This window comes from Serinus canaria, chromosome 11 (assembly GCF_022539315.1).
Source record: "Serinus canaria isolate serCan28SL12 chromosome 11, serCan2020, whole genome shotgun sequence".
Lineage (NCBI taxonomy): Eukaryota > Metazoa > Chordata > Aves > Passeriformes > Fringillidae > Serinus > Serinus canaria.
This window is the reverse complement of record NC_066325.1, coordinates 8,774,863-8,919,041: the sequence shown is the minus strand read 5'-3', so window position 1 is coordinate 8,919,041 and position 144,179 is coordinate 8,774,863. Positions and strand designations below refer to the sequence as shown.

Below are 144,179 nucleotides of genomic sequence, written 5' to 3'. Positions count from 1 at the left end.
CCACCTCTGCACGAGGGCAAAGCTGCAGGATGGAATTAAATTCTCTGTCATCACATCAACACACACACACAAATTCTGCAATCTCCTGTGTTAACAATTTCCCTGGATATAGTGGTGGAAAATACATAGGGTTTGCTATGCAAGCTGGAACATTAATGTCTGAGGAAGTCAGTGCCAGTTGAAATCAATGGAAATTGGATTTTCTGTCTAGGATTTTTCCAGTGGGAAGAGCTGGAGCTGCCGTGTGGGATTTGCCGGGTTCGGTGTGACACTAGGTGGCACTAGTTGTTTTAGAAGCCTGTTTTCTTCCTTTTTTCTTTCATTTCCATTCACTAACAGAAGTGGGAAAGCACGGATAAGAAAATCAGTGCTGATTCCACTGCCAGTGGAAGAGGTTGGGAAATTCAGTCTCAGTACCAGAGAGCAGCACAGCACAGCTTGAGAGCCAAGACAAAGGATGCATCCTAAGGTGATGGCCAGTCCCAGGCTGGTGCTGAACAACCTCTGGGAAGGGCCACAGAAACCCAAGGAGTCCCAGCCTGCCTTCCCAGAACGTGTCATTTCTTTCCCTTCTAGCTCCAGTCACTACTCGTCAAGAGATTCTGAGCTCTTTTCTTAAATGTGGGAAAAATACTGAAAATTCACCTTTTTTTCCCCCCTCTCCTCCTTTGGACATAAGTTTTCTTAGGACAATAGAAGTATGTGCATTAATTCAAAATTAAATGATCCATTTTCTACATTGCATGCAATCAGGTATTTCCTAACTCTCTCTCAGAGAAGGAATCTGTTCTATTCCAATCTCATAATTTATTTACCAAGCAATAAAACGACAATTTATCTTTTTATAATTCTGGTTCAGCAAATTCTTTAATTAAGGTGGATTCAAGCAGCACCATCTCATGTAATAGTGTACAAAGAAATAATTTTCAGTTTCTACACTTTCAGCATGCAAAGCCAAGAATTAAATACAATTAAGTGAATCTAAAAGCTCAGGAGTGTTCTAAAAAATATAACAGATTTCAGTTTCTTCTGAGTCTGACACTTCTTGATACTATAAAACTATATGTAGTCAATTTGTTCCTCTAAATCCATCTACATAAAGTGTTTACTTTTATGAAAGCTAAGATTTTTTACCTAATCATTCAGTCAAGGAACCAAAGCTTTAAAAAATGTTGTGAGGCTTTCATTTGACTTGCAAGAGTTGTCAATGCTATTGGAACCATTGGAATGGTGATGTTATGTGAAGAGAACATCAGCTCTTCAGAGGGACACAGCAACCCTCTGTAGCTCTTTTGGGCAGCAAGAGAAGCAAGAGGAGGCTGGGTCAGTGAGGAGGGGTTCACAGCAACATTATCCATGCTCTAATCTGTTCAAAAAGTCCCTTACTTGTAGAAGAATACTTGTTTTCAATAGGGAATGACTGGGAATTTGGGTTTTTCACCATTCTCTGACAAGCACTGCACCATCACCAGCTGAGTTCCCCCTTGGGTTATGTTGGGATGTTGATCATGAGAAAGAACTAGTTTAGAACTGGATTTTTTTCTTAAAGACTATTTGAGCACTGACTCTAAATAATGAAAGCAGTTCCAGTCATGGCACAAAATATCCTGGCTAAAATGGGGCCAATCTCCCAACAAGATTTCACTTTTGAAGCTGCATCCTCAGAGAAATGAACAGTCAGGACAGGACTGGGGACCACAGCATCCCAGAAGAGAGCAACAGCACTACAGGAGTTGTAGTGAATGTGGAATTTCTGTTCAGAGCCCATACAGCATTGGCATTTCTCTGATCCCAATGCAATTTGCCATCAGACCAGATATTTGAAGTCATCTATCTTAATCTAGTTCTTGCATTCTTCTCTTCTCAAAGAAAAGAGAAAACAGCACGTTGATTTTTTTTTTTGTCTTCAGACTGACAATGACACTGTGCAGACTAATAGCAGTACAGTTATGAACTCCAGCTGTCTTTGGTAGGGAAAAGCCACTAACATTGGCTTTCCCTTTATCCTTCCCTTTTATATCTATTTGCTTGTTAGCTGAACTTTCTTTGTAGGTCTTGAAACCCTCTGTAATAATTCATACTGATTGCAAAAGACACGCTGGAAGAAAAGGCTGCAAAGCCACTTATTTGTAGTTATCTCAGCTGTTGATCTCAGCCAATAAACTGCTGACTGATCACTGCAAATGTTTCTGCCTCTAGCAGATATGCCAGGGGCTGATACTTGGTTCATTTTAGCCCTGTTGGTCTGCTGGCATGGCTGGAAGGCCGTGCAGTGCCCCAGCCCTGGCACAGCCCTGGTGATGGGTGCAGTGCCTGTGCTGCTCTGGAAGCTGCCAGCCTGGAGTGGCCAGCACGTGCCACTGGTGTCCCCTCAGAAGTGCCCAGAGAGCTGCACAAGGAGCTCCCTCAGCTGCAGAGGGAAATGAGCAGCCCCACTTGGAGGCCTGTCCATCCCAGCCAGGGTACTTTAAAGGAGACAGGGGAGAGTCACAAGGCGGTGTATGCACAGAGTGGGAAGGAAATGGGTGACTTTGGAACTATTCTGATTTCCAGTGGCAGCCCTCTACCATCCACAGCAGTACCCTGGGCTTTCCCCCCCTCAGTTTTGCTTTCACAGTGCTCATGGTGATGTCCCTTCCCTGCCAGGATGACAAGGCACTCCATCTCCATCCTCCTGCTCCAGGGGTTCAGTTTTCAGCCACAGCACAGAGCTCCTCCTGGCATTTCATGAACAACCCGTGGTGTATCTCTGCTTTGGGATGTGCTCTGCATTCATCTGCAGGATTCCAACACACAACAATTAATAAAGCTGAGAGGGTAGCACTTGGATGCTTAAAACACTCCATCTGTGCCTCTCCCTCATCTCTAGACAGGCACTCCTAGCTACCCACAGGCACTTTTATCTCGGAAGCCCAAGTGGGAATTTCATCCTTCACATGCCTTCAGCTTTGAGCCAACTCTCCCAGTGCAAAATGAAGCCAGCCTGTGTAAAGATTCCCCTCCACAGCCCTCACACACTGGGAAGGAGACAGCTAAACGCAGCTCACAGTGGAGTGCACAGTTGCACAGAGCAGTACTGTCATTCCTTCTCTTTATTCCCTACCTTTCCCCTTCCACCTGCTTTTGCTTCTCTTAGAAATGGCATCTTCTGGCACATGAACTGGTTTTTGTTCTTACTTTGAGCTCGATCTGGGGTTACCAAGCTGCAGTGAGAGCTCTTGCACACTGCAGGGGATGAGCACCAGCCCAGGGAAGGAGAGAGAGGGACTCACACCCAGCTCCTGCCTTGTGCCCAGCAGCCTTGCAAGGCTCCTGTGGCACTGCAGCTCCAGGGTCCCAGATAAGGGTGCAAGTGATGCAGGTCCAGAGCAAAGGGACAAATTTCAGACACGTGGAGAATGCCTAATATAAATAAAATAAACTGTATAAGTCAAATATTTAGCTTTTGAAATGCTAGATGTTCCAGATGTAAAAATCTAAACAATTATCCCTGAGATAAGCATCACAAAGTATATTTATATTTCCCCCTAGGTTTTATTTTGTGTTCATTAATATATACAACATTTTCCTTTTCAAAAACACTTTATGAGCCACATGCTCTCTCTCTGTACTTTTATGGAATTGCTGTTGGAGCTGGATGAAGCTGCATTTGCATTCGAGGGAGAACTCAACTCACTGTAATCATGCCTAATTTGTTGGAGCACTGAGTATTTAAATCAGATTATTATAATGTTTACAGCTCCCACAACCCCCAAATTGCATGATAATTGTCATGTCATGCAATTTATAGCTATGCAGGCTCTGCACTAAGACTGACAGGACCATTGTGTGTATTATTACTCAAACATTTGTGAATCTGAAGATATTATGAGGAATCCAAAAGAAATGTGAGGAGCAGACATTACCACAGGCAAATGCAGTTTAAGGTAAAGCCCTTCCATTTCCCTACTGAAAATGTGCAGTCCTTCTGCCCTTTTTGATCCTTCAGCTGACACTTCCAGAGGTTCAGGTAGCAAACAGCCCCCAAGAAAACCACAACTGGCCAGAGCTGAAACTCCCTGCAAGGCACATATTCTTCTACTACTAGGCATGTTTACTCCCTCAAGTTTATTCCTGATATCAGAAAAATATTAGGACTGGAGTGTGAAGTATTCAGAAAGGAACTAGGAAGTACCTGGACAACAACATGCATGAAGCTTGAGTTTCATCTCTGCTTGCTCTGTAGAAGCTTTGTGTGGAATTCAGCAGCTGAATCGCAGACTTGCAGGCAAGTATCTGCCACTGAAAGAAACCCATCCTGCTCATTTGACACCACTTAGCACAGTGTGGTGATGCTTTGTGCATAGGTTTGTAGATGACACTGTAAAATCACTAAGAGTACTTTCTCATTATGAGGAGGGAGGGAAAGGAAATTACAAGACAATTCTATTTTCTGTCCCCAAAGTGCTCACAGCTGCTAGAAACTCGGTGGTGATGCCACTACTAAGGTTCTCCTGCAGAAAGCTGGGAGAAATGTGGTCCTGGTTTTCCATTTCTCAGATGCAGATTCCAGACCCAGGGGCAGTAGCTGCTGCTCACATCCTGAGATGCACAGCCAGTGGCAACTCCTTGTTCTCCTCTTTTAACCCAGTAATGCCAAATTAGTGGGGAAGAAAAATGAAGGCAACTGCAGTGATCAAAGAGGAAATTCTGCAAAGAGGCATGTGTGGTTGGTTGCTAACAGGAACACAATGTCAGTGGGGCTTTTAAAGCAGGAAGTCGATTCTCCTGTCACTTACGGGGAGGCTGATGGAAATCTGTGTGGCCATGGAGAGAGTGGATGTTTGGGGCATCCTCCTGGAGGGATCTCAGGCCAGCTGCTGGCAGGGATGGAGCTGTGGGGCTTCAGAAGGGGCTTCCCTGTGGCTTGTAAGGAAATGGATTACAACTAGCCCCCAAACAGGGGCAGGCTCTGCACCCCCCCAGGAGGGGTGGCAGCCACGTGGGCAAAGGGGCTGAGCAGCAGGTGGCCAGCAGAGCCCCTGCCAAATCACCATCTTGGCCTCATCAATAGCCAATAAAGAAACAGAACAGGAACGAGTTACAGATGGCAAATAACGAAATAAAAAGTCATAAAACTGCAAAAAAGGAGCTCTTCTGGGGAGTAAATTGGCCCTTACACCACCAATTCTGGCTGAGAAAAAGAGATTAAATTGTTTGCCTAATTTGCCTTATGTATTCAAGGCGTGATGCATATGCCCCAGTATTCTAAATAGTTTGAAGTATTCAGATGGTCAAAAATTATCAACAAGGTAAGTAATGTTCATAAAGATGTAAAAATATTCTCATTCAAGAAAACACAGTCAGGGACACAGAAAAATAAACAGACACTAGAGACCAGTTTCTAATAAAAGTTGATTGCAAAACAAAATGCAGAGTAGGAAAATTATATATTAAAAATCAGAGTATTAGATTACTTCCAAAATCAAGAATGCAAGTAAGTAAAATAACTCTTTTTTTCTTTTTGGTTTGTTTGTTTGTTTTTGGTTGGGGGGTTTTTGTTTTGTTTTTCTTGTTTTTGTAAAATTTAAAAAATTCAACTTTCAACACACCTGCCAAAGATTCAAAATTCAAATTAAACTGTGGGACAGAACAGCAGACAAGCATGGCCTTTGGAATGTGCTACCAGAAAAATGTGTAAGGTAAATGAAACACAACAGTCAAACATCCAAGTCTCCTGTGAGTCATGATAGATAATTGTCAGGAACAATTGTGGTGGACGGTGATAGCCAGAGAGTTCCAAAAGACAAGGACAACACATTAGTTTCCTAACAGCTGCTTACAAAAAAGCAGGGACTATTTGTCCAGGCATATAAGAAGTTGTTAGATGAACATCTTACCATGATGAGGAAAGAATGATGGGAGCTGGTGAAGGAGAAAGTGACAACAATGGAGGTATGATAATATTGCCCGGTTAAAATTTATTTGTAAGACAGAATTAAGCATTGCATGCTACACTTTTCTAATACAGCAGTCCAGAGAGAAAAGGGGTGGAGGGCTGTAGGATTTTGTGCATCCACAATGCCCTAGGGTAGCTACATCAAAGCGCAAATGGAAGCAGTGCCCAACTGCATCCCCAGGTGCTGAAGCAGAAATACCAGATCTGGGAAAGTGTCCATCTGTGTAGGCAATTATCACTAAAATGCACAAGATAGCAACTCTGGAGACCTGCCTCATGCTTAGCAAAAGTGATGCTGGAGATCTGCCTGCCTGTCAGCCTTACCAGGACATTCCTCCCCTGGCAATCTCAGTACAATAACAGTTATTAAACCTTTTTTGTTAACACCACCTTGCTTGCTGTTTTGTGCTTGTTTGCTCAGTTTGCCATCCAGCAGAAACAAAACAAGTTTGGTGCTGCATTGGAGGGCATGGTTAAAGCTCAGTGGTACCACTCAGCATGTTTAAATCCCAGTGGGAACAAGTCTCCAGGGAAACAAAGCCAGCCCCAGCAGGCACAGGGAGCATGCTGGAGACTGCACTCTGCACTCAGGGGTTGCCCAGGCTCCACTCCTGCCTTCCAGCCCAGCTGGGACCAGCACAGTCCCTGAGAGAGGTGCCAGACTAGAACAGCCCCCAACCCCATCTCCACATATTTCTGTGCACAGAGCAGTGCAGTCTCCCTTAATTCCACAGTCAGGACTCTCTGTGCTCCCTCCAGCCTGCTGCTGTAGGAGCAGGGGCTTCCACCAACGAGGAACCCCACCAGGGTGGTCGTGTGAGCTGCTGCACCCCCCAGCTCTGCCTGCAGCTCTCTCCTGGGAGTTCCCTGGTGAGGTGACAAATCTACAGCCCAGATGAGCCCTTGGAGGTGGCCCTTTCTGCATGGGCTGTGCCACAGCTGTCAGGTCAGCTTGTGAGATCACTGCTGGGCAGGGCTCAGCCCTGAACAGCGGCCATGCACACAGACTTCATGGTTTATAGACACTCAAAAACCCTCAAAAATCATATAGACACACAAACCCTTCTCTGCAGCATGTGCTCCCTGGTTCCAAGATGTCTCTATGCACCAAAGGTTACCAGCCCCAGAAGTCCTCTGATTTTCTTTTAAAAAATGGTAACTACTTATTAAAGGTCATTATTAAACTTCAAGTTTCGGCAAATGCTTAAAATACAACGTGTGGTGGGAGCTCATATAAACTGCACCTGTAAGTGACATCTTTGCAATGCTCTTGTACATAGGAGGCTCAAAGCTATTTCTTGCCAGCAGCAGTGATCTGCAGACTTTAGATGTTGTTAAAAAGCTTACAATATCAGCAGGGCAACTGCTGCCTCCATTAGAAACATGATACTAAGATGCTGATTAATACCAGGAGGGGGCTTTAATCAGCCAAAGCCATATGCTATTTCACTTAAGATGAAAGTGCAAATGATAATCATTATTTCAGAAAGGATGTATTTAAAAGAAGAGCAGAACAGCAAGTGGCATCTTTTTATCATTAGAGCTTCTTCATGCAGACCCTTTTTTTCTAAAGCTTCATAAGCTTTTATGAACATCTGGATCATTTCTTCATTATATAGGCTTCCAATATAATTATGTTTGATGTAGTGTTTTTAGTGGAGTTATGCTAAATGTCTAAATATACAATAATTCCTATTAATTATAGTTTTCAAACTGGTGAAATTATCCATCATTAACTTAATCACTTGCATTTTATCTTAAAATTGTATTCACTCTTTTATAATCCCTACATCTAAAGCCATTTCTTCCCTGGGCTTTGTGTGATGTTTTGCATGCTGTTTGTATAAAGGTTTGCCAGCCATTTTCAACTGCTTGTAGAACTGGGGCTGTCAGCAGCAGACCATTTTAAAATAGAATCTAATTCAGCTTAGTTGTTTTACCAAGAAGTGCTTCAGAGAGAAAGGAAAAAAGAGGTGAATTTGGATCTGTAAAGGGCAAGACTTCATTAGACCTGATGGATCTTTAGTTCTGTATTCCTTACACCAAGGCGAGGGGGGTGAGGGAGGCTTAACAAGAGCAGAGTAAAGGAAGAGAGTTATTCACTGGTTTCCACTTCATGTGGCAGTAATTCAGCATGAAAGGAGCCAAATGATTTGGAAGTCTACATTGACTGTACTTGAAGAATTAGGAGCATCTTTAGTGTCAAGTTACAGCACATCTAAAGAAAGAAACCATCTCCAAAGCTTTTTTTGAACACTCTGGCCTAATTTTAGGCTTCTCCTGTGGCTCAAACTAGAACTTATATTATGACACATTAGTCAAATGCCTCCCCTAGTTTCGAAGCCTCAAGCTGGATGGATGTTCTCTTTTCTTTCATATTTGCAGAATGAAAAGAAGAAGAATCAAAGGATTAAAAACACCAGAACAGACCTGCTTGGCTCTCATCAGTCTCCTTTCAGGCACTGAGAGGCAGAAGGAGTGCAGCAAACCAGAACTGCTCTTAGCACTGATGAGACACAAGCTTTGGTCCAGTAAGGAAATACCCATTACTGTCATTGTCACATAGCTAGTGCCCAGCACTCCTCCTTCCTGCAGGAGCACCTGGCCTGGGTGCTCAGGCTGAGAACAGTCCATGGGATTGTTTCACTCCAGTCAGGAGGTTCCCAAGCCCTGAGTGCTCTGGGGCTCTGTCCATCCCCAGCCTCTGACCCTGCACAGCACAGCAGAGCCCAGCCCAGAGTCTGTGCAGCATGGCAGTCCATCCTGCCCACCCAAACCTCCCTGGCAGCACCTTTTGGTTGAGTCTGAGGCCCATAAAAAGCTGTCCATCTGCTGGACTCTGACCCCACCACAGCCCAGGACACACCTCAAGGAATGAAAAAGACAGTTCTCTAAGGGACTCATCATCCTGAGCAGATATTTTCTAATCCCACCACTCTTCTCCACTATTGTAGATTTTTCTCTGTTGGACCTGAAGGAGCTTAAGTGACACTTATATTCATCTTTTACAAGGAATGTATTTATTATCCTGGTTTTGTACTAAGGGCTCACAGAATGACTCCCCAGCTTGAATTTACATAAGAACTGTTAAATACATCAAGAGCACAAAGACCTCTAATTCTCACAAATAAAGCTGTCCTCTTGTCTTTGCTTTCACTGGCATTTTGTGGTAGCAAATACTTTCTCCAATTTCAAACCTTCAATTCAAATGTCCCCTATAACTTGTCACAGCTCTGGATGTCCCATTCTTCTAGTCAGGTCATTTAGGATATTCCCTTTACTCATGATATGATGGGATATCAAATGATCCTTTGGGACTCAAGGTGCCTTGAAGGAATGCATTTCATTCACAGTTCCAGGCACCATGGAGTCACAAGTCCATGTGCTCTGCCTGTCCTTCAGGCTCCCATTTCAGGAGGCTAACACACTTAAACTACAGTTCCCAGTACCTTAGATTACAAAGAAGCAGATTCTACAGTTCTCCCCCTTTTCCATAACACGTTGGAAAATTCTTCTGTCAAAAAAAGGAACCAGCTTGACTGACACTGAAAACTTTTGTTCCAGGAGAGACACTGAGCAGGAGCTAAAGTTTGTTTTATTCCTCCTGGAGTGAGACAAGGTTGTTGCTGGTTTTGAAAACTTGTGGCAGTATGTGAGACCCAGCAGCAAAGTTGTGCCAGCTGGGGATGGAATCCTTTGGTCTGTTCTAATCACTGCTCTATTTCCTTTCAGCTCCTGCCCCTCTTTTGTCTTTGCTCTCATTTTTACTCCCCTCCTCTAAATGGAAAATTTAAAATATAAGTCTCAGGCATCTGACCCATGGCTCACCTCCAGGTGTGCCACAATATGCCTGCTCATCATAGGGGCTGCCTTGGCTCCAGAGGACAGAGCTGTTGGCTTTGATCACTCCAGATGGATTTTCTCCTCATAATACACTGAAATTGCTATCATCCCTTTTGGGTCTCCAACAGATCATTTGCCCTTTATTTCTTCAGTAATGCGTTCAATGAACGTTGTGGTAAAAAGCTACACAGTCTAATGCAGTTCTCAACCAAAATTCAGAAACAGTAAAAATTAATTGTCTCTTCACAAGTAAATTAACTGCCAGGTGCTCTGAGATCAGGACAGTGACATCCAGATCCTGCAGAAATTTAGGATTTACTTCAGAAGTTTCTAAAAGGATGGCCCAACGTTGACTCTCTGTAGTTCTGCAGGATGTACATCCCACTCCTCTGGAAATCCCTCCTGACTAAGCACAGGGAGGAGAAAACTCTCAGTTGTTTCTGGGTAACCCAGAAGACATTCACAGGGCCACTTTTCAAACTTATTCTGCAAAAGAGACCAAGACTGATTCCAGAATATAAGAAATACTGGACTAGGCCAGTGGTGCAGCTCCAGCAGTGTTCTGTCTCCAGCAATGGAGAAATGACCTCTAAGCTCAGCCCCTCATTTCCTGTATCTTAGCCAGTTTTCAGTAAAATAACCTTTCCACTAACATTTTTGCAATGCAGTTTCTTCAATAGCCTTTTGTGTGTAATGTTCAAAAAGGTCTTTTGAAAATGGAAATATTGATGCGCACATACTTACTGACACCTCACTGAACTGTGGCAGGTCAGGGGCAGGACTGCCTTTTCCAGAAACTCTTGCCCACTCTGCCCTCACTGTTCTGTTTATCCCAGGATCCCCTCTAGATGTCCTTTAAGATTTCATTAATTCACCATTTGAATAACCTCAGAGAGAAGCACTCAGGTAGAGTCTGAAATTCCTCCTGTTCTTTAGGTACAGTTCACCTCCCAGATGCCACAGCTACACTGTGCATGGTCTGTGAGCATCAGTACAACCTGCAGCACCCTGTGGGCTCAGTCCATTTGGTGGTGCAATGGGTGACAAAAAGCTTGCAGCTGCACCTAGGTAGATGATATGAACACAACATTTTGTACCTTCAGTGCTGCAAAACCCTCTTTTAAAATGTTTTTCCCATGGTAAGATTCTTTAGAATGAATACCCAGAGCCTTTAAAAGATTAAGGTGCTTGGCTCCCAATGGTGCCTTTGCTTACAGAGAGAGCTGGGGGTTGCAGCTTAAGGGATCTACAGGACCCAGGGCAAGCAAAGTCAATTCAGACAACAGCAGCAAGGACTAATGACCAAGGGGCTCAGCTTGTATCACGATGCCTTGAGCTGGAGTCCCAGCTCTGGCAGACTGCAGGACCTTTGAAAGTCTCTCTGTATCCACTGCAGCCTGTAATTATCTTGTCTGTTTAGATTGTGATCTCCTCGTGTCAGTGATTGACACGATACATTTGTACAGTGCCAGAAGAGCAGGAGTCACAACACAGCCCAGGTTAGGACCCTGAGGTGCTGTTTTAGTAACAACATCCCTCTCCTCCTCTGGCACTGCAGTAATCCACAGCTACATTATAATATCCACCTGCTTTGGGCCATCTGGTATGCATAAGTGTCCCTGTGTCTTTTTACATGTAAATATAACTCTTTGAAGACTCTTCCTATTGTTACCAGTCACTGCTTGTTAAGTGCTGTTGGAGTTTTCTGCCCCACAGGAGAGAGGTGGATCCAAGGAGCCCTGCAGCCCAGGCACAGCAGCAGTGGCTGAGCCAGGACTGTGTCCCCAGGAGGGGACTGTCCTGGAGCTGCTGGAGGTTTCAGAGCACTGGGAAAGGGGACAGAACGTACATTCTGTTCTCAGCCGTGCTTTTGAGTGTGGAGGGAAGCTGCAGGTTGAGGAAGCACAACACATGGCACTGTGCTGAACAAGGAAGCAGAAATAAAGACAGGAGAGTGTGAAGCCAACAAAAGGAACGAGAGGAGGGACAGAACAAAACTATGGCTGTTCTCTAGGGACAAAACCAGATCAAAGCTCTTAAAGTTAAAAAATTAAAAAATTATATAAAAGGGATTAAAGGGATGGAAAGTTTCAAAATTGGGAAGGGGGGTGGCATTGGTTGTCACATACCTTCTAGTGCCAGAAAATGTAGGAAGATCCCCAGTTTTTCTGCTATTGCAATGACATCTGCCTTCCTGTGTCAACAGACCTGCACTGCAGAGCTGGAGTGTGACAGAACTCAGACTCTGTAACAGGTCTGCTCTACCAAGCAGGGATTCTCTTTGCATGAGATTTGTACAAAGCTGAATAGGGCTGTTAGACACAACTACAGAACAATTCATCCCCATCACCCCAGTGCAGGCTGAAGCTGCATGCACCCCACTGAAGCATTCTGCAGTCTGAGAGAGGGACTATACTTTGAACTAATTAATCCACTGGTTCTTCTTTTAGATTCAAGTGCCAACATCACCCCTTACCTGCCAGTCCTATTTCAAGTCCCTTTGCCTGAAGAAATTGAACTGAGAATCATAACAAAATCAGGTGATTTAGCCTCCTAGAACAAATACAGTTCCTTCTGCACAAGTGTTGAGGGGTAAAACTTTCTTACTTCCAAAGTCTTCTGAGAGTCCTGAAATTCTTTTCTTCTGTGTTGCATTTTGAAGTTGCTCCCCATGAATATCATTGTCAGACAATAGTAACTCTCACCTACTGACTGTCAGTAGTTTTCACAGAGATGACATTTAAGACTCAGAGCTTGAAAGCTAATCTCTCTTCTCAAAAGTTATATTTCCCAGCAAATATTTGGATGTATACTAGACAAATAAAGTGAATGTAGGTGTTCCTTGTAACTGTTCAACCAAAAAGATGAAAACTGTGTAAGAATGGGACTTAATTTGACAAAATTGTGTCAGTTTCAGACTGGAGTTCTCTGTAACTGCAATTCTTTGGGAAAACAACAATAATAATTTGAATTAAAATTTCCTTCTGCAAATGCAATACTAAGGTTTACACTGCTGTCTGCTGAACCCAGAGCTTCTATGAATAGTGCATCAAATCCTTCAGCACACTAGCACGGCTCCTAATGAAGAAAATATCCACAATGCCATGAGAGGTGTGATGGTTGCACTCAGAGTATCAAATCATCCTTAGCCCAGTCTGGCTACAGCTCAGTGCTTGTGTGACAGGATAGATTTGAGTATGCTCAGCAGCCCAGCGGAGCTCTCCAGGCTGGGCTGAATTTCACTCTGTGACAGCTTCCCTGGCACCTGCTCCAGAGGCAGCTAAGGTGAACTGGAGGGTAAACTGAAACCCCTCACTGCACTAGGAACATGTCTGAAGTCCTTCAGAGACATGTCTCAGAGACAGTGTCTCAGGAATATTTTTTCTCTCTCTTTTCTTAGATATTGTTATTTTTTAGAACTATCCAATCCAATTGCACTTCAAATTCAGCCTAAGTTCTGAATGGCAGCGAGAGACCTCAAGCTGGAAAGGCTCAGATGTTGCACACCAGCTGGTGACCAGACACATTATGTCAGCTGTGGGTCACCCCTTTGGCCTAATCAGACTATTGCAGAAACATTTTCTGTATCTGTGTCCCTGTGCCTGAGAGCACGAGACGTGACTACAGACCTTTGTGAGAGCCTGATGCCAGAATGAAGAGCCCACCCTCTATTTTACTGCTCCCACACAATGGTTGGTGTTAGCTCTGCTCCTGTAACCACTGCTGCACAAGGATCTTTTTTCTTGCTCCCATATTCTGTTCAAACCCCAAAACATGGTCCTGAAGCCTGGCTCAGCGAGGCTCTATCTGTGTGCAATGACATTCAGAAGGAATTTTTCCAAGAGCTCTCCAAAGGGTAGAGCACTCGCACACCATCCGCAAGAAAGCTTTCCCATTCTGGAACTTTCCAAAGCATTTCTTTATTGGACATGAAATCCAGAGGTTGATGATAAAACTATGAAATAAATCCAAGTTTAGGAGAGTTATTTAGCAGCTGAGATTTAAAATTGGGCCAGATCTCCCTTGCTTATATCTATGATCTGTATGTTTAGCAGGTACTATAGCCAGCTCATAGAAGTCACAATCAGATGATCTCTTTTCACTTTTGTCCCACTTTAACTGAGAAAAAACATCTCAGTGTTGACTTTGGACTTTCCCCAAACCTCTTCCATACCTAATCCTTTTCAGTCAAAATAGTCTGAATCTGGCAAGGAGATGTGGAAGGAAGTAAAGGTCCCCTTTTATCCAGATTTTCTTTCTTTGTCTCTGCACATTATTTTGTTAAAGTAGAACAGAGAGGAAGAGAAATTCAAGAAATACAAGAGATGTTTCTTTAGAGTAATAGATAGCTTTCCAGAGAAAATGTAGGCATTCTCTTTAATAATATTGTTATCTGTTAACAGATGTCCCTCATGTAAGAATGAAAACAGATAAGGTGTCAATGTTCCCATGCATTACACCTTCCTTTCTCTTTTAGAAGTTATTATCCCAAGGCTACAAAATTTCCAGGGATTTTTAGGCAGCTCTGGATATGTGTTCTTAAACAGAAAAAGTCACTCAATATTTATGATTGAATATTGGGGAGAGAAAAGTGCTAGTAAATACTGTTTTCTTGTGGTTACTCCCAACTAACAGAAGAAAAACCTGATGAGAATGTAAGTGCCTTGACTGAAGCTGGGCAGTTTTACCTCCTATTTCCCTGGATTCCTGTGGATATTCATTCCTTCGCTACCACACATGAAACATCCACTCATTTCTGTGTTCTGACAGGTTCTTCTGCTCTTAATGGGCAAGACTCAGTGCCATACAGGTTAAGACACACAAAAGCAGCCTGGCTATGCCTGGAGACTCACCTGTATACTCACCTATGCCTTACTCAGACACACCCCACTGCAACAGGCACCACTGCAAGGTTTCTATGCCCCGTTCATCAATCTAAACTATTTTGCTGCCTCAGTCCTGTTTGCAGCAGACAGATGTAATATTGAGACATTGCTGTATTTCAGAGGGGAGCCCTGCAGAGCTGTCTCAGCAAAGCCAGAGCCTGGCTGGCACAGAGCCTGGGCTCCCCTGGCAGCCCCCTGGGTGCTCCCCTCTCCAGGGCAGCGTGCCCTGCACTTGCTCTGCTGTGAGTAAATCAAGCAAAGCACACGCAGTTCATCAAACCAACTTTTTACAGCTTCAGAAATAATGGAAAGGAAGCATAAATTTAATGCTAGCAGCTGGAAGACAGAGTAGAGATACCCTCTTCTGCAGCTAAGTTTCTAGAAACATCACTGGATGTTGTGCTCCTGAAAATTAAGGGGGTTTGGGTCCAGAAAGTGCCTTCCCCTTCATCCCAACACTGCTCAGCCCCCCCAGGTGACTATTGCTCTGTTAGGGCTTCTAGATCCTCGGAACAAACCCAGTTAAATAATTGACACTTTCCTTTGTTTGATTCAGCACACAGCTCTTGCCAGTGTTCAGACACTAGAGACCACAAAGCAGCCACTATAAATTTCCAAAATGCACTGTGCTGGTTTAGACTTTCCTCTCTGATGCTTTTCCCAGTATTAACTCTGTATCTTCTCAAAATTACACATTGTCAAATTAAGCACAGTTGGTGGCACATTTATTATTGTTAAGTAAAGCCAATGAAAGAACATTCATTTCTTATAGAACAACAAGGATTTTTACAGAATTCCTGTCTTGGTTCCGCACTTTTAAAAAAACCCACTTTTTCTTAATCTCTTAAACTTGGGCTAAGCAGAGTTTTGAGGTTTGCAGAGCTGTTCTCCAGCTGAGTGTTTCCTTTTAGATATGCACACCTCCTTGTTGGACATTCATTATCAAACCTTGTGTTTGCCTTTTATCTACAAGTCCTCTTCAGTGTTCAGCATAAACTACATGGACACCTTGCAGATTGACATTTCTTCATTCATGCTTTACCTTAAACAGCATGCGAAGACATCAAAGAAGAGGAGCCGACTTTGATGTTACAAAATGAAAAACGCCTCATGATTTGCCAAGACCAGGGGAACTTGTAGTTTGCTCTTTTTTTTTCCCCTTAAAGAAATACTACTGCTTTCCCCATGGATATGTGAAAATCTTTGCCATTTTCACCAAGCCTGTGTAAACATTTTGTTCCCAGTAAAAAAACAAGCCAGATCTCCTTGCAGTCTGTTAAAAATGGGCCCAAGGGCCTAAACTACAGTGGCTTGAACACACCATCATTTAAAGAGCTTTTTTGTTTCTCACCTGTGACTTTGCACACTCTGAATGTCACGACCCCCAGCATCGCCCCACTAATAATGCTGCTGATAGTGCATGCACACGTGTTGTGTTTTTCATTCACAGGTCACTGAGAGGGATTTAGAAAAACATGGTCATTGCTGTGCTGTAGATAAAGGAATTGTGCAATGAGAGATGTTATTTGGTTTGGCCATGATAGCAAATAGCCAGCAATAAAAGAGAGCTGTCCCAACTCCTTGTGGGCACTTGGCTCAGCAGCTCACTCTGATCATGAAATCAAAGGTGATTTCCTTTGAAATCACAAGAAGTGCCAGTAAGCCTGGGAGGAAGCTGGGCATACCTTGTCAGAAGGTGCCACACAGCACAAGAGGAAAGGCCAGATCTGGTTCAGAACTCACATTCCTGTCGTTTTGAGCGCTGGGAAGGGAGGTTTGCTTTGCTTTCATTGTTTGAAGTGAAGAGCTGCCCTGTCCTTATAAGGACAGAAGGAATGTGCATAATTAGTCCAAGGCTAGAGAACAGAGACATTCAAAATGAACATTTGTTATTGATTTCCCAGACTGCAGTGGAACTGAGAAGAGTACCATGAGAGGAAAAGATCCGTAATTAAATGTGATTTGTTCGAATGCTGCCAAGCTAGGTCATTGCATATGTATCATTTGACTGCACTGCTTCAACATAAAGTGCTCAGTCCCCCTCCCTGGCACAGAATCCTTTGATTAGCCACCCTCCCTCCACTGGTGGAAGGGGCCAGCCCTTTTGTTGTTTTGCTGCCGGCAGTGTTGCCTGTGCTGTTTCTTTAAGACTCCTCATCAGATGTGGTTTGTCAGGAACATGCCCAGACTGTAAGTCAGAACAGAGCTCATTTTCTTTGATGTGCATTTGTAATGTGCCTGCTCCAAAAGGAGGGGAATGAAAACTTTGGTCACACTGTTTATCTGCAAGAACTACTTCTTAAGTAACTGGATGTGAATGGACTATGCACAAACTGCAGTGCTGGCTACTCCTTTCCAACAGAATTTTATCAATAATTGGTGCCAACACAAGAACATGTGTCAAACACTTAACCACAACCAATTCGGGAGGAATGTGTTTAGCCCAGACCTTCTGCTATAGAAAGACTTCATTTTCAGTTTAGGACCTGAATTTTTCCAAAACAACACAAAAGCTGCTTTAACCTCCTTTATTGTTGAATTGTGCTCAAGACCAGCACAGATATGATCAGTTTGGCTCTTTGGCTCTGGTGTTATAGGTTTTGTACTCAAGGCTTTTACCCTTGAGCAAGTGTTTTGCATACGAAAAAAATCTGAAAGTGAAAGGGTTACACTTCCTTGAGGGTCCACTTAAATGGCTGTGAGAAGAGAGCCAAAATGGTAATCACATCCCTATGAGATCATATTGAAAGCAGCCATGCCTATTGCATAGAGTCCTCTGATGTTGCAGGATCTGTAAAACATTTAATCACTGGAGTTCCAATAAGTTGAGATTTGTTGTGAGTACTGTAGAGAGCACTTGTCTCAGATAAAATGCTGCCTGGTAATGCTCTTACAGCTACATGAGCCAGAATGCAATCGAATATCCATGGTGATTTAGCCTTGCACCGTCATCCCAGAGAAGGGGATGCAGGATTTTCACAGTTACATAGCAGTGGATTAATATAACTATTCATTACAATTCATGGGAGGCCTGATCCAGCTTCTGTCAGTGGAAGGAAAGATGCCATTTGATTTTACTGCAAGTTTGGATGGGTTTTGTGTGTCTAATTCTTTAACTGCCCTCCACTGCCACAGAAGCTCCTCCAGGGCTGTTATTCTGCTGTCCAGGTGGCACCTCTACAGCTGCTGCTCTGCTCTTATTGCTCAGTGGAGCCCAGGTGATCCTAATTCTGCCAGGCAGCTAAGCATTGCCACAGAGAGGTTTAATAGCTGAACCTTGTCCACCTTGCTTTTTATTTATTCAAGCTTGTGAAGTTCTGACTGACCTAAAATTTAAGTTTGGCATAAGCCACGTCAATGCCTGTCTCGGAAGGAAATGACTGATGGACTTTTGAAGATGGCTCTGCAAAATCTCACAGATGAGGCTGTGTGTGGGTGAAACCCAAGCAGCTCCACTCACAACGAGCCTTCTCCTCTGGCCCAAAGTGTGCAGGGAGCCAAGAGACAATCCTCATTAGCTTACCTTCATTAAACTGCCAGCAACTTCTATCCACTCAAGCTTGCACTGAATAAACCTTTTATTAAGACTATATTTTGAGGAAGCCCTTCTCCACCAATGGCATGGTTTAAAGATGACTTTGAAAGATGCAGAAACCAAGCTAAAAGTGGGCCAAGGTTAAAAAGCAAATCATTCACAGTGGGTCAGTCCAAATGACCCCTTCTGGTTTCTTGCAAAGATCCAAACCTATAAACTGTCAATGCAACTTGAAAGATTGAAGAAATCTGAAAGGTAGCTTGTGCCTCCCAAGTGCTTAAAACAAAACAACCACCTGAGCCCATTTTATTGTAAAGCCCATTTTATTGTCTTCAGTACCATTACTGAGTTGTTGTCTTAGCTAGCACGAGTTCTAACATCATCACAGTGCAAGGATTGCATGTCACCAGCACTCCATACCACTTAAATGTTTCTCACAGGCAGCTCCTCTAAGCACTGCCTGCTCCTGGTCCTTGCAGCAGCCATCTACCACCTCTCACCCCAACTCCAACCAATCCACTCTTTTATACCACTTGTTCTTATTGGCTACAGGTGTGGCCTGTTAAGAGCAGGCCTGCTTCTAATCTTTAGTAATTGGTCCAGCTGCAACTCACTGGGGGATAAGATCACCTTCTACACCACCTTCATTTGCCCATATCCTGTACCCCCCCCTACACTGAGCAGCAGAATGAGCAAGTCTGTAGGTGCCCAGAGTGAAAGATGGTTCAGTATATGGTTATATTTTGTCCTTAGTGCCTATACAATCCAAACACACATCAGATGAAAGAACCTACCTGGGCTGCTAGAGCCAAACAAATGAAAAGGATGCCTCTGACCAAAGAGCACTGAGTTTTCAGAGACAGCTCCTGAAATGTGCCAGGTTTGAGAATGGAAGCCTCAGAGCATCAGTCCTTCCCCCTTGGCTGACAGGGTCTTGCAAAAGAACAGAAGATGTTTTCCAGCAAATATTTTGAGTGTCAGGGGAAAGAAAACTCTCATGAATTAATGTGGATTTTGAGGGAATGATATTGCCTAAAAATACCATTGTTAGTACAGGCTTTTTTGACAGACTTGGCAGGTTTCTATAGCACCTTCTGACTATATAAAGTTGTGTGTGTGACTTAATCTTTTTATTTCTGCCTTTTGGAGTTTAGTCTCTGTCACTGTTGCCCTCTGAATTCAACTCCTCTGAACCCTCAGTGCTCCTGACACTCATTGTTATTCTGCTCTCTGCTTTCAACAATATTCCAGTGAGATTCCCTTCCTGTCAAAGCACTGACTCAGTCTACCTTAGAAAGCTCTAAGGATCTGTTGATCTCTAAGACACAAGTGAATATTTCTAGTTTCACTATCATTAATAACTGGCAAAAATGCCAGGATTAAAATGTTTAACAGAAAAAAAAGTGTTCTCAATGTTATTTATATCACTGCCAGCAAAAGAAATTTCACATTTTAGTGTTTTGCTGTGCTTGAAGGTTGAACATTTTTAAGAGCTGTTTGTCAGCATCACATTCACTTCCCACCTGCCTTGCTGCTGCTGCCCAAGCCCCACACCATGGCCCCAGTTTCAGGCTGCCCATCAGATGTTGAAAAGAACTGTTTGGAGGCATATGGATCAGCCAGGTGAAATCCTGTGTGAAGCCTTTGTTTTGGAGGCCAGACACTGAAAAGCACATCATCTATAAGCCATAATTATGGCCCTTCTTTAGTGAGCCCAAAATAAGGTCTGGTCAAATCTCCAGACATATTCTCATAAGGGATATAGGAAATAGTTGTCAGTATCAACTGCAAGGGGCCCTTTTTGGTTCTGTAAAAGATGTGCAGCAGCAGACTAGAGATGGGAAGGTAAAGGTAAGTTCCCATGCAGTGTTGTGCCAGTTTAAGATGCCCACAGCTACAAACTACACCCTTCTCTGGAGCAGCAGCAGTCACTTCTCTCCCATTTTTGATGTGTTCAGGCACCAGGGAAGTTCCCCAGCCTGCAAGGTCCTTATTTCTAGGCATGGTTTCAGCCAGCCCCAGGACTCAGTGAGCTGCAGCCTGCAGGGATTGCAGCTCCCCCAGGCCAGGCTGCAGCTCCTGCTCGCCCTGCAGCACTGCCAGGACCCTCTCACACCCCACATCTTGCTTGACCATGCTCAGTACCTCCCCAAGAGCAAAAACCAAACCTCCCACCCACTCTGAAATCCCACCCCATACTAGAAGACTAATGGTAGAAAGCTAAATACAAAAGTAGACACCTGAACACTCTGTAGTCAATAAGAGCAAAAAGAATCACAGAATGTCAATAGTGAGACCATGACCCAGCACAAAGGCCTGAGAGCTCTGCAGAGGGCAGGATCACCTGTTTGCCTCTTGCAAGGCAGTCTCTGGCTGCTGAGAAGCCTTGGGAAGAGACTTCTCAACACTCAGGACTTTACCCCATCCCACACACACGTGCAGCACTGGCTGCTGTCAGAACTGTGCTGCTATGCTGAAATACCTGCTAGCATTGCCTCTTTGGGCAATATTTGGTAGCACAGGTTTGGGACCTCTATGCTGCATCATGAGCTCTGGAATTTCATAAATAAACTCCTTCATTACTAGAGTAATGAACTGATTTCCTGTAGCTGTAAACTCTGACAACTGGTCCATTTCCTCCACACTGGCACATAACAAGCATCACACAGCAGTGACCCAAACACTTCTGTGAAACCTTCCAGAAAACAAGGGCTGTGTTGTATTTTTTGCTTGGCTCTACAGCCCCAGGACACAGCACCACTGTAATGTCAGATTCTCATTTATCTTTCCCCAGTTGCACTTCTGCAGTTTTGGGAGAAAACCACTTCACCTGTCTTTAAAGGCCTAAGAATTGCTGCTAGACTTTGAATTATTACACACATCCATCTAAAAAGACCCTCAACACACTTGTCTCCTTACCAAAGGAGCTCAGAAGTAGACCTTAGACATGTGAACTCCATCAGCAATTAGCAAACAAGGGAGAGAGAGAAAAAAAAAAAAAACAAACCAATCTATTGCAAATGGCCAATACAGAAAATAAGACCTGACACTTATTGCTAATTGAAGTACTACAGTAGCAAATAAAATTATTAAGGACTTAGCTGGGCCTAACAAAATACATGAACAATTAAGGCTCTTACTGTAAAAAAACATCAATATTTTATTTGATTCATCCCCAGCCCAGCAGCCTTAACAATATGTTTGTGTGTTCCAGGGCCTGACAGCTTACAGGACATCAGGTCTCCTTTGCATAAAGATGCAGCTTTGCTCACCCACAGTTCCTTCATGGAGCCACCTACTTGTGAGTTAAAGTCAAAAAAGTTTGGTTGGGTTGAGCACTTAGATCCCAAAGACTGAAAAATGGAACTGTTAGAAGATTAAATCAGGAACACCTTGGAAAAATATTGTCTTAGCTAGCACGAGTTCTAACATCATCACAGTGCAAGGATTGCACATCACCAGCACTCCATACCTCCTCAAGGTTTCCTGCAAGCCGCTCCTCCAAGCACTGCCTGCTCCTGGTCCTTGCAGCAACCATCTGCCACCTCTGACACTAACTCCCACCAATCCACTCTTTTATACCACTTGTTCTTATTGGCTACAGGTGTGGCCTGTTAAGAGCAGCCCTGCCTCTACTCTTTAGTAATTGGTCCAGCTGGAACTAATTGGGGGATAAGATCACCTTCTATGCCACCTTCATTGACCTATTCTGTATCCCCCTCCAGAAAAAAGGTCACAATAAAGAGAGTGTGTGGATCTTGTCATGACTGGATTGCTGGTGATCGGGTATGGTGTAGCCAGCAATGAAAAACTCAAGCTTTCAGCTGAGAGATCAAGTCTGGAATTAAAACAGAGTTAAATTTAAATTCCAGAGTTCACTGGATGCTGTACTGGAGTAAAAGAAAGTTTGTCCTATGCTTTGAATCGAAGCAGCTTAGCAAGGCACACTTAAAGCTGACTATTATACTTAGAAAAAAGAGCATCTCTCCACATTGAGCATTTCATCCTTCAGTCTCTAGCTGAGCATCTTTACGAGCAAACAATTCAAACCTGTCACAACTCCTCAAGCTTTACAACTTATAACCACACTTGAGCCAAGCCTTTCTTGGAACCTGCTGCAGCAGCTGATGGGGTTACTGCCCCAAAGTGTCCCTTCTGCCTCCTGCTGGAGCACAAGAGGCTTTGAAACATCCCAAGTTCCTTTTCCACATGGAAGATGATTTTCAGATTAATTTTTCTCTTCATGTTTATCCTTAAGGTAGTTTTCCACCCAGAACTCTGAGGAAGAAAAGGGGGCAGGAGGGTGGGGGGGGGGGGGGGTTGGTGAATTCTGGCTCATATGCAGTCTACATCAAAAGTTACCAGGGCAACAAACCAGTTAGGAAGCCAAGCTGACAGACCTAACCAAGAGTCTGCTGGGCCCCCTGAAGGAAAAAAGAAATGACTGAAAGACATCAGAGGAGGGAAAATAAAAAATTAAAGTCCATCCTGTTGTGCTAAGCTGGTCAGAGCATGCCCACTTCATCCTATTTAGGGTGAAAGTGTCTAATATTATACTTGACTGGAAAAAAAAAATATAAAGCAAGAAACTTAATTCAAAAGTTCTGAGGATTTTTCACGCTTTTCCCCTGGCCCTTGGTGCTGCTGAGAGCCCCTGGCAGGGCAGGGCAGGGCAGGGCAGGGCAGGGCAGGGCAGGCAGTGCTGGGTGCAGGGATGGCTGCCCCGAGCTCCCACGGCAGCCAGAGACAAATCCAGCAGTTATTGTCATCAAAGTGAGAGAAACTGAGCTGATCAAAACAAGCAGAAGGCACTGTTCTGTTTGGTCTGAACACTCTGTACACTGCCACTTGGGAACTTAATTAGCCCACATGCTTCATGTTGCTATCTTTAGTCTGATGGCATACAGCTGCTCTCCTCAGCATCGCTGCCTGCTGCCCTCTCCCTGCTCTTGGGGTCTGGAGTAGGAAAGGAGGGATTGCCTCGAGTTTAGTCCTCTGCCAGCCCTTGCTGAGTGCCTAAAACTAAATGTTTTAGCCCAAATCATGAGGTAAATGGTTTTATTACTTCATGAGAGTTTCCCACATGGCCAGGGATGGGGAGGAATCCCAGTCTCAGGGTGCTGATCACATCACAGGGCCACCCTTCACAGCCAAAAAAAAACCAAAACCCAACATTTTAGGGCAGTCTGATCTGCTGGGGTGAGGGGAAAGCATTTTTGAGTCATTGTAAGCATGAGGTGAGGGGACTGGTGAGGAGAGCTGGTTCTGCTTCCCACCTCTGCTGTGGTGGAAGAAGAACAAGCCCTGGAGACAAAGTATGAAGAGATGTAGATTATTTCAGGATATTGAGACCTGGAACTCTTCCAACAGCCTGCCATGGCACACAGTGATCAAGACTGTGCAAGGATTTAGGAATTAAAAAAATACTCCAGGACTGAGACTGTGGTGATCCATTCATACTAAAATGCAGGGGAAAAAAAATCTACTGAAGATGCCCAGCTAGCCAATAAGCCAAAACTGGGGAAAGACTCAGGAATGAGGCAGGAGCTCCCACTCCTGGTTGCCTCTGTGTTCAGCATCAGGTTAAGCCTGAGCCCCCCTATTTACAGCCCAGGAAGGAGGACAAAGCTGGCTCTATAGCCCAGGGAGGCAGGGAATGCCCCTATGCACTACATCTAATAAATGAAGGTCTTCAAAATCCCTTGGCTGATGTCATTTCTTGCACAGGGTGTCACAGCCTTGGCCTTTCAGCTGGGACATTCATATCTCCCAGCTGGAATGCAGCTGGCATCCCCAAGCCTGGCTGTAACCTCCCAGCTCAGGGAGCAACTAATTTTTCTGAGCAGTTAAGAAGTTCCACATTCATCCACTCCCAGGCTTTAACCATATCAGTATCCTCCACCTCCTGCCTCCCCCCATTAGTTTTGTCTCTTGTAATCATTTTTTTTTCTCCTATTCTAGAAATCCCTGCTTTGCTACCTTGACAGTGATGTTAATGTCAGGTGCTGCACATCATGCCACACTCATGAGTTTTACATTCCTATGACATGCCAGACTTTGATGCAATTACAGCTTGGCTACATATCTTAATTTATGTTACAATATTGCTGCAGTACTATCAGAGACAAATGTTTAATTCACAGAAACTCAGTTTCAAACTACAGTCCCTGAATGCATACAGCAGACTTCAATATTTTTTCATCAATTTCTTAGTTCATAAAAATCAATTTTTGTAGAGTTTTTACACTGTACATAAAAGACTGTGGCATCAATTAGCCTTAATTCTTTTTTTTTTCTTTTTTGGAAACCTCTTTGTAGGAAAATCTCATATTTCAGCAATTTGCATTATCCACACAATCTGCTTTGAAGTTCTAAGTTATGGTAAGAAAAGGATCCACTTATCTGCACATAAAAAATGTTCAAAGCTTATAAATTCCCTGAAACAGATGTACATTATCATTGGATTTGCCTTTCTCTCTTTGCTGTTGCATGGCTAATAGAGTTTCATGTGCCCCCTCACATCCTCCCCATTTAGCATCTTTTCTCTACAGAAGCATGCACCCTACTGTGCCAATCCACACTTCAAAGATTTCTGTCTATCTATTAGAAACAAAGCACAAAGTGAGAACATATGGCCCCTTTTAAATTTCCCACATTTAAGTCAATATCGTTTCTTTTCTCCTTTGGCAAAGAAACATAATAAGGTTTATCTTCTCCCTTCCTAAATCTGCTGGCTCTCTCAAACTGCTTGTGCCAATTCAGCAGTTACTTTGCAGTATCAGACTTGGCAGCACATATGAAAACAAAATCTCTAATTTTTAAATTGCTTTTATTTCTTCAGATCAAGAAGATGCATTTAAATGATGAAAAAGGACAAAATGTAACTGCACTCTTTCAGATAAGTGGATTTTAAACCCATGAAAGGGCACAACAGAAAGTCAACAGCAAAAAATTGTCTTGTTGGAGTTCTTTTCATGGTGCCATCTTTCTAAAGTGACTAAAGGGATGGAAGAGTACTGTGGAATCCAAGGCCTTGCTGCACCTGCTTGTCACACGTGCCAGAGCCTCCAGAGAAACCAGCTCTGTGCTGGGGGGTGATCAGACACTGGGACACTGACACCCCTCCTGAGGACAAGGAGCAGCCGCCGGTCTCCGTGGCTTTGGCTCCTCAGTTTTCCCTGTTGGTGTCACAGACATGGTGAACATACCTCCTGTGTGCCAGGAGGAAGCAATCTGGGCCCATTCCTTTGGAGTGGCTCCATCCTCACACCCTTGGGGAGGTGAGTGAGAGGGCAGGCAGGACGCTCCTGGGGAGAGCTGCTGGGCACTGGATTTCCTGTGCAGTTGCAGGCTGCAGGAGCAATAGCCAAAGGAACACGGGCTCCAAGTAAAACAAACTGCATTAACTATTGTTAGAAAGATCAGCAGACACATAATATCCTGTGAATGCTGAATTCCTGATTCAGTTGTGGCAAAAGGGGCTGCAGTGATGATGTTTTTAGCAGAGAAAGGAATGCAAGTCTTGCCCTGCTCCTGAAAACACAATGACTTGCTCTAATTCACAGTTACAGCTCAAATGACTCCGAGTTCCAGGCTTGTAAGAGATAAAGATTGTAATCTTTAAATTAATTGATTTTAGCATCCATTTATTAGACCAGGAAAGTTCTAATAAAAACCTGTCCCTGACCAGTGCAAGCTCTGAGTGTCCCAGGGCCCTGATTACATAAATATGAGTACAAATTGCAGGACTTCTGTTGGTTCAGTAAAGCTGCACAAAATTTCCAGTGAAACCAATGGATGTCCCATGCTCAGAGCCATTGAGGGTTGTGGCCCTAGCAGATGGCACCCCCAAACAGCAAGTTGTGATTACAGACATCAAAAGTAAAAAATATTCCCTGAAAAGGCTGTAAAGAGACCAGAGGAATGTGAGGCCCACAGTGCTGCCTTATTGCTTCCCTCATACTTTTGCACTTACTGGAAACTCAGAGTCTCTGTAATTGGGCTTTTCCTCCCCTCCACTCCTCGCAGGGTGAGAGGGTTAATTGCTTTGGACTGAAACATTACAGTTTTTGTACTCCTGCTTCCTACTGGCACATGGAGTGTGCAGAGATGCTGGGTGCACACAGCACACAGGAGCCCCAGCACTGGGAGCAGGGATGAGAGCAGGGATGAGAGCAGCTCCAGACCCCCCAGCCATGGGGTGAGAGCAGCTCCAGACCTCCCAGCCATGGGTATCTACACAGCTCCTATCTCTGGCTTTGAAAATCAGCACTGGCCAAGTGAGACCTTAATGCTAATTGCTGTAGCATTTCACTGTTTATCTTAGGCGAACTAGCATTACCAGTCATGGTTGTTAACAACCTCAAGTGGCACTTTATTCATCTATCAACAGCCTTACCCTGTGAACAAGCAAGCAAAGAACTATAAACACCCACTCCAAAGTCACTCTGTAGGTTTAAGCTGAAGCCCACAGAAAAAAGGCCATTCACAGATCATCAGAGAGCAGACAAAATACAACCTCCAAACCAATGTTTTAATCTACAAAGTTTTATTTGTCTTTTTAAACTTGTAAACCATAAAAAGAGCTTATCAAATATCTGAAATTAGTACAAGAAAAAATGATGAATCATAGCAAACTGCATTTGTAAGGTCCAAATTCCAAGACATGCATGGGGCTCTTCGGCTTCCATTTATGAAGCTGAAAACAAATTTGGCCAAGTTTGTTAGGTGCTTTCTTAGAGAATTCACAAAGCCTTGGCATGCCGTACTTGGTGAATAGAACCGAATGGGAAGGATTAAATGCAAGAATAAGCACTCAGCACCAGAAGGATCTGAACCCCACCTCTTCACCCACAAAATACAACCCCAAAGGAGTACATCCATCCCTTAGCTGGTAGTAATTAGAGGCAGCTTTGTCTCTAGAACTAGGCACTCAAAGGAAGACACACACCCCAGCTCACAGACATTCCTAGAAACCAGAAAGCACAGTGCTCACCATCACCCCTCTGCCTGCTATTGTTCATGTTTGCCCAGTGCCCAATTTATGAAGCCCCTTTACATTATGTCTTCCACATCCTTAAAAATCTTCAGGAACTTTCGACTCTCAGACCCCAGAACACCAGCCTGGTGAGACACCCAACACAGCCTGTCTGCCATTCTTGTGGTATAAGATTACCCTGTCTCAGCAGATTTCACAGGCACAGTGAGTGCTCAATGCTAGAAAAATCAGGACGGATACGGAAACTTTGGGTAACATTTGACCAATTTTGTGTGTTTGTAATCAAAGAGAACTAATGTCACTATTCAAAATGTGTTCTAAGGAATATTCAAAACATCTGTAGAAACACCTCTGTTTCCAAAAAACATCCCTCAGCTTGGACAGGGACTCAGGAAAACAGGGATCCTTCCTTATTCTGCCACACCCCTGTGATTATCTGCAACTTTCCTGCCTTGTGCCTCCCCCTGCGTGCTGGAGATTCACTCTTAAAGAAAGTCTTTCAAGTTTTCCCAGTGAAAAGCATTCTACAAACTACTGTTGCTGTTTTATGAGCAAAAACTGTACCAGAAGAGATTCACGAAAGTAATATGAATAAAAACTTCTCCACACAGGATTTTCCTGCCTCTGGTGTGTCTCCCCCAGCCCCTCTGTTGGACAGGTCTGTGCTATCCCTACACTTCTCAAATCCTTCCATCCTTCCCTTGCCAGTCTTTCTTCACAGCTCCAACCCTCACAGTCATCTGCCTGAATAGTCCTTAAATCTTGCTAGTTTAAACAAAAAAAATTAGAAGACCTTATCCATGTGACTCCTCTCATTTCAGCTCATTTAGGATTGAATTATCTAGGAATATATAGAAATATAAATGTAAATTAAAGCATCATTGAAAACCTCATTATTTAATAACTACAATCCAAGCTTCAAATAAGATGCATTTCAATGTATATTGAATAATTTCAATATAATTTTTCTCTATCTGTTCCTTTTAGACCATTTTAAGCACATTTTAAACGTGCACAGAACAACAAAAATATAAATCCTAAACCAGACCCTTCCAAATGAAATCAACATCTGTTCAAATATGCAAAAAAAATTACATTATTATGTCATAAATAGAGGCTGGTTTTGCTGTGAAGTGCTTTAGGAAAGATATCTTCTTCCAGAAGCTATTTAGAAAACACATGAAGTTCAATTTTTAGTTTATGGATTTTCAAACATGTTTCTGCTGGTATATTAAAAAAAAAACCAAACAAAAAAAACCCCAAAAAAACCCACAAAACCAAAGAAATCTGAAAATTAATAGGATGCTGAATAAGACTTGGTTCCCAGCAAAGCCATGAATAAGTCATGTTTGAAAATGTATTTTCAGATCTTGATGAATTGCATCAAGGTAATTAAAGGTGAGACTTGATTAGCTGACATGTTTCCAAACATGAACATTCTTGCCTGTACTCCAGGCAAAAATTATGGTGAATGTTTTTGCAAATTTTCTAGCAAGATGAATTTTTCTCAAGTATAATCTAGGCCCAAAGGGGCCCAACTTTCCTGTTAATTGGAATACAAATGAAATCTGTCATTCAGTAATTGAGGTACACGATGACATATGGAGAACAGTATGCATTCATCAGAGCTCTGTGTTTATGGGGCAACTTGTGGACTGCTGAGCACACACAGTGCTCATCCCTTCAGAAAAAATCACCTCTGTCAGAATCCATCTTGTCCCATTCACTAAGTTCTGCCAGAGAACACACTCTCACACACACATATATATATATATATGTATATATACCTACACACACACACACACACACACAGCTTTGAAGCACTTCTCCAGCTAGACATTGCTGCTCTGTGCTCACAATGACTAGAGCAGAAAGACCACAGCAGGGGTCATGTATTTTGTGATTTTGTGATAGATTTGGGGCTGGTCTGCCAATATGCCAGGAGAATCTGTACCTCAGCATCCAAGGGCAGAACTGGGTCTCCATTGCTAACAATGACTAAATGATGTGAGGCTGTTTCAAAGACTTTTGGAAGTGCCTTGAGGGCCTCCAATGACATCAGTGTAAAGAGTATTTGCTGCTAATCTTAATTAATTTACCAGCTCGATCTCTTACAGCAAAACTTCCATTTTCTATTAGCAAACCCATCAGCAGTAAGATGCAGAAAAAATAAATACTGGAGTTACTGGCTGAACATTATGTAGATTGCAAACCCAGCTTCCTGGAATGAAATTATAGGCACCCTGCAGCCAGTGGAACCTGGCAGCCTTGCCAGAGATTTCACAGGGATTTTACTTCACAGCCTTAGCTTAGGTTAATTTGTATTGTGGTCATGAAGTTGTGAGAAGATCTTAGCAACCCTTCTTTTCAAAACACTGCCCTCCCCAGAACTGCAGCTGGTAGAGATGAGCAAAATTTTTCAATTGAATTTTTTTAGCAAATAGTGTAAACTTCAGAATTGACTTCATTTTGCTGAACTACCTTATGTAAAAACAGAAGAAGGAAGTGAAAAGTCTGGAGTTTTCATCTGAAATTACTTAATGCCACTCCATTTTACTCTTCAGTATTAACAATACACTCAACTCTGGTATGTTTTTCTTTAGAAGTAAATGTTTTGCTCAACCAGAAACTAAACTCTTTTAAATTTTGATTCAGCTATGGTTTTGAACAACTTAAACCAATATTTTTTTTTTTTTTTAAGGAAAAGTTTTCAGAATTAATAGCAAGATGAAATATCAGTTACTCAACACAGGTCCAACAGCAGGGGACAAGAAATTTAACTTTGAAACTTGATATTTTAAATATTAGACCAAAGCATACCCAGCCCATACGTAATTTCCTGATCCTGCTCCCAAAAATGTTAATGCAAGCTCTTTCATCAGTGGGATCTGCAAGCACTGACAGCAATTGCAACAGGCCCCTGAAATCCACAACAAGAAGAAAGAAATATACTTTCTGAACTAGTAAAACTTTAATTAACAGGGGGTTCTCTTGGCACAGTTTTTGCTGTTAAATAAATAAAGCATTTAGTCAAAACCATCTATATTTACTATACAAAATACTGAAAAGCAAACATATTTAAAAGGTACAGAAATTTAAGGTTTTGTGAAAAGAAACTGTGCTACATGTTATTCACACTTATAATGCACATAACACAACTGCAACACAGTATTTAGATACTGTATATTCATACATGGCTGGTGTAAGGTTTTCATAAGGGGATGCCATGTTATTAAAATGCATTTGTGTTTCACAGACTCTGAGCAAGGCAGAATTTGTCTCTTGAATGTCCAAATATAATAAACCAAACCAAACCAAACCAATGCCAGGCAGTAAGGAATGGTCACTCATGTTCCACGTCAGGGTCCACCTGGCACAGCCAGCACTGCACACCTCTCACTCAGATGGGATTTTGGTAATGGTGGTTTTCTTTTCCAGAAAAATACCTTTGGGTGAAGGAGCAGTTTTACCCCTTTGCTGCCCTTTCATAGAAACCCCACAACTCTGAAAGCACTCGAGTTTGCCACAATGTTTTCTGGGTTTCAGTAACAATCAGCATTTAAAAAATTGACTAAGAACAATTCCCACCTCTCAGGCTTTGTGGCATCTGCTCTGCTGAAAAGAGAACAGCTTTAATTACTTCTTCAAAACAAATAGCATGGCATCCCTTCTTAGATGGAATGTACACTGTGTGTTTGCATGCGGTATAATGTAAGTCACTTGAATACATCAGACTTTTTTAACACTATAATATAAATAAGCTTATTCCTTCTACTAGACATAGAAATGCCTTTTTTTTTTCTTTTTGCAGTCCATAATTATATATACATTGAAAAAGAATGATACACAAGCAGCAAAAAAGGCTTAGACTAGAACAACTCAGTGGTAACTAACCAAATTCGTGGCCTTTTCATATTCTCAACACAGAAAATTCTGCATATAAATATTTTTGGACTTTAGGAATTTTAAAATAAACAGAACAGTATAGTTGTCACACAGATCAAACACATTTTAAAAACATTTTGTTAGATTTTACAGAACACGCTGTTGACAGCTAAAAAAAGTAAAATAAAATAAACCAGATTTTTTCAAGGGGACAATAAGTCTAAACATCTGCTGATCCAGGGAGACAAGAGACGGACCTAATTAGCATGAAGCAGTGATTCCATTCCAATTCCATGAGAAGGCAAAGCTTCCCACTGCTCTTTACAAGGTGATGTCTCTGTGTTCTCAGAAAGGACAACATCCCCCTAAACCTGGTCAGCAGTAAGGTAAGACCCCATTTTGGACTGATCAAAACTCTAGCCAGAAAACAAAAAATACCCCAATCATAAAGGGTTTATAACAATGTCAGATAGTTACATTTTACAATATATACTATTGACAAAATACCACAACATTAAAAATAATTAAAACCAAAAGCAAATACATTTATAGAACAATTATGTCTTTATGTAGGAGTTCTCTACTTTAATGTTCCAAAAGAAATGTGGGTGTTTTCCAGTCACTTTCTACCTGCAAAATGGTGATCTGTACAAAACCCAACTGACTCTATTTTAAATCTGGGCTCCACAGAAAGCAAAACGTCAATGCACTGACCCTTTTTTTTTTCTTTTTTTTTCACTTTTCCAATTTTCTTTTGACCTTCAAATTTCTCAGCAACCATTAAGGTCTTGTGAGTGCGGTCTGATTCTCCTTCATGGAATGGAAGCCCTTTGATATGGAAAAAGTAGAAGAATCCAGGAAGATTGTGAATGATACTTTGATACAGATCTCTAAAATGGGAGAAGCACAAATTGATAGGTGCTTGGGAAATTCAGACTGGAGGCACCAAGAAAATGCCATGGCATATGTTTCTAAAAAGTCACTGTTGTGGAAAAAACAAATATAATGTTAATATTCAAACCACAGATTTCTAAAACACAACAAAATGTACCTGAGAGTGTGCATATTTATATATATATATTTATATTTATATTTCATATATATTTGCCAACATTTAAAGTGAGAAAGTATATTTTCCTCAATTCTTTCTCAAAACAAAGAACTGTGGATTTAAACAAAACAAACCCCCCCAACCAACCCCTCTCCTTCTCAAAGCCCCATGAATGATACTTATGGCCCCAGCACTAAAGTCTAGTGCTGCTTTGGAAAGCCCCATTTCACATCCTTCTCTTTTTCAAACAGTACCCCAAACAGAGTGGAGAATAAGCAAGAGAAAAACCAAAAATAAAAGAAGTATATTTAAATATTACCCAGTATATAACAGACTGTACTTGTGTCAATGAAGAATCTCCAAGAAAATAAAGTGTAAGTCATACAAATGTAGCCCTGTTGACAAGTTTAGCTAATATTTCCTTGCAATTAAGATGATTGGAAAGGATGCGAACACAAACAGGCTACACAAACACAGCATATTAAAATTCCCCCCTGTAGCACATTACAATCAATAAAAAGAAAATAAAATCTGAATAATACTAGAGGTAGCAGCTGTTTGTATTTTCCATTATCTGAGTATCTCTGGAGTCCAACCCTTCGAACATTGCTCCCCTGATGAAAGGCTTGTGTGCGATCAGCCGGCGTACAGCAGAGTGGAAAGCTGGGTGTCTGCAGGAGTGTTTGAAGTATCTTTCTGAGTACACTGGAAGTAGTACTTGTACAGAAGTGCGTTGACGACCTGTATTAAATCACAGCTCCAAAAGCTATGGCTGTTTGCTGTTTTACAAGCCACTTAAAAATAAAAAAAAAAAAAAATCCACAAGGTGTTTGAGTAAGCTATGCGGTTCCACAACATATAAATAGGGTGAGTTTCAAGAGTTCCATATAACCTCTAAAATATATGCTAGCTGAATATTAATGGAGTAATGATAACATTAATCATAGTAATGCCTTAGTTCTGGGATCAGAAGAACGCATTTCCTTCATTTGGGATGATTCTTGGAGGACGTTGGTGGGATCTCTTCTATGTCTGGTAGAAGTGGTGGTAGTGGTGGTGGTGCTCGTGATGGTGGTGGTGCTCATGTCTTTGTATCATCTGTCCCACTTGGCCTTCATATAAAATGACTGTGGGCAGGTCTCTCACGTGCTCCTTTTCCACAACTGTCCCTGGAGACTGGAAGGTTTTGCACATTTGGTGATTCTCCTTTGCCCTCTGCTTATGCTTCTTGTGGATCTGTTGGGATTGCAAGGGAAGGTACGGGAGGTTCTGGCCCACCCGTGCACTTGGGGAAGCCATGGGCAAGGGCACCCCTTGAAAAGGTTTATTTCTAACTGCCCTTCCAGGGTGCACAGGGGCCACATTTTTGCCCTGGGCTTTGGGAGACCTCACAAAGTGCTTGTTGGAGTCCTGGTTCCGGAGCCTCTGCTGGATTTCTGCAATCTTGGCATAGGAACTTTCAGCCAGATTGATGTGGTTTGGATCCACCACTTGAGATTTCCTATGGTGAGCATGGAAGGTCTCAGGCTCATGAGAACGGGATCTAGTTTGATTCACAATTCTGCCTGGTGGGTCATGTTTTTGAGCTGCTGGAGGAGATCCTAGTAAATAACAAGCTGAGTTAGTCATCTAGGATTTCAAAGTTCTAATTAGTAGCATGCAGTTGGCAGGGACAGCATTATCGGCAGAACAAATTTTTCCTAAGGAAGTGAATGCAATTATAGCTGTCTAGTTTAATTACATTTAATAATTCTGGCCAGTAAATAATACACAAATATGAATACCTATCTAGAGAAGACTGAACACACACTATGTGTGTGTATGCGTATAAAAATCTTTATGTTACCAACTCTTGGTCGTCAAATTAACTGTGAGGGGAATAGTAAAACCCTGGCAGAGGGCAGGGAAATGAAGGAAATCCAAATCTCTTTGATGTGCAGACTAGAGCCAAAATTCCAGGTACAAACACATATTCTCCTATTTTTGGGTCAGTAGTGAGTATAAAATATGTGCTGGTCTCATCTTGGGAACAAGCTCCAACATCCAAAAGTCAATCCTTACCTCACCCGTAGATTAAACTTAATAATTTAGATTTAAAGATTGTTCTCCTAGGCTCAGCTCCAAGTTTAGCTACACAAACAAGTACATCAAAGCAGCCTTGCAGCACATTACCCACTCTGTTGTGATACCACCCTCACCAGTAATTACCTTGCAGTATTCATAGTCCTATTCCTGAGTCACTACAGACAAATCACAGAGCTTCACAATTCACTGTCCCTGACATGGAACATGCAACTGAAGAAACAAAAGATTATGAGGTTACAACATAAATTACCTGGCCCAAACTTTGATGTGTAGTTTTCTATTCCTGCAAGATCCAAATAGTGGTTTCTCCTTTCAATGTTCTCATCAACACAATGACGATAGCACCCACTTTGCTCTGGATTGTTCTCATTCTGGTGGTATCTGTCAGCAGGAAGCAAAATTACAATTCAGCAGAACCTCTTTAAAGTTCTTATCACCATCTGAAAACCAACAACTAATGGACCCTTTGAAGTGACAGGAGCTGCTCACAAAGAAACAACAAACGCTTGAAATTGTGGATGACCAGACTTGCTATGATGATAGACCTAAACTGACTGTTCCTTCCCCTCATATAAATCAACCCTGGTGTTGCAAAGCAAAGGAGGCTTTCCAATTGCATCACATGTGCAAAAGCAAATAAAACCACTCCTAGCATTTATTACTTTCTGTCTTAGGGCCAAATCATTCAAGCGATTCTTTAATTAGGACACGCCAAAGAAAATCTGCTCTTTGATTCATGACCATTCCCACCCCTGTGAGGAAGTGCTGGGGGAATCCAGAACAATGTCCATGTGCTCCTGCTTCAGAAAGACAGGCAACAGCACAGGAGTAGTAACCAGAGAGAGCCTGGGAAGAGAAGGTGTTGGTAGGACACTCAGAGGTAACTGCTGCATTCCAAAATATAATTAATAAGGTCAGATCAGACGCTGGCTTTAGAATCTCAACTTCTTTTCCTGCTCAGCTTTGCAATTTTATTTATAGCAGAACTATTTCCTGAGAATGAATATCTGAAATACCATTCATTTATGAGGCAGAAAAAAATCAGGCAGAAGTTTACAGTATTGTAACCCATAATGCCAAACAATTATATTCAGCAATTTAAATGGGAAGTCTGCAAACATGAACAATATTTTCAATATAACAAACAGTATAAGCAGAAAAGCCTTGATTAAATTGCTGCTTGTCATCCAGACAAGACCATGAGATTGGCTTTGCTATTTCTCTGTGCCAGAGCACTGATGTCAGCCTAACACCAGAATTTGGCCTTGTATCCTATACCAGTTGCTAAATATGGGCTCTGTACTGTATAATGCCCAGTATTCTGCTTTTAGTCTATTAACACATTTCCAAGTTTCCAGAGGCTGCTGATCCCCCTGAGCTTTGGCATGAATGGCTTTCCTGGTCTAGTTTGCACTGTTCAGGGACATTACAGAACTGAGGCCCCTCGTGTCTCTCTCACACAGGTCTGCAGTGTCTTTTATCAAAGTCACAAGACTTGACCTAACTGGAATAATTTTTGGTCTCCTTTGATAGAGGTAGAGTCTCCTGAATGGAGGAGAGTCTGCCTGGAAAGCAGGTAAAGTTTAAAGATTCTAGTCAGCTTTGAAAAGTGACATGGGCTACTCTCAAAAAATAATCAAAAAAACAAAAGGAATGTCCAGATATTCTTTACATTTTGGATACTTAAACAACTCAGTACCTTTCCTGTATCAGACACAACTTTACACTTGTTGGGTTGTTACACTTTAGCACATGAACATAAAAGATCTCTGGGGCTAGAACTCGCCTAACTGCAGTTGCCAGGCATGAATCACCTACAGAAACCACTGGGACTTGAACACATGTGCTGAAGACAATTCACAGCTAACCCAGAAAAAACATCATTGATTTTGATCCAACACAATTAAGCAACAGTGCACACAGCACTGCTCTTGGAAATTAAGCTAACAGGGAACCTTTTATTTTGTTACTGTAATAAATTAAATCTCTCATCAAGACAGAGGAAAGAAAATGATGCCAGTAGTGCCACAGCCCTACATCCTAATAACTTTCTTGCATGCAAGATGACGTTCAGCAATATTCATGCAAATATACACAGCAAAGCAATTATGCACTGATGAGAGATGTGCTCCACTGTCAAAGGAACTCCAAGTCCTTCTGAGAACTGGAGTGTCTGGCACCCAGGCCCTCTGTGCTGTCCTGCAAACACATGGGAGCACTTGGGCAGGCACCAACCATGCACCAAGGACTGTAAAAATACAGTGCTGTTACTGGGCTTGGTATGGTTCTGGTTTTAATGAAAAAGGGCATCTGCTGGAGTGTTTGTGGATGTGTCATCCTGATGGCACGGAGCACACAACAACAGAGCAGGAAAGGGGAATAGAGCACAGGGCAGAAAATGCAGGGATATCCCCTGAGAGCCTCACTCACTGAGAACACAGAGTTTAAGTCAGCCAGGGAGAAGCAGGCTATCTAGCCATGAATCTAGCTACTTATCTTGATACTCATTAGCCCTACAGGTGAAAACTCCTGCCTGCAGCTTTCACCAAATGAAAAATCCAACCCATCTATATCCCAACCTTCAGGATAAAAACTTTTCTATCCATTTTATCTTGAATATTAATCACATCTTGCCTAGAATTCCCTAAGTGACTGAACGTGTGAAATGTGTGCACTTCTCACAAGTTCTTATTGCTGCTTTCAAAGGGAAAGCAACTGCATTAATATTGTGAGGTTCTGACCTGAGCCTCAGCAGCTTTCCTGAGGGTTGTCAGCTTGGCCAGAGCACACAAACATCCCTGAAACACAGACAGTGTGAACAGCACACTCTTCATCCTCTCGGCATTTAGTGGGATGTAAAAAAACTGGCAGCTGCTGACCATTGTCTGGTGCTTGAGCCTACTCAGCTCAAGACACAGATTTTTCTGTGAGGAAGCCTCTCACCAAAGGAATGAGAAGGACAAACATTTTGTCCCATTTTGATGCTTCCATGACTGTGGATTTAATTGGAAATGCCTGCTGTTCATAAAAACATTTGCAGAGCCAGGACTTTAAGGTGGATAAGAAGGGGACTTCAAACTGAAAAGGGATTTTTGCACTAGATTATCAAACAAAACCAATCTATTGAATTCACACAGGAAAAAGCTTTGCTAATGGGCAGAGGGAATCTGCACACCACATCTAGGCCAGCAAGTAAAACCATAGAGTATTCTTCAGTTCATAGAAGATTCTGTGCAGAGTTGCTGACACAAGATTAATAGTAATTTTATTCTTCTTTTAATCTGAAATTTGATTGTACTGGGATTTGCTGACTGGGATAACTCACTAGCATTTTTTCTCCATCCAAAAAAGGGAGGTACTGTTCTCTTGTCAGCTTCAATAAGACTGAATGCTCCTTCTCCTGATAAATTTGCTATGTATCCAGACAAATATCCCTAAATCTAAGGAGAGCCAAAAGTTTGTTGTTTTTCTTTTCTTTTTTAAATTTGCAGCTGAAGAAACAAACAAAACTAATGAGTCAATGTCATCACTGTAACATTTCAGCACACACTTCCCTCTGCCTTATGAGCAGTTTCTGTTATGAAAAATAAAATCCTAAAATATATCAAATATACACTAAGATGACCTGTTAGCATTCTGCTTGGGTTATGAGCTGGTAACCAAGTTAGCCCATGCAAAGCTTGGCACTATTTGGGTTGATGAGTGAAAAAGATGGGCTGGAAGGAGGACAGAGAAAGGCAGGAGATGGCTGCTAAGGAGTGGAAAAGGGTTTTTTTTTAGCCAGAAAGCTCTGCTATTAACCTCACTTATTTGCAGATGGCATCGAAAAAGACAATTCAGATCCTCCAAAGAGCTCATAGAAAAAGAAAATTCCAGGGTTTTTTTCCTTTTTTGTTTGTTTTAATATAAGTATCCAGCTATGGAATCTGCTCTTAAGTCCACAATGAAAACTCCTGCAATTCTTCTATTATAAAAAAAGTTTGAAAATAAAACAAGCAAGCAAGGAATCAATGGTTGAGGTTTCCTCAGAGTGCCTGTCAGGAGCCAGGGTTCATTCCCCTTACCTGAGGGAAGCCCTCTGCTTCTTCTCAGAGCTTCTTGCTTCTTCATTAGCTTTGTTTTCAGCTCTGTGCCTGGCACTCTGCAAATCTGCCAGCAGAAAGCACATTATTGTCACATTGCTGTCCTTGCTGAGCAGCACAGCCAACATTCCACACTGCCAACACCTCTGTTTGTGTCACTAGATCAGATGTGATGCACCATTTCCTGACACCTTCTCAGTCCTGCTTTCACCCAAAGCACAGATTTTACTCAGAGGTAACCTGGACTGCAGGCTCTCAGCCAGGGCTGGGTTTACCCTGCACTCCATGGGCAGCCCAGGTGCTGCCACACTCACCTGACAGGCTCAGTGCTGTCCTAATGCACCACATGGCTCCCCAGCACTGAGAACTTGCCTCTGTCTGCTCTTGAGGGAGTGATTGTTTTATTAAAATTGAGGTGACCAGGCTCTCCTTTTAGATCTGATGCCTATATTTTCTACTGAAGTATTATTTTAAATACTTTTAAGTATTTCAATTTAGTATTACTCTACCTACTGAAGTAATTATGCTGATACAATTATTATTACAGTGAAGATAAGTTAGATGAGCCATCATGGTACAAACATTTTTTCAATGGCAGACTATGCCAGCACAGAAAATGTACAGCTTTGATGCACAGATTATTTAAGTTTACTTATGCTTAATTGTTTATTTTTACCCAGCAGCACTGGTAGCTATGCATTGGCAAGAAATATTTTATACCCCTACACCTCCTCCCACACAAACAAAGTGCTGCAATGTCAGCAGAGATAAAGTGGTGCAAGAAAGCCTTAGATCTGCCTTGCAGAGCACCAAGACATTTGTACTACATTTGGGTTACTGCTGCTTCCAAAAGAAGCCATCCATCAGAAGGGGGAACACTCATCTAATAAGACACTGAAAGGAGGGCAGGTAATTTTACAATCAAGATCACAAAGCAGGTTCATGGGGTTGAAAAGACCCACGTAATTATTTGTCTTTAAGTACATTTGTATTTGTATTTGTATTAACAAAGCATAGAGATGGAGTTTCAAGGGACTCTGGAAGTTTTTGCATTTTTCCAATGGCTGATTGCACATCCTTACCAGCATGATTTAACAAGATACTCTTTTTCTTCTGGCTGCTGTCTGGTGCCACAGTAAGTTTCACTCTCAGAGTTTTGCTGGAACTGGGAGAATGGTTTACTGATGCATCAACTACCTCATAGATGGTATGAAGCAAGCTGGTGATGTCCTGGAGGAGGATTGAAACACAGAACACAGCACTGTGAAAATGGCATCAAACCCACAGCTCCAATGCTTACAATTGTTTTGGATTTGGCACTATTAAATGCTGAGGTATCCTCAGAAGTCACTGAATTTAGAAGATTTCAACTTGCACAGTTACAATCAGGAGTGTTACAATCTTCATCAGATGGGTTTATGAACTGGGGCAAAGCAGATCAAAACAATAACAACAGCACAAGATCTGCAGGTTTCCCAAGCTCTGAACCAGCAAAATGGTGTTTGCCTTTTATTTTGTTTGATTTACAGAGAACCCAGGGATAATCATTCATCCTCCACTAAAAACTGAGTTCACGTGGCCAAAACAAATCCATCAATTGAAGAAAATCTCGGGCACTACAGTCTTCCTATTTGTTTGGTTTTGTTTTGTTGTTTTGTTGGGTTTTTTTCCCTTGGCATAGTTAAATGGTTGATTAACTAGAGGAAAATCAGTAAAAAAAGTGGCAGAACTGTTAACCTCAGGTTTGGAAAGAAATTCTGTCTGTCTGAATGTCACTCTACCATCTGTGTTTTGGGGTTTAGGTTACTTTGCAAAATTCAACCAGTTTAAACACATATTTTGAACTGCAAATATTATCCAGCCAGGCCTATTACAGAACCTTCTTCACAGATCTCTTTGAAGGCAAGGGGCTGTGATCAGAGGCTTACATGTCTGGCTATATTGGGAAGAACACCAGCCAATTTTAACAATCCAATGGTTTCAAACAGGATAAACACTGTTTAGTAGCTGGTGATGCTCAAAGGTCTCCCAGGCTGATTTAATCCAGCCAGGCTCAAACAGGGTACTACCTTAAACTGCCAGGATGAAAAGGGGATCTCTTGGCTCACTGCTTTTCCTCAAAGGGATTTTACCCACACTGGTCTTGGGCACCAACCTAAGGCCAAAGCATTCTGATCATTGCAGGCTATAAAGAGCCCACTGAATGCATCTCTGAGAACTTCCCCATGCTGGTCTTCCTTTTCGTTGATCTATCCTACTACCTAAGCTCTTTCCAGATGCCTGCAAGAACAAAGGAAATACCTAAATCATCTTTTGTTAAGTGTAACTGGTTCTGAGGATTAAGAGTCAGGTCTATAAAAACTCAAAACCTCTGCAACTTTTCCTTTGCTCAGGAGTCACACCTGTAACATGGGCAGCTCAAAGTTTAGTATGCCCTAATGGAGCCCCCCACCACTTTAGAAGTCCAATGTACCACACAGTCCTCATTATGGAACCAGCTTTAAAAATGACACAGAAATACTAATTTCTACTCACACAGAATTTAGGGAAATACTGACCTTATGGCCAGGACCAATGATATTACAGTAGATGATTTTCCAGCTCAATAGGAAGAATGAATAACTAAATCCTAAGGGGGGTCCATACTTTGTCTTAACATGTAACCTCTCTAACTTTTCTGCACTCAGGAGAATTTCTCCAGACCTGTAAGTTCAAGACACTATGCATAAAAAGAGAGCAGAATTTGCAGTGTCTCATTTATTTTTCCACTGATATTTTTTTGTCTCATTGCTGCAAGAGTCTATATGGGCTGTTACTACATGTCAGTAGCTGCTTTCCATGCTCTTGACAATCACTGTCTAAAGCTGGTGAGTGGGACAGAATGCTCTGTGTCAATCTGGTTGACACCTCGCAGCTCTTTAACACATCTCCATTCTCACACTTCCACCCTAATTTGATCTAGCCAGATCTCTAAATGTGGCCAGGCAGAGCCACATCCAACAGCTTGAAGGGCTGAATTTTTATTTTACCTAAGAGGAAAAACCCAGGATAGCACATGAACAGACAAACAAGCCATATCTCTTGTTTAATACACCTCCATAAGTCATGTTCAGGAGCATTGTACTATACCACCTTCTCCTTAAGCACAGTATTTACTTTTAACTGGGCTCCATACACTCAGCACATGGGTGAGTGGGGCTTTCCTGGACAAGTGTTGGTTAGTCAACATGTCATTCCACACAAGGCTGCTAGCAAGAGGTTATTACCAACCCTTTCACTCACAATAATCTGCCCTTCTTCCTTTTTTCAGCCATGCCAGATATTTGTAAAGTCAGATGCTTGTACATCCATTCTATTTTAGTTTCAAAAACCAAAGACAGAAAATCCCCCACTGCCCTTTTACATTATTTTTTTCAGGGCTGAGGTCTAACTTCCTAACTGGCTGACAATCTGCCTCTTGTGTTCTGTGAGGGTCTTTCTCAACAAGCTGCTTGACTCAGCAGTTTAAAAACTACTCCCAAAGGCTGTCAAGGGAAGGCAAAATGTGGCATTTGTGTGACACATACTTGGCAAATCACAAATATGTGCACATGCACATCACATCAGGACAAGCTGCATGTCTCAGCCAAACAGGCCCAAATTAACCCAAATTAATGTCCAGGCTGTGAAATTACTGCACAGCACCCTTGTGGACTCACACACTGCTGCCTCTGCATTTAGTTATGTGTTCAACATGCAGCCCTGAAGTTCCTGCATTCTGGCCCTGCAGAACATGGTGCTCACTCTGGATGTGTCCCAAGATCGAGGTCAGGGACAGCCATGAGCAACCACTCAGTGCTTATGCTGATCTTCTAAACACAGACAACAAGGCTTTCATTACAGGATTCATTTACTTGTGGTCCCAGTTTGGGGTTGGGAATTTCAGCAAATTGGCAGTTCTGATTTGGTCAAACAAGGCTGCTGGGGTCGTTCTGTCCCATGTACCACGGTCCTGGCTGAGCAGGTATCAGCCCAAGGCAGCCTGAGCCTCCTGTAGCCTCACAATTACTGTCCCACAATTATAGCACATGAATTTCTGAGGCACTGATCGACTGAGAATGGCCTTTGTCAATGAAATTTGAACTGTCTCTAACATCCCTTTCTCACAGCCCTGTTTTGGTAGCTAATATGGTAATGGTTTCTTGTCAAATTGGAAGCAATAGACCATTAAGATATATGTTACACATTCTCTATTTTATAGTTCCATGTATATTTACCCCAAAAGTATTTTCATCTTCCAGTAGCCTGCCAGCAGACTTGTTTCCCTTGAAAGCTGTCCCACTGAACATTATCTGCATTTAAATTCATTAAAAAACTGCCTAAATCCATTGAGACAGCTTTACCTTCTACACACCAGCTTGTGCATTTCACCATCCTCCAGAAATTCAGCATCAAAGATCAAGAATTAAACCTAGTTAAATGTTCTCTTGTCTGATACATAAACCAGCATGACTCAGAGCCCACCTAACAAAGAATCAAACTTTTCTGCACAATGAATTATGAGTTTTACAAATCATGGTATTTTGCAACTGTGTTGCTTTAGACTGCTTGACCCTTCCCCCACAAAAAGTGTATTTTTAGACTACTATATTATATGGGTAAGGAGAAACAAGAGTGAACAAAAGTATTTCTCTCTTTCATAGCAAATGGATTATATTATAGAGGGGAAGTATTCTGCATGACTCTAACTTCTGAGGGGCTTCTGGTAGGCAGAATTTCTGCTGGGATCTCTAGGTTCATCAAGTACAAAAACTGAAACTAGGATATTTTTCCACAGAGAGGAAAACAAATGCTCATTGAGTAGTATCCAAACAGCCAGCAGGTGCCATACCCAGATTTATTTGTCTTTAGCTTATTGAACACCACGGTTGGTTTTCCCAGGGTGAAAATCTCATCCTTTTTTATCAAGCAGCCAATGCAACAAAATATATTAACAAGAGAAAATTTAATGAATTGCCTGAAATATTTCCATTCATTAAGTCCACACATGTATGCTGCTCTCACACATCTATCTGCAGAATACTTTATTGATATCCAGTAGGAGATTAACAGTAATTTATAACAATCAGAGAAATTTCTAACATTCAAATGAACCAGTGGGTCTGAAAAAAGAATGAGAGCACTGAAGTATTGCTCATTCCTTATAGAACACATGTGAGACTGAGAAAGTCCCTATTCCAAGTATTATTTTCTGGTTTTAAGGAATATTAGTAGTACAGGAATGACCTTATTTTTCTTGTATTAGCATAGATTATCATCACAAGACTAGTTAGCAAATTAGAGATTTTTGTAGAAGACACTAATAGATTTTTCCATTGGAATTAATTTAACAGAATGAGATATTTGTAGGCAAAAAAACCCCAACCAACAAACAACCCCCAAAACCCCCTAAACTACCAGCCTCCCCTCAGAAAAAACAAAAACCAAAAACCAAAATACCAAACAAACAAACAAAACCCCAGAGAACAACCAAAACCAAAGAGTTTAATAAAACTGAAAGATTCAGTTTGAGTCTTTGTAGTTTGCCTGAGAGAGAATTCTTTGACTCCCCTTAAAACCAAGAGAGAAAGTTATAATTTTTCTTAATATTTCTATCTGACATGAAGCCATCATTTCTAACGGCTGAAGTGATGGCCACAGATACAAACAGGCCCTGCTGCTCTATCCATTGGATTCATTGTTCTTTCTATATCCTGAGTTAGTACAAACACAGTGAAAACCAACTAATTTCAAGATAAGGGTCAGGCTAATAAATGGCTGCCCCAAAAAAGCCAATATCCTTCCCCAAGTCAATGACTTGGTGCTGAGCTCTGAATGCAGATATAAGCTCAAACCTTTTTATTCATCAGAGTATAGGAGTAAAGGAATCTAAAAAGGGAAAGAATAAGTCACAAAGGAAACATAAGAGGAAAAATTGGGTACTTAATGTAAGATACAAAGAACAATTTTAGCATTAAAAATGCATGAAGAGAAACATCAATATCAGTTCATTACTTTTCCCTTGGAAAAAGATAAATACAAATGTCTCATTTGTACTTTGTTTGTAGTCTGATTTCTACATACAGCAGGATGTTTTTATTGCAACATCAGCTCTGTTTGATCCCATACATTTTTGAATCATTCTTATTTGGAACGCAAAAGGAACTTCACTTGCTATCTGCTCAAAAGCTGCTCTAGAAGAAATTTCTCTTTTTTTTTTTTTGTCCTGTCAAGCAACTTTCTTTTGTGCTTATTCCTGTGCAGTTGCTCACCACAGAAACTCAATTTTACAAGGAAGAACTGGTTACAAAAAAAAAAAAAAAAAAAAAAAAAAAAAAAAGCTAGTGTTTATGAAGCATAATTACATTCAGAGAGCTCAATATAAAACCTCATGGATCAAAACACATTAGTTGAATTATCCAAGTTTCAAGTCCGATTACAAATATTCATGTGAAGATAATTACAGCACAGCTGTCAGTTCTAAAAAGGCCTGCTGTACATAATGAATTGTCCTCTTATGGCTCATGGAATGAAGGCAAGTGTTATTAGCCAAGTTTTGTAATATACATATTTCAGCAGGAATAGTTATCTCCCACTAAGCCAAAAAGGACTGAGAACTGGTCATCTTTATGACAGAAAAAGCAGAAGTTTAATAACATACAGTAATGTTAATTTACAATTTGCCATCCCAATAATTATGCTTTCATAACGGGTCTGTTTCTTCAAGAAGCATGACTAGATGTGAATTTCTAATTATAAGGACGATAGAATAAGCCATACAGACTCTAGGAGGAAATCAAAGCACATTAAGTTCTGAAGATGTTGTTAGATCCAGGAGAAATTTCACTAAAATGGAATTTGAATGCTCTAGCAGTGATCTGTCATTCTGTAGAACCCAAGGGAAGTTGTATCAACTAAACACACACCTTATTTACAATTTTTATACAATTGAATTAAAAAGCCAATTCAATTAATCAGTAAAACTGCTCCCCACCTATGTGTGTCTTAGAAACTTTAACAGTGGATTCCTTTGGAAACTCTCTGGACAATGTTTTAAACACAATGATTTGGAATCAAATGAAATGGATGTGGGTGGGCAAGCCACTTCTTTTCCACTGTCTCGCTTTTACAACGTGGTGAAAAGCAAGAATAATGCTACTGACTTCTTTTTGCAAAGCACCTCCAGGTCTACAGGTAAAAAACTAACTGAAAAAAATCTCTCTGTTAAATCCAGATATAAACCCAGGAGACATTAAAGGGAAATTTTCCAAGAAGGAGAAAAGGTCCATATTAAGCTTTTCTCACCAGAACACTGGACCTTTGTTAAGAAAAGCTGACTGGTTCTGAATGCATTTTCATCAGCTCACTAAAGGGCACTGGTACAGATCTGCCTCTTCCTCAGACTGCCCATTTTGTCCCTGCTCCAGCAATGCACTTCACATACTTTTGACTGAAAACATGTCTCTTATTAATTTTAATTGAAACTATTCAAATGTTTAATGTTCCCCCTCGTTAAGTCATTTGCAGGAACAGGAGCAGAGTTGCTTAGCAAAGGACAGTATCAGGCATACTATGTCTGCCCATGTCCCAGGGGCCAGGAGAACAAGAAATTTTATGTCATATTAAGAGACTAAAATTCCTCTTTTGTGGCCAGGATTATCTATGAGCTGCTATTGTTGGTCATTCTTGCTCAAAAAAACTCCTCATAAATTGCACCAAGAAGATAACCAAGAAGATGGTTTATACAAATGGCCGTGGAACAGATCGCAAAAGAAGCATGTGACATAAAGGGGAAGATCTGGAATGGTGCATACTACTTGTTTCTATCTTTGGTCACATGTAAAGAGTTGAAAATTATCAACCTATTTGGTCCCTTGGATGAAAGAATTTTTTTTGGCACGGGTTCAAGCCTGAATGTAGCAATCTCCAGACCTCAGAGCAGTATAATATTCAACCCCTGCACAGATTTGGTTTCAGTTAAGCTGTAGTCTGCCCTTGTAGCAGGGAGAGGTAGAATTTGGCTGTAACATATTCTCAAAGTACAGTCAAATTAAGCTCTTTGGTGTACCACATAATCACAAGTAATTATTGTACACATACTTGAAAGCATATTCTCGTTATGCTCAGCACATGGAACCCCCACTGACATTAATGGGAATTCCATGCCTGAATGTAAAAGACACCCATGTGTGTGGGTTTGGGTTTTGCGTGTTTTTCCCCTATTTTTGAGAGTCACAGTAATCTTGTAATGAAGACTTAGCCTTGGGTCTTGAAAGACCTGGGTTCAATCTGCCACTAGGTTCTTGTGAGACTTCAAGCAAGTTATTTCATTTTTCTGGTCTCTGTACCACAAACATTAGCAAACACAGTACTACTTCCTCACCTCACCTGTCCTTCTTGCCCTCTCTATCTCATCTTCCTATTTGAAAATCTGGACTTAGCCTGCACCTTTTCATCTGCTTGTTCTTGTGCACGAGGGGCAGAGATTTCACTTGACTATTCAAAGCACTATCAGAGCAGAGAAAATAAAAATAGCCTTGTAATGATGTTCAAATACATGTTAAAAACCCCGAACGACCACCACCTTTGGCAATATCAAAAGAAATTTGCTTCAGACTTTTTGGTGTCTAAGGCCACTGCACTTTCAGTATTTGCCCTATTGCTTTCAAACAGTTTTAGGTAATTGTCACAGGCACCAGGATCAGATCTAAGAGAGAAAAAAGCCTTTGATTTTCAGTTGATTATCTAAAGGCATGGGAGCCAGTAAACACACATCACAAAAATCAATGACAGCACACGGCATAAATCCCAAGTAAAAGACATTCTTCTAGAAGAAATATTATTCAATTTGGGCAGAAATAGTTCTCAGAAAGGACTAAATCCTAATCAATACATCCTCTTATTTGGCTTGAAGACATCCTGATAATAAAAAATACACACAGGTATGCTTTGACAGCCATTCTTTATGGTCCTCCAGAGAACATCATCAGTGGTATTTATACTTGGAGTGAAAAGGCAGAGATCAGCCCAATATTCATGAAAACAATAGAAGAGTATAGTTAGTACTGTTGGAAAGAATGTCAGCAAGCAACCTTGCTATTTGGTTAGCTTAACTCTGAAAAGCAGGAGAGAAGCCAGAACAATATACATTTGCAGGGGTTTATTTTGACAATGTGTTTAGCTGTTCAGTTGTTTCAGCTATTTTTCCTCCTCAAATGCCAATACAACTTTTTAAAGGCTGATCTCAGGTATTAAACAACAACCAGCTTAAAAACGGGTACAGTAGATCTGAAAACAGCAAACTACTGGTGGGATTGCTTCTAGGAGGGAAGGGTCCATGGAAACTGCTGTTTAAGTTGGCAGGACACCTCTACTTCATGGTAGAAAAAATGTTCCTGTTATAAAACACTTCTCTTGTTAGCAAGTGCTGCACATAAAGGGGCAGCTGTACTTTGCTTACCTCACGTGTGACTCTTCCGTTGTTATCAAAGTCATACAGTGTGAAGGTCCATTCTTGCCTGTTATCTTCCTCTACAGACACATCACATTGCAATTCCTAAGAAACATGCAAAGAGCAGCTGATTACCTACAGCAGAAGGCCTGTTTGCAGAGGAGACTCTGTAAGATGCTGCTTGCTTTCTTCCTTCCTCCCTCCCTTGTGGGAGGAAGCTCCCAGGGTATGTCCTGGAGAGATCTCTGTCCACCACAACAAAGAGGTCCCATCATAATCTCACAACACTCCTAACTCTCTGGGCTACACCTCAGGGAATTCATAACTTGCTTTCACTACATTGTAGAAAACAGGAAAAGGTACAAGAAGACTACTCCCTGAAGCTCTTGAAACATGGTAAGATTCCCCACTAAAATGTGAGAAGGAAAACTACACTTAGCTCAGGAAGAGGAAGACAACAGAAGCAGACTGACAGAGCGAGGTGGCAAACCACAGGGCCAGGAGTAAGGATCAATGCAGCGTGGACACAGATCCCCACCAGAGAGACCTGTCCTCAACACAGGTATCTGACAGGCAAAAGCTGTCAGAGTTAGTGCAGTGCAACATCACTGAAGCTCCTGAAACAGAGCCTGCCTTGGAACTGGCAAGAACAACCTGGGAGTAGAGCTTGCTCCTTGTTTTAACTATGCTTCTGTTAGTGACAATGTGATCTGTGGAAATCTGAAAGAATCAATTTGTTAAAGGGGAAAAAAATCCCCAAACCAAAACCAAGAACAAAGGATGCACTTTGACTGACTCCAGTCACCTGGGTGCAAATCATTTGCCATCTCTCAAGACCTGTGCAATCAGAATTATCCAGAGCCACAAAAAGGCAAAACAGAGAAGTTACATTGCAATTAAAATGAAAGTCACTGTATGCAAGTAAAATAAACAGCCCCAAATAGCTTCAGCACGATAGACCTCAAAACACCTGGTTGATCTTCCGACTTGAAACCGATTCCCTGCAGCAGCTATGGGCACCCGTCCCCTGCCGAGTTCAAAGGCAGCCTCCTCTCAGCTGCAGCAAGCCCGGCTGAGAGCTGCCAAGTGCCCCACACTCCACTGTGGAAACACAGTTTCGTGTTACATAAACATTCCTGGCACCTTTAAAAGCCAAATCACTTTCACCTCAGGTTTAGACCCCTTGTCGCAACACCGGGTTTCTGATTCTTTCATACCTTTGAAGCATTTACCAGTCTCTTAGCTCCCAGCTTACATTGCTGGAAAACTTTCATTTGTAGAACAAGGGGAAAAAACATCAATACTTGGTTTCTTGCCACATATTAATACTTCCCTGTCCCACATTGCCTAACATAACATCTTTATGTGAGGATGTGCTCTGCTTAGTTAAGAGCCATGGAAACCTTCCGTGCATTAGTCACGGTGCCTAGAACCAAGTGCTAACCTTTATGGCATGCCAAGAACTACTTGGGAACAAGCACAGACTTTGCTGGTACAGTGGAGCTCCAGCTACTCTGGCACCAACCATGTTGACAGGTGTCCTCCATGTTCAAACGTCAAGGCACTGTTAATTGCAATTTATCATGCCTTTCCTGTCTGCAAATGTCTGCTACTCAAGGTAGAATATAAAATAGGCCTAGAAAAAGAGTTATAGCTGTGGGGGGAAAAAAAACCCAAAAACCTAGGAAAAAAGAAAAGTCACTTCCCCAGTAGGCACAAAAGCAACACCTGAACTACCCATGAGAAACCTACCTCCCCCCAATCTGCTTTAAAACAATAAAATATAAAATTGTACCAGACTGAGAAGGAAAAGAACACTCCAGCCATGCTGCAAGGTGCCTGCACAGTCTTTGAAACATCAACTGAGGAAACACAAAGCTCATTACTTAGAGAGGCTGACAGCACCAAAAGGCTGTAGTGCAGAGATGAATATTTGTGCTGTTTTTTGCTGGTGCCAGAATATCTTCCTCCTCACCAAGACAGACAACCCACTAGCTGGGTGACTGCGTGTTTCCAAACTCATATTAATGAAAACACTCCCTAGAGAAACAACATCTGCCAAGTGCACACAATGTCTGACAGTTATATGATGTTCTACAGATGCAATCCTACAAAGAAATAGCCCAAAGAACTCATCACCCTCCTCCTCCTGCCACGTGACCAGATGGATTTCCCATGTACCAGGTCAGGGTATTTCACTTTGGAGACCTGGGCACTGAAGATCAATCATTGCAGAAGCTTTCACAGGCATCTTTTACATTAGGCAGATTTAACAAAGTGCAAGAGTCCATGAAAGTCAATCTAAAGATTTGATAATATGGTAGCTGGCCTAATAAATAAAGGGTTAAACTGAAAGCTTCATCTTGCTATGCATTTCAGATCCTGCAGAGAAATAACTATCATTTGATTCTCTCCAAACCTGGAAATAAGTGTCACTAATCACCTCATATGGAGCACTGACAGTAAGGCACTGATTTGTGCCACTTCTGCTGCCTCCTGTACCCACTACAAACACTGGGAGCAATAAACATGCATCAGATGACACTATTTGGTCCACAGGTTATTTTTCTACCATAATTATGTCAGTACAGTGAAACTTTAAAATACAAAGGACTTACTTCAAATTTCAGTTGCTTCTTGGAACTTGTGCGTGTGTCACTTTCTTTTTCTGCTTTCTTTTCATCTCCACTGCAAACTCCATCTGTCTTCTCTGGAGGCAAAGCCACTGCGAAAAGCATATTTAAGGAAAAATGCTTATAAGGAAATGTCAAAGCAGTCTCATATTTGCAAATCTGTCTTTATATTTAGGGTGAAATTGATATCAGCACACTTGTATGAGAGGATCATTATACTTGATTTGCTTTTGTGTTCACCACACATCTGGGATAATTTCAGCAGACAATCTACCAACAGCTTTTGGTACACAGCCTCTCCTACAAACATCACTAGAGTCACAGGAAGTTCAAACACAGTATTATGAGAATATAAAACAGCAGAACTGTTACTGCAAATAAGTTGAATAATTTGCAAAATATTGAAAGTTTCTGACATACTGCAAAAACCCATCACATTCACCAGAAGTGAGTGAAGTAATGAAGCTGAAATAAAGCCCTCATTCTGCTCCAGTTTCACTCTTCAAACACACACAAAGCTTAGTACCTTCCAAGAAGGCAACACTACCTGCCAAAAAGGTTAAGCTGCATTTTTTCAATGCATGAAATAGCATATTTCACTCAAGTTTCAAGTTAAAACATCAGGCACTTGCATAAATCAATAGCACTCATAAAGAGCATCAATATTAATATCTATCACAACATATATCAGATATATAACAGAAAGATATATGCTTCTCATGTGGATTAAAACACAAAGGTCTCAAATTTAATAGCTGCTCCTTTGGCTTCTGCAGGGGCATTCAGCCTTGCACATGATGAAACCCTATATCTGAGGAAAACTAATTCCTTCTTCATTAGCATTATGAAAATATACACAAACTTTTTAACCCTACCCTCAGACTTTAGACATGATTTTTTACACATCCACACACCATTACATTTAGCAGCAATCCTTCCAACTCCCCAAAACCCAGAAAAATTGCAAAAACAGAGGTCCTAAAGTCAACATTTTCTTCTCTTGCACTGCAGCATTTGCATCTGCCCAAAGCCTTTATCCTAATGCCATGTTAGGAACTGTTTCTTGGGGATGCCTTTGGCAGTAGCATCTCATTAAGTGCCAGTTCAATCAAGTCAGATTCCTTACAAAAAAGGTGACATGAGGATCCCCTCCAGTTCAGGGTGACCCACTTCAGACTGGGTTTACTGGCTCTCCTGGTGTTCCACACTGCTGAGCTGCCTCCCAACCATTCTTCCAGGAAAGCAAGTCACTAACATGCTAGAAGTTAAGATACTTCATTAGCCATTTTCCTGGACTTTCATGTTTAAAATAAATAATTAGCTTCAAGAAACCAAACAACCAACAACACCGACAAAAAACCAAAACCAAACCACCAAAACACAAACGAAAATAAAACTCTTACAACTCCCATTACCACAGCTTCATACTCAGAAATTCCAGTAGATTTCTGCCCCAACATTCACATTGTCACTCTGCACTGCATTTGTTTGTTTAAATTTAACATTATTGTATTACTTTTGTTTGTTTGTTTTCAAAATTGTGGTAGGCTATTTAAAATGGATGTACAGTAAAGAAAAGGGAATAAATTTGAAATGCTGACCTTGGGAATTTCCTGTCTTGTGATACTGGTGGTTTTGAGGTTATACTAACACCAGCTTCTCAATACACACATGTAATTTGCATTATAGCAGGTCGATGGTGTTTATTGTACACATAGTGACATGTTGATATGCTTTGATTTCTACACCAAGTCATGTTAGGATTCCTTACACCAAACATAAGCTAAGCAGGAAGGTCAGACAAAGGGAAGACAAAGCTGCTTCACAGCAGCTTCTTCCCTAATTCTTTTAAGCTGGTGTTATTGGATGAGCAGGGACTGCTTCTTAGGAGGCTTTGTATAGTGTTTCTCACAGGTAAGACAGGTATTAAAATAAATATTATTTCCAATACATAACTTTGAAGTATATCTGAGGAAGTGCTGCTTGCTTTATACTCACTTTGCCCTTTGAATACAACTCTACATTCCTAGAAAAGGAATGTAAGGTGACAAAAAGACCCCCATACAACAAAAGACAACATTTGCTTGTCTACTTCAGTCCAGCTTTGTTGATGCATTCTAAAATCAACAAGAAATGAAAAAGTAACCTGGGCCTTCATAACCACTGATAGTGGTTCTTCATAACTATTGGACACACTCCCAGATTTTCAGTGCCTCATCTGCACTAGTGACTGGTTTTTCACAAGCAGTTACAACCTGATAAAAACTTCTGTAAAAGAGGCTTTTGCAATCCCACTCAGTCTTGCTCTAAGGAATGTGAAATAAATGAAAGCTGGGCTGGTATGACCCCTAGCTTCTTTGGGACAGTGAACACACAATTTGGGGGGAAAAAAATCCACTTCTGTTATCACACATTCTTTTAAATGTTTAAAAGTACAGGATGGCCAAAAGGCTTCTCCAGTTGTCTTTTATCTGTTGAGGGCCAGCATCCCAAATGACAAAGGCATGGCAGACTGCATCAGGCACAGCACTGTGAAGCAGATCCTGCAGGAGGTGGCTGTTCCCTGCCACAGTGCCCTTTGTTGGGCTTTCTGTCAAAACAAAGTTTCTAACAGAGCATTCCCTCCTCCCCACCACCACTGAGCTGAAAGCCTGAGCACAGAGCACCAGAGCCCAGCAGGTGCTTCAGGGAGGAACAGCACAGAGTTACCTTCTGCTGGAGGAGCAGCCCTTCCCCTGGTATGGTTCACAGCCTTTCTGGATACACAGCTTGTGTGTTCAGATAGGAAGCTTTCACTTTAATGTATAATTTATGCAACAGAGGAAAAAAATGTGCACTGACAAATTAGTCTTCTCCAAAAACAAGGGTTCAACTATTGGAGAAGGAGGGGATACATCTTGCAGTACACTCCTTGGGAGAGTTTAAATACTGTATGCCAGAAATTATCCTCTTTGAGCTTCGCTGACCTTTGATCTGAAGAACTTATTGGCCTTGCTGCTCCAGGGAATTATCCTTTGAAATCAGTTATTCATTTTGGAGCTCAAATGAAATGGGGAAATCTGGTGATCTCATCCTGATGTCAAGTTTCATTCAGCAAAGAAAAATGAAATCTAACTGAAGAAACTTTAAAGTGCAATATAGAGATACTAAAATAATATTAACAAGTGATCAAATAATGTGTCTGTGCATATATCCCCATATGCCTTATTCAAACCCAATGAACATTTAAAAATACATACTGTTTAGTCTGAGAAGAGAAGGAGAAGTGTTTGGTATCTTGCTGCTATACTTAGTTTTGACTATTGACATGTGCTCAGTTTCATGAGGGATACAAACACATGCAGAGCCTACTTATAAATAAAATGAGAATGTCTGCTTGGGACAGTTAAAACTGGCAGCCTGTAAACAGAGATCCACCAGTGAGCTGCATGCCAAGGTTTCAGATATATTCACAATGTGAACTTCCTTTCAGCTCTGCCAATGATATTAAACCAGACCAGACAAGATAGCTATCTCAAAGGACTGTGGAGAATTAATAGACTTGTGTTTCCAAAGTCTAGGCCATCAGAAATAGGTCTGCATACAATACATCATCTGTGCAAAAATACTTACTTACCTCCATGCCCAGATAACAAGTCCTGACAAAAAGAACGTGCTTCATAGACAATACACAGAGAAACATATCCTTGTTGTGGGAATCCACAACTGGAGGGGAAAAAAAGTGTATGTATTGCTTCTCATGGGAATAACCATATGCTCTCAAAAACAATGTTCCCTAGCAGAATGTTTCATGAATTGAAATATTGCATATGTTTTCTTTATTATGTTCTTTTCTTGTTCATTATTAATGGTCTTGTATTCACTTCTATAACCTTAAGACACTATAAAAATGGGTCTGGACAATATTTCAAATTGGAAAGACAATAAAGGAAAAATATTAACTTGGAAAAATTGTGAAATACCATTCTTTCACGAAAAACAAACTGACTGGCTTAAGTGTATTAGCAGATGTTTCTCTCTACAGTCGTTAATTACTACCACCCAATTGCTCATAATTGAAGTGGGGGAGGAAAAGAGTAAGAGAATGAGCACCAGTTTAAAGATATTAAGACTCATCCCAGAAGAATTTTTCAGGGATTTTTTTTTTTCCTATTCCTAAGGAAAGGGGATAATAATTCAAAATGCTGCTTAGGAACCACCAAAATATCCCAGAAATGAGGTAAACTGATTGCTGTGCTCTGTGTATTGAATGAAGTCAGAATAGTAAATGTCAGAAAAAAAAACCCAAACAATCTTTCTCTTGCCTCCATCCTGCATCTGAAAAAAAGGGAGAAAAAACAAAACACCAAAATAGAGCTCCACTCAGGTGGAAAAATGAGTGTTTAAACTTTCACCCTCACTCAGGTGGCATGTCATTCCATGTTTCTCAAAGGCTCATTCCAGCAAAGGACCATGTGCTTTGTCAAATGATCTGCCTTCTCATATAAGGACAGCTTCACTCTAGTTTTCAACCATACTTTGCATTTTAGCCAGATGGATCAACAGGATCTCGAGGCCAGAACCAAAAGGTGCAACTCAGAGGAATGTCCAAGTCTGGGCTACCAACTCCAAATTTTGCACAGCAGTTAGGAGAACTCAGGCTAAATAGACAAACAATTTCAGAACCTCCTGGGAAGGACAGCCTTTCCAAAAGGTATGTGATTGCTGCATCACCTGAACTCAAAAAGCAGAACTATGGGAGAAGCTGTGCAATTCCTCAGGGGTGAATTATGACTGGACATTACCAGTGATGTCTATCTTAATGTCAGGGTCATTACTGAGAGAAACCAGAGTAAAGGTAAAATTGGAGAACTGACAAACATGCCACCTATGAAAGTCAGCACCTGCCACACATGAAATCAAAGCTTTGAAGTGTAATATTATTAGCCTTCCTCTCATTTTGGATAGAGTGGATACCACAGCAATTCCTTAAAACTACTACCAGAAGCAAAGGGACAGAATTACCTGTGGGGAAAAGAACAACAAACCACACACTACAACCTGAGACATGTGAGGGAGTAGGATAAAAGTAAAATTTAAAAATTGCATATTAAGACAAGGAGGGGAAGTCATAAGCACTTCTGTAACAGTCAGTTTGAACTTTGGCAGCAGTATTTGACTGGTGGGATTGAGCATCCGAGAGCTGGCCAAGCTCAGTAGTGAAACTTCTATGGACACCAACAGGGTCAGGGCTTCCCTTGCAATTTACAGACCTAGCAGATGCAGCAGGACTTAGAGACTATGAGAACCAAAGGGACAGAAAGAGAATTCATTTCATTGTTTTATCTGAGGCCTCTGATGTCTAAGTTATCTGCCAACATTTTTCTCATTGCAAACATAATAAACATTCATTCATAACTGACATTCCTCACTGACTGCGCAACAACCAGAGCAACAACAACCATCTTTGAAAGTCTAAATTGAGGAGAAGTCCTTTAATTAACAATTACATTCACATTCAGATTTCACTTTTAAGTTCTCCTGGAGGCCATGGATTAGGAAGCATCACCCCCATTAAGCACACTTTGTTTTATTCCACTGAGTTGATTGAAATATACCCCTGATGGAGATAACTTTGCTTGAGCAAAGGCTCTCCAGTGGCAAATGAACACAGGGAAAGGGGATCAGGGAGGAACACTCCTGTTCCACAGCCACCAGAGCAAGCACACAGAAAAACAGGCTCGTCCTGAGGCAGTGCCAGAAGCTCGCATTCGCTTTCCCTGACTGAAAGCTGAAGCTGATGAATTAGACACACCCTCCAAAACAACAAAGATCAAGCTGCCGTCTCTGAAACTTACTGCAGGGAAATTAATTGTCCATTTATGTCCAGTGGGACAAGTCAAAACAAATTCAGAGGAAGCTGCTCTAGCAGTGCCTCCCACCAATGTAGGATGGGTATTTCAACCTGAAAATATGGAGAGATCCCACGTTCTATTTCATGGTTTCTTGTGACAGAACACAAATTAAAGACTCGACTGCAAACCATAGGGGAAAAGAAGTCACAATGTCACAAGACCTACTGCCAGCACCTGACCAGGAGCAGACAGAGCAGAGGGGTAGTGACTCAGACCTTGTGACAGCCTGCAAAAAAAAAAAAGAAAAAAAGAAAACCCAACCAAACCCCAACAAAAATAGACAACCAAAATATGTTTTAAATATTCAGGCATGGTTCTAACTGGCAAGACACTACTAAGACAGTGAGGAAAGGCTAAACTGAAATTCACTCAGAAATTCAGATAACAGTTTCTCTCCCAAATAAAATGGAGTCAAATTCACAGGTCTGTGCAACATCACCTTCCTTAAAGGTTCAATTCCTTTTGCCAATCCCAGTAACTTGACATTTCTAAGTAGAAGTATTTCCAAACTTTGATGCAGATTCACAGGTTTCTATCTAGGTCTGGCATTTCTGGTTTGCTGGTTTTTGTTTGGTTTTTTCCCCCCCCTATTATGTTGGGGAGAGGGGATGCATTTTTTTACTATTTCCTTACAAAAAAGGTTTTGTACTAAAGATGCAGATACAAAAGACAATATGGTTTCTCTCTGCTAGCCAAGGTGTAACTCATACATGCATGAACACTAAACCTAGATTTCCCACACTCTATCTGGAGTGAGTTTGCTAAAAGGAGGGAGTTTGCTGAATTTTGCCAGATTATGATTCCTTTTTCCAATTAGTTCCCCAACTGGCTGTATTTCATCAACAGAAACTGCCAGATTAAATGCCTTCCTTGACCATCTTCACCCAAAACACTTTCATGTTCAGTTCTCAAGCTTTAAAATACCTTCTGGATGAAGATCAGACAGCACTAAACAGAATTACTAATTAATTAAGCAAAGTTAAATTTTAAACACTGTTTGTTGTGTTAGCCAAAAGCCTGAACAGAACAGTCCTTTTTTTCCCTTCCTCATTGGAGATCAAAGAAGATAATTTCTCATTCCCCACCCCTAGTTTAAAAAAAAAAAAAAAAGAAGATGAAAGCAGGGAAGAATCTCCATAAGCTTTGGTCAGAATAGCTCAGGATGATACCTGTGGAAGCAAGATTTTTGTTTGATCAGTGGACATATCAAAACCCACATGAACAGAATGCAATCTGTTGCACCATTTAACAGGGTAAGCGTTCCTTAAGTGAAAAGTGTCAGTGTCATATGGACCACTTCCCACTTTCTTACAGCTCTGTATGTCCCAGGGCTCAGAATGGGCCTGTGAAGTGTTGAATTCAGTTACTGAACATGGACAGATGGGCACATCAACCGATCATTTGTCACTTAAAGCAATAGGAAAAATACCTCTCTTCTCTAAAGCTGGTCCTACACTGATTTTAGTTAGGAACTGGTAACAATTTTGCTTTTTAAAAATCCATTCTCAATGTAAGTTGCAGACATGCACATTCTTATAGAATTTTCTATCTTAAATTTCCTTTGCCTTTGTCTCTTTGGGCTTTTTTCCCCTGAGATTCACAAGGAAAGGAAAGGAAGAAAAGAACCCAGCCTCTGCATAACCCTTTATTCAAATGAAGACTGAATAATGCAGTCCTTGATATTAACTCACTTCCATCTAACTTGGTTGTTCAATAAGAAAAATGTGTTTCCACCACCTTTGCTGTGATAACAGGGCCTCTAAAGGTATCTGAACTGTAATTTTCAATTCATCAGAATTGCTTCCCATGAGGATGAATGTCACTCTGACCCTCACAGCACTAACCTGTTACACAGGGCAATGTTGATGCTGTAACATTACTTTGGCTGTGATGAATTGTTACAGATCTGACAACTCTTTAATAGTTAATATTCAGTAGCAGGTTCGGTGTTCCCATCCTCACAGCCATTCCCATATGGAGGGTGGGGGGAGGAGAATGGAGACTGATGCACAAACAAGAGGAAAGCATTATTGTGATTAATATTAACAGTCCAGCATATACGTGTGCACGTGCCTCTTTTCCTTTTCATATTTCTGCATGGGTGAGGAATTGTACTGAGATAATACATCACATGAAGAGACATAAATTTTGACCCAACCACCTGAAGTCTGAGGAGTACACAGGACCTCATCAGAGAAACAATTCCCACAGAGCAAAGGCAGGTATCAGCTCTCCATTGGTAATTAGTACAGCCTAAGGACCTCAGCCAGAGTTGGAAGCCCACATACTGCTCAAACACAGGAAAGGAGATGGTTTGGAACACCCTTTCAGGAGGAGCCAGCCCTTCCTGTTGCTCCAGAGAGCCCATGTCTTTGCAACTCAAGATTCAGCTTCCCACTTTGAGCCACCCCTCTGGTGGAAGATCCTGTGATATTCTCTTAGACACTGTCACTGTGAATTTACCTTCAGATGTAGCATCTTGGAACCTGGGCAGCAGTAGGCATGTGCTAGAGGGGCTGGGCAGGTGTCCCTGCAGGGCACAGGAGCCTGGCACAGGGCAGCTCCCAGGGGGTCCTGCAGGAGCACAGGGAGCAGATTGGTCAATCCCACTCTGCCAGCTGTGTCCTACCACACCTGGATGGCTCCACTCTCTTCAATGGCTCCTTGAAATAGCAAAACAAGGGTCTGCAGCACCACCCTTCAGCTTTATACCTCCATATCCTTAGGGGGACTGTAACTCCCTCCTAAAAATATCCTTCATGTACAGAGTCCAGGGCTGCCTTGGCTTCCCCCAGCAACTCCCGTGCCAGCACAGAGCCCTGAGTGCAGCCCTGGCTGCCAGGCACAGAAATGCTCTCCACTCCTCCAGAGCCCTCTGAAAATTCCTTGGGTAGGGGCTCTTTTACTTCTGGATATTTCAGTCTACAATTACTATTCCTTTCCTCTCTTTCTGTTACCTTTACAGTTTTAAATCCTTTTTGGTACAAAGTTGAGAACTCTGGATGACGTATTTTATTAGTGAAAGGACCTGGATTGCTGGATCAGATTTATAAAGCAAGAAAAAACTGATTGCTGGTAGTTTTGGGTTTTTTGGTTTTTTGTTGTTTTTTTTTTTTTTTGTAGACTGGGGGGTTGGGACTTTCCATCTAACAAGAGCAGCTGGACTCCAAGCTCTTTCAAGAGCAGAAATGTTGCTTCAGGTTCATTTCCACAACCCCACAGTGCTGCATTTATTATTTGCTTTTACTCACAAACTAGTTGTGGTTACAAAAAAAAAAGCTTGTCTTCCAAACAAATGACATTTTATCTCTTGCTCCACAGGAGAATAAGGTTGACTGCTACTTGTGCTTTGAGGTTTGGATATGATTGAGATGAAACATCTGTTAAGAAAAAAGGTGTGGGGGGACTTTTTTCTGCTAAAAATATCATGCCTTTTTTTTTCCACCAAACTTGAAACATGTGATGAAATTCAACTTTTAAAATATAACCCTGGAGCTACTTGAAACTATAAAAGTCTCCTCAGTATCTGAGGCAAGTCAGAATTTCCACTGTTCAAGCTGGGCTTTTATGAAGAGCAGACTTTAGAAAAACCTGTAATCTGTCTAGGTAACAAAGGGCACTTGTTCTGCCTGGTGAGGTAAAACTTTGGGTTTCTGTAGCTACTGCAGCAGAAGTGGAGTTGAAACACACAAAAGCACCCTGATACACACTTTGAATTTGGAACAGCAGCTGGCAAAGCAACATGCTTGTCATGGAAATGGCCTCCACAGCTCTGCATCTACACACCCCAGTGCTTGCAAGGTTCAGAGCATTGCTGTGGCTAAACTTACCCAGCACAAGGCTCAGGCTTCTGTCTGACTTTGCTTCCATCAGGCAGGCCATCTGTATACAACAACTGCTCCTAAACTCAGTCCCAGAAATGCAAGAACCATTCAATCCTGTCGTAATGTGTGTCCACACATGAGACACTCCAAGACACGAAATCCCTGTGGGCAGGAGAGAAGGGCCTTAACAGAACCATGCACAAGGCATCTGAACAAAACCTTCTGCTGAAAGCTACCAAACCCCAGCAAAGGCAGCACTCAAGCTCTGCCACAGGTCAGTGAAACACAAGAAAACTTGCAACATCAGGAATATTTGGGAGTTGCAGCAGGACATATTGCCTATTAAATGCAATGTTCAAGGGTTCTAAAAATTAGTGCAGTGCTTCATGTAAAGGCAAGGGATCTGAAACATATATGTTGTCTTCTGAAATACCAAAGGCCAAAACTTCTTTCAATTAAAAGGGCAAAAAACTGGAATAATTCTAGGAACATCAGCATGAGAGTGTTATCTAGTTCAAAATCTTTGACTGGAAATATGCACTAGCTTCACATGGATTAAAACAAAATAGAAAAAAGGAAAAGAAAAGAGAGAGTCACAAGAGAGTCAGAGAAGAATGGCATTTTGAATCACTTTTCAAAAATATGTTTAATAAAACCTCTATGAACTGTGGTCAAAGCTACAAGAAAAATAACTGGTAATAATCGTTGCTGGGAAATTAAAAGTAGAAAAGGACCTTTGTTCAAGTAGAATAAATGAAACCACTGGTATTCATCATGTTTCCAGAGAGATTGTTTTCAAACTCCTGACTTGTTCCCATATTTCATTCTTTGTTCTTGGTGGTGGATGTCCTGGGGCAAAGCTGAAGTACATTATTGCACTGCTGCCCATGTACAGAAATGCAGCTTTATCTGAGCCCACGGACAGGGGCTCCTCTCTCCCAGGTGCAGCCTCTCCCCAGGCACAGCTGAGCTCACCCCCAGCAGTGCCGAGGCAGGAGGGCAGGACAGCCCGGGCAGGGTTTGCCAGCTGTGCCACAGCTGGAGCAGAGCTGTGCACAGCCTGCCCTGCCCTCTGTGTGGCAGTGACCCAGCCCAAAGCAGCAGTCAGTGAGCCCCCAGCACTGGCCCAGCCCTTTCCAGCTGCATGCACAAACCACAGAGCCCAGACCCCAGCACCACTTCTCAGCCCTGCTGCAGTTACCTTCCCCTGAGCTTCACTCACTGAGGGAGCAGCCTGGGAGCTGACAGCCTGCTGCCCAACATCCACCACGATGCCTCACTCACCTCTGGGCTGCCAAAGGCAAACCCCAGGGCCTTCAATGGGATCTCCCTGAGCTACACCCTTTTGGCCCTCCATTCTTCTGCTTCCCACACTCACCCTGATGGTCTGGCTCTCACGTGCTACAAGAGAAGCAGCTTGAGAGATCTGTAGATGTAGATTCACTTGTAGGTGACTTTTTTGCCTCCTACCAAAACTACTTCATGACTACCCCAGAGCTGAGAATAAAAGAATATTCCTATTGTTAACTGATTATTTTTTAAATGACTACTCAGAGCATTAGCTTCTCCAGAGCAGAAGGAAAAGTTGCCAGTCTTAGGTAGATGGAAAGAACATGGAAAACCAATATTATTATAAATACCATGCACATAATATTATTTTGAAGCTTTCCATATTTAAGATATTCATTAAAGATCAGCTCTTTGCTTTTTCTGAGGTGCTTGTTCCCTTCCCTATTAACATCTGGCGTTCTTCAGCTATCATCAAGAATGTAGACCACTTGTAAGTTTGGAAGGCTTTCTTGAGTACTGTACTTTGTAATTCTCTCTTTATTATATTTTAAGGGACAGACACGGTTGCAGAAAATCCCAAGCTTCATTCTCAGCCTTGCTATGCTGCTCCTGAACAAAACATGCAACTTGCTTGTGCTCAATGTAACAACTTTCCAGCTGAACGATCTGAACTCAGAGATCAAGGTGAAACTACTATTTACAGCAGGTATGATCTTCCCAGCCTAATGCAGAGGATTCTAACCCAGAACACTCTCAAACCATGGACAAAACACATCATCCATCACAGCCTGTTAGGCAGCACCAGTAGGAGCTGGTGGGGTGTCAGCTAAAGAGAGTGACATGCTCCGTGCAGGGAATGCGCAGGACACGGGGAGGAGAGCACATGCTCTCCACACAGCAGCAGCTCAGTGAGGAGGAAAGCTCACCCTCTGAGGTGTCCTAACAGCCCACTTTTCACTGCCTTTCTGTGCTCTGCTTGCCAACATGGGTGGGAGCTGTTAGACACACTGTAAAGGTTCATTTGGAAACACCTGGAGACCACTAACTCATTACACACAGGCCATGGGCAACCGTTGGATGGCAACAGTCTTTCATCACTACTGACCTGGCTGCACTTGAAACAGCAGCTCCAGAAGTAAAAACTTCTGATCCAAATACCAACCCCTCTCAACTGGAACAGCTAATGTTAAGAAACACTTGTACAATTTTATATTTTTTTAATTTTTTTTTTAAAAGTGCCTCATGCCGTAAGATTTTCCTCCCACTCATGGCAAGCAGCCTACCTGCTTCTTATAATTTCCTGGATCTGTGCACAACCACAGGAAAACTTCTGCTAATCCTACCAGTCTCATGTTCTTTGGTGACTTTTATTCTAACTGCCAAACTAAGCAGTTTTCTCTTGGCACTCTCCCCTGCTCCTTCCTCCCCACACCCCCACGTCCTCCGCTGCTCCTTCCAGCCCACAGTAACCAGCTTATCAGCTGCCAGCCTCAGCAGGGACCTGCTGCTTGTCACATACTGGTGGCTGCTGCCAGTGGGTCACCCCGTGGCCAAAGGGATTTTTCAGAGTTGTTCCATGTCATATTGAGTGGTAGGAAAGGATACAGCAGAAATCTCTCGGGAGCTGAAAGAAATACAGCCAGTGATCAAGTGATCAGCAGTCTGAGGTGATCACACAGCATGGACTCATGCACAGCAAAACTATGGTAAGTGCACAGGATTAGCAGCAAGTCCTTAAAATGCAGAGTTTCCCATATAACATCCCAGAAGGCCGACCACAAGAGCACTTCTAAGGTAGAATTATTAACACTCTGTTTGCAATGTCAGGGATAAATAGGTATTCTGTTTAAGAACCTGAGAGAGAAGGGACCATCATTTTCTGCAAAGCACCAATGGCTGCATCAATGGTACCATACAGGTAATAACAGTGGTGCCAACATGAACAAAATTTGCCTGTGTGCAAGATACAATCTGTGCCTTTTCTATAATACACTGGAATTTCATGTATATAAAATACAAAAAATTATTTAAGCCTTAGAAAATTAATAACTCTTATAACTGAAAGCATTAACTAGGGAGAGGAATGCCACTTGAAATAGCTGACTTTTATTACCTATTCACAGCTTAGCTTAGAACAATACATTAATTTATTAAAAAGATTAACAAAGTGTCCCTCAGGCAAGTAGAAGATCAGCTAAAACTAGCTAAAATGCTTGTTTAAGTTTTCATTTGCTGACAAGTTTATAGCAATTTGGGCCCAAGTACCATACCTCATCACCCTTCCTCTGAGCTGACATCCTGACAAATATTCTTCCAATTACTAATTTTAGAGAAAACTCCAGGAACTAAAGCCTTCACTGAACCTTTCCTCAATGGAGAGGGAGGAAAGGGAGAAATCTTACAGAGCAGCAGCCCCACTGTGGGATACACTGGGCAAGGATGCTCTCCCATGCCTCCCCTGCTGGCTGCTGCAGCCCCAGCCAAGGGAAGCATCCCCCTGGAAGCCAGTGTGCTCCCATCACTGGGATATCTGGGATCAGGGTGGAGGGGGAAGCACATGCAGCTGGGGGGTCCAGGCAGGCTGTCAGAGCTGGGCATAAGATCAGCAGCCTTAAACCACCAGTTCATTCTTTGTTATTGGCTCCTTGCTTGCTTATCAGTTCTTATTAAAGTCAAAAACAACACAGCTCCTCATGCTGGAGCGCTGCTAACCACACCTCAGCTCCCACTCAACCACAGATGCTGGGGAGGAAGACATGAAGGACAGACTGCATACACTAAAAATATTGAAAAACATATAACAATGTTAAGAATATAATTAATAACTTTTCTGCTTTGCTGAATACAGAATGCTTTAATTGCAGGTTTAAAAATTACATAATGGCTTGTAAATATGTGAAAAGTGCAACAAGTATCTCTTTTACAGATCTGCTAGGGTTTTTTTTCAGCAACAACATGTGCTTTGAACTCTGTTGGAGGGCTTTCTAATATTAATGGGCAAGAAGATGACCTGAATAATTTGTCCTTTCTGGTACCAGAACAGGGAACATCTTACATCTAGGGATTTAGATACATCTGTCTTAGGAAACATATATAAAAAATTGGGTTTGTTGATTCAGGCCAAGCTCTGTCAGTACTTTCAGCAGGGCTTTGGATATCATGCTCAGATAAGGCACCAGGAAGGTTTGGATCTTCTCCAGTCTTCTGTTGAGAGAAAAATAATCAAGACATCACCCTTGGCTGACAAATGAAACAGGGAACAGATTGCTATCAGTGTAAGAGGCAGCTCCTCTGACAGCTACAGGATGAGATTGATCTCAGGAGATGCAAGATTCCTGATTCATAGAAATACTTAGGTCATACTTATCAAGAGAACAGTGACATGAGAAGTCACATTTTTGCATAAATAACTGGCACAATAGGTTAGGATTCAAGGTGAAGCTCAAGACTTCACTGTGAACTCCAAGAGGCAGCTGTATCCCAGAGGGCTACAAAGAGCTTGCACGGGGACAAGAAGAAATCACCCCTTTATACAGTCAGTCTGCATCAGAAGACTGCATCAGGAGTTCCTTCCTGAGCTGAACTTTCTGCTCAGGTGATAAGATGGAGAAACCCCAGTTCACTTCAGAAAGACAGAGTGTCAAGATAAGAAAGCTCTCCTGGTCTACAAGTTTTAGCTGCAAAAATTTCTAAAAGGGTCCATGGAAAGGAGGTGGAAAAAGTTCTGGAAAACAAGAGCAGGACTCTCTAACAATTCACTAGAAGCTTACTTAAGCCTAGAAGAGTTGAGGGAGAATGGGATGCCATTATTGAGCACTCAAATAGCAGATGTCTTTCTGATCCACCTGCTTGTCCTCCATGGCAGTGGAGTGACTTGTCATTTATCCTGCACTCAATTCCTGCCTGCCATTTTAGCTTCTGCACAGACACAAAATGGGAAATATCTCCCAATGTCCGTGCTAGTTTTTGTGACTTCCTCCAGATCCACCCCCACCCATTCAGTTCTGGTAATCCATTATTCTAGCTAGAGACCAGGAAGAGAAGATGGGAGCTCCTTTATATGTGAAGGGTGATGAAGCATCTCCTTCCTGTGCAGAAACTGGGGGACAAGGAAGATTGAGCACGAGATATTCCTACACAGCCACAGCAGCAGACTGCACAAGTACTCCAAGTCTGCCATGTGGAAGGCTCTGAAATGCACTGGGAAATCATCTGGAATGCAAGATGCAAACAAATCCACTGAAGAACCTATATCCAGCATGCCCAATTGTTGTGTTATTAATGAAAGAGGAAGAAGGAAAACAGAGTAAGAGTAATATGAGACTGAGGTTTCCATTGGTGTCTCTTATCTAAGGAATCAGTCTCTCAACTGACCACATAAGAGAAAATCCAGAAATTTCAATTTAGTGCCTTGCCCAGCAGCAGAATCAAAGGCAGGTGGTGGATATAGCAGACAATGCTGGTCAAACCGTTTCTTTCTGCACAGCACTCAATAACAGAGTTGCTGCTATTGAGCTCTAACCTCTTGTCATGCAGCAACATTGAGTCAACAATCCGCTCTCATGGCTTAATGCTTTTGATGTTTACTTTGTTCTTTGTATAGTTCAAAAGAAAGCACTAATGCACCAGTCCTCTTACCAAATACAATCTTAATCCCAGAATCCCGAGCCTTTTGCTGTTGGCCAGTTAAGTCTGTTAAGACGAAAGGATTTGATCAAGCTTTACATAACAACACAGAAGTTAAATCCAGCAAAGAGAGTTCTTTTTATCTGTACTGCTCAGACAGCTAAGAGAGGGAAAAAAAGAGAGGGAACGAAAAAAAAAGGTAATGAACTTGGCTATGTAAAACAAAATAAGAAATTCAATTATTTCTCTTATTGCCACTTTGTCTTTTCAGTGAGAGTCTTCTAAAGAACTCAGATTTACTCTCCAATAAAGTTCCTGAGAGAAAAGGCTCTAAAGTTCCCCTAAACCAGAACTGTGGAACTTGCTGTGCTTTTCTTGCAAATCTGAGAAATGTTTCCTTTTCAGCCCTACCATGTATTTATGAAGACAGAATACAGTTCACTGATGCATGGTATTTGGTAGAGCATGGTATTTGCCATTGTCCTCTCTGAGCTTAGTCTAACCAACCATTTTTTGGGTTACAGATCCCTGTCTCTGAAGCTGTTGGTGATTTTGATGATATCTCATGACACGTGAGTATCTATTCATGCAGCACGTGTTATACCAGTACATATGTAAAGATCACGAGGCAGCAAAATAGAGGCAGAACAACTATTTTAGATGGAAAGATCAATTCATGTTCTAGAATATTAATTACATTTTCCCACAGAAACATTTCTAAGCAGAGAAGAGGTACCACAGTTGCCCTCTTGTACCTAAGAATTCAATCTGTGCCCTATCAAAGATCTCAAATCCTGTTTCAGCTTCACTTTATCTAATACCACGATTTTGTGCTAGTACTAGCACAATCATTAAAGTATGATGCAAGTAAAAAGTTACACAAACAGGATGCTTTAACACAATGATTGTTGTGTTATCTGATAATTGTAAGATTTTCAATATCTGAATGAAATAGGAAGTGGTTAACACTGTCCCCAGCACGGAAAGCACAGCCTGGAGATCTGAGAGCAGAAGGGATGAGGAGCAAGCTCTGACAACTTGTATGCACTGCCTGAGCACAGGGTAGGAGCAGTCATCTTCCTCCCAGCTGGAAAGAGGCCACAGAACAGCTCTTCCATGGTGACAGCACACAAAGGATCGACCACTGCTGGTATCTAAATCTGGTCTTCACTACCCAGCTACCTCATGACAAAGGAGACTCATCAGAAGCAATCATGTAAAACTGCTGAAAGATTAAAATTACACTTACCTAAAAGGCTTTACATTCTAATAAAAAGAATCTTGATGCTGACTAGTTCGAAAATATTACATATTGAACATTATGTTTGCTATGCAAGATAAGATGCTACACAACAAAGAAAAATAATTAGAGGCAAGGAAAGATAGAATGAGACAAAGAAAATGAAATTATTCACCTTGCTGACATTTAATATCCTGTCTGAAGTAGTTTCTCCTATAATTCTAAAATTAAAATCCTACCCTATGTCCTTGTAAGAGAAGATTGGAAAACTGTGGTGAAGTTAAATACCAAACCACTCAACAAACACTGTCTCCATCATGGCAAGTATAGCTTGCCTTTGTGACTAACAGTAGCCTACAAGCACTGGTCAAAATTCCTATGTTATGGCACATATGAGACATGCAGCTTTTGTAAACTACAAAGATGAGAGAAGTTTATAATCCATGACTCACAGTGCATTAACACATTGCACAGGTAAGGAACTGGAAGGCAGACATTCTTAACAGAGAATCTTTCATGTTCTGGTTACACAAAAGCTCCTAATACCAGAAACAAATGATTGGATTATAAAAGTACAGAAATTTCCAGATTAAGCTTGACATGGTTCATTGCTCTAAATAAACTGGGCATGTTGTTTCCACTAGCGTATAAATCCAGCACACAGCCCATGCAACCTCTTGTTATACTAGAGAGTTACTGAAGTCTCATTTCCTTGAAAGGAATAAGCAACAAATTAATCTCCTGCACTCAGAACCCCCACTTGTCCCTGAAGCTCAAGGTACCTCGGATGTGTTCCCTGGCAGAAGGCAGCATCCATACTCACAGGCACCAATGTCCTTCCTTCCCACCACAACAGTGATTCCATCTCAACTGCCTGATCACAGAGGAGGAGATGAGATGAAAAGAGAAACTGTCTGAGGCAATAATGATTCCATTCATATTCAAGCAAAATGTATTGAGTAAGAGTCTCTAGTCCTTACTAGAAATTAACGTGGGAGTTTCTAAGGCTGGCTTGTGTAAGCCAGAAGGGAGTGCAGTGTCCCACACAACTCAGAGCTAACAGTTTCACTTATTTGTCACCTCTCGCAGGGACAGTGACATCCATCACTCCAATGTCAGGGAAGTACCTGGAGAAAGTGATGAGACCCTGAATTAAAACACTTGGTCCCTGTGATTCAGCTGGGTGACTTTTCCAATACAAATAGTAGCAGATACAGAAATAATACCTTATTTCCATCTTAACAGTTTTTTCAGGCAAATGACACATCAATAGATCAAGAACTGCACTCTAAATATATGCATTACCACACTTATTTATTTACTAACTTATTTCAATACTCCTTTATATAAACCAAAAAATGTAGTTCTTTAAATACCTTCTAGATGAAAGTGTTCATCACCAATAGTGTCTCTGTAGCTGTCCCCAGATAAATCCTGTTTAAAACAAAACAAAACAAATTAACTACAAATACACTACATAGAAAGTGTTGAGTTGTTAACAATATGCATTTATTATTGCCAGAATTAATTTATAACACGAATGAGAACACAGAAACTGTTTTCCAGGAAAGAAGTCAATCACCTTATTAGTGGAAGTCAATGCATTTGCTATTTTACAATGCTCTGGACATACTTCTGGACAAAAATTTGGTGAAGATGAATTGACTATACAGGGGAAAGAAAAAAAGAACATATTTAAATAATTTTATAAATTAATATTTAGCCTTTCGATGTTCTTCCAATCAAGCGAGATTAAAAAAACTTCAAATGGAAATGATAAGGGAGAAATAAGCACTTCACTACCCATAGAGGAATGTCATCACTTGGTTCCACCAACAAACAGAAAACTCAGAAAACTTCCATATGCCAGAGGTCACCCAAGAAAAGCAGATAACAGATTCTGACAAGCTGCCTGAGCCTTCAGTTCTGAAATTAATGAAATTCTGTCCACCCCAGTATGTCTAGAACAATACAGAAGCAGATGCCATAGATATGTAGATGAACTTATCTCAGACCCAAAAAACATTTCTCCAGTGGTGCTGATGTAGTTATAAAGGGCAGCAGTGGGATGTGGAGCTAATCCTAGTTACAAACACCCTGAAGAGCATTCTCACTCTCTTATTAGCAAACCCTTCCAGCTCCATCACCCCAGCCCAGCTAAACCACAAGCAATGGCAGCTGTCCTCATGTCCTGACTGCTCTCAGCCACTCCAAAGCTTTGGCAGCACCAGTGTCACAGACCTTACACTGCAGTCCAGCTCCCTGCATTCTCCCCAGACACCCTCTGCCTCTGATAAAGTTATGGTGACAAGGAAGGATAACTAAAAACTGGCATGCTGCATTCACAGCCATTCCAGCTGCATCTGCAAAAACAGACCAGCAGCACAGAGACAGAATTCTCAGCATCAACCTGTGGGCTGGAAGTCGACCTTGGAGAGCTTTTAGTAGAAGATAAGGATAAGGGAGTAACCTGTGAAAATTAATGTCTGGTTGGATTCATTAGCTTTATTGTTAAGGAATTTGATCATGATAAAGGGAGTTCACCTCTTCTTCTTGAAAAAGCTGGCAGAGGTTCTTTACCTTCCACATGCCCAGATGTTATCCTTTGAGATTAGTTATAACAGAGCAACTAAGCTAGAAAAGTGTATCTTAGGAATTCTTCAGTATCAATTTCTGCAGCAGCATGTTAAAAATTAGACTTCACTAACAATACTGGATACCTAGCCCAGAAACCATGAAAATATTGTCTCTTCACAATCACACCCCCTGAAGTAAAGTTAGATCTTGCAGGACCAATGTCTCTGAGAAAGGCTGGCAAACTGGCCTGCAGTGCTGGGACACAGCACAGCACAATGCTGCTATAAAAGCTGACATTCTGAATTTATCTTTTCAGGTAGAACATCACAAAAAACCTGCTTTTGTTCCAGTAAAAAAACCTCTCTTTTCTGGGCATGTGCTGATTAATATCATTCATAACCTTAAAAAATATAGAAGGAACAAACAGAGAATGAAAAGAAGACACAAAATATTGGTGTGATGCATCATACTGCTGCAGGATGATGATCTTTTCAGGACCACCTAAAAATTGGTACACATTTATTTGTTTGATCAAATTCCCCCATGTCACAATTTTCCATGAAGCTGTGAGAGCATACCTCTGCCTGCTCCAATAGATAATGATATATAGAAGTGACTCTGCTCTCTCACAATGCTAAATATTAAATATGCTCTTCCACAATGCTAAATATTGGGCTTTTCTTGTGTTGGAATTCCCACCCTCCTTGGGAAAAAAAACCTATTATTTTCTGTATTTCTGATCAACAAATATGCAAAGGGTAGGTACTTGTAGTGTATCTCTGGGAATACCATCAGATGGTAGCTTTTACCTCCTAAAATTTTAGCTAGGCAAGCATTGCATCTGAGTATCAAATATTGCCTGTTAAAATGTCATCAATCTCATGCTCTACAAAACTCACAAGTCATTAATTGTTGTCAAAAGACATAACTTAAAAACAAGCATACATTTGTTGATGAAAAATGCACAATCAAGTAACTCAAAGGAAAACAGTGGAAGACAGGGAGTGTAAAACAGCAGAGTGAAGCATTAATATTCATTACACTAGCTTCCCTATTTCCTCACTTTTAATCATTACATGGGTCTTAAGCAAATATGTTTTATATTCCAGTCTAGTTTCACTCCTTCTCTAGCTCCTAGTTATTTAAGTTAAAGTAGTAACTTAATGCAAGCAAATTTCCAGTAAGTGTTTCTGCCTTAAACCAAATTATTATAAATTAACACATTCTAAGAAGTGTTTTTCATGCTGTTGAACCATAATATAACTGCTAGACAGCACACAAATTGACAATCCATCCTGAAACTGATAAGAGTATCGTTTGAACACTTAGTGACACGTTTAAGCAGACTTCCTCAGCTCCCATTCAAAGGTATTCCTCTGTGGAAGATTCTGACATGTATTATCTTTGATAGACAGACATGTATCTGAGAAGGGTGTGGGCAACTCTTAAGATTTTACCGTGAAAAAATTCAGGAGAAAAAATATATACCCTCTCATTCATCTTATCATCATTAACTTTTCTGTCAAAAAAAGTGCCAGAGAGTTACCTGAGTATTTTTAGCACCACTGAGATAGATGTTGCAACCTGGATAAATACCAGAATGCATCTGCCTGAGAAAAGGTTTCTGGGCAATGTATGTGAACTCACCCAACAGAACAGTATAAAAGCTGAGCAAGCATCAGAGAAAACAATTCTGACTGCAGCTCATCCTGCATATTCTCCCAGTGACCCACACAAATTGCCTTGGAGTGGATAAAACAGTGCATCTACACCCAGCAACCCAAATTCATAACGTGGGCTAGAGTGAAAGAAAAGGCTCAATGGGTAAAACAGAACTCACAGCTCAAAAAGTTCCAGTGGGAAGCAAACACTACAGCCAGGCAGGAATACTTGACACTGGGGACAAGTGTGTCCAAGCACAAGGAGGACATGGGCTAGAGGGGATGAAAAAGCCAGGAACAGCTCTGCATTCAGCCAGGCTCTGCCACAGGGCCCTGAGCACCCACCACGGCAGGAGCAGAGCTCAAAGGGCAACAACATTTGGGTCACAGGCAGCTGTATATCACTGTCCTGACACAAGGCTTTAAATCACAGCACTGCCTTTTCAAACTGCAACACTGAGTCATGAAACAACCAAAACCAGATGTACCCTGTGAAATACTACATAAATGAGGTCAGCGAGCACTTGAAAGAATAAAGAAAAGAAACATTTACACAGAAGGATTATTCCAGCATGCCATGGCTATGGGCTGCTGGACAGGAACCCATCTACAGTAAGTGTTTCTACCTCACCAGGAGTTTCCCAGATAAAGAAGTTGGCCATTGCTGGCTACCCACACAGCTCATGAATGACTAAGATTCAGGCTCAAACATGTGCTCCACAACCCAGAACAGCTGCCTGGCCTGGCTAGAAAGGACCTCGTGCCCCATACATCCCACTCTGATGGGTGCTGCTGTACTCAGCTCAGATTTAAGAGTGTGGGGGTGGAGAGAAGAGTTAATTAGTGCAACTCCCTCAGAAATGTTGCTGAGTATATACATACATGAGGAGAAAAAGCACCTTTAAAAGCTCCCACACCCCAGGGCTTCTATTCAGCTGGGTACAAGTCCAACAATCATCACTCACTTCCCACCTTTGCTGTGCAATCAGACATCAATGAATTCTAACTCAGTAGAAATTTTATTTTTTTAACCTCAACTTCAGCCCTAACTGCCCTGTGCAGTCTTTGTCCTGATACAAGTCTCTGGAGACAAAGGCCAGGCACTCATTCTGGGGCTTCCAACTATTGACTTCCTTCTCACCAGCCATCTGAAAATGCTGCAACCCAAATACTCACCCTTCATTCTGCCTACACCACCTTTGCTGCCTCTCTTTCTGCTTCCACCTTGAGGCTGAGCTTGACTTCACCTTCCAGGCTCTGCACAGGCAGATTTGTGGTCACATCCCCATGTCCTGCCTCCTGGTCCCTACATCCACTGGTTGCTCCAACCTTGCTCTGCACTATTACCCCCTCCCTGTCCTGGCTCTGCCTTCCCATGTCACCCCCACAACACCCAGCACATTTATGGCACACAAGAGCCAAAGCTTCTGATAGCAACCAGAGGGTGTATTTCAGCAGCCTGTGCCTGACCTAACACAGTGCTCAACACAGTTTTGCTCCAGTGTTAAGTACAGACAGATACATCCATACATGCATTAGATATTTCGAAGGATAACCTTTGATTTAAGAGGGTTATCATGATAACAAGCACATCTTTAAAGCCTGGGCCTCCCTCTCCTTGTATTACATCTCAAGTCAATATTGCATTAATTAACATTTTTCTAAAAGGTGTTGCTCTTCTCAAGTAGAAACAAGTTGCTTTACCTCTCTCCCTCTCCAAACACCTCATTAAAATACCTTGATTTAGCCTTAAGATACTGAATTTTCCACATTTTTGGCAGAAAATATGCACATATTTCCTGCTTAATTAAGTTTTTGTCAAGGAATCATATATACTTTTTAATTTTTTTTTGCACAACACATGCAGAATGACAAATCATCAACCAAAAACCTTTCCTCCCTATTTTTAACCATCTGACTGAAACACGGGATTTTCTCTCTTTATTCTCATATTGATGCAATAAAGTTTTGGAGTGAGTGAAGCTGAAGAAATGCATTTCACAACAGGACTGCAAGGGACAAGATATGTGGTAATTCTAATGTGCTGTGTAGATTTTAAATGGTTTTAAAGTCACTGCCAACAAGTAAGCTGTATCACCTATGCACAAACTTCAATTCTTGATGCAGAAAAAACAATCCCAAGAAACAGAGGCTCAAGAGAATGAGGATGCCCTTTGGCCTTTCATCCAAACCACTGAGGGCCTGCCAGGTGCCAAGTGGCCATTCTGAATGCTTCAGTCTCACTAGCAGGAAGCAAGTTTCCAAAATAAGTCTGATTTTCATATAGAAAGTCCTTAGCAGACTGTGAAAATGTGAAAACCTCATCTATTGAAGATGCTTCAGGAAAGCCATCCAAATCCCAAAGCAGTTATTACTGTTTTACTTTATTTTTAGAAGAGAAAGAGGAAAAAGAGTTTCGAAAAACAGTTGATGGAAGGACTTGTTCCCCTTTGGGTATCTGAAATTTCCCATGGACTAGAAACACAGCCATGTGTAAATAGGATCAAGCCAGCCTTCAGCACTAGGAAGCCTACTCACACCTCAATTAATGGTGTATTTTCTTTATTCCTACTTTATTATTTATCTGTCTTATTTATCTAATGTAAGTAGAAGCAGATACTCAGTTATCCTGAGGTCATCATTCTTTAAGTACGGGTTTATTGCCAGGCTTAAAACTTGAAAATGAAATAAATAAGGAAGTAAATAAATAAACTGCTCATAGTCAGACATGTGGAGAGGACATTGTGCCAGGCCAGCAGCTTCCACGCACAGATACCTATGCAGTCAAACATACATGAAAGTAGGTATTTATGGACACAATTTTGTGCAATCACTACTTATGGCAAAAGAGAAGAATGTGCTTTGGGCATGCATGCATCTGGCTCTCTTGGCATTTGGAAAGGAAGACTTCATTGTAATATTCTCTTTCAAAAATGCTTGAAGGTCCCCCTCATGAGCTTTTTCAAATAAACCACACACTCCTGTATCACAGTATTCTATTTAGGACAAGAGCTTCCTTTCCTTCTCTGTTCATAAGTAATCTATAAACCCAGGGCCCTACACAGATAAAAGTTTATATGCCAAGCCCCACTATAATGAAAACTGAAACCAGGTGAATACATGTAAGAATTAAACATGTGCCATACAGAAAAACACTATAGAGTAATACATGCTTATGCCTTGTTTTAAGCCTAATATTATTCTTCTACAGCATATTTCCCTTTTTCTTCTGCAATCATGAGGTCTTACTTTTTTTGAAGTTTGCCATTCTGGATAATTTAATAACAAAGATAATTCACTATGATGCAACATTCTGTAGAAAATGCATAAACCAGCTCACACTTGAAGAAGTCAAGGTGACTCCAATTTTTACACTCACACTGAAATGCATACTGCAACTGCAATAATGTAGATTGTTCAGCAGAAGAAACAAGCTCAACTTCTGTAACATTTTCTTTCTCTGAAATATGAACCTGTGCTCTGTCATTACAGAAAGGTTTTTCTTCCTCCACCAAGCATTGAAGCTTCTCTCAGATAAAATTTCTTCATCATATAATCACAGCAGGTAGAGTTCTTAAGAAAACAGACTTTTCCTCTAAGATCTGTGACAGATGATCTTGGATGGGTTTAATTGCTGTGGCTTAGGATTTTACTGCCTTTATCTGCCTTGTTGGCCTCTGTGCCCAGAGTTATGGTCCTCCTAACAGAGAGAGCAGGACACAATGGGTGATTCCAAAATTCATCCCTTGGGACCTTAGCATAAAGATCACACTAATCTACCATCTCCAAAAACAAAATGGTGAAACACAAATGCCTTCAGCTTGGCTGCCTCTGTTGTCTGGGAGAACAGAGGCAGCCATAATAACATGGCAACACTGTTTGAAATCACACATCTCTGTCCACCAATTTGACAGAATTGGCACTACTGCAGTCTCAACTCACAGAAGTCACCTGTAGAGCAATTCCAGCTGCTGGCAAAATACTGTGGTGATAAAGACAGGATGGCAAAGAAAGCCCCACTCTTAAACTCACAGAATCACAGAATTTCTAGGTTGGAAGAGACCTTTAAGATCAAGTCCAACCCACGCTCCAACACCTCAACTAGAACACGGCTCCAAGTGCCACAACTCCAGTCACAAAGGATCATGGACTATTAGAGGTTTATGAGGCAGAAAATATCCCCAGTATCTTTATATCCCTGTTACATGGGTAACCCTGTTAAATGGGTACCAGGAGCAGTTCTTGTATGATACACTTTTGAGGAGAGCCCATTCATAGGAATGTGAGCATGAGCCTGTTAAGGAAGTGAACGTGGACAGCAGATGGGCACTTGCACAAAAGCCTTCATGGTGGCCACCAGAATGAGAAAGGAAACATGGTACTTTTTGTTCCAGGTTGCTAGCAACATGCAGCTGAACCTCTTTTGCCCAAAACAAACATGTGGACCAGGCTTTCCAACAGGATGAAAAACGAATCCTTTCTTCCTATTTCTAACCTATTTCTTTTCACCAGCCTGTGGAAATCACGTAGTGACAACAATGAAACCTGCTCTTGCAAGTATCTTTGTCACCTCTACTCTAGTGGGCAAATGCTGATCCTCTTTCAGAAGTGAGTCACTGCAGCCCGCACCCAACAAAGGCTACCTGCCTGCTCATTTAACTCATTAACTCATTTAACTGTATAAAAATATATATAGAAAAAAAAAAATAATAGCTTAAAATACCAGGAACTTTTATCCAATGTTAAGACCTGTAGAAACTCAGAAGATCAGTTTAGGGTACACTTTTATTTGTTTATTCTAGTTTCAATACAGAACATTACTATTTTTATGGTGTTTTAATCCTGGATTTTATGATATTTATAAACCTTTGCTAGGTGTTTGCAAAATAACATCTTCCATCAACATTATTATTGGAATTCTGTAACTATCAAGGCTTCTAATTTTAAAGGTGATAGGATAAAACAGTTTTTCAAGGACTTCTGCCAGATAAGAGACCATATAATTGAGAGCAACTGTTAGAACAGATGTACAGAATCAGCAGTTACTTTCCTACTGAAGGGTCCAGCCATCTTCAACTAAAAAAGAACATCAGTCTTTGAGATTAAATAGAGCTGAAACAAGAAATGACTGCTTTTTGCTATATTTAAATTCACTTTGAAGCTACTTCAGAAGCATAAATGAACTCACTCTACAGATTCAGCTATTTACCTTACTTCATTCTAACTATCCTCTAATCTCCTTGCTGATTGGAAAATCAATTGTCCCCAAGATCTCATCTTCAACATAGATTATACTGAGGAACATGTCTAAGGAAATGAATTAAAGAGGACAAATCTTCATCTTCCTTCCAGCCTGGAGAAGCTCAATGGCTTCTCTGAATTGCTTATTTTGAGCTTCTTCACCACAGCAGACAGATGGGTGTAGCTATGTAATAAATCTGATTTTCTGTTCAAACTCCTTTCATGATAGATTTGGTTACCAAAAACCCCTTTAACAGACAGACTGAAATACACTGAGGTGATTGCATCCAGGCATGCACTGGGAAGCAAGCTTGTAGAAAATGGCTATAGAGCTTGAGGACAGAATAACTTGCTGGTTTAAGATGGGATCACCAAGTTCAGTGGTCATTACAGCTTTACCATAGTGCATTATGAGCCTTTCTTGTGAGAATAGCCTTTGTCTTCCTATAAGGCTCAGGTTTTCATACAGCACAAGGGCTTAAAGCTCCCCTAGAATGATAATCAATGCTCCTCTATTATGTTTATAGCTCTAAGGCTTTTCCTGCTAATGCATGACGTGTATTTATGCAGCTGGAGGAAACCTGGATTCAATAACTGCTCCACCACAGACTCACTGTGTGGTGTAGGGTAAATCACTTAAATCTCTCTGTGCCTTCATTTTTCAACTGTAAAGCGGAATTCTTGATGCCCACCTTTGCAAAGAGCTCTGAATCCTCAGGAAGAAAACATTCCCTGCTAAATAATATTACCTTGTTAGGAAGCACAGGTGTGTGACCCTGGACACATATGCTAATGTTGAGCCATAAATCTGTCAACAGGAGGTGCTGGCTAAACAGATGGTTCACATTCCTTTTTAAACCACCTCTTTGTCCCAAGAGCCCAGGTATGTCAACTAATCATTTTATAACTGGTTGGGGTTTTAATGGGCCAGGAAGTCCCAGCAAAGCACAATGCCATCAACATTAAGGCTAAAAACAGAGCCAACAGGAGGAAAAGACAGACATGGAAGTTTCTTTTCTCCTCTGGCATGTATGACAAGCACTGTGAGGCTCTGGAGAAAAAGATAAAATAGAAAGCAGAACCTATCTCCACACATTCCTGTAAGCAGTCCAGCATCCGTGACCAAAACTGACTGGTGACTGATGCTGAATACATGAAAACAGACACATGTTTTTTAATTACAGACAGTAAAAAGCCACAGATGCACACCGTTTAAAAACCTGATTTAGATGAACAATTGCATGCTAATTCACAAAGATGTCAGGAGGATTAAAAGCAAATAAAAAGTTCCCTTCCAAACATTTTCTTTTTTACTCAAGAGTTGCCTCTATTATTAGAAATTCCAATTCCCTATCTCACTTGCTAAAAACTGAGCATATGGCATTTTCCTTGAAAATGTTACTGTGGCAACAAGGGCTGGGGCAGGATTTGGGCTGCAGGCTGGGCAGGTAGGTGACAGAGAGTGCTTGAGCTGGTGGGGCAGGGCAAGGCAGCAGGCAGGGCAGGGCAGGACATTAGGCAGAGCAGGGAAGCAGGCAGGGCAGGCAGAAAGAACAGGCAGGACAAACCAGGCAATATGAGCAGGCAGAAAGAGCAGGCAGGGCAGGCAATAAGAGCAGGCAGGCAGCACAAAGAAGGCAGGGCAGGCAGTAAGATCAGTCAGGACAAGCAGTAAGAGCAGGCAGGGCAGGCAGTAAGAGCAGGCAGCCAAGGCAGTGAGAGCAGGCAGTGAGAGCAGGCAGGACATGCAGTAAGAGCAGGCAGTAAGAGCAGGCAGGACATACAGTAAGAGCAGGCAGTGAGAGCAGGCAGTAAGAGCAGTCAGGACAAGCAGTGAGAGCAGGCAGTGAGAGCAGGCAGGACATGCAATAAGAGCAGGCAGTGAGAGCAGGCAGGACATGCAGTAAGAGCAGGCAATAAGAGCAGGCAGTAAGAGCAGTCAGGACAAGCAGTGAGAGCAGGCAGTAAGAGCAGGCAGGACATGCAATAAGAGCAGGCAGTAAGAGCAGTCAGGACAAGCAGTGAGAGCAGGCAGTAAGAGCAGGCAGGACATGCAATAAGAGCAGGCAGTAAGAGCAGGCAGCTGTGCAGGCCCGTCTGCCACGCACATTCCCATAAATGGAATGGCAGGGCCAGCGGCCCACATCAAAGCATGGAGTTTAGCAGATTTCCCCTTCCCCTCCCCCTGAGTCTTTGAGACGGAGACTTCATACTCCAGAATTTAATATCTTTTTCCTCCCTCCCCCCATCAGCCCCTTTGTCTGTGACTCTGTTCTCTAAGAGCTAACAGATGTTGATGCCATATAGTTTCAAAGAAAACTTTTGATGCCCACATAACTCATTACAACTAATATATTCCAAGAATGCTTGTAGCTCAGGAAACACTGGGGTGAAAAAACAGAGGAGAAGGGGCAAATGGCTACACTGAGTAAGCCTTGAGAGAAAATAAATAGTTCACTTCAAAGTCATCAGGGAATTCTTTAACAAGCTCTTTCTTCCGCAAAACACAGAACAAATTCAGCTGAGCCTAGAATTCCCAAAGGAAAAAATAAGCCCAAACCCCATACAAATGGCAAAGCAGGGAAGCATCTGAGAGGTCGCCCGGCTCGCCCAGCAACAAAGTGCAGCATTCTCAAGGTTCACTATTCCCAAGCAACCTGCACCGTGCCAGGGCACAAAAGCACCGCTGAAAAGCAGAGACTGTCAACAATAACAATACAGAGAGCCCTAGAAAAAGCTAACCCTGTCCCTCTGCACGGAATGAATGCAGATGGCAATGAGACTGCTCACTTCATGGAGCACTGTAAATCAGCCTTAGACACATGAGGAAGATGTGTTGTGAATGTCACAACTAAAAACAAGAAACATCTCCTCATTTAGCAAAAGCAGGTGATTGCATTTTTCAGGGCAGGCAGGTTCTTAGCTGTTTTCTAGGATTACATCTAGGATACAACCCTCCATAAATTTTGTTAGCAAGTCTCCTCCTCTCCTCTGCTGCTTCAGCACACAGCTGCATCCTCCCCTCTGTTTGGTGAGAAGCCCCCCAGGAGTCACCAGGGGTTGGTTGGGAGAAGGGTTGAGAAAAGGGGGGAGGGCGAGAATGCGATTACATCAATTTCCACAGCAGGGGGATCGGATTGCATCATTGTACACAACTTGGGGCCCGCTCTTTTATCCCTGATGCAGGCAAATTTCCCATTGAAATCAGTGGGAGGCTCGTCTGTGCGGGGACTGCAGAATCACGTGTTCTGTGATCACAGAATTAAAAAGCAGTAGGAAGCCACACCTGGCAGCCCCTCTCTCAGTGGTTCTCTGCCCTCCATCGGGATGGATATCAAATCACAACAAACAAAAATATAACACCAATGTTAAATCCCTTCTCCTCTCATATACAAACTCCTAAAAATCCACCACTGCAGTTACTGTATAAAAGTCTGTATAAAGTTCCCGCCACTGTACTGCAGATTTCACACAAAGCAAGTAACAATGGTAAAGAAAATATCAGGGGGAGGCATACATTGACATGTCTCATCTAACAACTAGAAAGCAAAGAGTTTTAAAGGTTTTAGACAAGCAGGTGTATTCTATTGCTTGTTTTTCTTCCAGGGGTTCAGTTGGAAGAGGAGAAACAAAGACAGCCCTACTGCAGCAGCAACAACCCATGGTCTTTTTCTGAACTGTTCAAATACAAAAGCACAGTATGTGAAACATTACTTTTTCACTGCTGCTCACTTGCAAGCACCACACTGCATCCACTCACATCTGCATGAAAATTTTCCCTGTAGCAGCTCAACAGTCTCCCCAGTTTAGCTGCTGCTACTCTGGTTCATATCTTCTTTGCAGAATAATTATCCCTCAAACACACTGGCAAACAGCATAGGAAAACCAGAAGTAAAGTCCTTTATCAGATTTGTTGAGGATAAAATGTAGTTCCTAGTAAAATGATTCCTTATTATCTCTCCTCTCAGTGTTTGGGGATAGGTCATTTCCTCTAGGGAGTCAGAAGGAAGGCATCCTCAAGCCTTGTGGCTTTGTAAGTTGAATTCCGTATTACTGAGGTCATCCACCACATTGTGGAGCATGAGGAAGCTTCAGCAGGAGAGCAGGGAGCAGAGCTGCTCAGGTAACTCAAATCTAGTCTGTGGCTGAGGGGGCCAAGGTGGAAAACATCGGGAGAAGACAGGGGATGGCACAGAAGTACAAACTCTACTGAGCCCTTAGGGAATCAGAAGATTTGGAATTCTATGCCATAAATTCAAACCCTTACCGAACTCTCAAAATAATGCACCTTTGGGATATGGGTTCTAAGATTGTCCAGAACTCCCCACCCTCTCTGGACTGAGGGACTGTAGAGCAGCGGGGAGGCTGGGCAGCCCCACCAGGAGCACTCTCAGCTGTGGGGCTGCCTGGTGGCAGTGGCTCCATCAAGCCATGGGTTCTGAGCCACCAGGGCAGCAATGGGCCAGGAACTGCCTTTGGACTCCACTGTGTGCATTGCCTGTGTCTTTCACTCCTGTCAAACAGCAAATTCCAGGGTGGGCTGATTATATGCTCCTTCTGTCCCTCATATGCCAGAAGACAGTGAGGAAAAAAATCCCCAAGAATCATGAAATGTACAATAGAACATAAATGTTATGTTTTCATTTTCCTGGTTAGGCCTGGTTTTAGTTTCAGCTCAGCCCTATCATGACTATTTTGTGACAGCAAAATAATTTGGCCTTTAGGATGAAAAAAATAGCAAACAATAATTAGAAGGAAAATACCTCACCCAGACCAAAAACTTAGTATCTGTTACTTTTAGTGGCTATTGGCTGCAAGAGCTGGAGTTTCCCCCAGGTAAGATGAAGCACAACAGGAGCAGCACAGTGAATGTTGTTCTGTAATAAAGAGAGATTGAACTCCAGTCTGGGGTTCCTCCTAAAGCTGGTGATGCTTTGCCTCAGAAATCTGAACCTATAGCAATAGTCCTGACTCCATACCATGGTCCTGCTTTACTCAAAACTTCAACCACAGAGCAACTGATCAGAGCTTATCAGCAAGCTGGACTCTCTCAGCTGTTTCAATGCATAGAAAATTTGTGTTCAGTAACCTATCCAAAGTTACCTTTGGGTAGGTTATCCTTGGGAGGGTCAAAGCCCTCCCTCAGTTCATAGACAATCCAGAGCACAGAACATGTCAAATGCATCTCCTCCAAATGGTCTCAGTAACAGGAGACCAGCAATATCCAATGCTCTCAGAAACTTGTAATTCCTTTCTACTCTCCAGCAGACAAATGAAACAGAAATAAATTTATTTAATTTTCACAAATTCTTTCTTAACTGTCAAAGATACCATCAATAGATTTTCAACTGTGTTGCCCTGAACAGTAAAGGTGTAGACAGAAATCATGTAGATGTGCATATCTTCCTTAAACAGAACTTCTGGTGACACACATGGGAATTGTGCTATAGGTAGGAGGAAAAATACCCTACTTCAGGCTGCCAGGATAGAGCAGATCCTCATTTTGATGCAGCTCTGACACTCTGAACATGCAAAACCCTAAACTTTGGACCAATGCTATGGTTTTGCCATCTGAGCTAGGCAGAATGATCCCAGAGACATCCAAAGACCTTGGAAGGGCATTTGAGGCTGTTTTTCACCATTTCAGGGAAAATGTCTGGTTTTCTGATCATGTGTGTTGGAGAGTGTAGGTTTTGTTTGCTGCATTGCAACAACAGAAACGCTAAGGAAAAAAGATTAATTTTGCCAAATACCAAGTTTTGTCTCAAGAAACTCTGATAGAAAACATAATGGAGCCTCACAGCTATGGACAGTTCTTGTCCTCAAACAAAGGAATTGAACTTGCAGTGACCCAGCCAAGCCTGGGTTGCTGAAGCACTGAGGGAGGTAATATTTATAGGACCTCTTTCAAAGGCTTTTTTTGCCTTGTTCCTCTATTTCCATTAACAAGAGTTACTGTATTACTTAGCAGTACTGTACTGCTCAGCCATTACCCTTGTGCAGCACACCCTGGCAGGGAGCACAGCCTGTTCCTCACGGTGCTACACAGACACACAAAGCCTCCCCAGCCCAGGGGAACACACTCAGAAAGGTACATGGGGGTTATTTTTTACCACCTAGAGGTGCTGGCAGTAGAGCAGATCCCACCAAGCTTCTTGCAGTGAGCAAGCCCAGAGCAAGGTGGGTGCACAGGTCTTGGGCAGCAAAGCTGTGTCATTCAGCCCCAGGGCTCACAGGTGCTTCAAGATCAGCCCCCAGTGACAGGGGTGTGACCCCAGGCACAATGTTATGTGTGATTTCAGACAGTGAGGGTCCCTGACAAAAGCTGGCCTTGGCATCACACCCCACACAAACTGGGAGAGGCCAAAGCCAGCGCTGTGAGAAGCCAGTCAAACCAAGGATATGGGATGTTGTCAAAAGCCATGAGAGCACCATTTCCATGAGCACATCAGCAGGGCTTGCAAATCCTCAGTGAGCTCCCCTTGGAAAGGTACAGCCTCCCTTTACACAGGTGGCATAGGAAACACTGCTCTAGCACAAAACACTTGGACAAAAGTGGAGTCACTTGGGACGGCAACAGACTCTTCCCATGGAGGGTGGGAGAAAGCTGAAAGAGAAACTCAGGGTACTTCAGTTTCATCAACAAACCACAAAGCCCTCAGCATGTGATTGTGACAGAAACTGGAGTTTAAACAGTCTCATCAGCTTACCATCCCACACTTCTTTTTTAAACCAATTTAACTCCATCTTTGTGGCAAGGTTTTGTACTCATTTGCCATGATTTATAACATCTTATTTAAACATAAAGGCCCATGGAAATCCTTTACAATGTTTTTACAATTTTTAATGTTTTCCATGAGGACCAGACACATTTGGGAGGGGAGGGAGGAAGGATGACAACCCAATGCAGATCACATGAAGAGCAGCAGGCTTGACTGGCCCCATGCACCTAATAAAGGGACAGCAACATTTTAAAATTCACATTTACCCAGAAAAGTTTTACCTAGTCTTATGTAAACACCAGAAAGGCATTAAAGGAAGAAGAAAGTCTCAGCATTTCCAGACATTGATTTTGACTTTAGAAAGACTGTTTCAATTCAAGCCTGGTAGTGCTCTATATGCTCCAGCAAGAAAAGCACAAAAAGAGGAGTGGTGCAAATAATCAAGAAAATAAAGGAAAACAACATGGAGACTTTACTACCCCAAGCTACCTTCATTTAAACTTTTAAATATAAATTAGGGGAAATATTCCATCACAGTCATTTCTGGCATCTCTGTTGACATTATTTTCATGTCAAATGCTTTTTAATGCTGCTAATTTTTAATAGATTGCATTTAAAGAATGAAATATAATTAACACAAACAAATCTTTCTCACTAGGCACAACTCTTAATTTCAGTCAGAAAAGTCTGTCAGGCAGCCCAGATTGCATCAACAGCTTCATGAGCTCATGACACACCAGCAGCATAGCACAAACTGTTGCCCAAGCTGTCCTGGCAGGACATGCAAACCTTGATTTCGATCCCAGTTTTGCCCTAGTTTCACATTTCTGTAACTGCAGCGGAACAAAATCAAAGTGGCTGGAAATAAAACTGTGCCTTCACTGGACATTAAAGACTAACTAGTTTTCTAGTCAGTTATAGCATCAATATTGACATCAATGTAAGTATTTTAACTTAAATTGAAAACTTCTAATATTTCTTCCACAAGCAAAATATTAAGAACTCTGGCCTAGAGAAAGATAAAAGCAGCCAATCTCCCCTTTAAATTACCAAGCAAGCCTGGGCTTTGACTCCTTTTTCAATGGGAAGTCAAAACGTCTGACTCCAATCAGTTTGTATAAACCAGCTTTTGTTTTTCCTTTTACCCAAATGACTCCACTCTTAAGGATTTATTGTAACTGGATTGCTTTTCTACCCAGCAGGGAGCTGTAGCACTAGCAAAGCTGTTCCACACAGTAGGTTTTCCGCTGATTGAATTTCTAGACTTTCAGCTCTTCGGAAATGTTTGCTCTTGTACAAGCTGTCAGAGGGAAATTGTGTGCAGTCGATTTTGTCTCAGCTAAAGCCAGGCGGGGTTCCATATGCAGCAGCCAATGTGAAATTGAAAGAAGGAGGATCAATCAAATTGCAAAGGAAAAAAGGTCTCGGCACAAACAAATAAAAAAACCAAAAAACCCAAAGAAACAAACCATACAACAAAAAAAGGAAGGAAAGCACATGAGAATGAAAACCGTTCCTGCAAATAGGTGCATTAAAAAGAACCAGCAACATCCTTTATAAAAGGAAAGCTTTTATTTAAAAATCAGTAAAATAAGGGCTAGGAGCCATGTGAAGAAGTTGTTCCATTAACCATGCACAAAGCCAACACAGTTACATTGCTCCCACTCCAAGCTGCTGTATAATCCCTCATCCCTGGAGCAGCCCACCCTACCAGCAGTGCCCCAGCTGTCAGCAGCACAGGCACAGCACACATCCAGATACTCTGCTGCATGGCTGCTGGCTCTGTGTAAGCAGGAACACACACTGGGAAGATGCAGGAAGCCATTGGAAAGCACCTCAGCTGCCATGGGTGTCACAGACCATGGAGGATGATTTAACCAAAAGGATTTTTCAGGCATCATGTTCTCAGGACCTTACAAAGACACCAAAGTCACCTCCACTCCAAGTGGATCATTGCCATGCTCTTGCCACACACAGGGTCTAATGGTGCCAATTGCTGTCTGCACCTGAGGTTTTGTTCTGTGGAAATACAATAACTGACAGGGCCAGAAGTGCACACGGGGGCCAGCACAACCAAGTAAATCAGAAGCAACGAGCAGAGATTAAGACTTCTGTATTAAAGGTCTCAAAATCTGAGTATAAGCAACACTTGCCTGTAGTCTGGTCTGCAATAGCTTGTATTTCTAACTCAACTGCAAGGACAAATTTTGGTTCTAACTGCATTGCAGGGAACAGAAATGCTTTTAGGCACAATACTTCCAAATGACATAGTAACCCATGAATGTGACAGCACGGGTGAGCATTGGACTGAGAGTCTCTTCCTACCAAAGTGGGCAGATAAGCCTCACAATATTTAAGTACACCATAACAGAACCAGGAGTGGTTGCATGGAAACCAGGCACACCATCTTGCCTCTCTGCTGAGGTTTGTGTTATGACTACCCTGTGTTAGAAAAGTTGTGTCACCTGTTTTATCTTTTAAGAATTATTTACCTCTAGTGGGTCACTCTCTTTTGGCATACAGTGGAAATCAAAAAGCCATACAACAGGGGTTTGGTTTCAAATTACTTAATAGACAGTAAAATACTTTGAAGTCCTACTCCTTTGTACTGCTCTGGACTTATCCTCATGTCTAAGTTCAGTAAGTAGCCAGGCAGTAACCCTACTGTCTGCAAGGACAGTCATTCTAACTTTTAAATATATAATGGGGAAAAGCACCTTGCAAAAGATCTTCCTTAGAGATCCCAAGTGTCTGCAACAGTGACTGTGAAGAGCCTCAGTGACGGTGCAAAAAGGAACCTTCAGTTTACTGTGCACTGTCTTTCCTCAGAAGACACTACACAGTGAGAGAGGATGACATGTATCATAAAACAAATAATAATAATGAGGATTTTTGCAACAACTCTTCCCCAGTCAGCTGCCTTCCATTAACAGTGGTTTTCTCTCTCAGTTCCTCCCTTATTTCACCTGTTAAGTGTAGCTCAGTGATTTTCCTGCTGGGAGTCTGTTCAGACATGCTTTCCCAACTCAGCACACTGACAACCTGACATTTGTGCTCCTAATCAACAGTGCACCTTGACAAAGGGCTGATGATGAAAGGAAATTTCCTGGCTCCAAAGTCTTCCAAGGGGCCACGTGCCTGACGAAGGCATTTGCACCACTATTTACACCATATTTAATGAACCTCATTACTGAATCAGTTGTCTGCTCATGTTAGTCACTGAAGAGTTTCCTCATTTTTTCTTTACCTCTTGGGAGGCTACAGTTCCTCTTCAACCATAAAGGAAAGTATTGCAAACAGAAAAGAAGGAGGGCAGTGAGCAAGAAATTCCTGATACACAAGAAGGAAGCACAAGGCTGCAAATGACCTGAAACTTTGATCAGTCTGTCCCCCTGATACTATTAAAATTTATTCCAGATGTCCCAAGCACTACTGCTAACAGTGCCCCAGCCCAGAGCTGTAGTCATGTACAATAGCTGAACAAAGTATTGCCTTAAGATAAAAATTCACTCATAAATCCCAACAACAGTTATGGAAAGGTTACTGCTCTCCATTAGGATACACTGCCATTTTCAACTAAATGCAGATTTGATTCAGACTGACACAAAATTTAAGATTATATACTGCAAATGCACAACCTTCAGTGTCCTATGGGAAAACCAGAACAAGGACTGGTTAATTATTCCCATACAGTCTGAGGATGCTCTGGCTGCATGGCAGACTTTTTACTTCATTATCAATTTCTACCAAGTTTTCTATTGCACAATTTGGTTTGAGGGCATGTGGCTGCACAAAATGTGGAGAATTGTTCTGGAGCTCACAGACATAACTGAAGCAAGGCTGGACAACAATTGTCCCTAACCAACTGCTTAGTTCCTTAGATCTATCCCACTTCCAGGTCCTAAAAATCAGAGAACAATATCTAAACTGTCTATCAAAGCTAATGTTCTTCACTTCAACCAGCCTTAAGCATTCTACAGACTTTGCTCTATTTACCTGCTTTGTATAAAAGCCTGCCTTGTTCTTTTGCTTCTAAAAGAAAAAGTTATGAGAGAGAAAAAGAGAAATGTCTGAGTCGAGTAAGAGGGCAACTAGGGATTTTGGGAAAGGAAGGGCACAGCTTGGAACCTCACAGCTCACCTCCACATTCTCCCAGATGAGACACCAACAATCTTACCACACTAACTCACCTGGGCATTGCATTGCAAAATACAAAATTCCTCAAAATGTGAGAACAGAAGTTTGAATGTATGAGAATGATACTCTGTTGGTTGCAAATATACAAAATACATGCTGTGGATTTGCACCATCTCCCATTTAAGTAAATGGAAGCTTTGTCATTGTTTTTCATGGAAGGAGACCTTATTTCCAATGCTTTGCACAGGCCAGCTGCAGGTTAATGCCCTAGACCATATGTCATGTTGCAGATCTCACTTTAGAGTACAATTGTCTTTCATCCCAAACAAACTGCTGTCAATCTGCCTTTATTAGCTTCAGCTATCACTTTACAGTTACTACTGGAAACTACCAACTGACTGCTTTTCAAGGAGCAAGAGAGCTTCACACAGACCCAGGATAATGACAACAGAAGAAGATAAAGTAAGAAATCTAGGAGAAGTTAAATGTTTTTTTTTTAAATTATTGTTATTTTTAAAAACACAAAAGACATTGAGGATGGAAGAAGTTAAGAGGCAAGGCTTAAAGACATATGAAGACTGGAAGACAGATGCAGAGAAGAAATAAAAAATGGAAACGTTTGCACAGGCACTAAAGCTTACTCAAATGAATAGTTCTTTTGAAACCAACTTGATTCCTTAAAGGAGTAAATTTAAATTTGCTGGATCAATCATCTAAAATGACTGCTTAAAATAAATGAGATACAAGATATCAGAATACCAGTACTGCATCACACTAATACTAATGTTAATCATCCCTCATTAGAAACAAACTTCAAAGGGGTACAAGAAGCCTAAATGGTAATATAGGCAAGATTTAGAAGTGATGATAGAAACAAGGCTAAGGTATAGAATAGCACACGCAGTGAAAAGGGAATAATCAGAAAGACTAAAGCAAAAAGGGAAACCAGCAAGGACTACAGCAGGAAGGAAGATGGGATGTGTGTACATGAAGAACAAGGCCAGATGTTTTATTCCTGATTTATTCATCTGCAAACATTTGTCACCTGATGAAAAGACTAAAGCCATGGCCAGTACTGTGAATTTCAACAACCTGGGTCTTACTCTTAAGGATATTCCTAGCTTTGGAGTTGTAGGGGCTTCCCTTCAAAATGAGCACACACATGAGCAGCTGCAGGGTTTGATCATTAGCTCACAGCCATTTCTGAGTTCCAAATTTCTTACAATATGGTTCCAACAGCCACAGCCTTATCCAAGTGAGAATGAACTGCTGGGAGTGTGACAAAATGTGGTGCAATGCAGAGACAGATATCCAGTGGAGACTAATATTTCCAAGAAATTACGAACAAATTCTACTGCTCATCTGACAGAAATGAGATGGGCTGCTGGCTGACACCAGAAAGCACTCAGAACACTGCCCTAGTGAGAAAAATTTCTGTGGCATGTAAATGGTATTTCCTCAGATCATGCATATGTAAAATATAGGTTAGGTATCAACACCCAGTACATACATGGAACTGCTTTAAACAAAAACAAAACCAAAACAAATTAGCAAGAATTCAAAAGAAAAAAAATGGATATGAAGAAAATAATTTGGATGATGTCGTTCAGTAAAGCTCTTCTACAACCTTATATTATGGAAAGAGAGGCAGGTGAATTCTCTGTCAAATTTCTCTGAACAAATTTCTGCCAACTCTTCTTCAGCCTCTCTCCTGCCAACAATTTCTGTCACCCTGCTGAAGCAGCATGAGCAGCTGACAGTGCAGGTCCTCACCAGCACCAGCTCCCCCAGGCAGCCCTTCAGTGTCAGCAGGACCTGAGCACCCAGTTCAAAGCAATCCCCAAAGATCCTCAATGAGCTGTTCTTACATCAGTGCTTCCAGCACAGACCTCAGCCCTGAATGTGCTGTGTGGGGCAGAAAGCAGAAACTGTCTCCAGGGACATAGCTCAAACATAATAATCCATAACAGGGATGCTAGAAAACAAAAAAGACCTGGGGAGTGGGAAAAGCACAGAGAGCCAGGCTAGAAAACCACACATCATAGAAGCAAAGGCCCTGAAAGTCACATCAAGTTGATGGAAAAATGAACTGCTCTGATGTTTATGGTAAACCCACAGTCTTTCCAGGCTCTCCTGGGCCAAAGGAGAAACCCCAGCAGCTTCAGTTAGAGGAGTGTCCCTAAAACTTCACCTGTTGCAGGCTCTGCAAACAAGATACAGAGGGTTTGCAGTGCACAGGAACAGAACTTTACACAACTTTCTGGTCCATTTGAATTGATGGATACTGGAGACTCAAATGCTGCTGGGAAGCCCTTGGGGGAGACTGTTAAAATGTGACAAGCTTTTGGCTTTGGGAAACCTGAACACAACCTGTCTTAGATCACAAAACACAGTCTGTGGGATAGTTCTGGCACAACAGTTTAAAAATCCTCTGCCCTAGGATGGGCTGAGGTGTTTCACATAGGCTGGCAGTGTATGGATTTCACACTCAAGTCTGAGGTATTCTCTATTTCCTCACACAGTACTAAACCCAGAGCATTTTAGCTCAAGTTCATCTGCTTTTATGGCAAATAACTCTGCATACCCAGTACTTATCCATTGTAATGTGGCACCAGAACCCCTTCTAACAGTTTAATTTTGTGAATCTCTTACACAACGCCTGCAAAGAAAACTTTGCAGCTTCTGAGCCTGTTATGGGTTGGGTACTCCTTTGCATCCTGACTGAATCCTGAATGTACCCAATAAAGCTCCATTTATTTTAGCTAGGGATATTTCCATAGGCCTGTTTTGATAGGCAAAGCTCCTTCCCCTCTGCTTTAGTGTCTTTTCCATTAAAGAGTAACAAATTTAAAAGTTTAAAAATAAATAAATAAATGGAGCAGGAAACTATCATAGCTTCAAAATCTCACTTTCTGGATAGAATTTAGGACAAGGAACAATACTAACAAATACAATTTGCACCAGACTTTAAAGCCCACATGTCAATGATCACATACAAACACAAATTCATGCTGTGAATTCTCTTACATATTTGCTGGAGGTAACACACAAAAGCTTCTTTAGAGGCCTCTGCTCTTTTTTGGTTTTGGTCACTGTGTTTATTTTTGTTATGCCCTTGCACACAGAGCCTTAGCTCTCCCCTTGCAGTGTGCATTCTGCTCATCTCATGGAAGCAGGAGGGGAATTTGAGGAGAACAATTTTCCTAACTGTACACAGAGCATGTCACCACATCAGGACATCATTCTGTGGCCAGGGCTGCATTCAAGCCTTCTGCTAACAGCCCAGGCAGGCAGGCCTGTCACTTGGACTTGTGAAACTGTACTGCCAGCAGACTGCAGCTCCTTGGAACAGTCTGTGTGCAGGGTAACCAGGCTGGCTCTGCACTTCAGCACAGGCAGCTGTCACAGCCCTCCCTGCCTGCTTGACCTAGGCAAGAGTGAAACACAGCCAAGGAAAGAACACGGTTCAAAGGCTGAGCCTGAGAGCAAGTGCAAAAAAAAAAAAAAAAAAAAAAAAAGGAAAAATAAGAACAAAGAAATCTTAAGCTGGTTTGTCTGTTTTTCAATTTACACAACTGTAAACAAATTCAGAGGTTTATTAGTTTATAATGCTTTTTGTGGTCATGTAATTCAAATGCGAGCTTTGATTTAAGAAATGGAATTTGGCAAGAAAGGAGTTTCAAGGCAGCCTACTCACTTTCCCATTAAGAAGATTAAAAAAGAATTCAAAATATTTAACTTTGGGTAATAAGGTCTATATTTGTGTAGCAACTAATCTTGTGCTCATGCACATCCCAATTTGGTACTGCACTTGCTTAACTTTAAGCAAGTAAGTAATCTCACTGACTTCCCACATACTTCAGGAAACACTAAGTGCTTTGCTGAAATGGGGCCATGATCAGATTTAAACAGTGTCCTTTAATGAGGATTTACTCATTAGAAAAAAAAAAGGTATCCAGAAAAGCCACTCAGCCTGTTAAAAGCCAGCCATTCACCTTAACCAGCAACTTTTTATCTAATTTTGCTTTTAAATAAAGCTATCCTACATTTAAGGATGGAATCCACAGAGAGTTATTTTAAACAGAAGATTTCAAGTTCAGCTAAATCTGGGAAAAATCAGAGCCTGGACTCTAGCTGTATCCGGACTCGCTGTGCCTATGTGTAGAAGGCAGCAGCACATAATCCCTTGGTGTACCACAGCCACTTGGGCATTCAGCCTTAACTCTGAATGTGCTGCCTTGCCTCTGTAATGCAACAGGCAACATCCCTATTTTCTGGCCAAGTTCTTTTCAGTTATGATTCTTTCCAGATTTCAGTTGTTACTTGCATGCAAAAGGAATTGAATTCAAACCTTAATGCTACAATAGGCTCTAATTGTATATACCACATACTTTTAAGCACTAATCCTTCTCAAGAGCAGCAACTGAGAAATAGCCTCACTTGGCCTTGAAAATACAGAATGTTGCTAGGAATAAGGGAAAAAATTACTGAAGAAATACCATGCACTTCCCCACCCCCAACTCAGAGATAAGGCCTTTGTTTTACACTGTGAACACCCATTATTTCATTTAAAAGCAGGTTTAGGTCTTTATCACAATTACGATTAATCTGCTGCTGCTTTAGCAGTGCCTTCTTGCAGGTGTTACTGCAGAAAAATATCTTTGTTTCACAGAAAGTTACCTAAAGAAGAAATTATATTATCCCACATGCACACATGGCAATGACCATCCATTTAGCTGTTTAGAAAAACATTAGCAAAGCCACAGAAGCTGCAGTTTTTATAGGCAGTACAGATTTAATTTTCCCAGTGGGAAGAGCAGGAAGTTTTTCCTGAGCAGGTACATCTGCACCCTCCAGAGAGGCTGCTTGGCCTTACTCCCACAGCACTGCTGTGGATGGGCTTGTCTGCAAAAGGAAGCTCTGCTGGATTTAAACAGGAGGCTTAGTTTTAAACAGAGTTCAAGTGCAAAATGCCACATGGACATTTATTTCATGTGGTTTATTTTTATTTGGCTTAATTGATTCTGAATCATTTAAAGCCAAATAAAAAAAGATAGCCAGAACCCTTAATGCCCACAATAGTCTTCACCATTCAATCCAAACTAAAGTAGCAGTTTATTTAAACTAAAGTTGTTGTGTATGGACAAGGCCAAAGCTAATCAAGTGTTGTCTCATCACAATCTCAGCAAACAGCCTGAGCAGAGATAATGGCAACCTCTGCTTCCTGCCACAGCAACTAGCAATGAGGGAGGAAGGCTCTTCAGTCCAGAGGAAGACCAGTTTGCACTAGACAGGGAAGAAGGAGAGGGGCTTCCTGCTAGATGGGGCTGGCAAATCTATTTCTGTGCCAAAGAAACAAACCCTTCAACATCCCTCCAGTGTGTTGTCGAACCTGACCTGTGTGAAATTTGAGAATGGATATAAATCAAAGGGAGAAAAAGTAATAAAAAGCTCCCGGCAGACTTGATGACATGTTGATAATGTTCTCGTCCTGGAGTCAGGGTGACACCAGCCCAGAGATGATATATAGAACTAAGCCCACATACCGACGATTTACTGGCCTAACGACAGTTTTCATTGATCAGAGGCCAACAATTACTGGATTCCTTCCCACTGCCTATTTCAGTATCAGGCTCTGGCGTGCAATCAAAACACTAGCCCTGCTTCTCCACAGTTCATGTGCCAACTTTGCAGTGGATGCTCAAGCCAAGCAGGAATGATATGCAAATCTGGCAGGTGTTTGGGGCATACCAGTGCTGCTCAAAAACCCAGCCATAAAAAAGGAAGCGGCAGACAGGCCAGGGGAGTCCCGAGCTGCTCCAGAAGGGCTGCGGGCTCTGCACAGTACACAGTAAACAGGTCCCAGAAACTGGAGACATGGCTTTCAGGCAGCAACAGAAAAGCTCAATTATTTTATCTCAGTATAAACAAAGCACATTCTTTATATCCCCTCCAGATTGTCTAAAGGCCTCTCTTGCCACCGCAGCTTATTTCAAAAAGAACAAGAACTTACAAACAAATAGAGCATCCGGTGCTGGTACCAATCACACAACATTCCTTTGTATTTTGTTTTGCTTTGTGTCTTGAAGTAGGGAACCAGTAGAAAGAGATTTCCTTCCCAAGTGTATGGAAAATAGATGTGTCAAACTGAATTAATATCTGCAATAGCACATTTAAATGGCCATGATTAAGCTGCTGGAACGAGATGAATCAAAGCGGGAAAGGTGCTGGCAAAGAAATATTTTTCCAGTATATTACTGTCTCTTACAGACAGGCAAGTGCATGTAATTTGTCTTGGTCTATCAGGATTTACCTATCTGTCCCACACTTAGCATAGGGGAATGCTAAATTTCCAAAAGCTTCTATACACCTTCTTTGGGACCCAAAGAAAAGTTGGGAAAGGCTCCAAAGAAACAACTCCTGCTAAAAGATGTAACTTCCTTGCCGTAAAACTCATGAAACACACATTTAGAAACTACACAGGAACTCAGACTGATACTACCATATCTTTGTACAACACTTCATACAACACTTTCTTTAAAAACATGCCACTAAATACTTTCCATCTCTCTTGATCTTCTATCCTCTTTCTCTTTTCCTTAAATCTGATTCAGCCAAGTTTTTCAACAGAAGCAAAAGGAGCTCAAGAGTTCAGAAAGGGAATTACTGTTTTAGGAACACAGACAATGGAAAAAATACCTTCTTAAGAGCAAATGTCTTTTGAAAAAAGTTACCTTCAGCAATTTCATGAGACATCAGTGTTGACTACTTTTAAGGCAAATGCAGGCAAAAAGACAATGTGAGTTTGAAGAAACTCAGAATATTTGAGGTTTTCAATGTTTAAATAATATCTGTATAAAATGAAGCTACCATCAGAAATACTGTCAACATCTCAGGAGAATAACAACCACCACCCAGGTCAACCTGAAATTTGCATAGTTTGCATTCTTTCAGCCTCTTTTCCATTCAGTTGCAGTACTCATCTGGATCCTAACTCTCTCCTGCCACTGCTGAAACCAACCATCTTTAGTAGTTCCATGTCTCTATTGTCTTTATTTTTTCACTCCTGGACAGGGATTATTTCAACAGCATATTTCAGTATGGAATGAGAAGGTGGCATTGATAAAGACTTTCTATCAGAAACTGATATTCATTAATCTGAGCCCAAAAACTAGAGAAAAGCCCCTCCTGAAAGGTTGGATCTGCCTGCATCACACATCTCTTGGGAGGAAATACAGGACACAGCTCACTGAGAAGAGTGCCCCCATTGTCTTATGGGTGTTTGAATTAATTCTCAGCGTATTCTGACCATGTACTCAGAGGCCATAGTAAGTTTGGTGAAGTATGTTTTCCCCCACCCTTTCATATCACTGTTCTTTCCTTCTTTCACTAGTATTTAGACAGTCTGGTGTTCATCAGCATGCCCTCCTGGTCAGGCAGGCATCTGTTTCAGCTTCAAGTGGTCTGTGGGGAAAATCAAAGCTTTTAAGTTCAAAGAGGTCCAATTATCACCTGAAGAGGGTCGCCAGATCAGAACATCTGTACACAGTAAGGAGGTGTGTTTCTAAATATCAGATTTTTGGAGATGAAATAATCTGCAAATGCAAAGGTGAAAGACTTGTTCACATCACGTACTTCAAATGGTAACCCTACAAATCAAGGTTAACACTTTCTTTTCAGGCAAAGCTCTTTCCCAAGGGACTTGCTTTATGTCACCCCTATGCTGTTCACTATACACCAAACGCAATGATAGGGCCAAATGCCATTGTATCAACTTATTTTATATCTGTACAGAGATAATATTATGGTAAATAATCAACCTTCTCTTTCTCAGTTGCTGAAGGTGCCATACTCACAGAAGGGCACTTTCTCTGACAGTTTTTCAGGGCCTCCTGTGATGGATTTGTTTGCTGCATTTGATTGATCTTTGATGAATTTGGGTTATGACAGTGAACTGTTGTCATGCATTGTGTGTTGAAATCAGGCCAACAATGAGTTTATTTTACACCTTTCGTGACACATGAATGATTTACAGTTTTTTCCTAAGCAGCAGGAGATTGTTTGATGCTGTTCCAAACTGTCCTGGACAGTAACTACTCACACTTCTGAAATGAAAGAGTGCTGTAGAAGCTACCAGAAGCTCTGGCACTGCCTACAGACACAGGCAGGTGTGAGGACATCCTGCTCAGCAGCACTCTGTTCAGAAGTGGAAGGTTAGATTAGGTGTACAGTCAGGCAAAGGAACTTCATATTGATCACAGAGAGCAAAACTTCCTCAGTAGGACTCTCCCACCCCTTCACTCACAGCTTCTTGTTGGCTGGTGCAAGGTAAATTTTGTCAGCTTGAATTCAAATGATGGGTTACCTAGTGAAAACTCCAAAAAGTATTTGTCAGCCTTCAGAATTTGTTCCTGCATCTTTATTATGGCTAATCTTTCCCATTTCTGCTCTTGCCCACTGTTTCTATCTCTCATTTCAAATCTCAGCCTTTTGACCACATTAGATTTTCTTTTTCTGGACAGTTGGGAAGTTTGTATTTATGTACAGGAGTCAACATACATCAAAACATTCCTATGTGCCAAAACTCACTTACTTAAAATGGGTGCCTAACCTGAGAAACACAATAAATAAAATTGCAGAATTAAACTTTAAGTAATTTATCACACCAGTTGCCCTAACTTCATCTTCATCATCCCTCCCTTTCAGCTGATACCAATAATTTGCAATAATACAAGTGAAATGAAAATAGGTCAATGTGAAATGATAGCAAAAATAAAACTAAAAGGAAAGAAAGATGGAACGTGGAGTCATGGTGCACTGTGCAATTAGGATCATTTAATTTTCTGTTTCACTAAGTGAAGGTTGCACAAGGCTGATCTCTGCAATTGGCTGTGAAGTAAAAAAGCAATTTTCAAGTATTTCTGCTCTGTCCAAGTAATAACTGAGTAAAAGGGATATGAACCCCTTCTTGTTCGCAATTTGACAACGTCTGACAGAACAAGTTTCTCTACACTGCTATACTGAAAAAATAAAAATCAAAGCAATTCTCTTAACTAAGAGCCCACACCACCAGACAGTGCAGCTGGGGGATCTGGATCTGCTGCACCCTACCTGCCCAAGTGGAATTTCTTCCCTTTATTAATCTCTCTGGCAAGTGCTGGGGCTGCCCCTATATTTAGCCAGCTCATGCAGGACTGGCTCCTGCTGTCTTCAAAAGGCATATCAGGTGCTGATGCCTATTTTTAAACAGGACATCTAAACTTCCCAAGTGTGGCGACCCATGAGTTTGGACATTCTGCTTTTAATCAAGTGAGTTAATTAACTACAGGGCTCTAAAGGAAAAAAAGGCATCAAAGAGGAAGAGCAGGCTACAATAAAGCAACTCAAGATCTGAGTGATAGGAGCTCCTCCTACTTCAAGCACAACTATTCAGGGAAGGAATTCTTTTCCCCTCCCCTTATCTCTGCCGCTGAAATACAGGCAAGGCTTCTTCCTTCCTGCAAGAGGCTGACATCATCTTTTGTTCAAGAAAGTCTCTAGCACTGCTATTACTCACTCAAATGGAAAGCTATTCAACAGACAAAATTTTGTCCCTAAATACCTTGCCACCATGAGGATACTAAGAATGTATTGAGATCATGACTGAAAGTGACTACAAACTGCTTTACACACATTGGGAGAGCCCTCTAAAACAAGCCTGAGAAGTAGCTATGGTATGAACAGATAGGTTGGTACAGGATGCAATGGGGGTTGAAAAAACTTTAAGATATTTTCAAGAGAGATAAAGTATGTCATGCAGAAGTTCAAGAATTTGAGAGAACCAATGACAGAACCCAGGATTTCTTATAACCTCACCTACTTTGTAACCTTTAGCCAATAAGCCTTCCACAGGAAAGTGACAGGGTTACTACTTCTTCCTTATGCTAATTATACATATGGTGAAAAAGACATCCAATATTTTCAACCATCCTGAGAATAAAAAAAAAACCAAAAAAACCTTAAACAAAAACCCACAAACCAAAATAGCTTATCATTGTTATTATTTACACAGATACACACATCTCATCTCTAACACAGTGGAGCTGTTATTTTGAGCTGTGTTGGTGGGCAAAATGCAAGGATTTTCTGTCTGTTCAATGTAAAAGGCAGATACAAAGAGATATGGGATAAGTCAGAGTTTAGCACAAGGTTGAGAAGTACTGCAAGTGCTTATCCAGTTCTGTGACACAGAGGCAAACACTGAAAACATAGAGAACATGATGATCAATGGACAAAACCCCCCTATCTACAGAAGAGATGCACCCACTGTTGATAATGGGTGTCATGTTCTGCTTCTGCAAAGATAAGTCCTTGGTCCTCTGTTTTCTCTCCCTCTGACATGTGTACACACAAACACACTGTCCCTTAAACACCACACTTAACAAAGTGCAACAGAGGCCAAGCTTCACAGGCAAAGGCTCCTAAATCTACCCCTTTTCAGATAGATGAGATTAATGTTTTCGTGTCAGCCTGCTGACATTCCAATTTGCTCTCCAGCTTAAAGGCCTTCCTTAAAGCAATGAATAAAGAAAGGACAATCAGCAGCTTTCCTTTCTCCTTTTTTTGTCATCTGCTCTTCTCCATTCATACATATACATGTCCTCCCCCAGATTTTTACCACAGCGTTTCTTTTGTTAAGTTTCTCCCTTCTCAGCCATTGGACATGGTTGGGTTTTCTTTTCCCCTGAGAGACAGTGACAGTTTTGGACACAGTGGCTTGCAGGACACAGAGTGGACATGAGTCTACCCATGGAAACCTGATCTATCTCCTCTGGTTAAAATAGCACAACTAACTGTAAAATTTCAAAGCAGCTAGACACTGAGCAGCTAATCCTACCTTACTTACCTCCTGCTATATATTCAAAAATAACAGCGTTCTCCATGCTCTAAGAAAATTCTCACCCCAGGTCTATAAATACAGCAGCACCCAGAGGAGCGGCCGGAGCGGAGCTGGCGCTGCCGGCACATCACACAGCCCTGCCCACGTGGCTTACCAGAAACTGCCCCAGCCTTACAACTGACCTCACTGCAGCTTCTGCTTCTTTCCACTGATGAAAGGAGACAGCATGGCTGGCTCAGATGTCAACATTTACCTTGTAGATGTCTAAAGTTAGCTGAGCTGAACTGAGCTCCAGACATGACAAGGAGCACAGGGCACTGCACAGTGCCTCAGCAGCTGTGACGAGAGGTGCTGGCAAAGACTAAGGGTAACCAGAAATTAAACACAGGTTCTGCATGGGAGTACTATAAAATCTGGACATCTTCCTGTGCCCATTTTATTTAAATAAGATGACAAAACCGTTGTCAAATTAGAAATGGAGATCCTATCTGTAGAAGCTGAAAGTCTTAGAATAAAGAAAACGATGGCAATTTAGCTGAGTAGGTACTGCAGATTTTGACTGCAGCTTCACTGATTTGAGATTTGAAACTTTTCCAGCTTAGTTATAAGTCACAAAACTCTTCATAGCTCAAGTCAGTAACAAATCCAAAATGTTCTTCTGTATTGTGTCATATGAAGCACATTTGTTTTTCTCATTTATTGTTAAAGACAACATTCATGCCTTCAGTACCCTCTTTCTTTGCTCTGCTGTTTTTCCCACTTATTCTCATTTAATGGCAATTTTGAAAGCAAATCACAGCATTACTTTCATTACTGCTTGATTCAATATGCTTATTTGTTTAAAGAATGCTCATAACATCCCCATTGCAATGAGGGCTGATTCCCCCAGACAGCTCTTGCTGATACTATTGTAAGCTTAGTTAGTTTAATAACCTAGTCCTCAGATACAAGTCATCAAGTCATTTTGGTCAGCCTCATTGCTGAGCAATCAAGTCAGCTGTTTAAACAATGTGCTTCCACTTCTCATCTTCAAGGTGAATTACTTCACTGGGAAGCAGAGTATTGTTAGCAGCATCTGCTGTGGTTAAATTAAAGGCAAGAGTCAAACTCTCTCACTGTTTCACAAACATTTTTTGAACTAACTAGATTATTGAAAATTTGTTATATAATTTAGGAAGAAAAAAAAATAATAGAAGCAAAATAAAATAAAATAACTCTCACCCCCATCTGCTAAGAGACATGTTTTCTGCCACATGCTGGGCTTGCAGTAGGATAACAGGGTTTAGAGGCTTCCCCACCATTCACCATGTCATATAAAAACTAAAACTGAACAGGCTTTCCCATCCATCCCTCAAACTGATTTGAGCAGTCATTTACACCAGTCTCAGGGAAAGGATTAAAAACTGTGAATTTTCAAAGGAGGGTGAACTCACACACATCTGGTAACCTGCAGAACTCTTTCAACCCAAATTTCTTCTGGCTGACAGCTCTCCTTAACATTCACAATACTCATTCATGGATCTGATTTAAAAGAGAACAGTTTCCTCTGACAAATTTGGTCATGGGAGAAGGCTGTAACAGGCAAATCTACACCTCTATTTGGCAGAAGTTCTTTTTAACTCCAAATCATAAAAAAGCCATTTTTTATCAACTTGGGTGCTTTTGAAGTTTTGAGTTTTTCTTCCTTTGTGTCAATCATTCAAGCTATCAGATGACCTCTTTAAAAATGAATAAGCAGAGCAACATATATGTTAAAGACAAATTCTAAAAAACACCAAAGAAAATATTTTCCTTATGAATTTATAAAATGTGGGGCAACTTTGAATACAAGTATCAAATTCAAGGGAAACTGAAGTAGGTACAACCCTGAGCTCACAGCTCAGGTGTCATTTAGGAGATGGACTCTTGGAAAACTTTGCCCTTTGGATAAATGTGTGGCCTCTTGCACTGGTAGTTGTGATTCTTTCATGTGATATCAGATGGTACATGAGCAGGTTTGGACAGTCAGCCCCAGTTAAACCTCAGGAAAGTGAGAATGGGTTTTTAAGCGAAGGCCAGCTTGTATTTGGTTAGCAGGTTTTTAAAAGCATGTGTGTAAAACGATACTGCTGCAAAGGAAGTAGCCCAGCTTCAACTCCCATTAACCCTTGACAGGTATGACTTAGCTGAAATCTCACACCTTCCCTGGTTTAGCTCTAAGTGCTCAGATATGTACATAGATAATTCTCAAATTCCCAGGGTTTATAGTTCCCAGCTCCATTTAATGAAGAAACATCCTCACAGTGTTTATTTTCTGAATGCACTAGCAAGCCTCCCTTCTCTCAAGTCTCTGAATGCCCATTTCAGCCAGCTACCAACTCATGTCACACTGTAATGAGCATGAAATTGAACTGTAAACCACACTTGGCCAAATTAGTATTAGCAGAGGCAGGGGAAGTAAAACAGAAATAAGGGAAACCCAGTTCACAGCTGTGCAGATCATAACTAAAGTGCCACATGCGAGAACAAGATTACATTTTCTAACAAATTCCACAGAGATTAAGTCCTCAAAATAATTCTGGTAGGGAGGATGGTTGCTTCCACTAAACAAATCTGATATATACAAAAGGAAGTCTACTTCCTCTAAAATGGAACCTATGATAGATTTGAGAGTAGCTGTAATGGCTGAAACCAGAGAACTTTATGACCATAGTAATGCAGTTGATTACACAATTAGGCAAACTTTGAAATTATCAGTTGCATTTTGGAAATGTCTAAAAATCCAAGTATTTTCACTCATAAACACAAGTGGAAGATTTCTTCTGCCATACACAGTCTTAGGAGGTGAGGGACATTAAAGTAAACATAGTACTGGAGAAAAAGATCCAAAGGAAATTAAACTACTTATTTCCAGTCACAGAAGGATTCAATAGAGAATTGAAAATAGTGTGGAAGTCCTTCCATCCCATCTCCTGAATGATGGCCCTGAGGCTGTACATAATTACAGAAGTATAATAAAACGTTCCATGTAATACTTGCTTTGTCATCCTTCTTCAATAGACACAGACATAATGCCAGGCAGTTTTAGCAGCATGCAAAGAGAAGTTAAATTTTTATTCTTTCCCACATCTCTATATTGGACATTTCATGCCTCTGAGGAAGAGGGAGAAAAGGCAGACTCAGGTGCAGCTTTGGTGTGCTGGAGCAAAAACCTCTTATGGTATAAATTTGCCCTAGGACACAGAAGAAATTTTGCTGTTTTTCAGAGTCCATGACACGGAGAGAAAGAACAGATATGGAAGAGGAAGAGAAAAAGAAATGTCCAAGACAAGCTGAGGTTAGAGGCTGAGCTGGAAAAAAGAATTAGAAAGTGACAAGAGACAGAAAATTAAAATATTGGTTAAAAGACCTTATATGGCTAAGCAAAAGCAAAATATTAGCCCATGGCTTTAGGAGAGCTCTTCTTAATACTGGGCTCTCAAGAGAACTCCAGGGAAGCTTCTCCTTTTCTCTGGCACATTGATCAGTGGCATGCCAATACACCAGGCTGCTGAAGAAGCAGCTCTGCATTGAGCAGTCAGGAATGAGGAGACTCTCAGAAACTGAGCTGGTGTCTCACTGCAGTGCAGGGAAGGAACAGGAGCATGAAAAGCCTGGGGAAGCAGGCCCAGCTCCAGTTCATTCTCTCTGCATGGAAGTGGCAGTTCCCCTTAGTCTGGAGGGTGTACACTGACCTGCTCTGAGCACAATTATAACCATTCAAAGAATATCTTCTTTGCCAGACAGTACCATTCTAATCATCCACACCACTCAGTTTTAGGCTATCATGTCAAATAACACTTAGACACTATTAGTAGTAGTAGTAATAATCTCACCACCAAATTAATGTGAGGTTTTACCTCAACATGAACATCACACTCCTTAGGATCAACAAGTAGAGAAAGCAAAGCAAGCATTCAATAACCAGATTTTACACAAAACATAGATCTGCTGATGCATTTGCTTTTCCTATCCATCAGGTGCTAATCTTTGACAGGACATGAGGAATGGTTTATTGTCTCCAAGAGCTGCATTCTCACCCCAAGGCAACGTCCAATAAACACACCAATACCTGTTAAGCAAATATCTCTTTTGTCAGAGGACAGGTGCTTGTGTTTGGTCTCACATTAACCAAGTTCTATTCACCCTTAAAACTTGTTTCCCCCCCAAAAAGTGTCACATATTATTAATAGCAAAGATGTAAGTAAAGATCAGAATTACTACACAACACATTTAACCCACAAGACATTATCTTCTTTTTGATGTTTGACTTGGGGTACGTGAAGAGAAAAAACAAAGCAAGGTGAAAGAGATAAACCTTATATGCAAAATTGTTTCTCAATACTGCCACTTTAGATGAAGCAAATGTGCAAAACCAGACAATCAGCCCACAGGATGAGAGCTGAGCTATCTTTCTGCAGTCTCAGAAGCAACAAATCTTCTCTAACACATAATAAATAAAAGGGTTCAAGATTTGGGCAGTAACAGACGCCTCAAAGAGCTTCAGACTGCTAACTCCCTGTGGTAGTCTGCCAAGCCAGCTGAGGGAATGGTGTGGTTTCTCCTTGGTAAAAAAGAAAACCAAAATTTGAGTAGAACATGCCACAGTCCCAACAAGTGCTGTCAGAGAAAGAACACAAAGAAAGAGCTGGAATCTGAAATGCTGCTGGTGCTCGGGCTGAGCTCTTGCCTCAGGAAGAACTGGTGGGACTGTGACTCACAAGGAGGGAAGTTAACAGGACCGGTCCTTGAGCCAGGTGCAAGGGCAAATACCATCACTGGACATGACCAAAGGTTCTCCAAGAGCTGGACAGTCTTGAGTTGCCACTGTGTAGATTAAACATGGCCATGGCTATGGTTTCCTAGGAGAGCAGCTTCTAAAGTTCATTCCCCCCCCAGTCCAGGGACTCAAAGCCAAACTCAACAACAGAGAGAAAGCTCATTCATCCCACACACAGAAACACAGCTGAACACCCCAGGAAAGGGCAATGCCCTGTCAGCATCTCCCAGGGTAGGATCATCACGCAGAAGGGCTGGGCACCATTTGCTGCCTCACATTTGGTGTGGCAAACCAAGTGTGGTTCTGCTCTTCCCTGTCCATTTCCCATCTGGAAGCCTGCCTCCAGCTCCCTGCACGTGGGGAACCACTGCATGACCAGCAGCTGCAGCCCTAGCAGAGCCATCCAATCCCTAATGCTGCCATACCAGCAGCTTCTTGCTCCACAAGCAAACAGAAAGATGACAAAGGAAAAATGAGAAGTAGAGAGGAAAAGAATGATCTGGGGAAAGGCAGATACAGAGGGAACAAAAATAATAATCAGGAATAAGGCATACTGCACAACAGCAAGGAAAGAAAACTAGTTCAGAAGGCACGGAGTGAGATGAAAACCTCAAGAGTACACAAGAGCTGAGAAGGAAGACAAACAGCAACAAGCATCTTTTGCTACACAGGGCTCTCCTTAGAGAAATAAAGGGGGAAAGTTTGCCTCTAATTAGAATTAACTCCTTCCCTTCACCTCCAAGCATCAGCTTCCAAGTTTCTGTGTCAGTTTTCTCTCTCCCTGTCTGTGTGGGGTTCAGCCACCTGCACCCCCAGGTGCTGCAGGGAGTGGCTGCCAGCTGGTGGGAATGGCCAGGGGCTGGCCCTTGCAGAGGGGTTTTCACCTGGCATCACAGCAGGAACTGTCACAGCCCATTACAGAGACCTCAGATACAACAAAACAGTGTATTCACTTCTATTCTAAAGAAATTGCCACGTTCATTTGGACATGCCTATTAAGGTTTAGAAAAAACAAATTTGAGCAACTGCCAAATTTAAAGCCTTGTGCTTGATAATATTTTTTTTTCCCCCCAAGTAGCATAAGGGGCCTAATCCATATTGTGAGCAAGTATCCTGTAAAATGTAATTAAAAGCCCAAAGCTGGTAAACAAAGTGATATTATGACACCAGAAATATAACAGTTTTGAGAGGTTTCAATGTAACTCAAGTCACAGGTGGTTCACAGTCCATGAACCCCTACTGTACTTTTTTGTATATGTTACACACTGGGGCTTAGTGCCCCTAAATGTTTCCTGGAAGAGGAGATGAAATAATTATCTTGGTATACTTAGCCTTCACTAAACAAAAAAATATTTCCATTTCCACCCTTTGGGATTTCATACGCCCTGAAGTTTGATGGTTAAAAGTGCTGTACTAAGTACTAAGACAGATCATAAAAAAGGTTCAGGCTTTTCTCCAGGGAAATGCTATGCTGTGATCTCACTGTTTTCCCAGATAAATTTCATTGCATTGTTTCTTTTGCAGCAGTTTTAGACCCATGTGAATGCCATAGCCAATACCAGATGTGCCTCCACGCACTTGCAAGAGAGCTCTGAACAAAGAAAATCCAGGAGAGCTGGAGTTCTGCTTAATGAGAACAGCCCTGGGACAAAGCTTTAATAGTTTAACTAAAATTACATTCAAAACTTAATTAGCAGAAGCTCTGAACTCACAAGCCGTGGCCCATGAGTTCTAATACACTAATTAGCTAAGACACCCTTTAAAGCCAAGCACAGCTAAACCTTCTTGAAGAGCTGTCACGTGAGCCCTTGGATCTCAGGCAACATTTGTGCTGCACATGGCAAGTTCAGCATTGTTTCACTTCAGTGCTGCTGCACACACAATCACTGCAGGTCCCAATTACTCTGGTAACAAACAAACTATAAAATGTTCATTGCATACAGTCCTATACGCAAGGAAAGATCAAAGCAAACTTTAAACATGGGCTGTGAGCAACCTGGTCTAGTGGAAGGTGTCCCTGCTGGTGGCAGAGGGTTGGAACTGGACTGTCATTAAAGACCCTCAAAGCCCAAACCATTCTGTGATGATCCTACAACTTACCTACAGTAATGTGAGCCAGAAAACTTGGACAGCTGGACAAGAATTTTCAAAACTTCAGAAAAGTTACATCTTAAGGATAAAAACTTTAAAACTAAAGATTCATTTCAAGCATGTAAAAATCTAATGTTTCAGCAATTTTGAACAAACTGTCACATTTCTTGAAAATAACTTTGGTGACACAGTCTGTCTATTTTGACAGATTACATTGTCTGGGAAATTAAATTCACCTTAGGATCCCAAATCAGTTCTGCATTATCCCACTCTCTTTAGTGACATTATTTAAGCAAGATTGCTGATTTCAGTAGCAAATTTGGTTAAGTCCAGATTTTGGGATATGAAGAAGTACTGCTGGTACTGCAGAACCTCACAAGGAATAGATACAGAGTTTTTTTACTGTAAAATTTTCCCTTTGAAACTAACCCTGAGAAAGGTTAAAATACCTTTTTGTTATGTTGTATTTCACATGAACATCTGTATTTCAGCTGTTACCATTTCCACATCATGGAAGTTTTCAACATGCCTTACACAGTGGAGAATGGGAAAGAGAAAATTTAATTTAGGGACATCAAGGAAATTTGTATTTATCAAGGAGACTATCCTACAGTCTTAAAGAAAAAGAACAAAATGAAATTTTACACTCCCGTGACAGATTTCCAGCCAGTGAAATCCACAGTGCTTAATTTATTTACCTTTGCAGGACAAACAGAGACATTGCCAGGATTTGGGTCTCTTGTGCCAGTGCATTTCAGTGGTTGAAACCTGATGTTTCTAACAATCAGTCATTAGTTTTCTTTCTCTGAGGCCTTATTTTTCCTGCTAAAAAGGTGTGTTTCTACCTTTCAAGATAACTAACTTAGGCTAAAATTAGACATAGCTTGCTACCCAATGGTTAAGAAAAGAGGAATCTTTCCAACAGGAAAACTGGGAAATCTTCTCTTTCCCTGTCCCCCAAAGCAATCAAAACCCCTGGAACATTATTGGGGTATTTTATTGTAATGGATCTTGGTCAGTTTATAAATGTGCTTATATGGCTGGCTGTAACCACAGGGGATAACCTGGAGAACCCAGAGGATTAGTCCAACCCTTTGCCTCATTTTTTCTAATGCACATGTGACACTCAAGATAGAGAGAGAAGGTTTTTAAAAATATGGCAAACCAGACAGGGCCACCCCCTGGCTGGGGCTGACCTTGTGTGGCCAACCCTCAGGCACAGCTGAAGCTCCTTGTTCAGCACTTTGTCTTTGCTGTGCTCCCACCCTCAGACAGCACACAACTCAGACCTCTGAGCTCTAAAAATACTTCTGCTGGAGGGATGTCCACTGCCAACACCCAGATTTGACAGATAATGCAAACTAGCAAACTTTGCCTAGGGACAAAGCATAGTGTGCTGTAGGAAACCCACACACAGGTCTGAACACTGGGCCCTGGTTACTGAACCTGACCAGAGACCCTTTGGGTCTACTCAACACATGGAACAGCACCTCACCCACCCCAGTGGAGTGGACACTGGGCATCCATTCTGCTTCCACCAAACACTGCTCAGAGTGGCAGGCACACACCAAATATTATAGATGGCAACAGTTCTGTCACGTGGTGACTCTGTTTTACATGTGGGACTGCATAAAACTCACACTGACACAAATCCATAGCTAATAGCTATTAGGGTGCTTACTATCTACATGAAGTGTCCTTCTTTTCAGCTTTATATAATGTACATGAGATCCACAAAACATCAAGGGAAATCTTAACCAGGAGTGCAGAAAAACTTACTCCCAACAGGTTGAAACCAATAACAAAATAAAAAAAGAGAGAGGAGTACATCAAAGTACAGTATTTAGTTCTGCTTGTATGTGTAAAGCACTAAGTCTTCCCTTGAGGATACAGAGTAGTGATGTTTGCTCCTGCACTGTGCTGCCTCCCTTAAACCCATAGAAAGAGTTCAGGCCTCATGATAACTTTGCAACTGCTGATCCAGTAAGCTGCTTAAAAAGACTCTTGATCTCTAAAAGCAAATTTTTTACTTCCAGTTTCAAGTTAAATTCCCTATTTCAAGTGACTAAAAAAAGAAGAATCAAGGGGAATTTTTTTTTAATGAAGAAAAATTAAAATGAGACATGCAAGCTTTCCATAGAAATCAGCCAGCAAGAAATCAGTTACAGCCACTGTTCTGATTTCAGTCCAGACTGTTCAAGGTAAGAGGTTGGCAGCAAAATGAGGTTAATCTTCCCCCTTTCTCTTGTAAGGAAATGTAGAGAGGAGTCTAGCTGGATCTGCAACACAAAAATGAGTTTCCACTGCAGCCACAGCAGTGACTGCTGCTCTGCAGTTGTAAGGAAACACTTCATGACACATGGCCAGGAAGAAAAACCCATGGAAAAAGAAAACTCATGAGGTTCATCATCTTGTCTCCCTTCCAAATCTTCTTTAGTCCCCACGGAGAGATAATGCAATCTCAAATTGGGTTAGATTTTCCACGGACTGTCAAGACAGCCTGTCCTAGCCAAGAGGGCACTCTGCAGAGCAGAGCTCTCAGCAGCCCAAGCTGGAGCAGCATCCAACACCTCTCTGGCTGCAAATGTACCCTGGCTTCCTTCTGTTTCAGAAAGTAATTCCCAGAAATGAAGAGGGTCACCAGAAAGATACCTAAGATAGTTTTCCTCTTTCCTTGTTAGGTTTGCAATGAATTTCCCACAGATGGAGAAAATCTGATCTTGTGCCCTAAATCTCCAGTTTATAGAACTGTTTGCTCTGTAGACTGTCATGAACAAATTAAATGCAAAGTGAATTTATCAGGGGCTTTTATTTCTAGTAAGCATCTGGGGAAAAAAAACAAGCAAACAAAAACCAAACCAACAAACTCTTAGAGGATCACTGAGACACTAGAAATGCACATCTAAACATGCAGAACAGTCACTGTGCTTTAGTTCTACTTTGAAGCAAGACAGGTTCAGTTACAGAATCCTCTCAAATTCAAGTATTCCTGTCCATCCCAGGTGAACAATGAATGAGCTGCTCTATAACAATGATGCCCTCAAAGGCCCTGTAGCAATTTTATTTATACAGTTTAGACTTCCCTTTAGTTATTTTCAATGAAACAGAGTTCAAACAATAGCAGTTCTTATTGCCAACTATCTCATTCCTGCACATTATTTGACTAGCAGCACTGCTGCCTAATAACCATATTTGATTTGTAATTAATGCAGCTAGAGTTTGCAAAATTTGCACAAGTTGTATGAACAAGGATGGGGCATAAAGGCCTCAAGCACATCGAAACAAATCTCTCCTTTTCACACATTCACTCTCAAAGTGTAAACATGAAAAAATATTTGGCTCATTTTCACTTTATTTAGGCCACACAAGACCAGGAGGTGGCAACATTTGGATACTACTCTCATGCTGAAATCTTGAGCATCTGGGAGAAAAAAAAATACTATAAATAAAATATATAGATGATTGAAGTAAATGGGGATTGCACATATGAATCCAAGAACTTTATTTGGCCCATAGAATGGAAAACCAGCATCAGCTAAAACCACAACAGAAATGGATATAATTTGTCAGGTCCAAATGCAAGAATACAAATGGAAATGACAGAGACAGAACACTAAAACCTCAAAGAGGATCTGCAATAGACATCAAAATACTCAGAGAATTACAGAGAAACACACTTGAAAATAAATGAGGACAAGCCTGTTAATATAATTAGTTCCTCCAGTGCAGGAAAGGTAAAATAGAGTATGGAAGTCAGGATGTGGGGAAAAAAGGAGATTTATCACAAGTAGCATGCCTCTGTTTACAAAAAAACCCAAAACCAGTTAATAATAACTTTCTACTGCCACCTCTTTCCTCCCTAACCAGCACATGCCCTCACCAGGAGCAGTTTATTTCTGCTGTGCACAAATCCAGGAGGCTGTGATGCCAGGTAGTTTAGCTACTGATGTCCCTGTGACTGTGACAGCCAAGTGCTTTTATGCAAAATGTGACTTAAAAATCACACAGCATGTGGAATGAATCAATAATTGAGCAAATCTGCTCTCTCATGACCAGTTTTCAAATTCCTGTGTGAGGCAGAGCATAAGCAGAGTCCTTGGGCAATCAGACAATACAGCTCTGAACTTTATGCAGCAAGGCTGGCTCTTGGATTTCATTTCTGAAAACAGTGGTTGGCAGAAACAAACATATCTGTCTTCTTGCCAGAGTTTGATGAGCTCCTGTTGGAGAAAAGGATGCCCCTGCAAAAACCAGGCAGAATTAGGTTTTTCTGGAAATAGCGGTATAGGGAGTGACCACTTTATAGAGTTTTTCAAGTGCCTTGCCAACACTAAAGTCTCAAGACAAGTACTATTTCATTTCAGTAATGTCTAGCAATTATTCTCCTCCATCTGGATCTCAGAATAACCCTGGATACAAGATGACAGTGTCTGCCCAGCCCTCTGCCAGTCTATCAAAGAGCTAAGCCTCTCTATTCCATGACTCTCAACGCTGATGCACACAATACATCAGGTTCAGCCCCTCTTTCAAGAAGACATTCTTACAGGTATCAGGGCTCTCCTTTTTCTTCTGTAAGGGCCTCTGATCTAGAAAGAAAGAAATTTTCTGGGGTTTACATTCCCTTTCTGGTTTTCTGAAGCTTTTGGTATTCTGTCTTTATCCTTCATGTCTGATATTTGAATCTCACTGTTCTGACAGACACATCATTTCCCTCCTTGCAAGGTTTCTGTTACTCTTTCGACTCCGAACTGATCACCGTTCTGATTTAAATGCAACAGCTCAGTTAACAAGTTGTCTAAAAGGATAATCAAGACTCCTTTTCCTACTTTTCCTTGTCACTTGCCAGCCTGTAATACTCAAGGGCTTCTATTCCAAAATCTCTTTGAATTACAGCTCCTCATTCACTTCTGGAAGACTCAAGGTTGGATTAAACTTCTTATATTGCTCCTGTTACAATTTTAAAAGGACTCTTTTTGTGTCTTGCATTACTTTCTTTCCATTCTTCATGTACTTCTTTGTCATTTGCACTTCAGTAGCACTCGGAGGTCCTGACAAAACTGTCAAAAGAGGTTTGCACATTCCAGCTCTGGAATAGAGGGGCTCTGCCCCAGGAGTTAGAGATGGAAAGAAACAAAGAATGGATCATTATCTTTGTGGGAAAGATGAACAAGCAAAATACAGAAAGGAAACTTGCCCAAGCTTACAAGGAAGTCTCTGAAAGATACAAAAAGAGAAGCCAGATCTCCTAGAGCTGAAGGGCTCCCCATCTCCTCGCTCTGATATTCCCTTTCCCAGGGCACTTGTGCCTATCTGAACTATTCAATTATGCAAGACCAACATATAAATGGCTGCCATCTGACTTTTGCAGCCTCCAAAATCTGTTTTTCCAACTGCCAAAGATGGAGTTGCAGCAGACCAAAAGCAATTGATTTTGAAAAATGAGTGAAAGGAGTAAACTGGAATGGATGATCCCCATTTCCACTCAGCAGCACCTCAAGGTACTGAATGGACTAAAATGACAGCCCAAGAAATGCGATATTAAATGAGGCAAACGCATGCTTTGAAGAACAGAACATAGCATCACTTCTAAGCAAAGATGAGATGATTATTTTTCACAAAAATACATTTATTGCTGAATGCCTTATACTTAAAAAAAAAATAATTAAAAAATAAAATTCTACAAGAACCCCAGCCTGGAGCATAAAATGGTTTATGCAACAAATACTTGTGAAATGCCTACTTAAAAAGTTAAACCCCCTGGAGGGCTTGTGAATCTTTTAGTTGTAATATACCCCTGGAGGATTTTATTTTGTATCCGCCTAGCCTAAAGTTAAAGAGCACTTTTTGAACATGTTTGCTTTACTTGAAGCTAAAATCTGGGTTACTTGGGGGAGGGCAATGGAGGGTCTAATAAATCTTACAATATACTTCTTGGCAAGAAAACTACTTACTGGTGTCATGAAGAAACAACTTTACTGCTCTCTAAAGAAATATTGGTTTCAGAAGTTACTATTGTATTCAAGACACATGGAAGCTACATTAAATCAAGTTGTGAAACATACTTTGGAATATGTGTTTAAAAAAAAGTTAAATCTTAAAACAGATTCTGACATATTAAAAACAGGAGGGAAAAAAAGGGGAAAAAAAGAAAAATTTCAAAGGCTTCCATAAATTTTGAAGGAGGAAGTTTAAAACTTGGGTGTTCCTCTCCATAAGTCACATTCCACAAAGAAACAGCTTGATTTTATGTATATAGTTTTACCATTCAAACTTCAGTGAGGTTTTTTTAAGCTTCTATTTTCACCATTAGAAACTATGTATTTCTAAGCAGAGGAAACATGAAGAGGGAGCCCATTTGCTCTGAGAATACCAGCTAGAATATGTTTTCTTACTCATATTTGAGAAAGTGCCATAACTCTTGGCTCACAATGCTCCCAGTTACTTTCTTCCCCAAGCACTGCATCCACAAATGGATCAGCTAATTAATCTAGACATAATTAATTAAGGCCACCAGCAGCAGAACAAAATTGCTTTGCCAGTTGCCCATGCATCTGGACGTCCTCCCATATGCTGCCCAGAGGAAAAAATTGAGAAGCCTAATCTTTACAGAATATCAACTGTAAAAACAATAAAGTAAATTTAGACCCTTTGAAAGAAAGCAGATGGAGTAGTCAATTTATCCTCTGAACAGCCTCAGCTCAGACAAGAGCAAGGTGCCATGTTCAATTCTGTACTTGAGGGACCATTACTACAAAGGAAACAAGTTGAATTCAAAGTCCCTCAATTTCTGTGCTTTCTGTTTGAAGATGACTACAGGAATTTGAAATGAGAGCAGGTGCCACAATTGTCCTCCTGTGGCATAGTTGGTAGATTGTTAACAAAAAATGTTTTCTTGGAAGTATTTGCAGCCAGGACTAGCTTCTAGTTCTTCTTCACATGGTTTATTCCAGGCTAAAGAGGCTAACTCAGTAAAATCAAGACAATAATTAAAAAAAAAAAATCTGCATATGAGTTAGACCAATGCTTGCAGTCTGTATTTCTTAATTCCAAATTGCACTTCCTTTCCCAAGCCTGGATATTCCTAAGCCACATCATAACAACTTTTGTTTTGTTAATCCTCTGTTGAATGCACAATGTAATTGTGAAACTATGGTCTGTTAGACCAAGTTTGTTGGGTTTTGTTTGTTTTTTTAAGAATGTGATGCTAATGATACAGAGAATTACTTCTCCAGCTGCTAAGATGAATCCACTTGTAGCCTAGAACTGGAACCAACAGCTCCTAAAAAGTGCAGAACAATATTGCAAGTGAGCATCCTTTTCCTAAATGTGACTGCATTCAAAATTCTGTAGGACATTTTCAATGTATACTTTTCATACAGCAAAGACTCTTTAAGGTGGAAACTTGTTTCCCAATTTAGCCTTATCTTTTGCTTCCTCCCTCACCATCCCCATGGCACTGTGGGAAACAAAAAGAAGAGGGTTAAAAGGAAAAAAAATACAAAAAACTCAAACCCTCAACACCTCAATGTTTGCCTTTCAAAACACCTCAGTTCTGATGCATCTGAGAATTAAACTCAATCACTGGCTATTGGTAATTGAAATTAAGCAAGCAGCATATTTTCAAAGCTTCAAATTCCAAAGTAAACATTATTGGGAGCCTGAGAATAATTGTCTCGATTCTGTAAATTAGAATGAATATTTAATGTTACACTGCTACCACCACAAAAGGCCTACATCTTTTGATAAAGACACTGATGTATCTCAAAGCGTCCTGGGAGGTTGAAGCTGAAATATTGCAAGAGAAGCTGGCTTGGATCTAGGTTTCAAAAATGACAAAAAAATTATCAACCTTCAGTTCTTAACTGCCTAACATTAGTCTTCAAAGTTAAAAGAGGGATTAAAAACATCACTAAGTAAAGCAAAAAAATACCAGACATGCTGGATTTCCAGTACAGTCCAATTTTATCTCCTAATTATTTAAAATGCAAGCTGCCAAGTGCACCAACCATTATGACAACAAAAATCTGATCCAACTTTGCAACAACAAAAAAATGTTTATCAGAGAGGTCTAAACCACAGACTCATTTTGTAAACTTGGAAGCAATTCCAGAGCTAGTGCCATACATCTCAAAGGAAAAGATAAACCTTCACTCATATTTTTATGTAACAACAAATGGATCAGCGGTCTCCATGCAAAAAAAATTTAAATCCTTCACAGTTGAAGCCACAAGACTTCAACAACAACTCCTTCTTATCAGGGATATTTCCACTAACATAAGTGCAAGTAAAACTCTTGGCAGAAGTGTCCTGGATCGTGCGTGTCGAGAGCAGGGAGCGAGGAACAGAGCTGGCTCTCTGAACACACACTTGCTCCTAACAAGAAAGGAAAAGTTTTGCCTGCTTCAGGAAGGGTCTTCCAGCACTTTGTCCCCTCCCAAATCATCTCTGATTTCCAAAAACTTTACACAGAAATTGAAGCCAAATGGCACCTGAGAGCTCTAGGCTGAACAGTGAACTGAAGACTTAAACAGCTTGTGCGAGAATGAGTTGCAGGCAAACGCATTTGAAGCGGGAGGAAAATTTCATGTTCTTGCCCACCCCTCACATTTTTTCAAATGCTTCTGGAGGATGAGCTGGCTCAGCAGATCAGAAAGGAAAATGGTGTCTTTCAATAACAGGCTGCTGTTCCAAATTCAGCCCAGTCTAATGGTGGCTGAAAGCTATTATCCAACAGGTGGCCAATGTTGAATAAAATAGGGATTTCACTTCCAGTTTCTGTTGAGTGCCTGCAACACACAACTGGCAGTTTGAGCAGACAGGTCAAGCCCTGGCTCTCCAAGCTGTGACCGAGGTGTTCTGCCAGGGCAGGACAGTGGTCAACACCTGTTTTGTGGCAAAGGACTTCATTTAACTGCTGCTGTTGAACAGGAACCAGGACTGAGCTTGTGTTTTTAAAAGAAAGATGAAGAGGAGAATTTTACTTACAAGAGTTTTGCTTGATTAATCCCAGCAACGGGAGATATGTCGAGTGTGTTTACACTATATAAATTATTACTGCATCAAATTAAACTCAAAACAACTCTTAAATTTTGTTTGAAGCTAGTAGCTGTAGGACCTTTCCATCTGATACAGCTCTGCTATCATGGTTTATGGAGCAAATGACTAAGCTATGAAATTTTACTGGATGAACCTCAGCAAAGTGCTTCGGGCTAGTTTCTCAACATTAGGACATCTGAGAGTATGGCTACATGGCAGGCATTCCACAGTAATAGCTCGTGTCAACACTTCTACTGGGGTAAATACAGGCATAAGCTGCCTCAAATTACCTTGTATTTACTGTGGGGTCTAGGGGAATGCAGACAGAACTCCACAGAGCAGCCAGTTATTGGTGTGTCCACCACCTCACTCACACAGAGACCACCTGCCCAAAACTGCAACCAAACTGCCAGAGCAGCCTCCAAAGCACTACTGTTGGCCCCGAGATCTCCCCCCTAACCAGGCACAGTTTGCTACATGGATAAGAGGGCATGAGGGGGCTTTACCTCTCCCAGCACCACCATTCCATTCTTTGCCTGGTTGCCAAACATCTTCAGTGCAGACAACCTATTTTAATCTCCCTCTGACACTGGCTGTCCCTACAGGCTTAAAGGGCATGGCAAACCACCATCCAAAAGAACAGCCCCTAGGAGAACCCAAATATAATTAGCAACATGTGTTTTGGTACAGAAAGGTGCAGAGAACATGGCCTTCCCTTTCAAGGCACACGAAGGAAAAACCTTGGAAAAGCAGGGAACTAGATACTGTTTTCTCAGCAATATTTAGTCTAACTCAGCCTCCACCTACATTCACTTCTGCACTGGAAGAAATACACTGTGTAAACTTTTTAACATTTTCTTTCCTTTATATCCTACCCAGTGTCTTCTCTCAAGAGTATTCAAAACAGCTGGAAAAGGGCAGCATCTCCTCAGGTGACTCTACAGTAGAAAGTGTCTTCTGCACCACAAGAGTAAAATTCACTATTTCCAAAGCTGTGTTTTCATTTGTGTGTTACTGGTGACAATGTTATTGATGACCCAGTAACAAAGAGAATAAACCCCACATTGTCAAGACTGTGACTACATATATATGCACACATTCAGGAAAAAGAAGGCAAATTTAAAACAAGTATTGCAATAATAAGTGAGTGTTACAAAATGGTATTTTTCCTCCTAAATGCATGGATAAAGGACCTTTTGCTAGTCTCTGAATTTGCCTTTCACAGCTACATCATCAAGCAATGTCTTACCCAATAAAAATATTTCTGCAGAATTTAATAACTACATCTATAGCACCTTGTCTGAGATTCAAAAGCCTTGGAAATTAAAATATGGCAAGAACAGAATTTATGACAACTCTGTGAAGTAATGTCTATGCATACACTCCCCCTTAATGTCATGATTCATTTACTGTTAGGACTATATTGTAAAAAACTTATTTTTAAGTTACTGGCTCTCCCCCGAAACAATGCCCACCCACAAAAGCCAAGCTGTTGGTCCCTGTGCCTGCTGAGCTGTTTTTTGCCCACTGAATGATGGCAACCAGAATAAAAGTCAACAATTCTCAGATGTGTTAAAAGCTTCAAGCTCTTTACAGCACTCCCCATAAGCCATAAGCAAATGTGATACTGCAAAATGGCTTGTCATCACCCTCTTCCTGCCCTTCCCAGCACATATATTCCTCATGAAGGGATCCTTTCTCTCCAACAACACCTTTGAGATACTGAAACCTTACTGCTCTAGGATAGGAAATAGCAGGCGAAGATGTCTGCTCCTACATAAACAATTCTATTTATGAACTGAAAACAACTTCCAGGGTTGGCATTTCCAATATATTTATTATTTCAAGGATCATTAATCTTTATAAAGGACAGAGCTCTGAGTTATAACTAACTGCTGTCAGCATAAACTGCTAAAGCCATGCCTAAAGTAACAACACTTCTAAGTCGAATGGTATCATGTAAAATATATTCATTGAAAGGGAGAAAAATCCCATACATCTCAATTTTGCTGGCATAGATACACACAATTATTCTGTATTTTCAGTAGAAGAAAGAGAAATGGACAGAGCTCAATGAACTGAACTTTGAAGACCCTTTTCCATTACATACTTGAGAAAGTCAAGATATGTAAACTGCAGCTTTAACAACTCCAAGTGGAGCTGAAACCTGCACCACTTTCCAATAATCATTTACACATTCAGACTGCTACTGCCATGTCTTTACACCCAATTTTCCCAAGTCCCACTGTTATTCTTCATAATTTTCCTTCACAGATCTGAGTAACCTTTTTTTCAGGCATCAAACAATATAGACTAAATTCTCCTTCAGTCTCTACTTCAGTATTTACTGGCATGTTTACATATGGAAACAAATTGCAATAGGTATTCCAGAAAAGCTGCTCTGTAAACACTCTGTATCATAATAAAAGTCTGCACAATTAAGCACATTAATTACTGATAAATAAAAGCACTTTTCATTCTTTCATTCTATGTCTATAACAAAGGGTCTTATCAGCTTCCCTACATAAACAAGCAGTAAATAATTTGCCCTTTCAGTCTTCTTGGTTCAACCACCCTTAGCTCTTCTGTGAACTTCTTCAAGCTTGCCCATTATCTTTTTGGTTTTGGTTTTTTTTTTTTGTTTTCTGGGAACAAAAAGATATTACAATGGTGGCAGACAATGACATATTGCACACTGCCAGTGCATGCTACCAGCCTTGGACTGCCTCAGCATCCACACTGAAGTACACCTAGTGTACATCCCCTCACACAGGTGTACCTGCAGATCTTACAGGGCCAAGATGAGCATTTGCAAACTCCACAAAGAACAAGGGGAAGGGCAGAGTAACAATACTTTAGATCCGTGCTAGTTTCTGAAGAAGTGATGTCCCCTGCAATACTCCAAAAGGAACAGTAACAACTCAGCCAGGGTTGTAGCCTGCACTCACTGAAATTTCCTACAGACTTTCAATAATTCCTAACGAGGGGTGCAAAAAGTCCACAAAAGGAAAATTATTTCTCCAAAGGTCACATTCAAATGCTTCTAAACAAGTGATTACTTTCAATTCTGACCTCTTTGGTATCAATTGGAACTTGGCCTGAGAAAATGGTTTCAGGACTCTGCCCACTGGTTTGTTTGTACAGTGGCACAGGAAATATGTAAATAGATTAAATTTACAACAAAGTGCCAAGCATTTGAGACCGCTGGTTCTGTAATATTCTCTGCTACATGATTGTAACAGCCAGAGCTGACTCTAGGAAGTCAGCACTAAACCCCCTCTGAAAGCAGACACCCTGCAGTGGCCCATGGACTCTCTGTCCACCATCCCAGCACCATCACACGTGTTCACACATTATCAGCCTCTGCTCAGAGTGAGGCCAGTCTGAAACTACACTGAGTGTCACACACCAGGCTACAGATACAATGGGTGGCAGCCCAGGGGAAAGCATCTTCTGTGCCCAGCTGATTTGTCCTGTTCACTTCTGGGTATGTGATTCTCACTGCCATTCATAAATCATGTCTTCTGAAGAGAACTCAGATTTCATTCCTAACCTCCCTCTCTACAAACACATCACTGAGTCAGACCCAGCTTAACAGATCTGAGCAGGCAGCTTAGAGAGTTTCTTAGCGTTCCTCTTCCCTGTTTGAAGTTCTCCAAAACCAAGGATGTTCATGTTTAGTTTAACCCTTTGCCATCTAACAATTAATTTCAATTACTTGAGTAATGAAATGTATTGGGCTGTCAAACTGAAACAGAGAAAGAAAAGCTCTCCGAAGAAGATAGCATGACAGGACATTTACTTTCTTCTCTGTAAGAGCATACAAGTTTTCACTTCAAGAGAATATATGAGAGAAGCATTATTTTTAACAGACAATTAATGGTACATTTCTGCTCTACTAGACCAGTTGTACTTTTTTGCCTGAATATTCAGAACTTGCCTAGTAAAAGAAAGGATCTGACTGCAGCAGAAAGAAATCTTTTCTAAAACAAAGACATGCTAAAAAAGTGAGACTTGCACTACTAGCAGAGAACAGCTCTCAAGCCACGAGTGAATTTTAATGTTTATATCCCTGCTAACCAGACACAGGCTCAAACCAAAAACCACAAATATGGTGAAAGTCTGAACGCAGATCTGAATTTTATAACTCACACCCCAACTCCTCTCTTAACAATGGCTGGAAAATGCTTTTAGAATCTCCTACAATATTTGTTCCATACACAGGAAATGAGTTTAATAGTACATCTTTGGGGATTAGCTTTGTTTAGCTGTCCAAACCTTTGATTCAAAGTCTGTAGATAGTATTGCTTTAGTTGCTACACAGAAATAGACATATTCCCTGATGGGATGCCTTCCTTGCTCACATGGTCACTAACCTTAATCCCTGTTAACTTTACAGGATGCTACAGTGCACATATCACTGGCTGCAGAGGAAGTCCTTTATACAAGTTTCTTGGCCTCCCTCTATTTACAGCATGAAAATGGTGAAGATAAATATACTGCTGAGGGATGGGAATTGGGAAGTTGGATAAAAAGTATTACATTCTTACAGAGGAATTCCTCATTTCTAGACAACACAAAGTAGCTCCTGAGGATGAATTTACTGCTTTTCTGCTTCAGCATAGTGGGCTGTATTATGACCCTGTAATCCACTGTGAGCAAGGCAGCAGCAGAGAGCTGCACTGCCCTGGAGCTGTCTGAGAGATGACTGTGATTCACTGAATCACAGTTTCCTTTCCAATTTCCACTCTGCCTCAAGTAACACAGCCAGCACTGCCTCTGCACTGTCCTCTTCCCTAAATGATTCTGCTCATGAGCTGTGCTATGCCCCACTGCCTTTCCACTCACAACCAAGCAAGGAAGTAGGAGATTTGAGAAGAAATTCTTTATGCTCCAGAAATATGCACATGCTACACATGTTTTATGTTAGCCATCTGTACAGTGGCTATGGTAGAGCAAGGTGTGGTTATTCAGGAGATTTGGTGTGTACTTGCCTTAGTCTTAGTTTGGTGTGCTAGACAACACATGATTGCAAAGGATTCCTGGTGTTCCACACCAAATGCACACCCTGCTAGTTAGACCACCACGTGGCTTTGTTTCCCCCCCAAGACTTAGTCTCTGAAGAATGTAGCATTTAAATCAAGCTAGAGGAAAGGCAACAGCTGTTAAAATAGAAGTATCTAATACATTTTGAGGCCTGAGGACCTGGGAGGGAAAGGAAGCACAGGGCAAGTACTGAGAAAGTGTGATCTGTGGGCCATAGGTGGCAAAGAAAGCTTTCAGTGTCCAAAGGGAGAGGAAAAAAACCCTGAAAACAACAATAAATGTCCATATCCAACACACAGACTAAGAACCCTGATTCCAGCCAGACTGACCAAATTCTCCAAAACCACAGAGCTCATAGATTAAAACCATCTTTACAATTCAATATTCAGAGAAATCATCCTTAAATACATAATAATAGGGATGGAGATGCCATAAAATCCTCTTTAGAGAGGCAGAATATTCCTGCATTCTCTCCATATTTACAAGGAGTGGGGAGCAGGGAAGCTACAGACTGGGATGTGCCTGGCTGCAACATGCAGCTCTGGGGGTGTGCTCACTGCTGCCAGGCTGACAGGACAATAAGTGCCTCTTCAGCACCATATATTTAGCTGTGCTCTCTATTGTTTAAAAGAACAAATAACATTCGCAGCAGAGAATTTAGCAGGACCAACTAAAAAGCTTGGGAGTACCCATCACTAACCATCAGTCACTAACCAGTCACCATCAGGCCTTTTAAACCTGACCGTGGGTGATGCGTCACAGACAGCACCAAATGAGGAGGGAAGAGGTGTTAATTAACCTGTAAACCTGCCCCACTTGGTGCTCCAGACAGCACAAAGGCCCCGGATCGCATCGGAGGCATAGTTCACCCTCATTATAAGGCTCTCCATTACAAAGCCAGTGCAAAGAAAAGCCTGCTGCTTTGACTCACCACCCCACTTCAGTTCTTTGTAAACATTTTGACATGCATTTCACTCATGTACAAACTCTGCTGCTCCAGAGAATAACCTTCAGGAGAGGGTAATTTCATTATTCAAGCAAACACCAGAAAAACTTCATCTCCTTGCACAGCTTCCAGTCTAACTGGTGCATCAGAGCTTGTCTTCAGTCCAACTTGAACAAACCTTTTCCTTCCCAATTTAGTTATGTCTGTGTAATCAGTTTCATTTAGTATCAGTGGTGGAAGTCTGGCACTCTCCTTATGCTGTATTTTATACCTACTCTATTTAAACACATGCCAGCCTGTCCCTACATTCCTATTAATCTTGCCCTGACTTTATATGCATCACCAAGAGCAAGGTAGAGCAAAAAGCAAGAAGTCCACATCACTGGAATGCACAAATCCTTGGACAGGCTTCCATGAGAGTGGAGATTCAGCTCACACATGAAGGACACATCCCTCTCACCACTTCTACACCCTTGTCCAAAGTCTCATCAGCATGACTGAGAAGTAAAATATCTTTTCTCCCTATATGTCAGAACTGCTTTTTAGAATTAGACTTCTTGAGCCACTGGATTGTAACAAGAGCTGGACAGTTCAGAAAGGCCCCTTTCTGAAACATTTTAGGAAGATTACTGTAGATCAAAAGAAACAATGTAAGAGGTTGGGCTATTTTGCAAGGGGAGATTATATAAACTTCAAGGAGAATTCAAACATTCTTTTTCATTCTTACTTTGCTCAGGAAAGTCGGTGATAAATACCTGGCCTGTTCATAAAAAACATAGCATTGAATTAAGAGTACAGCTGGCACTGAAGTTCTTAATGAACTATACATATTTCTCTGATGGGGAAGGTGGGAAAAAGTGGATAAAACCAGTATGTTCTAAGAGAAGACAAATGAGACTAAATGAGTGGCAAGTGTTTAGCTATTTTGGTCTCTGTGAAGATATGAACAACTTTAGAAAAGATATACACTTGAAGCTAGGATCTGGACTAGAATGCATGGCTGCTGGATCTCACTCTTAAACCATAAATTCAGAGTTTCAGAGACCAGGCAGCACCACAGCAGTGGCTATCCATCCCTGGCCACCCACATCACAAACACCTCCCAGCTCCACATCCCAGCCCAGACCAGTCTGCTAATCTCAGATGACTTCAAAGCCTACCTGCCTTGCAATCCAGAGAGCTTAAGAAAGCTGTGTTTAACCTATTACCCCACCTCCTTAAGTACCACAGGGCTGACATCCTAGCCATGAAAATCCCAACCACTAAGCAGAGACCCAAGGGGCATCACCAGCAGCCCAGCTGGGAGAGGCCCTGCTGTTTATCAGAGCCTGTGTCTGAACCACAGACAGCTTTAACCTCGAGGGGTGTTTCTGCCACACACACTTGAATATCAAACATGGTCCAGCACCATGTGCAAATGGATAACTCTAAGAAGTGCTGCACTAGAACATGCAGTTCCCAACAGACCCAGCGACTATAAATTTCAGTCACAAGAAAATACAAAAACTTATTTTATGATTGAAACAAAAAGGATTAAGGGCACAGCCCAGATATCCCATCTGTACTGGCTGTGCTTCTGATGTGCCCATTCTCACCTCTTCCCCTTAACAACCAAGTCAATGATTTTGTTGTATTGTGTGCATGCAAATTGAACTCATTTCTTCCACTGTGTCCCCAATACCCTAATTTTGCCCTTTCCATCCTTTACCAAGCCTTTTTACATAAGTTGAAGATGCACTCCCTCCTCTGTCCACTTGCTTCTTTCAAGCCTCCTTCAGAGGAGAGGTCAAGCCTTTCCTCTCACCAGCCCTCTCTCGTCTTCTTTCTTAGGAGAACGTTTTCACCCAGTCTGAGGGGATTGCATTTTGCTCATTGCTGTTTGATGCATTTCTTGTGAGACAGGATCAAATGAGATTGAAGGACCAGAAAGCCCCATGCTGTGTACCTTGCATAAAATGTACTTTCTCTTACACTAGAAAAAGGCTTACATGACATATATTTTTTATAAATATATATCTTGAAATTTTGAAAGTAGGCAAAAAGCATTATAATATCATAAGATGGCAAGGAATACAAAAGAAGAAAAAAACCCACAGTGAATAGAATCCTTTTTTATAAAAAAGAAAACTATGCTTAACACAAACTCCTTCATGAATTCTCTTTATACTTCCAGCGACACAAATTCACCATTCTGCTGACACTGTTGCTGACACTACTGAAAAAGTCACCCAAGATGGCTCATTTTAAAATACAATTTTACAAGGAGACAAAATGGGGATTTGTAATGGAACATTTCCTTCTACTTCATCACAGCATCATTACTGTGATGGTATAAAATCCATTTGGTCTTTTAATTGACTTAATGATAAATATATAATATTTTGGGGATAACTCCCACAAAGACATCCAGTTAAAGGAGAAAAATCTTTAATTATAGTTACCCAAAACAGTCTTCCCCTAATTTACTTAATGCCAACAAACAAGAAATGCCTGCAGTAATTCTGTGTTTCTAATAGTGCTATCAATTTTACTACCTCCACTCATTTCAAGTCACTGAGCAATTCTTAAGTATTTACAATCATCAGTCAAACCAGGAACCATTTCAGCTCTTTGACCTTAGAATCATGAGGTATAAACTTTCAACTTCCATGGGGAAGATATTTTTAAAATGAAGAGTGCATTTCCCAGAATAATGATGCTCTAATACTAAACAGCAGCTCAGTTATTTTGTGTTAAGAAACCAAAGCCCTTCTTACACAATTTCAAAGCAGCAGCTGTGACTTTGAAACTAGGAACTCATTCTGGCCACCTGCTTTAAAACCAGCCAAAATAAACGTGGTGGGATGGTTCCTGTTGATAGCCATGGGATGGCAGGGCAGCACAGGTTATTTGCTGCTAGGGCTTAGGTCCCAGACATCACTAACTTCTCCAGGATTTCATCTGGATGAAGACCCTGGGATCAAGCTGCATCTGAAAGCTGGATTAATAATTAAGTGCTAGTTTGCAGTACTGTTACTCAAGAGGAGCAAACCTCCATTGCACAGCTGAGATATATTGTTCGCGACACATTCACAGTGTGATGTTTTACTCCCACAGCAGATGATACTTCCTAATCCCTTGCCAAACAGAAAGTATTATGGTCTGGCTTACAAGGTATTGGTTTCTTTGAAGAGAGAGTTTGTTTTGCTGCTGTGTTTTTGTTGGTTTTGGGGTTTTTTTTAATAGCTCAAACCCATCTCTAATAGCAGTAACAGTAAACTAAGAATTATTACTTTGAAACCTCAAACCAGCCTACTTCTTCTAGACTTACTAAATGCAAAAAACCTTGCAAAAAATAGTGTCCACCAGTGCAAATCAGGTGAACACTAACTAAACCTTCCCAGATCCACAACCACAGCTAATGTAGCAGAGTGTACCTCAGAAGATATTTCAGGGCCTAATCCTGCTCTCAGCAGAATTAACAGAGAGTTACTGAATTTCAACAGCAAAAGGATTTGGCCTACAAAAACTCAGCCATTTCTAATTCCCATTGCTAAAAAGCCAATGTAGTCCCCCTAAAAAACTCCACTACAAAGTACTACAGAAGGAAAAGAAACCTTAAATATTTAAAAACATACAAACATGTTCCTAAAAGTTTAATTTAATATAACATTGTTTAAAAAAGAGAGAAGAAAAGAAAAAAAAAAAAAATCAGGTCATTCACAAGTGTCCTAAGTTCTTTCTGCTTTCTACTCCTCTGTGCCTTGCTTTCCCTCCTTGCACTCTCCTTGTGCAGAGGCTCATTTCAGACAAAGCAGCCACTGTAATGCTCACAGTGCCCAGGTGGGAACACACTTTTCTCCTTATGGCCAGCAAAGGACACACACTTTGATCTTCAAGGAAAAGACTCTGGATGGTGCAACTCAAAAGGCTGCTGCAAGTTTATTTCTTTTTTTTTTTCCCTATAAATTATCCCTCCTTTTGATATCTATTCTTGCTCTTGAAAAAAAAAAATACACACATCAAGTTAAGATGAAAACTGCCCACACGACAAGTTTGTGTTTACAAGCTTAAGAGCAAGTTTCACTTGAACACAGGTCAATGCCTCTTTAAGAAAACATCGCATACCAAAAAAATCACACATGGTTAGAACACATCATGAGCAAGGAGGAATTGTGGACTCAGTCTGTGAGGCACCGAGCCAGCCTGAGAAGCCCTTTGAAGTTAGAAAAACATCCTCTGGTCAGAGCACATTTGTGAAACCGTGGGACAGGCGCTTTAAACAACATTCACTGGAGATCACCTGCGGTGTGCCAGTGGATTGGCGCCTGGGCAACTTCAGCAACGTAACCCTTTACATTCCACCAAGATCACTCACTCCAAAACCTCTCCTATCAACAGCACAGTCACAAAACCGCGTGGCAAAGCACGTACCTTTCCCTCTCTGCACAGCACAGGCAGACAGCTCCAGCAGACACGTGAAGTTTGGGGAAAGCCAGCCACTAGCAGACCTTGGTCAGCAGAAGAAAGACCACTGTGCCTGGTGACAGCAGTGCTGACACAGAGGGAAGGCATCACCCTGCAAGAGGGGCCACTGCAAAGCTGCACAAGGCACAACAGAGTCAGGAATGCAGTCAGGCATGACACAGAACGCTGCTCATCACCCTTGGAAGGAGAAGGAATATCCTTGGCTGAGGAAGGCTAAGTCCAGGTAGCACAAGGGGTTTTTCCTCTCCCACCTACACACAGACAAGACTGAACATCAGAAGACTTTTCCAGCAAAGGTAGCTCCCTCTGCCCAGCTCTGCCATCAGCTATTAGCACCCAGCCCCCTAGCTGTGCCAGCTCAATTTAAAGCACATACACCCCCTGATCTGGCACTCTCAGGCTGGAGTGCCTCTCAGAAGAGTCTCTAACTAAAGGCAGCAGTGGCTGCCCAATCCTCACACTGCTGGATACTGGAATTGATGTGCAGTAGCAGATGAGCTTGACTAGAGCCCATGTTAGTTGAGACAGTGGAAGGAGCAAGCCTCACCCTGCCTTTGGATAGGGTTCCTGCTGCTATCAGGAGACACTCAGACTGCACACTAGGCCAGGACTCTGGCCTTTCTTAAAACATACCCTTAAAGGCACATCATTAGCATTTTTCTCATCTAACCATTCTGCTCTTCTGTGTTTGACAAACCTTCCTACTTTCCCCAGTGGTGGTGAAATTCTCCTCATTTTTGAGCAGGCAGGACTGCCAGTGTTGCCATCAGAAACACATGAGGAGGGTCAGATTACTCTAGCAGAGCTAATAAGGGACCTCACAGCCTTTCTGCTTCTCCCACAGGACATTACCCATTGTCTGTTATTCAATTACTGACAAATCTAGGGGGCTTCCCACTGCAGTGCCTTTGGTTTCTGTCTTTCCAAAATGGGGAAAATCAGACGTGGCCATAGATTAAGGACCGACTCATTTAGCAGAGGTTTGTTCTGTATTTGAACATATGTATGTTTAATGAATAAGCACAAACACCTGCATGCTGCAGTCTAGCTGGTCCCTCCTGGACAGCAGCAAATGCCCAAGGACACAGAGCTACTTCAATGTGCCTTACTTTTAAATTTCAGTGAAGAGTTCTCACAGATTTTTTTTTCCTTATATGGCATTTAAAAAAAAGAAATCAAACACTCATCTGGAAAAGGGTGCCACGGTAGGCTGATGACCAAATTCCAGTGAAGTCTATACAGCATCAATGAATACAATACTTCCTTTCCAAATGCTAGGGTTTTTTTTTTTTTCTTTTCTGTTGCACATCACCACGTTGCAGTCTGAGAGCAACTGTCTTTCAAAGTAAAGCCCTGTACAATAGCTTACACAGGAAGAGATCTCATTTACTTCTTTATGCTGTGCATTAGTCCAGAGTTAAAGATTTTGTGTGCTTCCTATTAGTCATAAATAAATGATTGAAAACACCCTTAGAGTAGAAGAAAAAAAAATGAGACTGTGGTTCAATACTCTAACAACCCAACCTAATTAGATAAAAAAACACCTTCATACAATAAAAATGTGGCATTTTAATGGGTATTAAGCAGTGCTGTGGGAATAGCCTCTTTCAAAACATGCTATTTAAACCTATCTGGAAAATTACACTGCTAATTACAAATGGGAATTTAAGTGGCAGTACAGCTGGGAAAAACTTTTGTGAACCTGTCATAAAATGATCAGATAAACTGCATCTGCAGAAGAAAATACACTACCATTACACCAGCAATGTAGCTGCCAGATTAAAAGAATATTAGTTTCTTGAACCTTCCCTCGTCTTCCACTGATGTGGCAGAGAATCCAATACAAAACCACTAAAACCAATGAGAAGCTTCCCCTCTATTACAGCAAGACTTTTGCATCAAAGCATCACAGAAATAATGCAGAATTTTTAAAAATTACAGAAACAGTCTTACCTAACTGCACTGAGTTTGTTAAAAATATACATTTAAATGGAATTTATTTATGGGATTTGAAAAAACTCTTTTTACATATATATCCACATCAGGAACAAGACCTTGCACATAAGCTTTGCATAAATAAAAGTGGCTTTAACTGAGATAACCTATGAAGTTTATCCTCAAAATAAAATTAAATATTCAGGATGGCTAAATGAGGCACAGTTTTTCCATGGGAAAAAATATCAAAGCATTATTTATTTTCCTGTAGGTACTTGTTTTGAAAAGCCTTTCCTCCCCACCTGGCCTTCTGCTAAAAGCCACAATCTACATTTAAACACTGTGTATGCTTTAGAAAATTATCAACCATCTTTTTTTACAGCAGGAGCTTATGAAATTATTTGATCCACTTTTCATATAGAAAGTCTATGGCTGGCCATAAATAGGCAGGCTCCCAGTATAAACTTACCAGGAGTACATCAAAGACCTTCCTCTAGGATCAGACGATTGATTTCTTCAATGCTTTTTAGAATTTCTTCCAGGATATTTTGGGTTATTGCCTTAGACCTTTGCTCAGCTGGAATGACAGATATTCTGTTTGCTAGACTGTGATGTTCTCTCTTTACAGGGGAATGAGTGTCCGTAGTGTATACACACGTACACTACATGAACAGAGAGAGACTTGGAGAGTTCACAGGCAAAACTATTATTTATTGTTTCAAAAAGAGTAGTTTATTACAGAAACACTGATACAGGCTTAACCGCAGCATCTTGCGCAATACAGAGACTGCTTGTTATTCTGTGAGCTCGGGGCTCAGAGAAAATCCCCACTCCCCCAAACAGGCATTTGTTCTTCCTATTCACACAAGGCACAAGGCTTAGCCTTACAGCTACTACCCTCTTTACCTAACTCTCTTGAAACTAACTGTCCTGGAAGTATGAAAGATTTTTAAGATAGGACAAGAAGCAGCTTAATCCTTACCTACCACTATCAAATCTTTGGGGAATCAGACAGCAAACTACCTCCGAGGGCAATGTGACACACTACCCACCGTTCTCCTTCCTCCCCCAAGACAAATCTGTCACCTCCGTACCACTCATCATTCGCATCAGAGTGTGGATCAAAAGATCCGAGGCTGCTCCCAAATCCCATTTCTCCTGCAAGACGGTACTTTGTTCTGTCACTTCCCTACTGAGTCTATCCCCTTATTTTATGCCTCACAGCATGTGTGGCTGCACCCCAAGATCAAACACCCATGCATGATTTTCTTTCACAGATCTTGAATCACAATGTTATACTTTAATAGGAACCTCAATATACTTAATCCCTTTAAAGCTGCCACGGTAATGCCCCCAAATGCATTAATTCCACCCTAATCGCAAAATACAAAGTATTTCTCTGGGTGGACAGTGAACAGACTGTTCTGACCACATGTCAATCCACCTCTGAGCTAAAGCAACATACACTGCCTGCATTTGTTAGTCAGAAGTCCAAGGGATACATGGCTGAAAATTCCAGACACCTGAAATGTCCTGTGCTGCAAATTTTGCTCAAAACATACCTGAACATTTAAGGGAGGATCTCACATTTTCAAGGCATTCTCATTGCAAATGACACAAGAATCAAGAGCCACTGAGCTTGCATTTAAATCCAAACCCACTCAAACTGAAAGCAAGGCTGGGAGACGTCCCCTTTCAAGGTAACTGAGACACCCACCCATCAGTCAACTCAATGAGTTTCAGAGTCCACTGAATTCTCAGACTAAGGAGGGTTATTGGACAAAATAACCAAATTATTGGAGGATTGACAAAAAGCAGAAAAACTGCTTGCCTGCAAGACTTATCAGTCTCGTTCACAAGTATTAAACTTTATTACCAATAGCCCTAGGTTTAAGGAACAACTACTTTTCATGTATGTTTGGCAGGGACCTTGGTTTGAACCAAGGAACCACAGGGTCTTCTGTCTCCCTGCTGAGGGTGTTGGTGTCTGCTGGGACCCTTTAGGTGTATTTTTACAGGGCTCTTCTTGGTCACTGAGGAGCTTCTCAGGCACTGATGGCATTTCAGTCTCCTGTGGCCACTGTCAGGTCATCAGAGGAGCAAAAAGATTTATACCACCAGAAGTTTTTCAGACCAAAACAATAGGATCATTTATTGCCCTATAATATACAATAGGCAAAAAACCACAGAATTGCAGAGTGTCTCAGGTTGGAAGGGATCACATCATCTGGGTCATTTGGTCCAAGCTCCCTGCTCCAGCAGGGCCATCCCCAGGCACAGGCCACAGGATTGTGTCAGAAGGTTCTAGAATCTCTCCAGTGAAGGGAGACTCCACAGCCTCTGGGACAATCTGACCAGGGCTTGGTCACTGCACAAGAAGGAAGTTCTTCCTCATGTTCAGGTGGAAATTTCTGTGCATCAGCTTCTTCCAGTTGTTTCTTCTCCTATTACTTAGCACTACCAAGCAGAGCCTGCCTTCAGCCTCTTGACACCCTCCCTCCAGATACTGCTAGACATTGATGAGGACCCCTCTCAGTCATCTTTTCTGAAAGTGTAGGACCTCCCCAAAAGACACTGCAGCACTTCTTTCCTTAAACAATTAGACTCTGTATGGCTAAACCACAGGCCAATGGAGCACCTTATTAAACAGTGGACATCAGGTTACACGACAACAAAAAACATGCCCTATTTCTCTGATGACAATAAATCCAGAAGCCTACAGAAAGTGAACAAGGGACCTGTACAACACATCCCCTTGCACAGACACCAGCGGAGCAGTGGTTGAAGGTGCACAAATCATTTCCCCTTTCTCTTAACTTACACTAAAAGCCAGCACAGCCTTTTCACCACAGCTAACACCACTGGCCTTCCACCACTGCAACAGAAATGTCATGAGCTACTGCAATACAAACACGCTTTGCTGGCTCAAAAATCAGACACAATGAAGATTTTGCATTTGGAACTTTGTTAATAATTCTTGAACACAATACAGTCCAACTCAGTCTCCCATAGCTGTAGTTACACTGTAGGAGTAAATACAGGCTTAGTTTTGCTGCCAATGTTGGCAGATATGACTAAATAAATTCAGAGAGAAAGTATATTTGACCCTTCCTTCACATTAATTTTTTTAACTAAAGCTTTACCTCATTTTCCATGAAAAGATTTCAAACTATATGATATTTATAGATAACTCACAAGTATTCAAAGTAACTGGTATATAAAGAAAAAGTAGTTCCATTAAAAGAAAAAAAAAAAAAACAAAAAAAAACCAACTTCAAGTATTTTGTATGTCTGAACATCTACCATTTGCTTTCCAGCCAGGGTTTGATGCTGACATTCACGAAGCAAAATCCGTCTGCAAGGATTTCTATAAAGGCCAACATCTGCAGCACTGGGAGCAATGTTCCATTCTGATTTAAATATCATCACCGAACAATTACTTCCCCAACTCTGGAAAAACTAACTCCTACAAAGTTTCAGTACTCAAGAGACTTCTCTTTCCTCTGTTCATAACTCAACTCAAAAGAAACCATAAAAGTCAACTGAGATCTTCTTCTGAAGGGTGCATACAAATAGCTACTTACTGAGCACCTCCTGGGTCTTATTACAGATCCCAAACCTACAGAAAACCCTTCTGTTAATGAATGCTGCTGTAAAGAACATTCCTGTACATCAACAATCGTGTGCTATACAAGTCTCTTTTTTGTTATAACTAAAGTTTTAGTGTGAAGTCTGGACTGCATTATTTACATTTAAGATATTAAAGAATACAACATGTTGTTTCTTTCCATCCCAGATTACAGAAGAGAATACACTCCATAACCAAGGCCTTCTCATTCAGAAGAATTAAGCTTTCACTAAGCAAACAGGGACTATCAGGAGCCCAAGAGACACAGATGAGGACTTGACCCAGCTACTACAGACAATATGTTTTCTTCTTACAAACACCAACCTAAGTAACTCCACTTTGGCAGGGGTGGGAGAAAGAGGGTTGTTAGAGATCAAAAAAAGAGTTCCTTTAATGAGATTGTTTGCAGAAACTTCATGGGCCATTCGGCTTTCCAATCAACATGCCAAATTAAAAGTGCACCACATTAAATCTGAAACACCTATAAAACAAGCCCTGATGAAATACAGACAGTCTTCCATCTACCTCCTCCATATGGCTCAGGCAAAGTCAACTTTTAATTTCATAACACAAAATATTTAATTTATGCTTTTCTTCATATGTCAATTTAACCTCTGGCACATAGCTTTGAAACCATATAAGGATGCATAACACTTTCCATATGGCAACTGAATTGTGGCTTTTAATTGCACCAACTGGTATCATTCAAGGATAATTCCCTTGGAATCCAGCTTTCTGCTGCAGTATTGGCCAATTCACTAATCTCATCACCATGGCACTAATACTTTCAGAGACTCTTTGATTGTTAATATTCATATTATAATTTTCCCAAACCAGAGCTGTCAAGATATACTATGTACACCACTAATTAAATTATCTTGGTTTGTTGGCACCAGATTTCAATACTAAATAAGATTCTGCTTTTTTCTCTCTCAATACAAAGTTTGGTAATTTTATTTTAAATGCCATAGAGAATATTTTTATGTACTAAAATACTTTTTAGTCATACCAATATCGAGAACTGCTGGGTCTGTTGTTTATTTTAATCTTCAGAGTCAATAAAAAAAATTATTTATATAGTACTGACATTAATGGACTTGAAAATATTTCAGTTAAAAAGCTCTCTTCAAGCAATCACACAAGATAACACCCAAGGAAACTTTCATTGCTCTTGTCACCATACCAGTAAGAAGGCACTCTTTCAAATGTCACTTTACCCATTAAATGACCCCAAAGTAATGCTACAATTAAATCTTTCATTTCAACAGCTTTTAAGCCATACTATGTACATAACACAAAAAAAGTCTCATTTCTGTTTATTATTTTCATTTTGGATGAATGACCTACCCAGCTGTGTCTTCTGTAAGGTGATGTATTTTTGATATGCGCACACACACACAATTTAACAGTGGGGGACTGGAAAAGGGCTTTCTTTTTTAATTTAAGATTGATCATACTAGAGGAGCAGTGAAGTTGACACTGGTGTTGTCTCCTCTCAGCCATGCAAGGAATGCCCATTAATGTCACAGGCAGTTACAGGCACAGAACAAATGGAGAACAAGCCCCACCTCTGAAGGACTGATGCGCCTCAGAATTTCATACTGTGTCAGTCCCAAACTAGATACTCAACTCTAATTAATATCAATTAGGGTTGAACATGAGGATCACTACTAACAATGAGCCCAGTGGAAGTGGTAAGCTAAAGTAATTTCTATTTTTCCTAAAATGACTATATACAATGTGGCTCACTGAAAGCTGGTTTGAAGTCTAATTATAAAAGAGGATACTTTTTCCATTCCCAAGCACAGATGTCAATGAGACGCACAAGAAGCTAGTAAAATTTCTTATGGCTTTGAAGATAAAAGTAAATGGAACTAAGCAAATGTCATATTTAATATTCCCCCCTCTAGCACAGAACCACTTCTCAGTTAAATAAATAAATACATGAATATTTGCAAACAATGTTGATTTCCAAATATAGTTTGTAAAAGTAAACACACTGAATTAATTTAAGCTTAAGAAATATACAGGATAATCCACAGTATCAGAAAAACCTTTCTGGATACAAGTTAACTCATTCATAAAGCAGCAAAAGAAGTGTATTCAGTTGCTAGCAGATTTACAGCCTCAGTGGTTTCAATTAGCTTTGAAACCAGAAGATGACTCTGGACCTCATACTTTTCATGGATGCAAGAGAATTCCTTTTCCTTTAATCCTTGGCGATGTGGAAGCTGCAGGCCAGCCCCCGGCCTGCGGAGTCATTAAAACCCTTGGAGCAGAGCAGCCCCTGCTGGGCGGGTGGCAATGGTTTAATGAGCTCCGAGCTCCCACCGGCTGCACACGCAGCTCAGCGCTGCCTCCCCGGCCCACGCCTTCACCCAACATCCACCAGCAGAGCCTTCTCACAGGACTTCTGGCAGCAGCTGGACGCTAATTACTGTTCTTCCAGGGAACTGGAGGGGAGAGACAGATGGACAGGACACGGCAGGGACAACACATCAGCTGAGGGAAGTCTTCTCTAACTGAGAAACTCTCAAAACTTCTGCTCAGAAGGAAAGGTGCCATGTAATGGAACTCTCCTTGAGTGGAAGTGATGTAAAGACCTCCCCTCCACAAAAATTGTAAATTCAATCATTCTAGAGAGGACTACAAACGAAACTTTACTGCTTTCCTATATTAGTCACTCATTCCTCTTGTAAAACACTGCATGAATTGCCTGAACTTCAGTGTCATCTCCCCTGGATGACTAACTTTAGCAGAACAATTCTCTGTCTGTTCTTGAGAGAAAACAGCCTTCCAACTACAACCAAGAAAGGATTTTTGGCTTGTAGACAATAAAATAATCAAATTGTACTATCACATCCAAGTTTTGATTAAAATTATTCAAATTTTTAATTTTCAGTCTTAAGAGTTCTTCAGGCTAGACGCTCTTCTCTCCCATCAACAGGTCTTTGGAAATAAACAGAATTTCACCAGATAGGCCCTACATACTAAAACCATCATCAACAAAGCTGTGGTTAAGGATTCCTACTAGGAAAATTATTTCTAGGACCATTATTTTTTTAACACAGCTGTACGTTTCTGTGAATGCAGATATTTTCATCAGTGTTCGATCTAGCTCTTTCTGCCATAAGTCACAAACACAGTAACTTGGGATCTATTTTAGGGGAAAAAAACCCTGTGTTTTACTTAGAAGTCACAGTTTCAGCTGTGACACAATAAAACTGTACCATTCCACAGAGCCTTGTAAGCTTATTGAACATTTTAGGATGAATTTTGAAGCAGTAAGGAGAAGATTCAAGTGCAGTAAGGTAAATTCAAGTGCAACACTATTGGAGACTACACCACTGTCCCACACAACCCCGTGACTAACCATTAGCAGAAGAAACTACTATTTCTGCATCTTGAGGAGACCTAAGAACCAAGAGGTTAGGCTACAATTCCCTTTGTATCTTGGTATAATTATACAAGAGATCAAAGAGATCTCAGAAGAGAAGCAGCCATGCAGTCTCAGTTATGGAGTCAATAGCTGTGACTCCGTAATCCTTGTCAAAATGACTGTACATATGGCACATCTGGTTCCAATGTAGGATTAGAAATGCATCCTTCCATATTCCAAAAGTTCTTATTTTAAAGGAACTTTAATGTAGCTGTCACAGTGTGCCTGTGACAGGATGACAATTAAACTAAATCAACAAGCAGGCTATACATGCACACAGATACTACCAAATGCATATAGGCAATAAATGGCAAATATTTTTCAACATTCAGAAACATCTCTATAAGGATGACAGTAAAAGGCCTCATGGGAACAGTGCTTTTAAACACACTTAAACCTATTTACAGTTTTATAATGTACTAAAACTGTAGACTAATATTTAGTTAATGGCTTGCTAATTGCTGAGCCATCAAGAGGAGGACTTCCTCTTGAGTAAGAGGGGAAATACTGTTCTACTGTCATTCCAGCTGAGCAGACCTCACCAAACTGCCAACTGAAGAGGGTTGTGAATAGAAAGGACCTTTGACAAAATATATTTTCTTATTTTCAGAAAGCAAGTCATCTTTGTGGAAGAAAATACATTTCACAAACTAAAGTCAGAGTTTTCACCTTTAACTCTTGTATATTAAATCTCTGTTTAGTTTGGTGAGTTGAGCTTCTTTTCTAGAAAACATACATGTGAAAGGTAGAACATATGCAAAAAACGCGACTTACAAAAACTGGGATAATTAGAAAATAATTAAAAACAGGTGTTCTTACACTTTGCATCTGTATCATAGGATGTGCTATTGTTAATGATAACATCTTTCTTTGAACATATTGTTTCCTAGTAAAGCACAATAAATATCACTTCAACCAATCACACTTGCAAGTTGAAGGTGATTATCTTCATTGGTTACAAGAAATCAATATCTTACCCCCTCTGTCTTTACTTCTAGTAACTCTCACACAATTTATGCTCCTCCAAATACAATACTGGTGGAATATGAAATGTCATCATTAGCTTTTCCCATACTACACATCTTCTACTCACTTACACATCCCACCTAAAATGAAGCATTCTCAACTTGCAAGTGAATTTTTCCTGAGACACAAGAAGTCCAGGCTTCTGACAATACAACTGGTAGCTGACAAAGCAAAGAGCCTGCAGGAGGTTTGGTGGCCCTGGCTCTGCTTGTGCTTTCAAAGCCACACTGCTTGCTGGGAAGCACAGATTCCAATCTCCCCATCTCTCAGGTTACCTTTCCAGTGATGAAACTTTCAGGGCTTGATCCAAAGTCAATGGGAGTCTTTCAGTAAACATCAATAAGCTCTGGATCACACCCTGAAACACTATGAGGACCATATCTAAGTAATGTTAAGTCTGTTTACCTCCCATCATGCCTCTTTGTTTAAAGAGACAACATTAAAAATAAATAAAAGAAAACGGCAACTGAAACGTTGCCTCCAGCCCAGCTTTACACGGAGGACTGAAGGGAAGAGAAGGGGTGGAAAGTGACCAGTGAAACAGCCAGGACAAGCAATTGGCACAGTAACTCTGGTGGAGAAAGTCAGCCTCACGTTATTAGCAAAGAGCAAATAAATAACAGCAACTCTTCGGGGACTTCTCCTTGACTGCCAAAATGTCACAGGCAAACTTGCGCACTAATCAGGGCTCACAAGCTATCGCACACTGGCTGGGCGCTGGGCTTTCCCCGGAGATTGTTTGGTCCTGTTTGCGACAGGTTTCGTTCTAATCGTACTGCCCAGACACCAGCAGTCAGGTTCCCTTACTCCTCGGGCTTTTGTACCCTCACCAAGTTTGCTCTGCAGCTTCTAACTTCATCAAAGGACTGAAGGAAACCACCCACGGGGCAGCGCCTCGGAGCAACATTAGGGCAAAGAAAACCTTCCTTTGCACAACCGCCCCTTGGGAGGGAAAGAGGGATGTAGAAAGAGCTTTTGCCTTTCACTATTTCAAAGGGAAGGGGCGGGGGGGCAGCGAGGAAGCTGACATACCCTGGCGCTGGAGAGCCTGCACACGGCGCGGTGCTGGCAGCCGTGCTGGAGTCCCGAGCTGCTGCCGCCGCTGCTGCTGCCCCCGGAGTATTTCTGCTTCACCATCCAGTCCTCCAGCCCTCTGCGAGCCAGAGAGGCGTTCACCGCAAAACTATCACCTAGGAAAGAGGAGACAATGCCGCCGCTGAGCCGCCCGCAGAGCCCGCCCGACCCCCGCGGCCATCCCCGCGCCCGGCCGGGCTGGGGCTGGCACCGGGGCTGGGACCGGCACCGGGGCTGGGACTGGAGCCGGGACTGGCACCGGGGCTGGGACTGGCACCGGCACCGGCGCTGGGAGCGGGGCGGCCGCGCAGAGAGCAAAGCGCGGCGGAAAGTTGAGGGGAGAGGGCAGGGGGCCGGGGGCAGCCAGCCGCACCGGGGAAAGGCGTTCAAAGTTACTAACAGTGAGGAGCCATCCCCTACCTTCTGGACTTTCTCTGGGTTTACAAACGGCAGCTAGGCAGATCCGGAGGAAAGTGTGTGAGGGAAATAATAAAGGAAGATCGTTAGACACCAGAATAAAATCAGAGCAACAAACCGAGTAAAATCCGAATAAAGGGAAGGGGCTAAGGAAGTAGCAAGTGAAAGGAACTAACCATGTTTCGAATGAAGTTTCCCCATCTCTCTGCATTGATCTGCAATTACGATTCATTTGACTGTTTTCAGTAGGGTCAGGTTCGCTTGTTGTTATTTTTTGTAGATGTATAAAATCCCAGCGTGTTTAGAAATCCATGTGCTCCGCTTCTCCCTGCTAACACACAAGCGAGCTCAAATCTCAGCTCCTCTCCTGCAGCACGGTCCGGCGTCCCCCTCTCCGCTCCAGCCTTCCTCCTCTCTCCTCTCTTTCCCAAAGACAGAGGCGGTTACAAAAGACCTTACTTCACCCACCGGGGAACATGATTGACACCTCATTGAGATTAGACCACTTGCAGGCAGCCTCCGCCTTCCCATTGGGCCGCGGCGGCAGATGAAAGGGGCGAGTGAGCCTTTTGGAGGCTCAAAAAGGAAAAAGGGAAAAAAAAAAAAAAAAAAAAAAAAAAGGAGAAGAAGAAGAAAAAAGAAAAAGGAGCAGCCGGGGCGCGTTTCACTTCCAGCCAGGCACGGGCGGCGGGGCCGGCCCGGCTCCTCTCCGCGCAGCCCCTGGGGCGCCGGGCGGACAAGGCGCCCGCTGCCCCCCGGCCCGGGCCGGCCCCCAGCGCCGCCCTCCGCAGCCCGCCAGAGCCCGCGGGCCGCGCCCCCGCAGCCGCCGCGTCCTCGCACGGGCTGCGGGGCCGCTCCGCCGCGGGCCGCGCCCGCCGCCCTCGGGGCTGCCGGGGGTCCGGGCGCCCCGACGCCGCCTCCCGGCACCCCTGTACGCGGGTACGCTGCTGAGCCCCTCCGGTCCCCGCTCCGCGGGATCTGGATCGCGGGGGAAGCCGCCGTGTCTGGAAAAGCAGTTGTTCTGCTGACTTAGTCGTGCAAATTGTTTTTCACGGGCATCCCTTCGCACACAAGTGGTCCTAATGAAGTCACTGTTAATGCCAAAATGCAGTTCTTAGGGTCAGGTCCGGAACCCTTTCTCAGTGATTCAAAATGTTGGCAGCAGGAGGACCAAGTCTCTCTCAGCTTATTTTCATTATTAGTTAAGTAGATGAGATTTACCAAGAATCTCCCCTACTTCTCCAAATTATGAATGGTGTATTTTTTACATAGAGCATAAACTAAAAGGAAACTTGCTGTTTCATAAAGATAGTTCTCACAGTCATTAAAAATTTGCTTTCTTCCTCTGGCTGGTCATTATATTTCTGTTTATGAAAATCACATCTCCCTTGAGATCCTTGTAGTTCGACTAGGAGAGATAAAAGGGAGTACGTAGTAGATTCAGAACAAGAAAAAATGAAGACTTCTGAGAATTTAACTCAAGAAACTACTAGTCAAACTATGTAGGGTTTGACCCAGATGGGCCTGGTCCAAAAAACTTCAAGGCCACATCTGTGCTTTCAAATCCATATGTTTCAAGCACAGGGAGGAAGGAGTTAGACTTGGGAGCTCATCTGAAAAAAAGATTCAAAGCATATGTAGTAACACTTCTGCAGGGAATTGGGACCGGGAGAGGAGGGTCAGGCTTGGAGCTCATTTTTAGAAGGAATTCCAAAGCACATGGATGTGGTGAAGGTCTGGTATGAAACAACTGCACAGCACAGCCAATGCAATGCCATTAAATGAACCATTTCAACCCAAATTGTTCTTTGGATGATTGCAAAGTCATTTCTCACATTATTCCAACTATTTATCTGTCTAGCGAAGAAAGCCCTTGCATTGTGAAATGCAGCCATTGCAACAGCATCAATTGCTTTTCAAATAGCTAATAACATGCATCTTTTGTGAATTTCTTTTTTATGTATTTTAATAATTTGTTTGGCCCATTTTTTATATTGTGCATTTAAGGTGACATATTTGTTCCTTTGAAGATTACCTCTTGTTTTGGGAGGGTGAAGGAGGGGAAGAAAAAGTTCATTGAGCTTCACTTTGACTGTGAAAACTTGTAAAAATTTTCTGATCCATATGAAGAAATTCTAAATCCCAATACCTCAGGTTGGCTTATACACAAGAACCCTTTAAAACTTCATCATCAAATATTTTATTTTGAATATCACTTATCTTCACTGTTTATGAGAAAGAGAGAACAGCTTTGCATAAGTGACCCCAATTGGGATGGGCCTGTCCATTCATCTTGTGAGATGTTGCTCACATTCAGCTCTTGGAAATAAAACAAGGCCTTAGAAATGTCTCAAGTTCAGCAGGTCTGCTGAAGTGGGCAGGGGAAGAAGCCCTGGCTTTCACAGCAGATTACAGAGGTCCACTTGTGTCGAGGAACTTGCATTGAGAACACAGCCACTCTTGTGCACAATTGCCTGCACATACACGACATTTGTTCGAGTTTAGAGCAAGCCCTTTCTCATTACAGTCGATGACATCCCCTGCAGAACCAACACAGGAGAGCAAATCTGACAAAAGAATCCCAAATGTCAGTGACTGACTCCATGTACAATGGATTCATGAGTGTTGCTTGGGCACAGGAGTAACACAATGACAAGCTGGTGACGTTACTCTGGGTATGAATCACAAATGCAACTAATTCTTCCTCCACCTGGGAGAAAGTTTTAGCTACTCTCAAAGTGACAAATCTTGCGATTCTTAGCATGGTTTTACTCAGATATCAAATTCCACTTGATTTCAGGAGAATTTGGCATGGGATAACAACTAAACAGGAACCTCAAGATTTGACTCAGTATATAATGATCCTCAAACTACAGAGACCTCAAGGCATACAAAGATTTTTGGTTTTCCTTCCATGGGGCCAGAAGTGTGTTAAGTAGTGACATCTAGTAAAATATCAGAGTGAAGTACACCATTCACAGAACAGCACTAATGATTAAAGGATCTCCAGCCCAGTGACCTCAGTGGAATTCTTATAGTTCGAAAGCTATGACGTAGAGTTTTATTCATTGCCCTTTCATTAGGGCTGACTACTTCAGAAGATGGAAAACCCTTTTGAACCTTGCTATACTGTAAAGCCGTTGATTATATGAAATGCTTCTTAGCTAAGGAGCAAGTGAATAAGACCATTCTAGGAATTCATTGTCAATATTCAATAGAATAGCAAAATTATTGGCAATAATTGCAATGGCAAGAGTTACCTGATAGATGAAAGCACCACACTGATTTTCCTGTCTGGGTAGTGGTAAGATACTGCTTTCCAGTTCTTCTGCTTTATCTCCTTCCTCTTCTTGCGCTCTCCTGCTAAGTTCCCTCCAGCTGGAGATGAAAGGCTGGTTTAGGCCTCCCACAGTCTCAGGTGGGTGCTGTTCTCTTCCACCTGGAAGTGGCATGCTGGTCATGCTACACCACCTCCAGAAAAAGTGAGGGTTGATACGTGTTTTTTAAAGTTGAAAAGCCCCATGTAATTCTTAAAAAAAAAAAAAAAAAAAAGGTACACAGAAGCAGTAGAGGGCAAACTGTGTGGTTCCTCCTCTGCATTAAACAATCTAAGTTCATATTGAACAGGAGTGTTTTAAGAAAATGTTGCTCAAAATGTTGTGAAGGGAAAACATATATGTGCTCTCAGCAGCATTGACAGGGACAATGGATCATATGTAAGCTCTTAATAGTTCCAGGATCCAGCTGATACAGAATTTTTAACCTCATCACTCTCAGAATCACAGATGGTCACAAACCACACTCAGCCTTCATTTCAACCACGTTCAAACCAAACCCCTTTTACTCCATCAACGAAGAATTGCCCACAGCAATGATACCTCTTCAACAGTTGCCTCAATCACTACCCTGCTGATGCATTTAGGGCCACAAACCATTTTATGAACATTTAAATTTTGGTTTGGTGACCACATGAGTCCTTTTACTGCTCATTCCAATCACATAAATGGGATGCCTGTCACAAGACACGGTTTTAGCTTTTGGGCCTTTGTCCCTGTACCTCTGGTCTTGGAAGTTTTTTCAGCAGTTTTGCCTTAGGCATTTTTGCAGTCAGGCATGTTAGCACCTCCTGGCTTTAGCAACTTTGCAGCCTTAGCTTATTGCCTCAAAGCTTTGGCGTGAGTCTGCACTGTGGCATCCTTTCAACTCCAAACATACTTGCTTCACAGGTTTTCCTTGGGTTTTTCTTGGATGTCAGCAACTGCCCTGACCCTAGAGGGGGAAGAAAGACTGATCAGCAAGTTCAAACAGTGTCTGTGCAGCAGAAAGATGTCTATCACAAATGAGCGCATTCACTACATCACTTGCCAAATATTGCACATGCCCAGGTACCATGAGAAAATTTTCCAGGCCTTCTTCAAGATTAGCCCTATAAATCTTCTGAGAGCCTGAGAAGATTGGAGAAAACCCTGGCAAACTTTGTAGTCCCGGATTGTAAAACCACTGTGTCCCCATACTCCAGTGGATATAGTTTCCATGATTAAAGTAATTTCTCTTTCACTTCTCTTCAGAGCCAAGAAAACCCATCAGATCGAGATGGATGTTAAGTTTAAGGGCTGGTAGTTCAGGGTGATGAGTGCTGATTTTGTAGATGACCTGTTTTCCACAACCACCAGTAAACACCCAGTTGTCCTTTGTACTGCCCCCACCAAAATACTCCTTTTCAGGTGGTATCACCTCTTCTTTCCATTGTATTCAGGAAAAAGAGTTTTAGAAGTCCTAAAACAGAAGAATCCATGATGATGATTATAAAGGTTCATTCCAGGTTAATTTTTGTTTTCTTCGTCTATTACTCTGAAAGTCCTCATCAGCAACTGCCTTCAGCTAAGGCCTGAGTTTAGAAATGCTTTGATTTGTGAATTGCTAATTGTCACCTGTTATGTCCTTCAAGTTCTCTCTCAAAGACTTTTGCATAGCTAACTCAGTAATCCAGATTTCAGCTGACCAGAAAAGTGGAAAGGTGAAAAAATCAGTTGATGCTGCCTAAAACTAGTGAGACTCCTCCTACCATGTGTCTCTCTATAGCTGAGGAAGCTGGGCCAGGGCTTTCCCAGCAATTTAGAAGCAATTGGCTTTTTCACTATATTTTAGTGGATGTTGGACCTAGAGTCTGTTTTCTTGGAATCTGATTGCAGATTCTTCAGAAGAAACTCAAAGATTATACAAAATTAGCAGATTTTTTTCTGTCATTATTTCCCCAAGGAAAATGCTGTTCCTATTCAAATAAAATGAACTTGCAGTTTATTTACTAATCAAAACCTATGGATATCCTCCATAGAAGGGAATCCTTCAGATATTTTAAAGTGTTATTTTCCTGAGTTTTCTTTTTCCAGTGGATATTTTGCTGAGATGAAATTTGCTAACTATTGTAACAATATGCAGAGAAAGAGGAAAAAAAAAACTTTTTTCCACATCATGTATAGTGTACTACACATAAAAAGAAAAAAAGCAAAGTAGAAAGTACTGCCATGACTTCAATAATCAGAATCTTTCCTTTAGCATCTAAGAAATGACAAGTAAGAAAGTTTTAATATAGGAGAGGATTTTTATTTGCATTTCTTAACAATAAGGGTGGTTTATACTCCACCTGGTGTCTTTTCTCACATCATCTTTTATGGGCTTCTCTCAGTGACAAGTACCTTTGTACAAAGGTTTCCTCCCCCCCTCTCCCCCTTCTCTGGTTCTAACTCTCTAGCAGGCTTCAGCATACAAACACAATGGGAGCATTGAAAGGAAGACAGTGGGACACCTCCTTTGATCTTGTGTTCTAATAACTTGTGTATGTTTGTGTCCAAAAACAATGTTCCAAGGCTGTGAGGACTGCTGCTGCCGAAAAGAATACTCATCACAGGGGCGGTGGAATAGTTAAACTGTATTCAGGAGAGTAAAGCACTGGCCAATAACGTAAACAACAGACTGTAAACTCCACTGAAATGCTTTGATGACTGAAGAGAGCCCCACTCCACAGCTGACAACACAGACATCATAGGTCTGTTCAAAGCATGGCACCGAGGGTCACCATTAAATCATACAGTTCCCTATTACTTTTCATATCCATTCTAGAGGATACTCACTGCACATGGACAAAAGAAACATGTCTTGCATTAAAGCAAATGGCTACTGTCAGATAAGCCAGCTGAGCTCCTCCACTCTGCTGCTACTTGCTCAATGTTGTTGGGTTTTTTTAAACTGTAAGAAGCTGGATTTCTGTTTTCATTTTTCATTTTGTAACTCACTGGTGCTTTTCTTTCTGAAAAAAAGAAAAATTATGGCTGGAAAAACAATTGGCATGGGAACAAAGTAGGACCAGTCAGACCTTACACACAAAGCACTCTGCTTGTGTAGAAGTCACTTCTGACAAAGTGGCAACCCACAGCAAGGGGTGGAGAAAGGAGAAAGATGCTTGATCACTGTCTCATTATTTAAAACTATGGGGTGGTAAAGTCTTATACTTTCATACGTTGACAAATGCATGATCTTTGGGAAGAAAATGTAAGAATCAGGACCTGCACCTATACTTTGTATTTAGGTTCCTTCTGTGGAGTATTTTCAGCATATTTGACTACAGACATTGACAGTCACCCAGGCCTGATTTCCTATATGATAGCATTTGCAAAACTCTCATGAAACGTGAAAGGCTTGAATTCAATGTATGGTGGCTCAGCACAGCACTTCTATGTTAGCTTTGCTGGGTTTTTTAAAAATAAACTTAAAGTTTATTGAAGTTCTGTTGCTATAGTAAACAGGGTTAGTGCTGTGCTTACAAATAAGTAAGTGTAAGAAGTGTTAACTTAATAAATACTTGAAAAGGATGAAAAATGTTAATAAAACTACCTTTTAAGCTCTGCATGAATTATAACAATTCCAAAGTGTTTTGGCAAACACTTATAACCATATCGTACTGAGAAAGAAAACTTTACTCTAAAAACTCTGCCTGGACCACCGTGTCACTGAACAAATCTGGCTCCAGTAACTTGCCACAAGTATTTCGTCATTCTAAAAGAAACTTGGCTATAAAAGAATGGCTTCTTTTGAACATTAAGCTTCAGCAGAATAAGCAATCAGGTTTTTTACACGTTGAGTCATTGGTTACTACTGTTTTTCCCCAGAGGTACCCTGTGCACACCCAGGAGTGGTGTTGGTACAAAGCCTGTGGTGCAGCAGGAATACAGAGGCTGACACAGGTGAGGGGTTGAGGCACAGAAACTGCCCTTCTCCATTTCCCTGTGTGTGTTTCTGCTCTGCAGTACCCAGCAGAGCCCAGCTGCCTGCAGCCCACAGTCTTGGCGATGAATTACCCAGAGTACAACCAAAAGATCCAAACTGTGAACTGATGAGCTCGGTCCTGGCTCAGTGCTCAGCCTTTGTGCAGCTTACCAGGGTTGTTGAATCAGAAGCAGACTCGTTTCAGGCCCAGACCCAGGGAGATGCAGGCACACAGCCGGAGCACAGAGTGTGTCAGCACTGCCCAGCACAGCACAGGCACGCTTCAGGTGAGGAGACACAGACAGAACCCTGTGTGCAAGGAATTCCTTGCATGGAAAACAGGAATCACTAAAGCAGTTCAACTGTATTGAGGCCACCAGCACAGCACACACAGCTTGATCTAAATTGTCCTTGCTGCTTACCTATATTCTCTAAACTCTGCTGTGGAAAACAGCTGTTTTCAAAATTTACTTAACTTTTTCTTACAAGGTGCATCCAAAGGAACCACAAAACTGAC

At 41.5% G+C, this 144,179-nt stretch overlaps 1 protein-coding gene across 3 annotated transcripts; it reads right to left on the bottom strand.

The window, feature by feature from the left end:
* Window positions 1-29,404: 29,404 nt before the first annotated feature.
* On the bottom strand, window positions 29,405-137,094 carry NKD1 (NKD inhibitor of WNT signaling pathway 1). Of its 3 annotated transcripts, XM_009090617.4 has the most exons (10): window positions 136,576-137,094; window positions 136,403-136,435; window positions 135,941-136,098; window positions 68,656-68,713; window positions 50,391-50,497; window positions 47,782-47,877; window positions 39,386-39,533; window positions 38,286-38,370; window positions 34,472-34,602; window positions 29,405-33,737 (listed from the first exon to the last, which is right to left on the bottom strand). In XM_009090617.4, exons 1-10 carry the CDS (start codon window positions 136,598-136,600, stop codon window positions 33,163-33,165), a joined length of 1,416 nt encoding a protein of 471 aa, XP_009088865.1. In that variant the 5' UTR covers window positions 136,601-137,094; the 3' UTR covers window positions 29,405-33,162. The 3 variants fall into 3 exon arrangements, with proteins under 3 accessions (XP_009088865.1, XP_050834787.1, XP_050834786.1); XM_050978830.1 differs by lacking the exons at window positions 136,403-136,435; window positions 136,576-137,094 and adding an exon at window positions 68,062-68,153 and having other exon boundaries at window positions 135,941-136,015; XM_050978829.1 differs by lacking the exons at window positions 68,656-68,713; window positions 135,941-136,098; window positions 136,403-136,435; window positions 136,576-137,094 and adding an exon at window positions 60,130-60,331.
* Between the last annotated feature and the right edge of the window lie 7,085 nt (window positions 137,095-144,179).

Coding starts and splice junctions, on each gene's coding strand:
- NKD1 (XM_009090617.4), bottom strand. CDS start 136,600: ATGGGGAAACTTCATTCGAAACATG. Junction 50,498..68,655: donor TGAACACTTTCATCTAGAAG/GTATTTAAAGAA, acceptor TGCTTTTCGCAG/TGGCTTTGCCTCCAGAGAAG. Junction 34,603..38,285: donor AAGCAGAGGGCTTCCCTCAG/GTAAGGGGAATG, acceptor TCCTGCTGACAG/ATACCACCAGAATGAGAACA.